The sequence below is a fragment of the Anopheles moucheti genome, chromosome 2, assembly GCF_943734755.1.
Source record: "Anopheles moucheti chromosome 2, idAnoMoucSN_F20_07, whole genome shotgun sequence".
Lineage (NCBI taxonomy): Eukaryota > Metazoa > Arthropoda > Insecta > Diptera > Culicidae > Anopheles > Anopheles moucheti.
The window spans coordinates 4,699,009-4,817,157 of record NC_069140.1 but is presented as its reverse complement, the minus strand read 5'-3'; the positions used below and the strand labels follow the sequence as shown (position 1 = coordinate 4,817,157).

At 44.8% G+C, this 118,149-nt stretch overlaps 9 protein-coding genes across 13 annotated transcripts; 3 read left to right on the top strand and 6 right to left on the bottom strand.

Moving 5' to 3' along the window:
* Positions 1 to 621: 621 nt before the first annotated feature.
* Positions 622 to 30,069, bottom strand: LOC128298947 (AN1-type zinc finger protein 6). The gene is made up of 6 exons (XM_053034762.1): positions 29,958 to 30,069; positions 5,076 to 5,164; positions 4,045 to 4,969; positions 3,641 to 3,949; positions 2,570 to 2,717; positions 622 to 2,435 (listed from the first exon to the last, which is right to left on the bottom strand). The coding sequence occupies exons 3-6, from the start codon at positions 4,141 to 4,143 to the stop codon at positions 2,287 to 2,289; spliced, it is 705 nt and encodes a 234-aa protein (XP_052890722.1). The 5' UTR covers positions 4,144 to 4,969; positions 5,076 to 5,164; positions 29,958 to 30,069; the 3' UTR covers positions 622 to 2,286.
* A 462-nt stretch (positions 30,070 to 30,531) lies between these two features.
* Positions 30,532 to 32,098, top strand: LOC128309813 (translation initiation factor eIF-2B subunit alpha). Its single transcript, XM_053046291.1, has 6 exons — positions 30,532 to 30,701; positions 30,779 to 30,880; positions 30,953 to 31,209; positions 31,291 to 31,403; positions 31,464 to 31,734; positions 31,802 to 32,098. Exons 1-6 carry the CDS (start codon positions 30,677 to 30,679, stop codon positions 31,946 to 31,948), a joined length of 915 nt encoding a protein of 304 aa, XP_052902251.1. The 5' UTR covers positions 30,532 to 30,676; the 3' UTR covers positions 31,949 to 32,098.
* A 440-nt stretch (positions 32,099 to 32,538) lies between these two features.
* Positions 32,539 to 62,532, bottom strand: LOC128309812 (tyrosine-protein kinase Fer-like). Of its 2 annotated transcripts, XM_053046289.1 has the most exons (10): positions 62,243 to 62,532; positions 59,795 to 59,985; positions 43,271 to 43,364; positions 42,929 to 43,124; positions 41,860 to 42,309; positions 41,609 to 41,783; positions 38,983 to 41,271; positions 34,819 to 35,016; positions 34,137 to 34,746; positions 32,539 to 34,070 (listed from the first exon to the last, which is right to left on the bottom strand). In XM_053046289.1, exons 1-10 carry the CDS (start codon positions 62,436 to 62,438, stop codon positions 33,742 to 33,744), a joined length of 4,728 nt encoding a protein of 1,575 aa, XP_052902249.1. In that variant the 5' UTR covers positions 62,439 to 62,532; the 3' UTR covers positions 32,539 to 33,741. The 2 variants fall into 2 exon arrangements, with proteins under 2 accessions (XP_052902249.1, XP_052902250.1); XM_053046290.1 differs by lacking the exon at positions 38,983 to 41,271.
* A 10,634-nt stretch (positions 62,533 to 73,166) lies between these two features.
* On the bottom strand, positions 73,167 to 76,626 carry LOC128309794 (DNA topoisomerase 3-beta). Its single transcript, XM_053046266.1, has 8 exons — positions 76,459 to 76,626; positions 75,626 to 76,373; positions 75,423 to 75,551; positions 75,275 to 75,346; positions 74,612 to 75,206; positions 73,886 to 74,543; positions 73,695 to 73,822; positions 73,167 to 73,624 (listed from the first exon to the last, which is right to left on the bottom strand). Exons 1-8 carry the CDS (start codon positions 76,547 to 76,549, stop codon positions 73,469 to 73,471), a joined length of 2,577 nt encoding a protein of 858 aa, XP_052902226.1. The 5' UTR covers positions 76,550 to 76,626; the 3' UTR covers positions 73,167 to 73,468.
* Positions 76,627 to 77,121: 495 nt separating this feature from the next.
* Positions 77,122 to 78,945, top strand: LOC128299000 (probable glutamate--tRNA ligase, mitochondrial). The gene is made up of 3 exons (XM_053034828.1): positions 77,122 to 77,343; positions 77,407 to 78,591; positions 78,649 to 78,945. Exons 1-3 carry the CDS (start codon positions 77,145 to 77,147, stop codon positions 78,897 to 78,899), a joined length of 1,635 nt encoding a protein of 544 aa, XP_052890788.1. The 5' UTR covers positions 77,122 to 77,144; the 3' UTR covers positions 78,900 to 78,945.
* Positions 78,946 to 79,219: 274 nt separating this feature from the next.
* On the bottom strand, positions 79,220 to 81,381 carry LOC128299001 (serine incorporator 1). Of its 4 annotated transcripts, none has more exons than XM_053034831.1 (4): positions 81,226 to 81,381; positions 79,957 to 80,975; positions 79,580 to 79,726; positions 79,220 to 79,509 (listed from the first exon to the last, which is right to left on the bottom strand). In XM_053034831.1, the coding sequence occupies exons 1-4, from the start codon at positions 81,259 to 81,261 to the stop codon at positions 79,371 to 79,373; spliced, it is 1,341 nt and encodes a 446-aa protein (XP_052890791.1). In that variant the 5' UTR covers positions 81,262 to 81,381; the 3' UTR covers positions 79,220 to 79,370. The 4 variants fall into 4 exon arrangements, with proteins under 4 accessions (XP_052890791.1, XP_052890789.1, XP_052890790.1 ...); XM_053034829.1 differs by having other exon boundaries at positions 79,580 to 79,745; positions 79,961 to 80,975; XM_053034830.1 differs by having other exon boundaries at positions 79,580 to 79,736; positions 79,961 to 80,975.
* A 313-nt stretch (positions 81,382 to 81,694) lies between these two features.
* On the top strand, positions 81,695 to 83,190 carry LOC128299002 (probable N-acetyltransferase san). Its single transcript, XM_053034833.1, has 2 exons — positions 81,695 to 81,861; positions 81,991 to 83,190. The coding sequence occupies exons 1-2, from the start codon at positions 81,854 to 81,856 to the stop codon at positions 82,697 to 82,699; spliced, it is 717 nt and encodes a 238-aa protein (XP_052890793.1). The 5' UTR covers positions 81,695 to 81,853; the 3' UTR covers positions 82,700 to 83,190.
* Positions 83,191 to 83,408: 218 nt separating this feature from the next.
* LOC128298999 (hormone-sensitive lipase) lies at positions 83,409 to 89,330 on the bottom strand. The gene is made up of 6 exons (XM_053034826.1): positions 86,976 to 89,330; positions 86,015 to 86,292; positions 85,806 to 85,943; positions 85,502 to 85,739; positions 85,223 to 85,348; positions 83,409 to 85,150 (listed from the first exon to the last, which is right to left on the bottom strand). The coding sequence occupies exons 1-6, from the start codon at positions 88,716 to 88,718 to the stop codon at positions 85,040 to 85,042; spliced, it is 2,634 nt and encodes an 877-aa protein (XP_052890786.1). The 5' UTR covers positions 88,719 to 89,330; the 3' UTR covers positions 83,409 to 85,039.
* A 19,210-nt stretch (positions 89,331 to 108,540) lies between these two features.
* On the bottom strand, positions 108,541 to 111,114 carry LOC128298457 (uncharacterized). The gene has a single exon (XM_053034207.1). It carries the CDS (start codon positions 111,112 to 111,114, stop codon positions 108,541 to 108,543), a length of 2,574 nt encoding a protein of 857 aa, XP_052890167.1.
* Between the last annotated feature and the right edge of the window lie 7,035 nt (positions 111,115 to 118,149).

Genomic DNA, 118,149 nt, shown 5'->3' with positions numbered 1-118,149 from the left:
GCGCTCAATGCTAAAGTAACAATAAGGAATTGTGCTACAATGTAAAGAGATGGTGCCACCACACGCCGGAGCACTTAAACGTGAAAGAAAAGGAAAAAAAAAGATTAGACTAACAAGACAACAACAGGGTGCAACAGGCAAAAAGTAGTCAATTATATATAGAACAAGAACAGGCAATAAACATAAAACTCAATTTCAGCACAACTCTAGGGAATAAAAGGGAAAAGACAAAACGAAGCACTGACAAGATAAAACGATTTAAAAAGGATAAGAAACACCCCCGAATAAAAACAATTAATTCAAATCAGTTCCAAAACACAAGCAGGATCCGGATCAGACAAAAAGAAACCCCAAAAGCGGTATTTATATACTTCCTATTTACACATCGATAAAACTAAAATTTAATGATTTAGAACAAGTGTTTTTCGGGTGTCTGAAGTATGAAGAGACCTAGCAAAGCATGCAGATCTACATTTCCTAACGAAGAAAACCAGCTTAATACTCTCAATACGCAACGCACGGTTGAAGAGTGTTTTGATCGCACCACCAACCGGACGACCGCAATTTAGAGATTTACCGCAATAACAGTATAAACTAGCTGCTAATGAAAAAAAGCTCTGATCTGATTTTTTTGTTTATTTTCCCTTTGCACACGCACTCACACAAACAGTAAAAGCGAAGAAAAAGGAGTTAAAACCCAATCGAACGTATTGTTGTTTTTCTCTCCTCATCAAACCAATTATTTTTCATCATCAATACGTGTATTACTGACTTACTTTGCTACAGCTATCATACATTCGTGTAAAAGAAAATAATAAGCGTGAAAATGTTTCTACTACCAGGGGGATAATTTAAGGATTGGATAACAAAGGAAAACGAACCAAATGTGTGTATGAAAAACCTCACCATCCACAGCAATCCTCCTTCTCCTCCGCCGATCTACATTCTTTTCAAATACCTTCATCAAACTCGCGTTTGTTGCTACGATTGATTTGCACTCATAATGGAAATAAAATCTTTAGGATTTGATTGTTTTGGAGGTTCTAGTATGAACTCACACATGCACATACATACACATACACGCGAAGGGTTACCTGAAGGCGTGTGACTAAGTAGGCGCGCAAATGGCAAACATTCACACAAGCACTTATTTCCCTTATCCTTTGTTTGTATGTTTTGTTTGCTCCGTACAGCTCAGTAGGGTTTCCCATTAGATAAGAGCTACTAGATCAGCGCAAGTGATTCTAGCTGAACGTTCCGCCGTTCAGTCCACCATACCGTGTGTGCATGGATGTGTTTCACGCGTATAGCATTGTACGTGCTCGTGTATGGGTGTATGTGTGTGTGCGCGTTATAGCTTTCACGGTGTATTAGCTTGTTTATTGTGTGTCTTATTTTCATTACTCTTTCGAGCGTATAGTTGTAGCGTGTTGTGTTGTGCTGTGCATCCGTATATACGCGCGTGTGTGTGTGTAATCTTGTAAAATAATTCTACTCTCATAATTATTTTTCCTTAACGAAAATACACACCCGCGTGCTCAGATGAGTTGTATTCTAGCTGAATCGTTTTGCCATATTTGTGTGGGTTTTTCCTTTGTTTGCCAGCAATGTCGGTGTTTTCGCCATTTTCTAGTAACTAAAATTTGGCGCGCCATTTGATGCCTCCTTTTAAGCCTTCTTCCCTTCTCCCCCCCCCATTGGGCACGTTGTTAACTATGCACACGGGAGACGCAAGTTTACGATAGCGTCCTTCGTCCACAAGTGTTTATCATGTTTCTGCGCAGGTGGTGGTTGGATCGACTGTTGCTCGCTTTCTTATTCGTGTTTGCGCTGGTAGTTTGATCGCCAGTTACGCTCGTCAGTGATTCTCAAGTATGAAATATGCTCGGGGACAGCGCGCTGCACAGAGCAAAGCAACAAGCAAACGGACCAAGGAAGTTGCGCGTACGGAGGATGCATATTTCGTATTGAACAGTGGAGGGACACCAGACAGGAGTTGTCGGAATGTTTTCTTTTATATAAGAATTTCCGCACCTTTTCTCTGTGTCCTCTTGCTCTTCCCTTTTTCATCTCTCCGACCCCACTTCCAATACTACACATGTGGGAAACACGAAGGAATCGAGAAGAAAATGCTACGAATTTAACGAGACATATGACGGCATATGCTTATAGTGGTGGTGGTGTGACTGTAACGATGTTGGTGACCAGTGCCGCTGCAGCACGTTGGATGCCGCCTCCGCACTGTGTTTGTGACGAACTATTACGATACGATGGCACGAAGGGTGTTCAAATTTTCTGAATCTTTTCGCCAACCACGACGGGATTATTACGCCTAATTTCTGCAGCACCGAGTTCCCGGTAATCGAACGAGCATTCATGCTTGTCGCTGTATCGATGTATCGCGCAGAACAGTCCACCACACCGGCACTCGAATCCTTAATGAGAAAAAGAAAAATAGCATTAGCAAGTGCAGGCAACATCCGGCATGAGAAAATGCTATTTGCAAACAAAATGCTATGCAAAATGAATTTCCCTTCCAAAAGGGAAAAACTAAGATACGCATACTTACCGGTTAGTCCTACTTTCTTACGGCAAGTTGCACAACGGTTTTTCTTCTTCTTGGCATCATCCTTATCACCATCTTTGTCTTCGTTATCAGCTATGGAACTGTTATTACTATGTCCTCCAAGGCTACCACTGTCCTCAGTGTTAATTTTCTAAAATACAAAACAAACAAAACACAAACATAAGCCACATTTTGTTAAAACATAACTCTTGAATATAAGACACTGTCGCTCCTGTTTCAGTTGACGGATGGTAAATTACTTATACTTTCTTGTACCTATAGAATCTTATGAACCTAGTTGGATTCCACTCCAATCTGAACTCACAGCACCAACTAGTGGCTGCTTGCGTTTCCTTCCACCTAACGAGATAGTTGAACCTGCATAACCTACTTGTAGCTATGGATCGATCACGGGTAGATAAGTGCGACCTGCACAACGATAGTATACACAATTTCAACTTGGGGATCAGACGTGCCAGACAAAATTAAACTGTCATATTCAATATGACGTGTTTACTAGGCATGTTTTATGCTGTCTGATGGAACACCTCTATACTAAAAGTTTGTTGCAATGGGAGTTTGTACTTCTCTATCTAATCTAATCCTATCGCTTTATAAATCGAAATATTAACTGATGAGCGTTTCCAGTTTACCCGCTTTCTAAGTCTCGTCTGTATAGGTGCTTCTTCTTCATTGTTAATTTCTTGTATGCGGTTCGAATGATGATCGGCTTCCGCAGATGATCCATTATCAAACGAGATATTGAAACAGGCATCTGATTCAGATGCATCTTCATCGCTAAGATCTTCGTTGACAAAGAGAAAGTTATGCTCCTCGTCAACCACCAACTGCTGTTTGCCTAAACGAACTTCTTCCACAACTGAATCAGTTTCGTTTACCAATTCAATTTCATAATAAAATTCATCTTCCTCCTGATCCTCGTCATCCTCTTCACTTTGTGCGGGCGATTTACTTTCGTCCTTTGATGACAAATAATAATTAGATGCACTGTAAAACGACTATCCTGACACCTTTTTTTAAAAACATTGTGCGACACAGGCTCGCACTACTTACGTCCTTGTCCGAGCAGAATAGGGCACTGTGCACGGTCGGTTGTGCTGTATAGGTAGCGGAGACTACCGGATTGTTGGCGGAAGCGGCACAAGACGACGCCGATGGTGACGCGACCGATGCAGATGCAGAGGCTGATGTGGTTGTTGTGCTGCTACTACCAATGCTGCTGGTGTAGCTTTGCGGCGTCACGGCGGGACGGATACTAATTGAGGACGCTGTTACCGACTGGCCAGATGCAGGTTGTTGAGGTGCATTGTTGCTGGAAGGCGTACTGCTAACCGGTGGTTGCTGCTTCTTTCTGAGCAAATCCTGTTCGATACAAGAAATGAAAGAATGAATCCCAGAAGAAATGGGATGTTGTTAATGTTTGTTCGCACACACGTCCCTTTGGTAGTAGTACTTACTTTGTAGCAAACTGAACATAATCCATCCTGTGCCGGATTACCGTAGAACCCACATCCAGATCTACACATCGGCTGCATTGCATTTGATTCGCGCTCCATCCTCCCCTGTCCGCACCAACAGTTACGTGGCCCTCTCTCTCCACGCAGACACTTTTCGTAACTGCAGAACAGTTCCTGTGTGTGGCCTCACACTGCCTCGTGCACTCTCTCTCCCGCTAACAGCTACTCCTCCGTCTAACCGCTAACGATTTTAAAGCGCAATTTTGACCTCAACACTGTTGTCACGGCTCGTGGAATAGTAAACGCACAGCACACACCGACCACCGGAGGAAACACACACTCTCTTCAATCAAGATTTTTGTGCACTGTAAATTTCCTTTCACTCGCTATGTGAAATATGGTTACTTCGATGTAACATGCATTGAATTCTCTCCCCAATCGAATGTGTTCGAATTTGAGAATGCTTTTTGCTCTTGCTGCTTCTAGAGGTCAGCCCCGCTTAGTAAGAGGTATGGCTTAACCAATCCAATACACACTTCGTTATTACTACTGATGGATTTCGAATCAATCGATTTTAAGCCGCCGCACCAAACAAGTTCGTCGCCACGGTAGTGGTGATGGGTCAACGATGAAACAAGCCGAAAGTAATACGCACTTAAAATAAAGATCGCACGATATGCGTGTGTGTGTGTCCAGTCGACGTACTTTTCGCTGTCGTTAAGCTACCACAGCTGTATACGACGGTGGCTCCCTTGATCACTCGCTAAAGCACACATAGAGGAGTGTGATTTACTTTTGCGCGCAACCCTTCTCCGCTTTGTGGAAACCGCGAATAATACGTTTTTTTTTTGGCCGTTGGTTGGCAACCTTTTTCAAATCTTTAGAGTAGTAGGCTCTGTTGCGTGTGCCTTCTTTTCGAAGGTTTCTGCAATTGAAACAAGGAAAAAAGCGAAATTAGACAAGAATATTGGCAAGTTGTTGGTAGGTGGTGCTGATTGTGTGCTGGTGTGGCACTGTCATGGTTTACTTACTTTTATGCCGCACAGTATCCAAGGGATATTGACGAAAGTGTTAAGTCTCGAGTTTGGTCGTGTCACGGTTGAATTGGTTGTTTATGGATCTGTAGAGTAAAAACAGAAGGGAGGAAGAAATCGTAAGCTTATTTTGTTTTCACGCTAATATAGAAGTACTATGTGTTCCACAGCTTCACTAGACTAGTCTCTTTTTCATCAAAGTAACACCCATCCCCCTCTTCCAAATAACTTCTACCATGCAATACACGCACACACCGGCAAATATGTTTTCTCGTGGGAGGTGAAGCATAGGTGAAGCAGAAGGTGAATGCATGTTTCCTAATGTTGGTGATAAAATAGTGCTGAGCGTACGGTCGCCCGAACGCGAGAGCAGTAACATCCGAACCGAATGAGGTCAGGAAAACGGACGAATGAAAAATACGCACATAACCTACTTTGATGGGTTCGCTATTTTTTTTTCTGTTGCTTTTATTGAGCTACTTTTCTCATTTCAGAGCATATTGAGCAAAAGCGTCTGCAGTGTCTCATTTTTGGTCATAATTATCATCTTGTGCTCGTTTTTTAAAATGATCTTTGATTCCGTGCACAACTCCAGTTACAGTTACAAAAATCCATTCTATCCACACGCTGCTGCTAAGCACTTTTGCTAACTGTTCGTATGGAAAAAGTGAATTAAAAAACATAACACACACTTGAGATGAATAATGGCTGATACTTGCTCAATAAATAAATTAATAATGATACTACTCTTTGAGTTACTTGGAGTTTTCTTCCTCACAACATTCATTTTCACCAACACAAAATGAACGATGACACAACGCAATTAACATAAAAAATCGTGTGATCGCGGAAGAACTAAAATGGAAAACAGATAAATGAGCTTCCTCCTTTTCCTCTGTGCGTATATTTCTAATGTGCAAGTTCAACAAAGTAGAAAGTAACGATAGAGGAAGAAAATTTATTTTTCAATATGCACCATATATGCACCATTCACATGAATGGGAAATCAGTTGAATTCCGTTTCGAATACATTGCTCCACCCTTTCCCATCATGTGAACCCTTTTTCCTTCTTCCGGTAGTAAAAGGAAATACAGTGTAATCGTGTTTATTGGGAATTTTCTTTCACATACTAGAACTATTGGAACATATTTAAAAGCTTTACATCAAATCAAATTGATTGTAGAGAAAATTTGGAGAGGAAGCCACGAAAAATATGAAGCCAGCTTTTTAAAATTGTTTATAAATTAACTATCAATGAAAACAGCGCTTGATTGTTCAAGAGTTAATAATCTGAATAAATGCGAGCATTTTCGTAAACTGAATTATATCAAACTATGATTTAATGTATAACAAATATAAATCTTATTATAGTGCACTAATCGCATATTTAGTTATTGCACTGTATGGGAAAAGCTTTAACCAGGTGAAGCTATAAAAACTCTTCATTATGCACCTTTACTACAACAAAGCTCCAAAAATCCAAAAACAAAAAGCAACATCAAGAAAAGTGGGAAAAATCATAAATAAATCCGACTAACTAACCGCGAAATACAACATCACAAAATCAACAGAGGGAGAAATCGTTTACGTAACCGTGCCACGATTACTACTACTACTACTACGCCACAACCTCTGCAGACAGAGGCACCAGACATAGACCGAGCAGAAGCAGTTATGCTGCTCGTTTTCTCATAATAATGCATTTTCACGCACGCACGAGCACTCATAAGGAAGAAAACGCGGTGTGGAACACTTCCGTCTGTTGCTAACAAAACGAAGAACAATAAAAAAGCACGCGTTCATAATCTACCTCTCCCCGCGCATGCACGCACACCTTTCTTTTTCCATTCGACCCGTTGTTGAAAGTTGTTTGTTTTCATACATTGCCATATTCTTTTTTGCCGCAAACAAACACGCTATAGGCGCTTCTTTTAATCGTAAACCATTTGCGTTTTCTATGCTATGCGTAATACCGTTAAGTTCTCAATTCCTACATTTTTTGCTGTTGCTGGGGTGTTGTTTCATGCTTCCTCGTTCAATGATTTAACTGTTTCGTGGCAATTAATACGAACGGGTAGTTTATAGTAAGTTTACACATCTAAAATGTTGGAAATATCACACCAAACCCACAGAGGTCAAACAAGGAAAAAAATGTTTAGTTTAAATATTTGTCGAACAGCTGATCCATCTCTACATCGAATGATGATGATGATGATGTATGATCGACCCCCAAAGCTGGAACAAACAAATGTGAAGTGAACAAAGTAGTATGGAAAAGGCGAATAAGCACGTCGTCACCAGAAGGCAATCGAATATTTCTTCGAATGTTAAGCGATAATTCTTAAAAATGTGCTATTTTTTGGCATGAAAATAAACATAGGTATGATGGGTATGATTCTTGTAATGTACACACTATGACTCACGTCATGCCCACATGCTACCGGGCCAAGGTGGAGCAGAACATTGCAAAACATAAACACACAACTTCACTGTATGCGGATGAATCATTCACGGGATTTTGTGACTCATGGGAAACAACTGACGAACCCGGCGTGAAATCAATCCCGGGATCCGGAACCAACGAATTGCAACAGGGAAAGATATTGTAATCGATTAGGAAATTTGTTTTACATATGTAACAGATCCCGCGACAGGATGTGAAGTTGCACCAAGCAATGATAATGGTGGTGGGGTGTCCGTAGAATTATGTTGTGTATGCGGAAGAATATGCGCTCGCTTAGAAACCAGTCCTATTATTCTTTTTTTTGCCCTTTGGCGTCGATGATTTATAATCCATAATAATACGTCTAATGGTTTTCCCCCTGGTGGTGTGCGTGTGTGCGACCCAAACTGCAAGGAGCCGAAGAAGAACGGCAAGAGACCTCCAACCAGACAGCCAAATTCAACGAGGCCTACGACGGGCCAAAACCAAATACACACAAACTCCTCTGTGGGTATGGTTTTAATCGACGATAGCAATCTTCTGTTTTTTGTACTCTTCGCCTTTGGATGAAATACAGCCTTTGCCGGAGGATTAAGAGCATATGCGCGCCCCAAACGTATGCCGGAAATATACGCCTGCGGTCAAGGGTATATTATCTCGATATGATGGCGGAATTTATGAAGTGGTAAAACGGAATAGAAGTGGGAGAGAGACAGCCCAAATGGTGAAATTTTAGAAGCATGTAAGCAAGACGAACTGCACGAACTGGACGAAGGACCCACCAAGTCAGGTTGGTCCGATTTTCAAAGCAAGTCCACAACTACATTTTAATGAATAAACATTCAAAGAGAACAGAAGAAAATTAAAGTGAACATTTGCGCCCGGGGAGCGTAATTTTGCGTTTTTGTTAGAGGATTGGTGCAAACAAAGCTAACAAAAAGCTTTTAACGAACGAAATACGTTACATGGGCGGAATGTTTCTATTAGGTCAGTACAATATATTGACCACTTTTATTTTTGTCTAACAGAAATTACTTTCGTTTGTAGAAGAGGTACATCCCATCATTAATGAAAGTGTATTTTCAGTGTACCCAGCATAACTCTTCCTAAATCCGTTAAAAGATCGTGGTGGTGATGGTGTTGGGCTCTTGGTTTTAATTCCCTTTTTTGTGTTTACATTTATTATGACGTCGCACGACCTTCTTTCTACTGCACTTCCCGCTACTACTCTCGACGCAGACGACGCAGTTCACACCCCCCGCGTCAGAAGACCCCCAAACCCTTCTCGCCTGATAACCTACTTTTAGTGTGGGAGAGTGGGAATGCTGTCCGCTCCGTAAACAATCTTTTGCTTCTTGTTGTTCATGACACTGCCCGACCGACCGTCCACCAAGTGAGGAAGTTCTCGTGCCGGTGGCCATCCAACGCCAACGTGAGAAAAGGAGAGTAAAAGCCCGTTAACAATAGCAGCTCGGTTGTGAACCGAGATTGTGAATTGTCGTGTCGTGTCGTGGTCTGTTTATTGTGTATTAATTATTGCTTCTTTTTGGAAGCAAGTAGCCTCGGTGGGGGGGTAGTCAGCATCTGGCCCGCAGATACTCCAGTTGCGAAAGTCAGCCGGGGGAAATAGTGGTTTCGTTTTAATCCGTGGTTTTGCGATTAAACAATAAATGAGGAGGAAAAAAACAATGGAAGGTGATACACTTCAATTCAAATGATTAATTGTTAATGCCAAAACCAGCGTCTTAACTGTCAAGCAATACTTTAGTATAATAGCACAAAAGAGATAACTCACTAACTAAAAGCAGAAAACGAAACTAAATTAAAGCTTTTGCATTTAAAATAGTACACTCTACATATTAAATAACAATTTTTTCTAATTATTTGGAGTGTCTACTTTATCCTAAACTTTATGTTAAGTTCATGAAAAATTTAAGTTCCAATGCTTCATACGGAAATGTGAACGAAAATCGAAATGCTTTGAACGAAGATTTAAACGCGATTATCTCGAAAGCTGCCTGACAAGGTCGTGTTCTGAATATTTGAATTGTATAGCTTTTTCTTATTCATCGTACGTAATTATTATGTTTAAAAAGGTAAGCGCTCCGTACCGAAAAAAAATCAACATAATTAAAAAACGTCCTACGCAGGATAACGAGAAATTAAACGTGAAGCAAAGGGAGCAATATCGCGATCGATTCAGGGGAAAAAATATTGATTTTGTTCTAATTCCAACTGTAACTCTTCTATGACGTCTACCGCCGATCCTCGAAAAATCGTCATATACACCAAAAATATCACATTTTTTCCACCCGGAGTGTGTACTACTACTCTCAGCATAGTAAAACTTTTGGACACATGATCTTTTCCCCTTGAGCGAACTATGCAACAGAAAACAGAAAAAAAGAACGAGCTCGATTGTTTTTAGAACAAGCTCGTAAGTCGTTTGATACTGCCATAAATATAGGTTTTGTTTTGTTTTGTGTTTTTTTGTCGTATCTTCCCACTTCGCTAGACCATAACAAAAATAAAACTGCACTGCACAACTTTTCTCAGCTCAAGCATAGCGGGGAGGCGAGCGCGCGCTGTGCCTTCTAGCGCTTTGTGTATTAAAATAAAATCTCCAAGCATAGTACATCGAGCCAAAACACGATTTCCCGAATACGTTTGCAACCGCAATTCCTCCCCCTTTCTCATGCACAAGCACAAGCAACCACACAAAACGGATGCATAATAAATGAACGCCATTACAACCTGCCCTGGGACTCGTGTTTCGTGTTTCCTCACACAACAACCGCCCGCTGCTGCTCGCTAGCTAATACAAGACACATCATCCTTGGCAAAAGCAAATTGCAACTATGCATCATGCACATAGACGGAGCGCGCAGCCCAACACACAAAGAGACACACCAGTGCGCGTGCAAGAACTTTGGGACCCCGCTAGTGGTGCTTCGGCCAGGAACCATATCGAACACAAAACAACACCTTGAACTCTCTGGGGGCAGGGAGGTATCGTGCCCTTTCCGAGGGCCAATTTTGCGCTGTCTTCAGCGAGCATGGGGTGTATCTCCTTCGGAATTCTAATTTCTCTGACCATCACACCAGACGAAGAACGGGGGATGTTTCTTCTAGACTAAAAAGCTTTAACACACTACCAACACAACGGCCGACTGTGGCCAATTCTACACCTTCACAACCAAACGCGATCAAAGCGCGTGCTTTGCTGACCACGGCGGTTTTTATGCTGACTCGCGCGGGAGCGAGGAGACGGTATGGAAATGTGTGGTGAGAGCCAAATGACCTATCGCATTTTTCTTTTTGTTTCGCCCTACAGTATGGTGTGTATGGTCTACATCAAGCACCAAGCAACTTCAAGGCCAATAACCTTGAGGGGCGAAGTTGCTGTTTCTTTGATAATGCTGCTTCTTGATGGTCTCTCTCTCTCTCTCGTTTTCTTTTCTTGGCGTAACGACCTTCTAGGTCATGTCTGCCAGTCTTACTAGACTTAACAATTACTACGTAGCCGGATAGTCAGCCCGTACTACGGGGGATTGGTCAGGATGGGATTTTGAACCGGTCCTGTCGTGTCGGCACCGCTACCAATACACCACCACCAAAATTTGATGATCAATACCTTAAATTTTCAATTTTCTGCACGTGTTTATAGTGACCACTTGCATCACACACAAGTCAATTACCCAATGCATTTTTGTTGAGTTTCATGATGTATAAATCAGTGAATCGATTTTAAAGACGAGTCAGTAACTCCATCGATCCATATCACAGTGGATGACGAAAGAAGTATTCATGCGTGAAATGTACGCATGAAGTAACGATCGCACACACCAATGCACTATTGCGGGGAAAGACTACTTTGCGGAAATTATAAGTCAGCATTTCCGGCACAGGGGTTTCGCTTTTAACTGGCAAAGTCGGAGCTTCATTTCAGCAGCAGCACAAGTTGAAGCAGGAATGTGTGATCTGGATATAGTACTGTCCGGATCTACCTCAAAGGGGATGAGTTGAGATACCCGGGGATGATTCATACTCGCATAACAGATATATAACCCGAGTGGCGAAAAGTGAAAACCCTGTAATTTACGTCAGACACCTTTTTGCTTAGAGATCTGCCATACTGTGTGCTACGAATGGTCCGATCGCAAGAAGTAATGATCACGTAGATCATTGTGCAGAAGGGCGAGATTAAAGAAACAAAGAACATCGAAGATGAAAGAATATCACGATCACAGAATGTATCATTACGATCATCATCGATCGATCCCTTGGAAGAATGGTTCCGGGGCATTCCGCCTGTACAATCGGGAAACACATAATACAACGGCAAAATATAAGCCACTTCACCCGAGAACCAAAAAACGGATCGCCAAATAACATCCATCAGCTTCAAATAAATCGAGACGGAAAGATGCAAAGCGACGTGCAATACACATGGACAGCAAAAGATACGGTTGCCAAGGGCCTGGAAATTCTGCCTCTCTCAGATAAATCGGAAAATGCGTGTCGGATTTCGAAAGGGAAGCAGCAACCAGTGCTCTTTCATCAAAAAAATGGAAAGAATGTCATGTTTGTGATAGCTGAATCGGAGGGGGAGGTGAAAGAAACCAGGAAAAAGACAGAAGCAGGTGGTAGGTTTGGCCACCCCCGCACCGGGTTACCCACCCCACCCACACCTCTCCTGTTGTGTCTTTTCCCAGCCGTAAAACCGAAACCAACGAATAAAACACAGATCAAGAAACGGGTGACAGAGAAGAGAGAGCGAAAGAGAACAGATGTGAAAATGGATATGGAAACGGAGGAAAACGAAACAGATAAGTAGTCGAAGGCAGTAGAGTTAAAAGGGATAAAAAAGCCAAGCATTTAGCTTTAGCTTTGGCAAAGCATGCAGCAGTTACACCGCAACGGAACGGGGACCGGGAACTAACTCGAAACTCGATCGAGTCGAAGGGCTAACAACACCAGCCGTCAGCCCTCTTCTCGCCCTAACCCAACCGTCGTGATACGGGCGGCGGTTTCTTGTACTGTCTGCGTGTGCGTGTGGATGTGTGTGTGTGAATGTGCAGAACACCGAGACGATGGGGTGGCGGCGACCGTTTGAGGTCATTCAACTACACAGATGAACTCCGTGCGTATGCGTTTGTTTGTGTTGTGTTGTGCTGTGCTGGCTGGACGCGGACCATTTGCGGTCCCTACACACACTCGAGTGGTAGTTCTACTTTAGCAACAGCAGCAGCGGGAGAGACCTTTATTTATTCTTCCTACACCCCCGGGAGACATTGCCTACACACGACGCATGATGAATGAGTAGGGATGATCCCGCACAACACAACGCTACGCGCACGACGGACACGACTGTCGACTGACGATGCGAAACATCGTCCGCATTCAGGAAACGGAACCAGCAGAAGGGATACCCAAAAAAAGACTACGATGAGCTACACAACACACCGAGGATGGGGATGGATCGTACACAACGTGTGGATCATCGTGCAGGGCTTTTTTGCATTAAATTTATTAGAAAACAATCTTCTTTATCGGTGCAACAACGTCAAGAGATAGTTCTAGGCCTGTCATTTCTGGCTTTCTTTGAATTTTTTTTTACCAGCAGCTGGATAGCCAGCCCTGCGATACGGGGGATTGGTCAGGATGGGATTGGATTTTGGACATAGGAATTCGAATTTTGCCAGAATGCATCGGAATTCGCAACTGGGATTGTTTGCCGTACGTCCCCCTCCTCAGGGCAATATATCGACACACACACACACGCACAACCAAAATACGTTCGTTGTTCCGTTCTCTTTGTGGTGGTGCTTCCGATGGACAAGGTGTTGGATGGTTCCCTGCGCTACTAGAGGAGCGTGCTTCCGTTCAAAACCGACGGGGTTATTCGCCGATGGCCAGCTGGTGTGTGGTTGTCGACATGTTGTATTCCCTCTGTTTCCTCTACTTCGCAATACAACCAACATCCGTACGAGTGAGTGTATGTGTGTGTGTGAGCGATTTAACCTGATGGCGTAGGAAACTCATTAAAATGTGTCGTTAATCCTCCCGGTATTCTTGAGTTTGTGCACGCAAGCAGCAGTGTTGTGTAGAGCATGTTCATTCAAACGACCCACATATGTATGGAACAAACAACAGCAGTGTGTATGTATCGGTGTGCTGTACGATCTCCGTTGTTGGCCAACACCGTCCCGTGCGCCTCTGCGTACAACACGGGGCGGCGGTATGTGTATTCTATAATTCTCGTCGGTTTCCTGCTCACCCAGAGGTTATAACATTGAAAATGGCCAAGGACCCCAAGGCAGTGCGCGCACAACCGAATCGAGCACCACACACACTCGGGGCCCAGGGAACGAACATCAAAGCAGAACAACGCGTTGCGAAGGTGAGCGTGTGGATGGACGGAAGGCAATACAAAGTGTGAGCACATATATGCGCCTTTGAAGCCATTTTTCCCAACACAACCCTTCGCTCTTACTACATACGGGCCCTGGTGCCGCGCGCGTGTGTCCCTCGGGATTCCTTGGGATCATTCGGGTTATGGATTTCGCTGTGTAGCTGACGCACGCCGCTGTAGCTTTTCTTTTCCGATCCGTTTTCCACTAACGCTGCGGGAGGTTGGCTGGCTTGGCCTGGGGATTAGACGAAAAGCAACGCACAACAGAGAGAGGCACACGATGGTGGTCGTGGTACTTCGCTAGGTTGAAATTGGGAAAGTTTCGATTTCGGGAAATTCAGTGGAGGTAACTCCCCTGTGAACTGAAGTACCTCCTTACGCACAGTCAGACGACCTCCCGTGACACAAACACAAATTTGTAACCCGTATGGGGGGTTGGTTTTGAGAGCAAAATATGAAATGTCTGCTAGCATACATCTTCATAATTTGTTCTTCGAAAACGATCTAATCAGCATAAGCGGAGATGGATCTTTTTGAGTTAAAAAGCCTTGTTTTGATGTTTGTTGTGATGTAGTATCTTCGGCTATTTCGTATCCCGTATATAAATGCATTGTAATTCATCTTACACTGGACAAAAAGAACACTAGAAACTAATAACCAATACTATAAATAACAATCATAAGCAATTGTATATTAATTTGCTACATTTATTACCAGTGTTTCCTACGTTGGTTAATATGTGCATCATATGCTTCAGAAATGGTGAACAAAATGCTTAGCAAATTCCTTCAACAAAACTCTCGGGAGGGGGCTTTCGTTGACGCACTACTTGGCCTGTCTTGACTTATGGGGGGTTCGTATTTATTTTCGCGTGTTCGCGCTTATTTAGCTTACAGCTGACGTGTGTTTGCGTGTGTCATTGCAGCTCTGGGGGTTAGTAGTGTGGGAGAGCGCGCTAAACATAGATCTAAGTAACAACAAACGTTTGCGCAAAAACTACACCACGATAAGAGCGCGAGTGTTAGTTGGCAAGAAATTGCTTCCCAAAAGCAACGTAGGCGTACGAAGAGATCGATTGTAGGTTGATTACATGGCCTCACACAAATCAGTTCCCCAGCATTTGGGTAATGTTAAGAATTTACTACAGTTGTTACTATAACTTTGCGATTAAGAAAAAACTAGAACTATTAGCAACTAGCAAAACGCAAGCACATAACACACAATCCCCCCCCACACAGTCTTTGTTGCAAGGTCTAGTCCAAACAAACGACACGTGCCTTCCTCGCACCCGTGTCCTCACAACGCAATCGGACGGCATACATGGGGTGATAAAGAAAGGCAAAATAAAGAAGCTACGTCACAAGGCCAATACGGCGATCGTCGCGCGTGTGTTGAGTTGAGAAAAATGGCACAACACTCGTGTTACCCTTCCCCTCCGTCCTACAAAAACTCCTCACCCGTTCACAATCTGTTTGTGGCTACTGAAGGATGCGTGTCGTTGGCCAACAATACATCCGCGCCGAAGTTGCGCGAAGAGTACGACGTTCGAGAGGTACGTGGGAAAAAGACGCAATAGAGGACGAGGTTGGGTGAGCCCAATTAGGAGCAGAGCACACAGACGTTGCCTTCATACGTGCGTCCACACATCAAAACAAATAGAAAACAACAGAAAGAACAGCACACACGCACACGCGCGCCCTACATGCACACCACGCACACATGCATCGTTGCGGTCGCGAAACGCTTTTCGGTAGTATTGGTGGGTTATGGCAGCAACGAAGAGACGACGTTAGCAATGGAAGATTAGCCAGCCGCAAGGCGACTGCTGCGATGGCAACGACGTCAATTTTGAACAGCAGACAACAAACAACACGAGACGAAGATCTTGGGACGGTGTAGGGCGCATAAATGGGTGGAGTTGATGGGCAATTACCAGCTGATGACGTCTTTTTGAACAGAGCTCGAGTATATGAGTGTGCGATTTTTGTACTCTATTACGTCGCCGCTCACGTTATTTATTTACCCAACAACGGTGGGACGATAACACAATTGTGTGTTGGTGTTAATTGGAGAATGTGTCTATTGCAACCTACATCACACACCAGTTACACCGCGCACGACCTGTCACATGATACGACCGAGCCTTGCCTATCGCTCATTTTCTCGCTACTCTCTCACTTCGTTTTCCACGTACTGAGGGGATGATTATTTTTATCGCAAACTGAAAAGCCATTTCGCTCACGGATGTGTTGTGTAGAAGGGCAATCATATTTTATCGTTTTGTACCAGTGTACTTTAACTTGCGAATTTCTCAAGGGGGCTTTTACGAAAATACTTTTTCAAACAAAAAACAAACAATAGTGAACAGGAACCCAAAACATTTGCACCACACACACACACACACCGATCGAATTTTGGCACCCCACAAACGTTTATCTTTGAATTTAAGAGGGACTGTTTTATCCAACAGGGTCTGCATTAGAGACATTTCCTTTTCTAAGTACACTTGTAATAAATAGCTCTCATAATACACAATACACATACACAATACGAATGGTTCGCAAAAATTCGTTGGATTAACATAATTCACAAAATAACAAACGGATATAACTCCCAGGCAGCAAAAGAAGTAATTTTTCAACCTGCTGTAACATGATGAAAAACTGTGTTTGTTTTCCTACAGATTGGTGCGGAGTGGGGGAGGCGATTTGCTAGGCGAAAACACACGGATGTTGTGGGACGGCACACGGCACATACTCATTCATTACAACTACACACTTCCGCGCCCAATACGATCACAAAACAAACACATGCACCGTGCTCACTCGATTAATGGCGAGTTTCACTTCATTGTGACGGCGAGACGAACTCCCCGTTTCACCACAAGCACAATCCAACTCACAGCACAGTGTGTGCGCTCTCACAATATCACAGTGGGTACACCTTCGGTCAGGGGGTTGCGACGCAAAATATTTAATACGTTAGACTAGCAGCAATTGCACGGGGGGACCATAACCAAACACGACACGGGGCTTACTGGGCAAAATAAAAGCAAAAAAAAAAACTCCCACCTCCCCCTGATATCTCGAGGAAGTCCCACACACCACTTGATCTTTCCGTTTTCGAGCGATGTATTTTCCTAATTGGATCTTGCTGCATAAAGGTGGTGGGAGGGGTGACTTCTGGTGGTTTCTCTCCCTGCGCGTGTTGCGCAAACGGATATGAACTATGTGCGCAATAAGTGAAAGAAGAAAAACAACCGTTAAACACCCCGATCTACAAAATGTAGGATAATTTTACCCAATTCACAGCACACCACACGCACTCGATTTTATGGCTTGTTTTTCAACATCAACATAACGATTCTTTCGGGAGTAATGTTTGATCCTTGATCAAAGCAGGTTGGGTCAAAGCAGCAGGAAATAAAGAAAAACTGTTTCACCCTTGGCACGCACACATACACACAATTACACATCCCGGAAGTATCAGACACCTTCCTTTTACTGGGCAAGCATTCGCATACGCTCGCATACATTCATCACACCCACTATCGCAACACATAAACGCACACACGCATGCTTTAGATGACATTTGCCAGAACATCGCAATGAGCAGCGAATTTCCACCCCATTTCTACCCATGCTACCCCTTCCGAGACACTCCACACATGCTACAAAACACCGAATAGGTTGACCAGCAACATAACTAGCGGACAAAGCGAGGATGGGTGCAATGACAAAACCTTCCACGAACTGCTCCAATACAACGGCACTCACACAAAAAAGCACATGACTGATGGATGGAATTGATGGAATGAGCGAATGACGATGATGACGACGAGACGTTCCGCTGTGCGCTTCACTTGCCACCACCTAAGCCTAAGCCACACATTCTCTCTCTCACACACACACACACCTAATGGAACGTACAAAGGCGCTTTTAGAGGATCATCCTCTCCGCATGGCTGCAGCGCAGAGGGAAGGGATTTATAACCATCAATTTACGTGACGGCACCACGCACCAAGAAAACAAGATCTCTGCAGGCACGACGACCCGGGGCGGCGACGCTCTATAGCACACACCTTTGTATCCGCAGTGCATCCAAGGTTGAACAGGAGCAACACTGCACAGCACACACCGAATAAAAAACTGCGACCAACGCAACGGGGACAGCAAAAACGACGAGCAAACCGACAGGCGCGGTCTCACTTCCCGAACGATCCGAACGATTTCACAACTTGGCTCGAACTGACGGTCTACGCTGTTCGACATCGCTCCGAACCCACGGAACGGTTTTTAGTGCGCGAGCGAACGAGCAAGCCATCTCACTCTTCCCAACTGCTCTCACACCCGTACGTACCGCTACACTATCTCATCTCGCGGTAGCGTATCTCTGTCTCGCTTCGTCGCCTGCTCACCACACAGAATTACTCAGCAAATATTTTACTCACTCATCGTGGGTAAAACGCGTGTGAAGGAGATAGACCGCACATGGATGGATCGGACGTAAAAAGCGTGTGTTTTTATCAGAGCACGAAAGTTCTCCCTCTCTCTCTCTCTCTCGCTCCCTCTCTCATTCTCCGCGTAATCTTCTTTGTGCTCGTTCTTGCACTGGTATGGATTTCCCCCGTTCAAAGCTTGTTCCATCACCTTTGTGTGTTTGTTGTGTGCAGACGGTATGCTGTTTTCTTCTCTTCTTCTTATGTTGCTCCTTATGTTGACCGCCCCTGATCCGCATTGTACCATCGGTTGTTGGAAGAAGAACGGGCCTGAGAGGAAGGTATGCGTGGGCGCCCCTTCTTCTGCAGTGTCTTCAGGCCACCTCTTTTCCGGGTGAGGAGTAACTTGATTTTCCACTACGTCACGGTACAGGCGCACACACACACACACACACACCAACTGTTCGGAAGCCCCGTATAGGGGTGCCATTCAAACTTGAAGTGAGCGCTGCTGTTCGGTTCGCGTTTGTTGCGCGCCCTGCAATGCAATATACAGCGGGCGCGACGCGTAGTACGAAGATTAAAGCTGACACCGCGTGCCGCTGTTACCAAAGTACAACAAGTAAACGGCTACACAGAAACGCAATTTTGCAACAAATATATAAAAGGCGTAATAATCATCCCTGACTTGAGTGCGTAATGAACAAAGAGCACGAAGGACGACTTGGTGCTGCTACGTAGAAAGCAATGAAAAAGAAATGGAATTTAAATTTAATACAGCTACAAAAAATTATATGTTTTTTAAAGTGCAGTGAGTTGTCGAAAAAGAAAACAAACGACGATCATAAAAGAAAAAACTTTCATTAGTCCGCTTCATGCACGATAGGCATGACAAATGACGATGATAACAAAACCTTCAAATTATGTTGGCGTGATAAGTGTTGGCAAAAATAAAACCTGCCAAAATGATAAAGATGCTTCGCTTTTCCCGTGCAAGTCTACACGCAATGAACATCAACATGCACACATACACATGGCCATTCATTATAGAGACCTTTTTTTTATCAAACAGTGTTGTGTTGTACCCCTTTTTCTATTTGTTCATGGCGACGAAGCCTTACGTTTCAACATCACGAATTCAGTGAATGTTGTTGGTTCATCGCTTTGTGACCGTTAAATGGCGTCAGTTCCGGTTAATCGCCTACCCAGGGACGAACGACGCGGACTGCTGGAGCGGTACCTTATCAGAGAAAATAGTCAATAAAAACAAAGAAAAATAGATGAAACGGTCCGCTACTGCGCTGCTCCGAAGGGAATACGCAGGGGAACAACACCAGCGACACAAACAGGTTGTGACGCATAAACGGTTCAGCGTGAGGCTAAAATGCGTGTGCCTGCGTCAGGCTTGTGAGAGAATCAGTCGGCATATCTCACACGGGGTAAACGAAGCCTACTAAAACATTAAAACGCATTTTATTGCCAGTCCGTTTGTGTTTGATGTAGAGTAAGACCCAAGCCTACTACGATAGGTATTATTGTACCAGATATACATTTGGTAAAATGGTAAGAACTTACCCCTTTTCACATTATGGGATTAGCAATATAACAAATTAAAGAGAGCGGTACTAAATGTGAAGGAGTTAACGAAATTAATCAAACAAGAATTCTTAACGCACAATGCCTTCGAATCCACGCAACGCAAAAACGTGTAGTACACTACGCAGGGCGTGACATGTTACCAGAAGCTATGATTCATTGGGTTTTGCGAGGCCTGGGACACTCTCCGGTTTGTGTGTGAACGCACATGATGATAAGATAAGCTAAGCTTCCAACAATCCCACAGTACGATAACGCATCATTGCTTATCTTTCTTTTTGTGGGATTGCTAACCAAAATAATCATTTCCTTCACGAGCTTATCAACGAGATGATAACGACAATTGAGCTGCCTTAGACATTAGAAGAGCTGGAGAAACAATTCGAGTAAGAGTCCTTCTCGTCTGTTAGTCTCAATCATGAATTTATATTCATAAGTTGAATTCCTTAAAATGGGTTTATAGTGTTCGCAAATTTCACTCTGCACAAACACGAATTTAAAGTGCACTAAAAACCTCAATAACACTTCCCGTTGTGGGCCAGCTTTAGTACAGTTAACGAGTGAAAAATACTGCTCAAGTGATTCACAAAGGCAAGCTCTACTCTTTGTTGCGCGTTGGTTGTTAAACAGAATTGAATAAGGAATCTTCGTCCCACACACATCCATTTCATGTGTCAACCGCCAGGGCATTTCACGGGCTACGTCCACTGAGAGTTAACCAGACGACATTCCGGAAGCAAACACTTGCAACCCTTGCAAAACGAAACCTTACAACAGCGGTCAAGCAGACAACAGTGAGCCAACGAGGGTAAAGGAAGTGAAAAGCTTGGGAAATTCATTTATTCGTCTCACCTCATTACCAGATGGAGGAAGCGTATAATGCACTTTGTTGTCTTTCTTTTGGGAAATGAAACACGGGGATCTTACTATTCCGGTGCGAGCACAAGTGGACACAAAAGACGCTCCCTCTTCCACATCGTTTTCCAAAGGAGTGTCGTAAAGTGCGGAAGGATCTTATTTCTGAATTTTCTTGTTCGTGAGCGATACAGAGAGGAGGAAGAGAATATAGTAGCTTCCCTCTACAAAAGCTCCACAAGACGACGTGGACGACGACTCCCATCCTCGTTCTTTATGCGTTTTTCACCGGTCTTGTGGGAGGATGGGTGTCTTTCTTGTCTGCACAGAGCAGACGAAGCAGTACGGAAAGCAACTAAAACCTTAAAACCACCCGCCAGCGGACCAGATACATTTAATTTTCTTTGTCGCAGGTCATGGTTAGACACGTGGGGGGCACTAGAAGGAAACGTTTTCCTTGAAGGACAAGGAAAGATATTCGCTCTTCCGGCAGTTGTTTGAGATTCTTCGCGCCACATGAACTAGCTGGTACATGCGAACATACTTCTGGCATCATAATATGGAGCAATAAGTTTGAGAATTCTTGAAACTGGTCTGTGTTTATGCTCTTTGGCACATTCACTGAAACTCATTTTAAGAAAAATTCTATTAGAATGTACTTTACAATAATAATTTGTGCTATATTTGTATCCTACATAATGAAAACCGCAACAGACACCAACCATAGCAACCATAGCAATTTATACGTTTATTCCTTTTTATTGGAAAACCAGTATCAGGCGGTTAGAGTTTGGAAAGAACGCTCGGACAGGAATAGCAGCAGTGAATCGAACAAAGACCACCAATTTACATCAATCAAAAGCACGATAAAATGTGCAACGCACTCCGCAAGCCCATCTAATGACATTAAACTATTGGTATTGTGTTATTGCAGGCCACAAATATGGTCACAACAGTACACACGAATGATCGATCGCACAAGGAACGGAACGCGCTGTTGTGCTGTTTGTGGAACAAAGAGACTGAAAACGAATCTGGCATGGCGTTCTCGCTTAACTGACGGAGAGGATGATCATCGCAAGAAGCAAATCAACCGATCGAACTTCCGTCGCGCAATAACACACCGCGCGGCCCCGGTTCGCGATCGGATGCGTTGGGGAATAATGATCGAAGTCGCGCACGAACCGTGAAGAGAGAAGCGGCGTTTCGTTGGCGGCTTGTGGCGAAGGGGTGTGTACACAAATGGATACGGACATGACGTGCACATCAGACGACCCCATCCACAACACCACAACACACCACCATCCATCGGGGAACTATTTAGTTTTGCATTTTTTATGCGCCGTTTCTGTGAGCGCTGCTCCACTGCGCTTCAACAACGTTCCCGGGGCCATCATCGCGTTCCACAAAGGATACTGCGACGTTCTTTGAATTCCCTTGTACAAAAACCAGCTGATGGCGCGATGACGGCGATTGGTTCGAGTTCCGACCGGGAATGACTGCGAAGCGACACCAGTGGTATGTATGGTGGGGGGCTTTTGCTTTATCTACCTTTTTGCCCCCTATCCAGATCCAATGAAACTAATACGCAAGAAGACTGATGCGGGGACGGTTACTACTACCAGCGCATAGACCGACGGTGACAAGATGACCTTAAAGTGAGCAGAAGGTGTACACACCAACCGTGAATACTAACTCAAAGTGAACAAGCAAACAACACCTCAGTTTCAGTGGCTTTACATAAGGCAAAGTGAGAAGGAGGCGAAGGGCGAGTTCTGCCACCCTTCACACGCGCACAATAATGCTGCTCCTCTTCCCTGGCTACGGAAACGCTAGAAACTACTGCATCTTCTACAAAAGCAACTGTTTTCTATCCCGATGGCACAAAAAAATTCCTCCTTGGACGCGATGTGTGTTTTTTTTCTTGCGATGTGCAGGGATAGATAAGGGAACATCGAAGGGAGGGATCCCGCGATAAGAGCAGCATAAGTTGTAGTGCAAACCAGCATGTATGTGGTTGTGTTTCCATGTGTCGAGCGTTATTTAAGACGACCTGGCTTCTGCTGATGTGTGGGTTCGAGTTGTTTTTTCCACAAACATTTATTTCCTCCCTCGTCCACAGCACGTTTGAACATGAGTAGCAGAAAAGCTACCGTGTCTCAGGCCGAGTTTTGGACGGGTTGGGGACGGCAAGTTTTCCAGCAAGTCCAGTTTTGCGCGATATTCAAGAAAATTCCTTCGATCGACCTTGCGTCAGCCAGGCCGCCCCGAGAGCGAGTTCAACATATCAAAAGCCGTTAGACCAGCGCAGCAAAACAAGCTTCTTCAGGCAGTCGAGAGAGACCACAAAACCACACGACGCTGGCGCAGGAGATCGTTGTGTCGTTTCGTTCGCTTTCCGGAATAAGAACGACAATTCTACGCACGAGCCTGTGTGTAGCTGGGGGCCCACCAAAAGAATGTAGCTCCGCATTTAGGTCAGTCCGTTAGGATTGTTTCAATTTAACTTGATGGTTAGGCGGCCTAATATGGTGTCAAGCTTACCGCATAGAAATGTCAATCAGGGTGCGTAAATGAATCTAAAGAAAGCAGAAGAGACCAAATCAAACGAACATATTTAGAAAATTTTGAACATTGTTTGAAGGAAGATCTAAACAGGAGCAACAGATTGAGACCGGAAGGAAGATGTTTGTAAACATTTGAGAAAGATTGCAATACCTTCAGAATATTGCGGTTGATTGAGCAGTTGGTTGTAGAAACTTTTTCCTTGACATCAGTAACAACATAAGCTCATCGGGAATTCCTTGTGCTCCAATTGAAGCTAAAGTAATCCAATCCAATCCAACGGCTGATTCTCTCGAGGCTTTGATCAGAGCATCTTCTGAACATTCCATAGCCTGAGATTCTTCAACGTTTTAACTTCCTCAAACGACAATACATTTTTCGTTAAATTTAGCTTTGCTTTTATATGAAAAACTCACCAATATATGCATGTTGTTGACATGATACAACAAGTTTGGATTCGAGACTTAACAAGCGGAACATAACAATGTAACCGGTCAAGTTAAGACAGACCAAAACTGGACAGAGCTTGTGAAAAATTCAAATAAGATAAAAAACTAAGCATTGTGAAGCAGAATGTTAGTTAACCAATTAACATATTGAACACACACAATCCTTTACCGCACAGACCTTGGTCAAAAGCTAGCTCTTTCGGAAAAGTGTGACGTTTCGCCTCTAATCTTCGCCTCTAACCACGGTACGGCTTCTAGCGATTGTCCGAGCTAGCGACCGTGTTACATAAATAACTAATTAAAGAAATAGAACATACTAAAAGCAAACTTTAGAAAGCCGTTCAGAATAGTTGCTGTTCGATTGCTCTAAAGTGAACGTACTACGTGCTACCAGCAACACAATTATTCTACATTTTTGGTTCCTTGAGCATGCGGAAGCTAACCAGATAATACATAAACATGAACTGAGCACATGATTCGTGACAAACGGAACGGTTCCATTCGTGCCGACGACGATCGGATCGTGCCTCGTGATCACTTGTGTTGGATTGCCACACGCGGATTAATAATCGAAAGATACAAATATGGACTCCTTCCTGTTAGCTGCTGATGAGAACGGTAATTTACGCGATGAAATGCAAATACAGTTCCTGGCCGTAACGGAAACCAGAACAAAGCTCACCCGCCTGTTAAATACCCACTAAAAGAGTGACAATTCAAGGTCTGAAAGCTGGGCAACGTGGAAGAGGAAGCCAGCAGGAATGGATCTTTCACTGCACAGATCGCAGATTGACACGATCTGCACGCGGTTGTACGTTCGAACGCTACGAATACATGTATTTTGCAAATTCACACCTTTTTTCATGCCCGGTCGTCGTATCCTAACCTCCCGGAACCGAACCGCGAATGTTCGGTTCGCTTTGTCCGAGATGGTGGTGATGGTGGGGGAGGTTAGTTGGTTTTTTATGGTCCTAATGATTAACTGAACCACATCGTTTGTTTATCCGGCAGGTTCAAGATCGTCCACGTCCGTCAGTGGGCAAACATTTGCACATTCTGACAAGCGGACTGCATCGTATTCATCGTGGAATACGATTTTGAATCTCTTTCCTTCGTAACTTAACAAACAACTTACGATTACCACAGCTTCTTGGTAGTGCTGGATTTGTTTTACTTATGACTTACGAACGCACCACTCCGTATCAATCGGTTGTTAGAAAAGCACAACCACAAAAAAACACGACCGCCAGTCCGGTGCCGGTTGTTCCTTCGTATGTCAGCTCTCGTTTTTTTTTTTCGGGGGCTATAATAAATGAAAAAGACCTTCAGAGTTCGTTGAATTCTTTTCGTTGGCGCGCGATGCGTGAATCTATACCGCGATGCCAAAACAAAAAAACACAGTCCAAATAACGTCCTTTCCGCTTTACACGCAGAGGAGGTAAACCACATTCTGAGGTTATTTGTGAGTGTATGGATAATCCCACACGCCTAATAATGGCTTGGAGCAGGGGCGCGATTGCTTAGCATAAGCGGAATGTGTTTGTGTGCGGCGTGTATTCCGCGTAGCAATGGAAACTAACTCCACCAGATTATGTTCTACGTAGATATGGACGAAGTTACAAAATTCTTTTATGATTTGAAAGGAATATTTTGAAAACAGCAGCCGTATTTGTTCGTATAGAGTATCCTTCTTAACGCCACAATAACCTCAAGAGGTCTGGGTCTGTCATTGCTGACTACGGATGGGATGATTTTGGACTGGTCCTGTCCAGGCTGGGGTTTTTGGGGCTACTGAAGGGTTCTCCTATGTTTATAAAAAAATATATAAAATTTTTACAAAACATATCAGCCCCACAGTTGAAGAGAAAATATAGTAATCACATGAGCTAATCATGAATTAGAAAGATACCCTCATTTCTTCATATTATCTTGGTAAGACTGACCACTGAGTAATCATTATTGTGGAAAGAACCGAAAAATAACAGGAAACTGCTGAGTCAGCAGTAGGCTCAAGGCTAGATATTAGATGTTTGATGGTACAGTGAGGAAGCCGTGAACCAGGAAGAAAGGTTTCAGCAAGGAATTGAGCGTTCTAGACTTTAAGCGAGCTGTGTTTCAGTTAATAAACATAACAACCGCGCACATACCAGATAAGAAGTTGTAGCAACAAGGTGAAATCTTCCAATTTTCCATACTATTTTTTAAAACGTTTTTCGACTGATCTCGAATTTCACTTCTCTCGAGCATTGTTCGTTCCATTACCTGTATCTCTTCCACATCTTTATCGTTCATGCTGTGTGCGCGGAAAACCTTGAACTTTGGACGTGGATGTGGTGAAATTATTATATTACATCTCATCCCTATCGTTATCCGCCGTGCAACTCACTCAGATACATTCCTCGGTTGACTGACGGTGGATCTTCGGGTTTCATTTATATGCCCACGGTTCGCTCTACTGCTACACATTAATTTCCGTTCCACACCCACAGCTAGCTTTTCTTTGGCGTGCGGGTTCGTTGTGATTTCTTACGGTTGCACCAAGAACCCAAGCGCTGCAGACACAGCCACACTCGCAAGCCAAACAACGTGCGAGAGGCATCGCTGATGGAAAAACTGCATTATCGCAAAGGCGGCGCATCCTGTTCCTGAGTGAAGTGGAGTGTGTGTGTGTCTGACGATTAACGGGCGGAGGGAGCAGGTTGGCTATTATAATATGGCACATTCTCTCTCATCTTCCCATTTTGCTGTTTCAGGATCATAGGATCATTGATCGTGTGGCAAGGGTGGTCGTCGTCGCGTTAGGCAACGTTTCACTGGTGCCACAGGAGGAAAAAGCAAGCAGAACCTGTTTTGGTGCGATGTCAGAAACATTGTTTTGCGTGTTTCTTTCATCGCCAGATCCTCTGCCACATCTGCTGCGCATATACAGTTGGAGATGGGGAGGATTTTGTTCGTTGGAGTTCGAAGACGAAACAAGTGCACACGTTTATGCCATGGTGACTTTTTCCCATTACAAGAAAAAACACACAATTAAACCACAAATCGCTAAACGAGGTTTCTCATCGAGTGCGTTCACAAAAGGATCCCAAGAAGCAATGCCAAACAATTGTTTTAATTGTGTGCGGTTTTGTCCTTCGCAGCGATATGTCACGAAGCGATGGCACGTGATTGTCGATGAAATGGACGGGAAATGGAAAATTTACATCAACAAATATTTTTTCTTCCTGAACTCCAAGCTGAGTTCGCTTATTTGTAGCTGCACACCTCCCGTGCGCATTCTTTCGCACGTGTCAATCCCGTTCATCGCGGTTGTGCGTGGGGCCACGTGCGTATGGTTTGACATTTTATGTCGGTGTGAGGGGGGAGTGGTGTTTCTTTTTTACATTAAGCAAATGTTATAACAGGCAGTAACATTGTATCATCTTTCTAATTACACAAAACATTTCACGTTGTCTATAAATGCGATTTCGCCTCCTACTACTACAGATCTACCTAAATGGTCCGATATTTTCCAATATCAATAAACCTTATGGGAAGCAATCGCAGATGCAACAGACGGTGCTGTAAAGTGGGGTTTTACCACGTGATCTAGACGAGGCCAACCAGAGGCGACGCGCATTGGTGATGTGCAATCACATGTAGACGAGATGTGTGCTAAATGACAGGTGCAGCAGACGCAACACAGGTATCAATTGCAGTCTGGTTTGTTGCCTAACCTAATCAGATAGTAACTGAAACGTGCCAGCAAATTTCGCTACCAACCTTATCAATGTGCTACCTCCCTCTCTATGCGACTATTCGTCACAACTTTTGCGTCTTGCTTAAAGAAACACCCAAATTAAAGTACAATAAATCACTCCGACAACTCCTAGGCCCTGGTTTTAACCCATAGGCCCATGACGCAGCATAGCGGTCTACGGAGTTCAAGCAACACATCAACAGCTAGTATCGTGATAAGGGCTGGGATTAGGTGTTATCCCCGAGTAGGATTTACTCGCTTCCGAGTCTCTTGAGGGAGTATCCATTTTACAGAAGTATCCAACGCCACTAGCTAACAATTACACGAAAAACAGATTCTACGATCTGAACGCTGTGAATGTCGTATGAAAACAATGCTGCCGTTTTGTTGCTTTATCACGTACGACATATTCGGGAGTCTGAAGGTAGGGACCTCCATCATAAATATTGAACCCAACTCATGCTCTCAGGGCGTGCTGGAGGATGATAATGTGCTGCTGCTCAGTGTTTTTGCTTTTCCACGCTTCGCTTCAACATCGTCCGACCCTTACGACGATAGACGCATTTCACCGTCGACGAGCGCTATTAAATCAGATAACGAAAAACGGTGTCAAGTGGCGCGCATGTCCCACCACAGCCTTAAGCGCTGTTCGCCAACCAAAACACACATACACACATTGTTGTCGTTTTGTTTCGAGGAGTTTTTCCTTTCAAGCAAGGTTTTCCTTCGTTGCTGCTTCGTGTTGCTTCCTACGGCGAAGCAAGACATGGTTTTTCCAATACTTTAATAGGCTGCATACACGTTTGCTATCCGCTTTTACTACGTGTGATTGCTAACATTCGTGCGGAGTTGGCTGGTTGTTCCGTTGCTTTGTAGAATGCAACCATGACTCTTAAAGTGGATGTACTCATCCAAATGTCACTAGGCAGAAACACTGTAACGGGCCTTTGGTGTTCGTATCCATAAATCCAAGTACCGTCCCGACGAATGTTGGGAAATGAGTCACTGAGTGAGTTCACTTTTTCTTTTACCAAATGAAAAACACTTTCTTTAAGAATATGGAATTTTCAACTCGAAACTTTTTGTGGCCATTCGCATAAACACAACCACTGTCTCTACACATACAACCGCACGGACGCGCGCAACTGCACACTGTTTCGCTCTCTATCGCTACGGCAGTGGTAGTAGCGGTAGTGTAGTACAGTGCGTACAGTTAACGAGTTCATATACGAGCGTGCACAGTCGAACGGGGGCTGAACGCACGCGTACTGTTGCCTTCAACAAAGCATTTACAAATTGATGCCAAGAGACAGGAAGAATCAGTTGCACAATTTGTTGATGTGTGGGTGCAGTGTTAACTTGTTTGTATTGCAACTCGCGGAATGAGCAATGGACAAATAGTGCACCCCCATCATCACGAGTGGCAGCTTACGCTCTGTCGACGCATTATTCTAATCCTTTACACAATCACTTGCACCTGCTGAAGTTGTAGAAACCACAAAATACTGACTGTATCCAGTACTTCATTCATAAACTCCAGAATTCCTTAATGGCAATCTATCAAACGATGTGTATTACCTGTGAAGAAACAAAGAGGAAAAGAAAATTAAATGATTAATTAAACGCAAACCCGCTTTTAGGAAAGTAAATATAGGGCATACAGTTTTACAGCTATTACTCAAATCCTGAAGTCACCTATTGCCATGAAAACCATAGCAACACACATTTTAACTATTCGTTATCGATCGTAATTTCTAAACTTGCCAATGTTTGGCACTGAAATACTAAATATAAAGAAAAACCAGCTATCGCGAAAAGTTGGCTTGCAACACCATACAACTGTGGGATGTTGTTTTTCTTGTGGGCCATAAGAAGAGAAAAAATACACAAAAAGACCAGCATATTCGATTACTGTCCGCAACATGCAATGCGATAAAGCAGCACAACCGTCATTTGCCCGTTATGCTCTCGCTCTTTCGCTCCCATGCTGTGAGGTAGCCCTCGAATAGAAACGGGGCACAGAGAGAGGATGACGAATTGTCTTGCTTACGGGAGGATGTTGTGCAAAACCACAAACAATATTGCAATATCTTCAAGGTGCGCTCTGGAAGCATCGCAGTTTTGCTACCAATTGCACAATTGTAACCCCACAGCCCACAGTGGTGAAAATCGTGAAACCAAGGCCGTCCGTATCGTCCTTGGGTAATAGAAAATGTATACGCCTTCGATCGTGAGCCACAGCCGCCATGTTGAAATCTACCTCACATCCATATTCGACCCACAAAATGGATGGCTAGGTGAGGAGAGTTTTCTTCGAGGGCCACGATTTAGGACCGTGCTCCTGCGTTGACCCCAATTCCTGCAAGATGCTACGTACCTTTGCTGGTTGTGGAAATGGGAAATTGATATCAGCATACGATCCAAAACGCAATTTATTTGATGACACGGCAAACCCGAGCACGAAACCTTCCGTCCACGAACACTGTCAAAATTTGGGTAAACTCGATGCTCGCGGTGTGACAGTCTCTCGTCCAGCCAAGCAATAGTGTAACGCCTCGTAACTCCTCTGTTGCTGATTCCCAAGTAACAAGGGGGCCTCTTTCGGTGGCTCACCACGTAACGTGTGCAGCGTGACGTTTCTCTCACATTTCTTTTGCTGCTCATAATCTTTTATAAGTGTGTTTTGCTTCACATTTTCCGTCTTTTATATTTTTATGCATATTTCTGCTTCCACATGTATTAAATAATCATCATTTTCGGTGAAAACACAGTGAAAGTGGCTTTTCAAAAATTCAACCGAATATTTACCGAAGCACAGTAGCGCCACCTTTTGGTCATATGAGCAAGCAGCGTGTAACGTCATGCTCAAAGAAATGCCGCGACCACAGCTCAATGACTGCCGAAATAACAACAAATACAAACCGCTGTCAAAATCCAAACAGCACGGCAATTTTGCCACATTCTGCATAACAATTGTAATACTGTGCGCTTTTCTGTATCCGATTTTCTTCGTATCCTGAGCTCCTCGTTCAAGCAAAGGATCAACACAAGTTCAACTTATCCTGCTGTGGTGGATTCAACCTTGTACATCTTAAAATGAAGGAAGAAACCCAACAGTTTGGTAAGTACAGCGGCGTTCAGAACTGTTTACCCCAATCGAAATAGAATGATCTTTTATCGAATGTCTTCGTATTCCAGATGTGGCCTCCCACTTTGTTAGCATTCTTGAAAAGGACGATAACTTGTCGCCCGGCATTGCGGCCATAAAAACGCTGCTGATGGTACTGGAAAAAACTAAATGTAAGATTCACCGACCTAGAGATTCCACATGCGCTAGTGATCCGTAAGTGCACCGATAACTGTCCATTTCAGTTGATACGGTGCAGGAGTTTCATTCGACTCTTCAGGCGGCTGTGGGAGCTATGCGTAAGACGGACAAACCGATGACATCGGTTGTCTCCGGAACGGAGCTTTTCACACGATTCATTACGTTGGCGAAGATCGACGACAATACCATGGACGAAGTGCGAAACATTATGTTGAATAGAGGAAAAATGTTTCTTGAAAAGTTGCTGGAAAGCAGGAACGTGATTGCCAAGCAGGCCATCACATTCATTACTGAAGGATGCGTACGTGTTGCATAGAAAACGAGCAGCAAGTAGGAAAAAAGGAACTCGATTGTGATGCGTTTTTACTTACACCTCTTACAGCGCATTCTAACACACGCGCGATCACGAACTGTTCGAGAGGCACTGATACTGGCGGCTCAAAACAACAAACGATTCCACGTATTTGTTACACACAGTGCCCCGGATCATCACGGGTAAGCAGAAAGATTAACGAATTCATCAGGAGTATCTATATTCTTGATTTATTCTACCAGGGAGCAAATGGTAAGAGAGCTGGAAAATGCTGGAATCGACTGTACGCTAATCCTGGACACGGCCATTGGGTACGTGATGGAAACGGTGGATATGGTGCTGGTCGGTGCTGAAGGCGTTGTCGAAAGCGGTGGCATTATCAATCGTATCGGTACCGTCACGATGGCGATATGTGCCAGGGAGATGAAAAAGCCGTTCTACACGTTGGTGGAAAGTTTTAAATTCTGTCGACTGTATCCACTAAACCAGCGGGATCTACCAAATGAGTACAAGGTATGTGCTTATTAGCTTGATCCGTCGATGAATGCAATTATATTTTAACAACGCCTTTCTTTTGTAGTACAACAAGAAAAATCTCAAGGATACGGCAAAAGTACACCCGATGGTTGATTATACACCGCCCGGATACATTACTTTGCTGTTTACCGACCTCGGCATTCTGGCACCTAGTGCTGTTAGTGATGAACTAATCAAATTGTATCTGTAGGAATTGCTCTATAGAAAAGTCACAATTTTGCACCGGTTTGATAATACATGGATGCCAATGGGCCTTGTTGAGGGTAGGAAAACTTTGATTAAACATTTCTTTCGCACAATGCTCCGAATTACAGAAGGATAAAGTTTAACTTATACGTTTAATTTATGTAAATATCGCGATATTTAGCTTACCCGGCACAAACACGCAACGGGTAAGTGAGTAGACATGAGTTAACGAGAAAGGAGAAAAGGAAGTGGCCTACCGTTCGAGAAACGACTAAATGTAACATATTCCTGAAATGAGTCTTTATGCAAGTAAGTTGATAGCATCAGTAGTTCGTGACTTCCTGGTTCCATAGTGCCTGTAGTGAAAATGTGCATGCATATGACGAGTGTCGAACGGCGTATAAAAATTACGCCACGCTAAATGTTGTGCTTTGTTGATGTGAGTAATAGTTGAAGGTTGGTGGAAACCGTTCGTTCCAGTTACGAATATACGTATCTGATATTTTGATCTATTGATGCCTACCATCTGGGCTGTTACTGTTGGATGCATTTGTTTAAATGCTTTTGCGAGTATTTTTTAATGTTGTTGCTCGATTTCATGGACATCCATTGAACATTCATCTCCTGCGAGAAGTTTAATCTCAGTTATTTGTATATCCTGCGCTTATCATGCTCAAGCTAATATGTTTTGTGCGGTGTTGTGGTATACGCTATTGCTATGAAACGGTTGCAATGAGTACTGAGTAATAAATACAAGCACTTTTGGAACACACTCACTCCCAGCTTTTCAGGCCAAAGATGTTTTTTTCTTCTGTTTACACTCTTCAATTAACCCATTTTGTTGCTCTAAAGCTTCCCCCCCGATTTGCTTCCCTTTTAGCTCTATAAATCATCTCGCTCCATCTCTAAACAACTATCACACATCGTTGCAAGCGTTGCTCACATTTCTCGCATTCCATACCATTTTGTGTACCCGGCGAAGTCTTTCCCTTGATCATTCACTCGATCATTCACACCTCAAACCGCACGCATTTCCGCGTCCTCATACAAATACTTACCTTTGCCTAAATTTTGACCACAGTTGCATACTTCTACAATATACATTCGATTAAAATACGAATCCCACATTCTTCTGCCACTTTGCCCACAAACACACCTGTTTGCCTACACTTTTTCTAAAGACCTTACCCTATTTGTGTTGCGTCGTGTTTCGTTGTTATCGTTCCTTTGATAAACCCAACTCAACCTACCGTACCATCTACCTAACGATTAGCCCAACCTTTGCCACCTTTCATAGAGCCTGTACAGAGAAAAGTTGCGGCCAGCGAACTAAACCTAGTAATCGTCTCCAGTTTCCACTTATTTTGTTGTCTGTCATTTTGTTGTTATGCTCTCACCATGAATTTTCACTTACCATTTCATTTCATTTTCTGCTTGCTGCATCCGCTCTAATTCCGTTTCCCTACAGAAAGCACCTTGTTCTTAGAAGTTAAATGTTTGCAAACGAAATTCTCGCCATCCAGTGCTACGCCCTCGTCGCCATGTAGAGTAATGTAAAGCTGAACAAAAGCTGTAAGCATCAGCTGGAGTGTTATGGGGAAAATGTTCGATAGACTGGCGACATGCCGATACATCCTTTCCCGATGGAGTAATGCTCCCCCCATGCTAAACCCCATTTGAAGCATTAATCAATCGCTGCAACATTGTCAACCCTTCATTCCACAGCCCACGGGCAGCTGGCCATCCAGCGATGACATCCTTCGCTTTCGATATGCTCATCCCGGTGTCCGCCAGCCGTCAGTCCTTGGTGCAGAGCAACAGTGCGTCAACGACACTGTAAATCTCATCAAAGTGTGGTCGGCTTTCCGGTTCGTACGACCAACACTTGAGCATAAGTCGGTACATCTCGGGTGGGGCACCCTCCGGTGTCGGCATGCGATAGCCTTCGTCTATTCGTTCGCGTGCCATCGAATTGCTCATGCCCGAGTACGGTGTATCGCCTCTGCTGAAAATTTCCCACACCAATATACCGTACGACCAGACGTCACAAAGTGATGTGTATTTGCCAAAGTTCAACGCTTCCGGTGCGGTCCATTTGATTGGGATCTGTTTCATGCCACCAGACACTAGAACAGAAAACAAATATTAATATTTAACCACCCAAAACTCTACACGCCACACTCCACTCTTACCTATATATTCTTCCTCCTCGCGGGACATGCCAAAGTCGGAGATTTTTACAATGTTTTCATTCCCGATCAAACAGTTGCGGGCCGCAAGATCCCGATGGATGCAGTTCTTCGATTCCAGGTAGCGCATACCGGCCGCCGCATCCCGACACATGCCCATCATCTGCCGCTGGCCCAGCGTGGAAGCGTTTTTGCGCAGAAACATTAGCAACGAACCGCCGGCCACCAGCTCCATCACGATCATGATCGGTTGCTTCTGCACACAGATACCGATCAGCTTGACAATGTTCGGATGATCGTACTGCTTCAGAATGCGGCCTTCCTGGAGAAACTTGCGCTTTTGCTCCTCGGGCAGCGTCATCCTGCAGGTCTTAACGGCTACGAGTGTGTTTTTGGACGATTTCAGCTTCGCTTTGTACACATCGCCGAAATTGCCACGGCCAATCTTGTCCAGCAGAATCACATCGTCGTTACTGAGTTCCCAGCGTTCGCGCAGCACGGGTTTGCGTAGAACCGCCCCGGAACGTCCCGTGACTGGCAGCTCGGACTGATACTGATGCACGATCAGCTCCTGTATGCTCGGGAAGGCAGGCCCTTCGAACCGATAATGACCCTGGAAGGTGGTGATTAGTTGGGTGATGGTTCGATTAGTCGTTTAGTTGATTCTTCTCGTGCTCTACCTTACCTCGGCGGTTGTTTGCACGATGAAATGCTTGTGTCCGTTCCAGCAGACACTTAGTACGGTTTGACTTTCGTCGTTGCGGGTCGTTTCGCGCACCAGGAAGTCGCCCTCGTTGCGCAGCAATCGTACAACTTCCTCACGGGGCAGAACACCGTGGAACCATTCTTCCTCATGCAGCGGACGGTTTGTCGATAAAGTCATCTGTGATGGAAGGGGAGGTTGCATATGGAAGCATTACGTACAACAGATTCGTGAGAAACAGAATCGACGGATACAGATGTAGCAGTTGTCGGTGGATAGCGAAAGCAAACGGTGAATATGAAGGATTCGAACTGAAGATGCATTGGAATGAATGGACACGTGATCCCTTTTCAGATTGCAATAATTACTTCTATAAAAATACAAGTTGTCCAATATTTAAGGACTGTGTAGTGCGCGATGATCGTAAAGCTTTCAGTAACGTCATGAGAAATGACACCGTGCGACAGAGTCCTTAAAATTCTTATGGTGAACTCAGAAACTTCAGATGTCACCAGACCTTCAAACGTTTAAAATCACACTAGAATTACACAAAAAACGGAAGTCCCTCAAAGTGATAAGTGATAAGACTTTTCGTTTCATCAAGAGAGCAACTCTCGTTGTTACGCCCTAATATTCGAACAAAAAGGAAATTATTCCCATTGCCAATGAAGGTGAATAATTGGAGAACCGATTCTCTGAACAATGAAGGGACACTAAAGGGTCATCAATTAACGTCTGGCCTGATGGCCTGTCAGCGCCAAGAATCGTGATCGTGAAATAAATCACCTATTAGCATGATCATGTACGCCAATGGGTTGTACAACATGGGCACGATGCCGGATGAGATAGACAGATCATACGGCCGCAAGATGAGACGAGTCCCCTGTTTGAAACCGATGCCAAGTTGGCAAACTTAACATGATACTCTAACGTCTATGATGGATGTTAGTATTTTCGTTACGTGCGGAATATGAACTTCTGGCAGGGAGGAAAAAAAGACATCGAAATCGAAACATTTTCCATCAGTTTTCCCTCCGCCCCCCACTTCTTTCCATGTGTTCCATTCAAAAACAGCGGTGCGATGGTATTGGCTGTTTGTTACGGTTGCAGAAGGAATTCAGGTCAATGCTTAATTGAATTTAAATCTTTAATGTAATCGCTCGGGTGCGAGCGGAATGCTAACGGGCATTGAGAATACGCTGGAAAAGCTTGTATGTCTGATGTCAAGGACAAGGAGCAGTCAGCGTGGAAGACAAGCATACATTCTTTGTTGCACGATTAGTGTAAAGCATAAGGATACATAAGGAGAAGGTTGCTTTAAAGTGATTTGGTGACTTTGATAAGATATCTCCCACACATCCTCTCGAATGTCCTCAGCTTCAGAGAGTTCCTAATTTTGATGGTTCAATTTTTTTTCCCCAAAAAATTTGATGAACTTGTAAAATGATAAAAACGATTAAAAATTAAATTATTATAGCATCCACTCATGTAAAAAGTATGCTGGTGTTGGGACAGATGAGCATGCGATGAGTTTTATTTTCGGCTTTTGCTTCTTGTTCGCTTCTGTGCGAAGTACAGATGATGGCTGAAGACTAACGTCAACACTTATATCAAATGGAACCGCTTACCATCGCCTTAGTAACTTCGCTCAGTTTCTACAAGACCAACACCCACGCACATAAGATCGAAAAGAGAGAGAGAGACGAAGCAAAACCACGGCACGGTAGCAAGGTATGGAACACCATGTTTCGGGTGTTTGTACGATGATGACCAAAAGTACAGACATAAGCCGCAGGATCCCAACATTTTCCGTATGGTGCGCGGCGCGTGACGTATTTTTCCACCGTTCAAACACATTGACGACCGTCGGTGACGAACGTTACGGGCGAACGAAAGGCATATTTTTGGAGGTGCAGTAGGACGAAAGAAAAAGATTGAGAATAAGGAGAGTTTAAGGCGAACGATGGATTAAGGATGATTTTACTGATGTACGCGATGGTTGTGTGTCGTTCTTTAAAGTGTCCGTAATCCTTTCGATGGTGTGGATTTAAAGTTACGCCACACACATGTATGGACGGCAAAATGGGGTGATTTTGTGCAAAAACCATGTTTACCATCAGCAGCGTTCGGATGCGTTTCTTGCGCACCGGTGGCCGCGGCGGGAACAGGAAGTTGTGATAGACGCTATCGGTTTCGTACGAGGACGATGTCGATGCAGTGGTGCTGATCTCTGTACTGCTCATTTTTCGCTGGGAAATTATTTTCCGTTCACTTTTGCCCCGTATTGTGAATGCACACTTACACACCGATCCGATACAGTACCGCTTCTTCAAGTTATGTGGTCACTTTTCCGCGTATCAAATTTCAACTATAGTTAAACAAGAGATCTAGTTTTTCCAGATCATTCTTCATTCATTCAATTAGTACCTTAACTGCCTGTCTGCTTCACTAACTCTAGGCCTACTTCATTTCACACCCGCGCACTACGCGAACTACGCGGACATAAGCGCACCTCTATTCATGGTGGTAGCTAATTTTTTACTGACCATCATAACCGGGGACAGAACGAGCGCATTTTTCCCTCCCAATTTTACTCTGGATGGACGTGAAAAGCGATCGAGCGAGAGAGAAAGAGCGTCTGTGTCAAACAAAGAGCTGCCGCTATTGCTGGGTGGCGATCGTGCGCGATCTCAAGTGGTGGTTTTTTTTTTGTAAAAAGTGGGATGCAGGGGTGGAAAAAGCATACCGTGCGTAGACAGGCAGGATGCTACACGGAAAAAACGTGAATTTTCATACGTGATCGTGAAAATTCGCCACACTGTGCGCTGCGTGTGTGAGTCTAGGCTCTGGTTTTTCGATGGATTATGTGAGTGATGATTAAGATTATCACTAAGCACAGCGTCACATTCCACCCGTACGGAGATGCTCTAGTGGTAGTAAAAAAATAAACACTAAGCCCTTCTTTGCAGAATTTATCAGACGTTGCCGGGCACGTTTGTCTTTGTCGAATGGGATGACAATCAAACACGTTTTGCACACTGTGATGGCATGCTAATGTCGTGCCGCTGATGCTGTGTCTCCATCACAGATTTCATCACGCGTTAACGCGTTTGGCGTGTGTGTGTGTGACTCTGCCTATTTTTTTTACTCTACGGGTAAACATATTAAAAATAAAATTAAATCATTGCGGGATAGGAAACACTGTTCATCCGGTGCGCGTTGTTTTAAATGCGCGCAGCACATGTTTGTCTGATTTACTGCCGTCTCGCGGCAATTTTCCCCTGGTTTTTTTTTGCCCACCCTTTTCCAATCACTCGCCACGCCATAATGGTGGCAATTCTAAATGCGTCGATCGAGCAAATTGAGAATGTTTTGAACCTGCCCTTCAGATCGAAAACCGACGGTGAAAAGGGCTTTGGGAAGAGAGCGCGATAGAAAGAAAAAAGTGATAAAAAACACCATCATCTGTGAATGTCAACGTGTGGTGATTGTGTCGCTGCGAAAGGTCACTGCGGAACGAATTCGAAGTGATTGGTTGATCGGTTGATAAGTGGCGGTGAGAAGACGAGAAGGCGGCAAAACGCGACAGCGTCGTCGTTCTAACGTCGCTAAGTACTGCGTACCGGCATGGTTGTGCAATAGGGTGGGGACAAGACCACAAATAACGTGTCTTGTCGGAATGGATGAAATTGTGCAATCGGGACCAATTCCTCGCCGATGGTGATGTACCGCAATGAAGGGAAAGTGCAATGTAGTGCGTGTGCTGATCCTTTCGCTATTTGGGTCAAAGACGAGCCGTTAGCCGTTATGATGTAGATGGTAAGTGGAGGGATGAGTTATTGCTTTGTATCCACCGACAACAAGGCTGCTCACTGATTCATAAACGTTTACTTAACTAAAACAAGTAAAGAACTTAATTAAAGAAAGGTGCTACGAGAGGATTAATAGTGTAAAACGTGTAATAAGACAGCATGCAAAGTAAGGGAATTAATACTAATTGAACAACTGTTACATAAAAGCACTTGAAGAAGCACAAAACAATGAATAGAAAAAACAAACAAACAAACAAACAACTAGTAAATGAAGAAGCAATGTAATTCCCATGCAATCACGAGCGCATGCTCGCACAAGATTACCAATACTCACACTCACACCGACGCCACCCTCGGAGGGATCGATTAATTTATGGGGCTTGATCGTTAGCACATCGATATCTTCGTACTCGAGATTGATCATCTCCGAAAGTGGCCACTGTTGGGCATCAACCTGAACACCATCCCCTGCACAACTACCGTGGTCCCCTTCGCAGATGTCAATATCGGGGAATTCTTTCCTAAAATCCAACACCGTACGACTTGGATGTATACCGACACCATCACCTGAACGAGGCACAATCCTTTTGGAACACGTACGACAAACTTGCGGCGAGGTGGTCCATCGGCTGGCCGACAAGGAGGAATTGCTGGAGGAGGTTTTTTTGTGCACCAGCTTTGTCAGTTTGTCTCGGAGATTGCTCTTCAGACTATTAGGTCCCGCTTTATTTCCCCGTTGTGTTGCCTCCGGTTGGGATGGCTCCGGAGCAACGTCTTGCAACTTATTGTCTTCGGTTCGGGATACAAGCAACGGGACGCAGTAGTCTCCGGTGGCGTTCAAATCGGACGCTCCTTCCACTGTCTCTTGCTTTCGTTCACCGTCGGAAAATGTGAACCGGATCGAGAGCAACCCTTGCCGATCCTGATCCGCTATCAGGTCGAGCTTTTCCTCCGGCCTATCCGATCGGAGGGTAAGATTTAGGGAAGAATCCTTCACCTTGTTGGTGGAGTGCATAAGTTCTCGCCAGGTAGCGCGGACAGTTTGAGAGAAGGATGTACCACCAGCCTTTGGACCACTGTGCTCGGGCGAAAGTCCAAGATTTTCTTCGGCCAAAAGCTCGTCTTCGGATTGCTGGGGATGGCACGGTTGCTGACGTTGCTGTGCATCACCTCCACCAAGAAGACGGTTCTGCTGCCTTTGCTGTGCGGTTCGATTCGCTTTCGATGCTTTACGTTTCTTCTTTTTGCGACCGTTAGCGGACGCACCGTTCGGGACACGTTCCGCTAGCGACCGATCGGTCGATGGGCTTGCCGAGTCCGTGTCCTTCATGAGGCGAAACTGTCGCTGAGTGTGGTGGGCTGTGATGCGGTTTCTCAGTCGACCCGAAAAGCTTTCCCCTTGATCAGGCGTATCGGGAGATACGGAACGATCCGCCTTATCACCGTCCGCCTTCGATCCTTTGATTCGACGCTTTATCTTCTCCCGGAAGCTATGCATCTTCTCGAACGTCACCGGTGGTTTGGATGGGTTGGAATGACTCGGTGGTTGCTGTATCGAAGCACCGGGTCGTAGCGTTTGAACGCGAATGTACTCATATTCCTCGGACAGCCGAGCTGCCAAACGTTGGTGTTCGTCTAGCTTCTGGTTGAGCGCATCGATATTGTCCAGATGTCGCTCAATCGACGATTTCCACTGATCTTCAAGCGTCTTCGACGGACTCGTTTCAACGGTGGTCACAGATCCCTCCTTCCTCATCGTGAGATACTTGTTAGCGTCACCTTCCAGCTCTTCTGCGGAACCCTGCGCCCACGAACAATCGGCAATGCCATGAAACGGTGACGCTTCCTGCCGTTGGCTGTCGTCGAAACTTTCGTCCCGAAGCAGATTGTTTTTGGAATCGTTCAAGTCATCCGCTGTGGTGCCACTGCCACCTTCATCGTCGTCGTCGTGCTCATCCGCTGCCCGACCGTGGTACCGGTGGTTAAGCAAATGCATTTCACTATCCTCACTGCTAGCTTGCGTGCGTAAACGTCTATACTGCGGCACATGGCGATGGTCCGTGTTAGTTGGGTTAGGCAGTTCGGATTCGCCAAAGCTATCCTGCGCCGCGGATGCGAGCAGCGGTTGCTTGCGGCTGCAGCTACTAATGTTAGTATACTCAAACGATCGTTCCACATCGAGCGCTTGCAACAGACACGCCTCCATGTCGACGTAAACGTTCGACAGTCGATGGTCGGAATCGTTTCCGTCGGGAAGGAGTTCCGCGTACGTGTCCGCCTCGGTCCCATCCGACCGGGCAGGGTTAGAGGCGGGCCGTGAAAGATCACCCCCCGAAGCAACACGAACACGACACGCAACGGTCGCACACAAAGGATCACTGTCAGCGCTAGTTACCGTTGTTCCTCGATGGCCCGGTTTAGGGGTCTGCACCGGTGTTGGTCCGGACCGTGGTGTCTTACCGGCGGTGCTTGATCCTGAAATGGTTGGCGGCCCAGATTTGCGCCTGAGTTGTTCCATTAGCATCGACATCACACCACCACCACTGCTGCCGCCGCCGCCACCACCAGTGCGCAAGGAGAAGAGACCCAACGCGGTGGAGGTATGCTGTAGTGAGCTGTCCACCTAAACATTATGCCCACACATAAAATGATGATAGATGGTAGATATCAAAAGCACCGATATGAAAGACCGTGTGAAGATATTGAAGATAGGGATGAGAATAGAAACAGCGAGAAACAGAAAACCAGGGTGGCTTTACGTTAGTTCCAAATCCAAAACAAAATCGCCAAATTAAACCATCACCGTTACCAAATGTTGCATTATGATGGAACAATACAAATGGGAGTAATGTGAGCTACACCTTTCGTTGAGGATTCCTTCAACAGAGGGACATTCAAGTCTATCGTCACGCATGTTACCATAAAAACACGATTCCGATTCGGGACACACACACACTTACCGAAAGATCCTGGCTGACAGACTTTTTGTTCTCGATCAGATGCTCCACGGACAGGTCATCACAACCGGATGGCAGCTCCTCACAGCCAACTTCATTCAGCGCCGAACGGATCATGTCAACCAGCTTGAGCGTTGATCGTTCTTGGCAGCGTAGTGTGTTCAGCTCCTTGGACGATCTGTTCGTTGGACGAAAGAAAAACGTTAGACATGATTTAAACTGCTCCGCACAGCCTACTATGTGCTCTCACTTACTTGTTAACGGCGTGATCTTTGCCGAGCGCACCGTTGCTATTGGAGCCGTTCAGTATGGGTGTGGAGGGTTTCGTACCGGGCGTGCTAACTGGACTGCTGCCGGCAGCACCATTCGTACCGTTCGTATCACCGCACAGCTTGTTTTGCCGCTCCTGCAGATCTTTGATCGTACCCTCGAGCTCCGTTTGCCGGCCCCGCAGCCAATCCACGGTCAGGTTGTCTACGGTCAGCGTGTTCGCTTGCAGCTTACCGAGGCTATCCTCGACGAGACTTTCGTCGAACTGGAAAATGACCGGAGCGGTCGGTGAGGTTTTGTGCTTCTCCGTAAATTCACGATACTCCTCGGTGGAGTTGATTCCCGCTATGCTCGACTCAATGCGCTGCTGTATATCGACGAACTTTTCCGACGTCATGTCACTCAGCTTTGCAATCTCTTGTAGCAGGTTGCTCCTGGAAGAAAACGAGCAAGTGGAATGAAAATTAGAAACAAGAAGACTTGAACGGTAACTGGAGATCGAAGGAATTCTGGGAAGTTCTAGATGAAAACCCTATCCTTCGTCGATACCAAATTTAGGGCCCAATAAATCATGTTCGTGATCATAACGATCGATGAAATGTGAGCAACATTATTCAAGCTCTTCACTTGTTGATGCGTTGTGCGTGGAGGCCCAAGCACCAAGGACCTACCCAGAGGGCCGGCGTGACTTTCATAAATTAGATTGCTAGCATGATTTGACTGTACTGTGGATGGAAGTGGCAGGAAGCAAACATGACAGGGATACCGACAGCCCCGACATTAGAGATTGGGCTTTGGACTTCCAGTGCTCTCTCTTTATCTCTCACCCACAACCATCATCCACCTTTGACCGGATGTTAATCAAATTAATTCCAGGCAATCCCCATTCCAAATTACTCTTGGGCCATTCCGATGGTCTCCGGGCGGTGTGCCGACGCGCGCGCATAATTTGCTGACTAATTCCGGTCGACTACCCAACCGTGCTTGCGGCAGGACCGTGCTCAGTCGTGTCTGCATTTAATGGACCACCGCCGGACCATGCCCATTACTTACCACGCCTGAATGAAACCTTCCTGAAGGGATTGCTGGTGCTCGAGCAGCCCGGGTAGCAGTATCGTCCGAAAGTCCTTTTCCACCTCGACCGCCTCGGTGATGAGCAGGACGTACTCGTTATGCGCTTGGTGCAGCTTCCGGCAGGCCTTCTGGTACTTGTCGATGACATCGTCCAGCTTCCGTCCGGACCGACCGGCTGAAATGGAGCGAACATTTACAGTGCAGGAGGGAGGATTTCAACTTTAACAATAAACAAACAGTGTTACGGGGCCATGGTGCGCTAGGACCGCTGTCAAGCATGCCTGCAAGTGACCGTGCCCAACGCGTGGATCACTGACTTACATTTGATGTGTTCCTCGAACCGACCTCGCAGCAGTTTGTAGTAGTCTAAATGCTTCTGGTACTCGCTTTTCTTTCGCGCGACGTCTTCTGTGAGCTGCAAAAAGTGGAAGTGAAGATAGACATATAACTTCATTGCTTACTTTAAACAATAACTTACGAGAAATAACATTTTAAACTGTAACAAACGTCTACATTTCTACCGTTTTCTAACGAATTCTGCGATATGCAAAAAGGTTCTAGTTTATGTAAATGCCGTGCACAGTCCTTGCCGTTCCGGGCAATACAACGGCTCCGCACTGCTGTACAATAAACTGTCCCTGGTGTGCCATAAATCATAGTGCAAAACCTCACCCTCGTACCGATGTCACGTAAAGGAGATTTGATTTAACCTTTTCGCCCTGCCCTGCCGAATTCACCCCAAGACCTTTGTTACCTTTGCTCCGGAACTGGTGGTTCGCATATGAGCGTTTTTTTTCCTTTTGGCTGCCTCCATTTTGCGCTCCACACACAGACACACAATCCAGACTATCAATTTGGTGTGTGCGTGATTGGGATCCATTTGAATGCAATTTCCCAAATGCAGTTTTGCAGCAAAACGGTTCTAACGGGAGGGTGAGGGACACATGTGACCAACTGGCTCCACCAAAACGCTCCAAAAGGATACCACGCAACCGAGTTGTAGTTGTAGGCAAAGCGTTCGATGGAGATTTGAAAGTGAGCACGGTTTGTGGTCAACCCGGATCGACACTCCACGGTCTGGCAGGAGGAGGGCTCAGTTGCCGCCCGATAGCCAGCAGCGTTGGTGATGCACTGGTGATTGAAATGGATTTTTGTTTTTGTTCGTTCAATGATATCGCGTTGGAAGTTGGAAGAATGAAACAACGCGAGTGCTTTTCAACACGTTACTTGCGACGAAGATTGATGACTCCGCGTTGGAGTTGCTTGGAGCACTGGTGTGCTCTAAAATCACACTGCCCCCTGTCCATGGATGGAACTTTTTTTCACATTGAAATGTGCAACATTTCTACATTTCTTTTGTTTTTAAACTTTTGATACCATTTTCCGGTTTGTTCAGAGGGATACAATCCTACAGAACCGTGGATTAGGGTTGGGTAAATCAATAGGTTTGTATTAAATTGAGCGAACCAGTTCATTTTTTGTGAAGAACTCCATGAACGGTACAGATCTGTCGTTCTTTAGTCTCTTATAGTTCGCTCATCCTGCCGTAACAGATCGCTCCGGCAGTTCAATTTGAATTACAAGCATTTAAACGTCCGTCGTACTACCTACTTTACAGCTCGTATAGTTACTTTTACATTTAACGCAACCTTACTTGTTTATGTAGATAGTTCACCTTTGCGAACTTCAGTAACATAATTGAACGAACGTCGTTCGTTCGCTCACTTTAAATAACTGATCGAACTGTACAGGTTTAGTTCCTGTGACCCAACTCTACCGTGGATCATTTAGACAGATACTTAAAGCTCTTATCGAAAGCAATCGTGCCAGAATGGGGTTACCATGTTTTGGAACTCCGCCAGCTTTTGCATTAGTAACTCTCTGGAGTGTGAAGAAGTGAAAAAAAATTTTTTACGGTTGGTTTAATTTGATTATTTTTTTGTTCTATCAAACGATTTGTTTCGCTTTTTCGAAATTATCATTAGTTACATTAGTATCCGAAAATATTATTATTAATTAATGTATAACAAAATTCCAAGCTTTCGCACATACGAAGGAACCACCCGATCCACGCTAATAAACATTACATAAATGATAAAATCACTGCTGCTGATTACGTTGTTCTGATGAAATGCGCCAAAGACGCGGGTTTTAATTACTTTTGCTCATTAGCCGCGGTACATGCGGGAAGAGTTTGGGAATGGTGCGCCACAGTCACCTGTGGGCGAAACCCGATGAATCCCACTGCCAGGCGCCCGCAATTCGTTGCCGTGCCGTTGCACTAGCCAATCTTCTTTGCGAGCTGATTACAAATTGCATTACGCTGCACACCAAAGCGCGCAACACAAAAGGCTGCGAGTTTCGGTGTGACCTCCTCCATCCATTCAGTTGGGATGTTATGTGGGTCCCCACCTTCCCGCGTTGGACATTCCGACCATAACGCGCTTTACGCTTTAAAAGCTTCTCACTGCGATTTCATCCGTTCCATGCTGTAATGTTGCGAATATTGTTAAATTCCGATGCATTTTATGATGCGAAATAAAGCACAAATTGCTCACAAAAACAATTTATTCTATTTACCTTAGCGCAAAACGCGATCGCCGCTCAATAAAACTCTCACTTGTCTAGCAAAAACAAAACTCCAAAAGTGGATCAAAAGAGAAAAGTGTAACCTGTTTCTCACCATCGGTGAAGTTTCGCATCGGCGGTGTTCTAGTTCGGCCAGAATAAATATCGCTCCTCGCGTGTCCGGTGTACTGTGAACCTGGCCGGGTGAAATATGTCAGCAGTTGCGGTGCGGTGCAGCAAAAACGCATAACTGATCTGATCGGAAAGCACAAAGGCGAGATAATGCGTATGGCGGGGGGGGATGCAAGCAAAAAACAACAATAAACAAACTACATGCAACTACATGCATTTTAAATGCACTTGCACTGGATGCAATTCTGACACAGATTATGTTTGCCGCGTGCGTTTTCTCCTCCCGGTGTGGCCCGGTGTTTATCTCGGACGGCTTTCCGGAGCAGCCGTAGAAAGGAGAAGCTACATTAACATACAGATTACAGTTCACACGGCATCGTCCGATGTGAGCTAAGCCGCTTTAACTGGGTCGCGTAATGCACCTTTTCGGGTTGATCTTGTTTTACTTGCGATCCGTTGGGGGCCCACCGGCAGGGCCAATGTTGTTTTGTTGCATTTAATGTTGTGCCTGAATGCGTGCGGCGCAACATTTTCTCAGCTACGCTGCGGCGTATGCACAAGGGAGTGCATCGGCCATAGCACCGCGATAAGCACCAAACATGCATAATAATTATCTACATTGGAAGACTGACATAGCAGAGCGATGCGCCAACCGGTAGATGGAATGTTTTCCATCTAGTCACACACACACTCACTTTTGTTTTTTCATCTTTCATCGTAAAGCTGCATCCAATGATGCATCTTAACATTGGAATGCATCTCACACACCGCCCATTGTACTGTGGGGCGATGTAACTGAAGGAAAAACGGGCACATACCGACACACACGCACACCTAATGCGTGACATAATGCACCATCCAACATTCGGTGACCGAAGTTCTACTGACACATCTGGTGAAGGTGATTATTAACAAACGTTTCACCAGCACTTAACTGTGCGTACACCGTGCATTAAACAAGCGTATTGTCCTCCTGTTATGTCGGTTAGCATAAGCATTGTGGCTCCCATGTTACGTCTCATATTGTTGTATGGATATCGTTCTTGTTTCCCGTCGGGAGATGACCCGAACATGGTCACCAGATTGTAGGCTTTTAAGACTACGTGCACTACCAGCTTACGAGAGAATAGCGGGTACAGGGGAAGATGTAATTAAATTTAATGCTAGCATCAATTAAAACCAGCACGCTACATCGCCGGTCAATGGTGTATTGCGCGTTCAAGCCACGTAAAGTACATCAAATACTTGTATAAGCGACAAATTTTAATGGACAAAACTCGATACACAAGAAACTTCTCGCATATTGATTTCGTTCTTATCATAAAACTGCATATAATTCCTGGACATTGAGCGATATTGGTATAGGATATTGATAGCGGCTCGGATCTATCCGGCTGGACATCGAGTTCCTACAAGAAGAAGAGTTCCTGGACATAGAAGGATATTGGAATAACATTTTTGGAACAATCATTCGTTGTAGCTCATTCCTATAGCAGTACAAATTCCTCAGTATTGCCTCGGATATTTAGGATGTCTGGAAACTTGTCAAATTAATGAGCTGGAATGGCTTGCGGTAGATGAGTAACTCGCGACTGACACATCTGTCATGTTGAAACGCTTTTCAAGTTTCAAGACTAAAGTTTGAGATCTTTGAAAAGATCCCATAAATTCCTTCACTACTTCCACTTCAATTTGAAAAGAATCGTGAAGCGATCTCCAAACTACCACTTGAACTTGAAACCCCTGTAAATGTTTCTCCATTTAGCGATTTACGGCCAATCATCATCAAATGGAGGATTGCAATGGTGTTAAAAACAGACATTGTACACCTTCTTCTTCCCTGATGCCTTCTAGACATCGATCACGAACTGTTACGAGGCAGCGAATGATGAGGAATTTAAAACTTCCACTTCCTTCCGCACTCCGTACGGACGACGGAGTGTTCCTGTAATCAATGCACTTCCTAACCGTGTTCCCAACATTGTGTGAGGTAAGATAAATGACGCTAAAGCGGGGAAGAACGATCGATTGCAGTTGAGTGAAGGTTTCAGCCTGACGACTTTACCCTCCCGCTTGGCAATAGAAGGTTCTTTGGAGGGATAATTAAAGTAACACGATTTGGCACATGGAGCGACGGTTGCTTGGATTTTCGTACCTCAATTGTCATTAATTATTTGTAGCCGTTTCCAGCTTCTCTCGTCTCAGCTGTTGCATTCTTGACGCTTTGTGTCAAATCGTGAGGTTTTGCGGAATGTATAAACAGGGTTCTTGAGTTCAATTGATGAATTCGGAGCCATTTTGCGATTCTGTTCAAGTTGACGTAGCACATATTGCAAGGATGATTTAATTCCTTGCCTCACTTGTCACACTTGTACAAGAACATACTTTTCTATCCACATCCAGAATAAGCGAAGATGCAACTTGCTCTGCCATTGCACCGTAGCTATTCGTGCTACCCAGACGAAGAATGTCCTTACGAGTGGGTGGTATGAGAAGTGCATCGTCCGAATTGCCGAATGAAACTCGCATGTCTGCTGCGCAGAGTCCTGCTGGACGGCAAAATCGATTACACAGCGACGTCGGCTACTTGATCAAATGATGCTGTAGTATGGCTGGGATGGTTGATAAAATAACAAAAAAAAAGGAGCAAGCAACCAAGAGGAAGTACAGATGCACGATGCATTGTACGCCGAGAGCCAGGAATTTCTTCTATCGCCGTCATTCATCTCGCTCCAGACGTCTGGCAAAAGTTCGAAGAAATCTTCGTTCGTTTTTGCCTCGTTGCGTGCCACCCTTACCGTAGCCTTTGGTAATTCCACCCACAAGGAGTTTGTTACCCGCTGTGCCAGGATAATGCCACTCGCTTCCAGCCGACACGGTGGGGTTGGGTGCAAGATCATTATTCCGGAAGCGAAGGCACTCCTCTGGCGCTGGTGCCTGGTAGAGCTCGTTTGTTCGCGTGTTCGCATCCTTTCGACGGTCACGTTCATGCGCGGACACCTCTCGCTGTTTTTGTAGTCTAGAAAAGGTGATTTTCCTTTCGCGGTGCACCGGTGAAGTCAAACGAAGTCACGGAGCGCTTTTGGCACTGAGATGCACTTGTTTTCGAGCTGGCATCTGGCATCCGTTTTGCTGGCGTGGCAAACAATAAATGTGGACACAGTTGATGCTGACGAGTATTAGTGAAACTGGTTGCAATTTAAAATTAAGAAAGGCGCTCATTATTTAATGTCTCTATGTTTTGGAAGATTCTCATTCTAAGACGTATTGTTTTATCTAATTACTGTAAACATTATGGCGTTTATTAACGTTTCTTTATTGTATCTAGTTAGGATATGATGGAGGATAGGATAGAGTTAAGTAGGAGGATCGAAATGGTGTTTACTAATGCGAATTATGGAGATTCGCGTTTGGCAGCCATTCTATGTCTGGAAAACCACCTGAAACCATCGAATTCCAATTCAACTATGCAACTTAAAACAATGCATAACAAACTGCTTCCCAAATGGATTCCTCTTCTAAAACAACCTCCCATAAAAGTCACTAACCTGCCCCAACCGAATACTGATAGCGCACAATGAAAACAATCCGAATGTTCGGAACAAACTTAAGTTACCGAATCTATTCGCAAACTTGTTTCATTTTCATACAACTTCCTTTCATTGATGCCTCGCCCGAAAGGAACGCAAAAGTATCCTTGGGAGGAAAAACACAATCAAAAGTCCTTCACGTGGAAGTTTAACTATTAAAGTTGTTGCCTCACTGTCCGAACGGCAGGATCACCCTATCAGGACCTATACCAGTACCGCCCCATAGAGAGAGAGAGACGCTTGAACAAAATCTAACCGGAATGTGGTGTGAATTGAAGCTGCTGAAAAACGAGAGGCGACAATTTCCACACTTCCGTGCTTGAGTTTTTCATTTTCCGCCATTCTCGCGCCATAATCGTGCACGAGTGCAGCACAAAGAAGGAAAATTTAGTAGCAAATAAAAGCTCCGATAAAACGACGATGGTAGTAACGAAGAGAAATAAAATGTATTACGAAACACTGCACACAAGAAGTGGCGGAAGGATTTGTTTGGAGGATGGGCCAGCTACTGGTGCAGCCACCGAATATTGTAGCTTTTATAGGAAACAAGTAATAGTACCAAAAACGACCCGGCACCACCCTGGGGCTTGATTTTCGATCGCACTTCTGCTTCGAAGAGTTTTCATTCCCTTTTTCTCGCCGTATCTCTCCTATATCTCGTGTGAGCCCGACTCCTATCTAACACACATGAAGAAACCGGGATCGGGGTGTGTGTTTTTCCTTCGATTCGGTTGAAAATTGCATCCTTGTCGCAAGGCAACATTTTATCGTCGTTACAAGTAGAAAAGACGGAAGCTCGCCGGAGGTTTTAATCAAGCTACGGTTTCCATTACGTTGCTTCGAGATAGGATTATGTTTAAGATGTGATTGAAACTGACACAACGCCAGTGCAATCGGGACGAAGGGAAGAAAACAACTTCGAACCGGGACGGGGGAAAACCCGTCCATTTGCACAACAAATCAAATTGTTGTGGAAAGAAAAGCGCCCTTACCACGCGATTGAAATGTGATAAAAAGAAGTACACAAACACATATGGGAAACGCTACACAATCCCTTTCTCGTGCGGGGTGATCGGTGGCCGAGTCGGTTCCGGTTTGTCGGGTTAGGGTCGGCTCGGAAGAGATGGCAATGGTGAGACACATCAGAAGGAATGCAGTTTTGCTGCAGTGTAAGCCATGGTCCCAGTCCGCAGTCACTTTTGTCCCATTTTGGGGAGGAAGTAAAACATGTTTGGGTGCCCCACACGTTAGAAGGCAAATTGTTGTGTGAAATAAATAAAATTTTATTATTCATTTGCAAGAGGTTCTTACATCTTTGGCTAAGAATACACTCAATCATCATGCGTCATCCGGCATCATTACCGAACGAAGGAGAAGTTTAGGGACTCCGGTGGCACTGAATTTCTTTGGCACATGCTTCAGTTTGGCCACCGCTACATACCACCGATAATTGCACGATGAGTAAGCGGCCGGATGAAAATTACCAGCATCAACAAAAAAAACAATGTGAATCATCGGTGAAACCACTGCGACCAAATCGTTTCGTACAATTCCCACTATTCCAAACTACAAAACTTTTATGATTCATACTGTAAAACACTGTATGGAGTTGTAAACTGTAACTTAGGAAATGGATTACGAATATATCCGACTCTAAACTGCATGTATCACTGGTATCAGGTTTCTGAATCATCAGTGATTCTAGGTCAAGTTGCTACGATGCTTATTGTTCGAATTCGAAAGCTGAAATTGTTGATGAGAAGAATAAATAGATCAGAATGCAGTTTTCTTAAACGACGCATTTACTAACCACGCCACGAAATTAATCTTTAGTGGAATAAGTTCCAAAACTTATAATGCATATGAACGAGTGCCCAGAGGTGTACAAACTCCATAAATTATTCGCCACAACCATGAAGCATAAGAGTTCCCCAGGACCAGGAAATGCATCTGTGCATTGCAGTTATACTTTTAGCTTTTTGAGCTCTGGAAGATTTCCTGTTTTCTGGAAAGTTTTCCTCGTTTACAGCCATACATGACTGAATTTGTTTGTCTGACAGTGCTGCATGGAAATGTTTATCAGAGGTTTGTGTTAAAAAATAATATGATCCGTACAATAAACAATACAGCATAAATATTATTTTGGACGCACATTTTGGTGTTCATTTGTGCAGGAACAGCCACGTTCACACGTTCAAGTGGTTAAATTTTCATGCATTATTAAGAATAAATATCCTTCGTACAGTAAATGAAGCCATTACACATTAATGCACACACCATTCCTCTACCACTGGACGAGACACTGGAACATGTTGCACTCGGAACAAGGGCTGCATACATGCAATGCTTCCGGATGAGTGTACGGTAAAATGTTTGCACCGGCGAACCGGGCGGGTTGTTACTTTTATGTTGACGCATAATGCTAACTTTATGGTTACTTCCGTGCAATGAAACACCAACTGGTGGAAGAATAATTTCAAGTCAGTTCCGTTCTGGTTGTAAAATCGAACTTTTACAACAAAGCAACGGTAGACAGCGGAAACTTTTTGCATAAAATTGTGCAACACCGGCGGTGAGGAGATGTTGGTATTTGTACGAGGTGCTTTCATACAAATGACTGTGCCTGTGCTTTGCTATTCTTATGAATCTGCTTTGGTTAAGATCTTTACGTTTAGTAGCAGGAAATCATTTGTAAGACATAAACAGAAAAGTTCTTGTTTTATTTAATAAATCGCAATAGCAAAAGTAATAGAAGATAAACCAACAGAATGCTAAATCTATGCTTTGGGCCTCTCATGCTTGGAGACCTGGGAGTTTGGACAGTTGGTGGGGAATTTTCGCGTCGGAATTCATTTGGGATTAAAATGAGCTCACAAGGCAAACCCTCGCCACCGCAACCGTTTGGTCAACCGTTTCGATCCCGGTCCTGTATAACCTGTCCGTGTGGATGTACTAAACGTAGCGGTACATCACGCTGGCGGTGCAGCCGAATGAATGACATTGCAGCAGGACTGCAGAACTGGTTTGTGAGAAAAAGAAAACGGCAAACCTCGGCCCAAGGTGCAAGGTGCTTCCAAGGGAGTGTTTTGCCTGACTGACCTGCCTCACACGCAATCCTGCTGCTACAAGGTGAAGATCAAAGCCCCTATCATGGTTGAGTACCCACATCCAATTGACCGGTTCTTTCGAGACAGGGAAATAATAGTGCATCCCCTCCTCCCTGAGCAGCTGCACGAAATATTCGGGTCATCTAATCTGCAATTCCATTGGGGATTGGGGTTGGAGTTTTCATTTCCATTTTCAAGTCTCGATGTGGCATCCTTCTGGTTGGCATAGGGTGTATAGTGGAGTAATATTATTAAAGCGACAGGCATAACAATTTGAAATAAACTCAACATGAAATGAAGAAATTCAATCAAAAATACAATATTTCACGACAAAATTGATCTTTTGTTGAAGTATTTTTAAACCTCAACATGCAATAACTGTAGAACTTTCGTCTTTGGACATTGCTTTATTAATTTCCAGAAGAGTATCTTTCCCGTTAGGAGTACTTGAAGACAGAGAAGAATGACTGGTATTAGACCACCAGAGGTAATAGTGCTAAATAGAAAACATTCCAAAAAAAATGTTCAAATTTGCTGAACTTTCAAGATCAAGTAATAAAGTAGTAAAGTGATCTTTATCTAAGTTTAACAAGAATATGTTGAGGTTCATGAATTATGGTAGATCTAAGATGCCTGGGAGATTTAGATTTGGGGGAGGATCTCGAACTTGGCTTTCTCTACTGAATATCTGTCAAATCGGAAAGCTTCCAAAGCACGTGATTTGAGACACCTTAGTACAAAATTGAGTTCATGTAAAAGCTCATAACAGATGTAAAGATATTCCACTTCAATTAGAAAAGAGTTGGCTCAAGAAACAACTGGTTCCAACTTCAGTAAGAGTAAAACGAGTAAAGAGGAGAAAAAGCTCACAGCACACACTACACATAACAACGGATTACAACATTTGCATAAACATACACCCTCAAAAAGCATAATTTATCTATGCACACTAGACGTTTTGTTACGTTGAATTAGAATAACAATAACTTTACCCTACAATTAACTCCCGTCAGCGCTTGTCGGCCGCGCGGAAAGAGGGCAGATTCTTGTTTCATGGATCAATTAACGCTGCCGTTTCTGCCCCAGCATGATTCCAAGCCTTATAAAGCGTAGTTGGAAAAGTGAGAAACTGTTTATCGTACAGCGTGAAGGTTTCATAAAAATTAGCCCACCCCATCGCCGACAAGTGAACGGTCCCGCCAGCGTGGAAAAACAATTTCCCAGGCGAATTATCCAACGAGCAATAGGCGGGTTGCTTGCCTTGGCGCAATTTATGTGCGACAGCTGACGACGCGGCATGGTGTAGATGGAAAATTTGTCAAAAGCAGATGTTAAGCCCGGCGGATAAGATGAAGCCATGTAAAAAGCAAAAAACCGGGCGAGACAGATAGCTTCCAGATTTCCTGCCCGTGCCTTGCTACTGTTTGCCATAAACGGCGGAAAAACCATTCCATTTAAAACGCCTCGGTTCTTCCCACTCAGGCGCACACGTCTGGTTAGCGAATAATTGAATAAAATTGACTAAATTGATCGACCACCACCGGCAGGAGGGCGACGGGAAGGAAATGGAAGGAAGATTTTGTTGAAGAAACGGTGGAATGATTTTGAAGCCACTGTCGGTGGTGGTTAATTTGTCCGACGGGGTTGGGCGAATTATTAAATCACCTTCGTCACCTACTGTCCCCTCCGGGGTACATCTTCAATTTTCCACCACCATCATGAACAATTAACTCACAATCCCAATCGAACCATCATCACCGGCGGCTGTATTTGTTTAATTCGGCTCGGCGTTTGGTCGGCTGTCGGCACGTCAAACGTCAATTGCTCTTTCGCTACCACCGTAACAAACAACTGTAGTTAACCGGTTGCGATACAGCCACTTTAACACACCACGTGCCCACATTGAAATGTATGCACTTTTCACGCTTTTCTTTCGACGCACAGTCATCGAAGCGGAAAAGTGCTCTCCAACGGACCAAGGCACGTGGAAAGTGAAGTTTGTGCTTTGGTTTTAATTAAGTGCTGGAAATTAAACGGCCATTAATGTGACCATCCTGTTGTAGCGTTTTATTACACCGTTTAATGTAATCCGCTGTTATCTGACGAGCCACTGACCACGTGATGGGTGTGAGTATGGAAAAATGCAACATTTCACACGCTTTTGTTCATTTGTCTCTAATAGAATCATGTTAATAATGGCAGGTCAAAGTAGTCCGTTTAATGGCGTGGGAACATTTCCATTAAATATTTTCAATCTTCTTCCGAAAATATTGAGAGATGAAGAATTCTTGACTGTATTAATATAAAAATAATTAACACTAGAACTAGAAAACTTGAAATACTTTTAAAAAGCTGTTATGACATACATTTACGGTATTATTGCGATAGAACTGCTTAAGCCCAAAAACTGATATGATGAGTGATTGGAACTTTTCAAGTGGTATTTCATGGCTTTCATGACTTACTCTGTTAAACCTCATCTTAACCATTGTGGAAAAGAAGCGCACAAGTGCGTCAATCAACCAAAAAAAAGCATCTGGGCCCTTCACATAAACACTTCCCTATTCGATAGTGAGCAATTTATCTTTTTAGACAAAAAAACCCTCAACAGAAATTGAAGAGTTACTTTCAAAGAAACAAATCCCTCCATCTTCTTAATGACCTCTTTTTCGAAAGTGCATTATCTTTTTGTGTGCATTGACTGGTCCGATTTTCCACACCGCCTAGTATGCTAGTTGAAGCTGGAAAATCGGAAAAAAACCCAAGGCTAAACGTTCGGGTTTCGGAAAATGATGTCTGATCCTCCTCGATAACGATGACGAAAGGCTGGGGCGCGGTGTTTTTCTTGTTTCTGGTTGCTGCTCTAATTTTGACTCACTCCTGTGTGAGCGGTTTCGGATTGGAGGTTACAAATGGCGTTTAGTAGCATCTGGTTTTCCAGCTGTCAGGCGTGAGACGAGATGAGGCTTCGAACGCAAGCGCACGCGAGAGAGATACGTTTTGAATTGGAGGAAAAAACCCTTCCGTTTCGTAAACTATTTGCTGTGTGGCCTAGTTCATAACTTGCACAAAACTAGTTTAAACTTCCTTTTATTTTCGGAGAGCTTAACGATTGGCTCGTTTTCTCTTTGAACTGCCAATTGTGATTTTGCTGTGGATATTCGAAAAAAACACAGGTGCCGTACTTTGTCGGCATCCAATACTCATGCTCACCCATCCCAGCTTGATACCCCCAGTTTGGTCAGTCAAGAGTGCAATTCGATCCAGCAAGCAGTCCCCCGCGGGTCGAACATCGAGTCCACTAAAATCCAATTAATATCAATTCTGCGATAATTGATGGCAATTGTTGTTCTGGAGCATTCCGTCTGGGCGTCATGGTCGTCCCAACTTCCCAACACAACTCTTCCGTCTTGCAACTTTCAGAACACCGCAGTGACCGAACGCACCGAACGTTATGCCGTCAATGGAATGTGTTCGGATGTTCGGCTCTGGGCAACATCAATGCAATTGCTGTACATGGCATCCAAATGGATATGGATGGTCAGGTCCGAAAGCTTGCAATGTTTCTTCATTTAAACCAAATCCCGTGTAATTGAAGGTTGGGAAGTTTTTGAGTATTTTCGTTATAACTACAGGAGTTTTGTAGCTTTGGAGATATAAAAGATGAGGCGTAGTCAAATCATCAAACAGACACATTTGTTTCGCCACAAACAACTTCGGGTGGATGCTTTTGAATGTGTGTTTCTATTGTGTCCTAATTTGGCCCTATCAATTTGGATCACCAATATGTTTTCCACCTTAAAAGCCCTTTTATGTTCGTATCTGCACTCGGAGTGCTTTTGCCAGACAAGTATGACCATAATAGTATGACCCTATTTGTTTCGATGGTACATTAAGGGTGGCACCCAGTCGATGTTGGCCCAGCACTTTGGCGGGTAATTCGGTTGATTACATTGCCGACAGTGGATGATGCTTCCAAGAAACCCATCTCATACTACCGCGTACTCAGCTTGTTTAAGGTATCATCTATTTGGAGGGTAATTGGCTGGTCATGAGGAGACCATCAGGCAGAGATCTCTAACCAGATAGCATTATCCTGTGCTGTGTGTGGGCTACTGCTGAAGAAATGTGAAAATATAGGAACATTTCACATTTAGAGCTCCAACTCCAATCAATTCCTGCCTCCAAACGTTGCGCTCGCACAGAACACACCACAATCATCTCTAATTGCAGCTCCGTGTGGGTGATCGCTTTGCTTTTTCGGAAAATTTCATCAACCGGAACCGGATTTTCTTCCTTTTTATTTTCATTCACAAAACTGACACGTGTTTCCGCGCTTTGTCCCTCCCACAGTGTGGGGTGTCTTGCAGCAGAGGTACAATGTACGCAAGCCGTACCCTTACCAACCTGTGGCGTGGTTTTTTGTTTATTTATACAGTCAGCTGCTGTTGCTTGCCGATTTTGTTCATTTAATTCACTGAACTCCCACCACCCGTTGGGCATGGACATGAGCATGGTCGCATGTTCGTAGCACAAATACATCGGCGAAAACTGCGCGTACCGCTGGGTCGGTGGAGTCTCTTTCTCCGTTTCAAATTTGGCCATGTTCCAACGGTTCCATCGCAGTGCCGGGCTGGCGCACGGTGCTCCCTCGGTTGTCTTGCGCAAACGATCGATGGTTTGTCGCTCAGGAAGCAAAGATTCGATTTGCCTGCCCCGTTCGCGCAAACCGGTTAAGATATCGGACGCAAAAAAAGGCCCTAACCGTGAACGATTGTCCACCGCCAACAAAAATAAAACAAACGGACACCACGGGGTGGGAAAGGTGGCGCTAGCAAACACACTGCGCTTGTGTGCGTTCGCAATGTTGGGCTAGTGGAAATAACTGGCGGTAACACAACACTATCACGACCACCATGTACCGTGGGGCCACCCTCGCGGACAGCTCCGGCTGACCTATAATTGGTGCTAATAAATTTGAACGCGCAGCGTCGTGTCTTGGCTTGGTTGTGAGCGTTTTCTTTAATCAGTTATTTGTTTTGTAGATGAATTGAAAACTTTATTTAAAATTTGACTAAATGCAATGCAAACGATCAGTTAGTAAAGAGATAACACCATTTAGAATTGAACCTTGAGTGAACTTTTAATTGTAAATGGAACTGAAGTAATATTATTTTTAGTAAAACGATGCTATGTTTTTCAATTTGAAGGGCATCATAACCTCAAATCTAATTCAATTTGTTGTAATTTGATTAACATTTTAGAATTCTTCATAAGCTCCTCATTTCCTAACTATATCTTTGAAAACGGCTCTTGGAAGCAAACTTATATTTGGTTTGTTTGGAGTTGTCCAATAGGTATGTAAAGTATATTTTTTTGTGGCCGGAACTCAATATAATTTTCATATTTATTTGCCTTATGCGTCTGTTAAAAAGAACCCTTAAATCCAACTACTCTTCAGGCCACGAGAGTGTGCCTTTATGTCGTCCTACTTCACCCGATCTGGTTGGTGTCAGTGTTGGATTAATTGATTCGATGATTAGCTCCCTGATTCGTGCCCCGTTTCTTGACCGTCTAAACAGCGTGCGCCACCCAATGTGCCAGATCGACCGGCGGGGTGGTTTTGTTTTAAATTAGACGACACGATGACGAATGACGCTCTCGCTTGAGCTTGCAGCTGTTACCGTACGATTTATGCATTTGGCTGCTGGCTCTTTTCTAACTTGATGCAAAAAACAAAAGCCAAACAAAGTACAGCTGCACAGTGCTGCACAACGTGAGCGATCTTGACTTTTGGCCCCGTGCACAATTGATTGCTACAAAGCGGGGAAGAACCAGGTAGCAATGCACCGACAAGATGCGTATCCACACGTCACACGAATTGGCTGCGGTAAAACGTTGCGCCACCGTACATTGTATCACCGGTCGATCTTTATTTGGGGTTAAATTTGTTGAATTCTGCGCGAGCAAAATGGCAAATGACGCTGTAGCAGCGCTGAAACCCCGTTGGCCTACATTATGTTCGCAGTAGCAAAAGTATTAATATTTAATGTGGATATTAATGTCAATAAGAGTATGTAAACAATTTTATGTGTTAAATAAATTCCTTAAAAAGTAACGCTCGCGTGACAAACATTGTACTGGATTGGTTGTAGAGGGATCGGATTAAAAGATAATCAAACTAAATATTCATGTTATGTTCATTTTTCACAACAACGGATGTGGTTTTGACTAAAATGCGGGGATTTTTCCAGTTTATCTATTTGCCCAAAATCGGAACGGATTCAAACAAACTCAAATGATAAGGTTTTAAGTGCATTGCAGTAACCATTGGATTCTGATTGAATAATTTGTGTTTGAAAATAATACTTAACACCTTTCTGTGAAGGTCAGTATTAAAGCCTGTATTAGTGTGAAATAAACTCTCTTTTAGAAGGTAAAGTCTGAATTACATATACACCACATATGTGACGATTAAAATCAGTTAGCGAGATACGTAACATATCATCTTCCTGATAAATCCATAACGAAACATTGGACTATTGTTGTGTGTGAGAAAGCGGAGAAAGACACCAATAACATCATCGGGTTTGTTGTTGTTTTCTAAACCATTTTCAGAATGATCCTAGTGGGCCGTGTTCTACATGGCTCAGTCATCTCTACCAGACACTCGATGTGTGTGTGACCAGACCACGCTACCACAGTTTAACAACATTTTCTCAACCCCACCGACGGCCGTCCGTCTGTCGGAACCGTTTCGCTGCTGCCGTTGGTCTGTTCGTTCGGTTTGTCGGACATACTTGTGCAATGACACAACGCCCTATTTCCACAGCCACACACGACCAGGTCAACTGGTAGCTACGGAAACATCGCTGTGTACAATGTGGAAAATGAATTTTAGCGTTGATAATAGTCAGCCTACTGCATCGCGCTCAGAGTACAGTGCATTACAATTTCTAATTTTATCCCTGTGCTGGTACAAAAGCATGTTCACACAACAAGGAGAAAGTTTAATTGGATGTTGTGTTGATAGAGCAGCAGGTGTTGGAAATAGAGAAACAAGTTAATAAACTAGATATTTCTCAACATGTCATAATTTGCAAGCAGAATTCTGCCTAGAACTGACCCATTTTTTAAGCTGCATCGATCGTCCTCTCATTTGCATGCTTCGGGCACATTTCATTCTGGCTATCGTTCTGGCGGAATAATACCGAAAGACATGATAATACAACGCTGACCTGACATCGGGCATCATTGGCAGTGACAGAAAAAGGTCAACATGTGTTGCACACGTATTAATTCATGCCGTACATTTGTTTGTCTGCGCAATATTGACTAGAGGGGTTTTTCTGAAAATTACCCGGCCATTTTACACGGACAGAATAATACTTTCGAAAATACATATTTAATTATTGACAACTGATGAATAATGCTGGTTGCATACTTACATGGCTGAACTGGGTGGCTATTTTGGTGTGTTCCTCCTGGTACTGTTTTCTGACGCGTCGCTTTTCCTGGTACAAGCTGGCTAGCTTCTCGTGATAGACCGTTTCCAGCTGTTCCGCGTTGGTGCGAATTTGTTTGGCCGTATGTTCCAATTCTTCCATGAAGCTTCGCCACGCTCGCATTATGTGACTTCCTGTGGAATGGTCAACAAGCGTACAAAGCATTACACATTACTGAAGGATGAAGTTGTTTCCAGCTGAATTCAATATCATTACGAAAAGAAGGTACAAAAAATTGAAACAATTACATAACACAAAACAAGATCTTTGTAAGGTAATTTAACAAACAGTAGAATTTACAGGGTTCCGCAATAGATAGATCGAGAGGCTCAAGAGTTCCACGAATTACTTGGAAAATGAGATGAAACTACGATTCTGTTATTATCAATTTACTTTCTGAGGATAACCAATGTTACTGCAAGTTGTTGCATGATTTTTTATTTTTGTTTTCCATAGTAAAAACACAAAAAATAGGTCTTCGAAATTGTTTTTAAAACTATTGAACCAAACCAAATTTGTTAGAGATCCAGTGTGTATTGTTGTGTGCTTCTTGTATCAAACGCATCAAAACAACTCCCTCACCAAACAAGGCTTCGTTTTTTTGCATATTTTAATGGAATAGGTTGCGTAAATTTATGCTTTTCATTCGACATTGTTTCGCGCCCGTGACTTTACCTTCAATTGGGCTGAAGTTTGCGATTTTTGTGCGCACGTAGAACACGTTTGATTAGCCCATTAAAGCATACATTAACTATTCACCAACGAAACAAAACCTGGTTGTGGTAACGCACCGCAGATCAGCGGGTCTATGTTAGAAAACCTTCAACACGGACAATGCAGTCAAATTCAAATGATACAATTGTTTATTTTTTGGGAGTCAAACGTCAAACGGGGGGTAGGGGCGGGGATTTCCCCGTTTGCTAATTTGTTTCATGTTAAGTATTTGTTTGACAGTAGGTGAAATAAATTATAAAAAAGGAATTGGTTGTTATTTAGCTAAGAAATCCTACGAATTGTTTACTACTTCATTTTTATATTAATCAATCTCCATCTTTCCATTACATCTTTCTCAAAACAACATCATCTTCAAACGTATTTTCGAACAAACAAACAAGTCAACGCAGTAAATACTGTGCAATAAATTGGAAACAAACATAAAACAGGAAAAGCCACACCAACTCCCACCCTACCCCGCCGAGTAACGAACTCCACCCATTATAGGGAGCTGTTGTAATTTCGATTTCCGCAAATTTCTATAATTACGCGTGCACACACGCGCACGTACACCAATACAAAATACACCCAAAAATAACATGATCATCGGCGCGGATAGCCTCGGGACCCAAAAGACCCAAAGCAATGGCATGGAATTTCGTCGAGAGATAACTGATGTGTGCGTGGATGAAGCTGTACGTATTAAACACACGAAAAGGGAAAGGAATAATGCGGGGAGGGAGATAACAAAAAAACAAAAAACGAAAGATTAAATAGACGGTAAAACCACGAGAAAGAAACACTTCGCAAAGTTGCGTCTCGTTCGAAGCGCAAACAAAACGCAACACTAGGCAAGCAAACGTTCTAACCCGACGAATCTGTTACACACTCAAATCCGTTGTGCGCACAAAAAAAACGATGTGGAACGATCGAAAGTTTTCCACCCCAAAACAAACGGTTCCTGCTCTCGCTTTCCCAGCACAACATCCCGCTTGGTTTCATCTTCCACAGCAGAAAAAAGGCACAGCGCCAACAAAGACGCCCCAGCATTGGCGGCACGCATCGGAAACACATTTCGCTGGTGCGAGTGTCGATGATAGTTTTAAAATGAATTCCACGCAATGGTGCGTGATGGAAGCGTCGCTATAAAAACACACCGCTACAGTGCGAAATAAAACCGAAAAGACGCTCGGCCGGCTGGGTTTGTCGAGCGAAATCGAAGGAGCGATCGCGTAAGCGTGCGAAGTAAATAAAGCATCACCATCATCACCGACAGGAAGGAAAGCGTGTGGCGTATTAGTAAAAGCTGCGCGACCGTGTTGTCAGTTTGGGACGTGGGAACTTGTGCGATGCTTGCGGTAAGGCTGGTGAAACAAAAGATCGAAACGGGGAAGATTGAATGGCGAGCGATGGCGAGTGTTAAGCACCCATTTCCGGGAGAATTTAATGTCTGATTGATCAACGGCGATGCGAATGAATAATGATCACATCCTTTTCCTTTTATGGTGAGATTTAACTGTTTATGTGGAGCATCATCATTTGAATGTTGCTACCGAGATATAAGCATAAGAAAGAGCCAATTGATTAATTAAACAAAATAAATCTGAAAATATGGAGGCGCCCAGTATATTACTCAATCTCCCTGTCAATCTTATCATTCCCCGTTATCACACTTACCTTGCAGATCATCCGTACGATCGATTTTGAGGCCTTGCTGGGTGACCGTTGCCAGCGACGCGGCATACTCGCGATCGCATTTGGCCTTCTGCATCAGGCAGCGCTTCATCGTTTCGAGCAGCTTCAGTTCGGCCTCCTGCCGGTTGAGCAGCGCATCGTGCGCCGCCCGACCCTGCAGTGCGGACGAAAACCCCATGGCGGGTGGGGTACCGAAGTTTTGTTTTCGGAAAAACCCCCTGGAAGGTGCGCTTCGACCGATCGATGCGTTTGCCGCTTGTTTTGCTGCCACTCGCAAATGTCACACTATGCACATCAGCCGACCACACTAACACTTGCCACTGGCACACACGACTGCCAACTGGGGTTTGATTTAATGGTCGCCAGTCGTGCGAACTGCATGCAAACTGCACTTAATTGGTAACTTTATTTGAACTGTACGCGGAAAAAATAAACTTGTTATTATACTTCCATAAGTACGGTTAAATATAATTGTAAATAAACGTAATTTTAAGGACAAAATTGAATTTAAAACAGTTAAAGCGATATGTTCACTTAACACTCTATATTATTTTCCAAACACACACTTTTTGTCACTAGTATATGAGCATAAATTTATAGACGATTTACAAAGATCGTGGAAGACGGAATTTCCTACATTAGCTTGGAAAATATTTCAATCGTATTTATTTTTATATTTAAGGGAATTGTAGACAGTAACGAAAGAAAACATTTTTCATATAATTTTAGGGATTGCTTCGTCTATGCAATCATGAGAAATTTAATCATCTTTAGTTACTCCATATTTTCGTCCATTCCTCATTTTACGAAGCAATTGTGAACTGAAAAGAAAGAAAGAAAACAAAAGTGTTAGTGGAATCATCTTGAATACAATAAAGTAAGATTATGGTAAATAATTCAATTTTAATAAAACTTGAATGAATTTAGCGATTTGTTTTTCTAAAAAAAAACAGCTAATGATGAACATTCTAAGGTGCTTCAAATATTGAGCGATCGCGATCTTCACATGACATGAAGCGACTGTGAAATACCACATCTGGACCAATCATCCAGACCCAGACATGTTGAGGTTTTCGTGCCGATGAAGAAGAAGAACCTCATATATTGAAGATATAGCAGGATTCTTATTCTGATATTCTGAAGGGTCTGATAGAAAAGGATAAAGGGTTAATGATAACGTTTTTAGTAAGGATATCCTACCATTCCAATGGTGGAATAGAACTATAGAAAATAAAGTTCAAACGGGGGATAGATTTGAGGTCAAACCAGATAAATGATCACCAAGGCCACGAAAATTCTAACATCTTTGTTTTGGGTGAGCTTTGCTAAAGTTCTGCACAGCTGACGGTCTTTCAATAGGGCGTCGATGCATTAAAGTGTATGAATATAAAGCTTGCTAACACTGATAGCATGAATTATAGCATGATTTTAACTAAGAAAGGAGGCCAAACAAACAAGTGGCAGTAAATACGATTGCGAGTCAGTTAAAACCAATCATGGTCAATTGAAACCCTATCTCCGCTCATTTAAAATCATTCACAACTCACAAGGGAAGTGGATGAAACATGAAAACACAATATCGAGGGCAATTCGCTAAGATTTTTGTGCCAATCGAAAGGAGTTCTAAGATTTATTTTAACAACAATCTGTCGGCAGTACTTTAAAAATACATAAAAATATGAACAACAAACTCCACCACGCAAAACATACACATTGCAACAAGAGCAAAACAAAAATTCGTTCTGGTTCAGAACATCGCGTAAATGAAGAAGCAAAAACACACAAAACTGTACAAGAGAAGAAAAAAGAAACAGTCTCGCTTTGTTTGCATCCTCGACTGCAACCTGTGGCATGGCGGGCAAAACTGGATCAGGCGGATATGCTTCATTAGCGACCACCAATGGCAATGCTCGCAAAATCACCAAACTGGTTATCGATCATAATGGAATACATCATATCTGACGCAGGCAGGCGGGAAACCGGTTAACAAACAGTTCCCGGCGCGGAACGGTTTTGTGCCTTGCATAAATTGTAACATCTTCCCTGCCGCTGTTGGTTGGTTTGCGGATCGAACGCGTATTGCATCAATAATTGAAGGGTATTATGTGTGGTAAACAAGTTGTATTTTATAGTTGGTATATGTTGCTTTACCTCTTATCGTAAGCTAGTGGAGCTATTCCAAAGGATAAGAGGCGAATGCTGCCGAAAGATGCAAAGTCTCTAAAAGTCGATCAAAAACGAAGAATATCCCCAAGGATCGTTTTGCAGATCGGATGAGGAAGGATGACCACGATCGTATTCGGACTTTTCACGATCGTGTGACAGGGTAAAGTGAACTATAAAAATCTAGTCAGGCTTCTTAACCAGGGTCACTTCTTAATCTTCGAAGCTAATGAATTTACGAGTAGTGATCTTACTTCAAAACCTTCTAAACTAAGGTTTTTCTTCCAAAAGAGTACCTTTGAGATGTTCCTCTATGTCCAAAACGGTTCCACGGTTCTTCTTTGCCGTTTTAAATGATGCTCGTTCATCGCTGAGTGCGCTTTAGCTCGAGTAAAATTCGAAATTCAATCTCGCACTGGAAGTTCTACCCAGTACAGCGCCGGGAACAATGAACGATCGAGGTGTGCTTGAACACTGGCATCGGTTCGTAGCGTGGATAAGGCGTTTTTAAAACAAAGCAGACCATAAAATATGCTTCCCCACTAGAAAAAGGGGTAAACACACGAGAGCTACACAAGACCAGAACAGGCTTGACCATAACACGCCATACTGATGCCCATTGGTGCAGGATTGATGGTAGCATGCATGTGCTACTGCGTCCACGGTAAGTGCGAGAGTTACGAGAATGCTACATCATCCTCAAACCCGGCGCTGTGTTGTACTGGCCACGCCACACGAACGCATATGATACAGTTTTGTTACAGACGGTAGGTTTTTCGGTAGATTTTCGTGAAGTGAGCAAAAGAGTGCTTCACACCTTTTAGAGAAAGCATTCCGCTTAGGAGCCGCTTCGAACCAGAAGTCATCAATCCGTCAAGTGCTCAAACGGAGTCGTCAAGATGATGAAGTTCCTCAACGCCACGCCCGCCCCTGCATGCGTTGGCTCATTGGCTTGGCGTTGGAATAAAGTTTGCGCTCGACGCTCGACGCGTTTCACAGGCTCATCTTTCCACCACGGTCACATCAAACGAACCCAATCCACGAGCCAGCCGGTTTGCAATGTAAAACGGTACACAAAAAGAGTGCAACACGAAGTACATCGACTTCCAGCAAAAACAACCCGGACCGGAGAAAATGAAGAGACACACACCGGCCAATTGAGAGCGGCCCATCAACCGTCATCATGTTTTATGCGTTCATGTGTAATTATTGACAGCAGAAACAGGTTTACATGGTGCGAGCATCAGGACCGAGGGCATTCTGTCACACCACCTTCCGCCCGCGATCGATCGAGCACGGTTCCGATAATCCGGTAGGGTTTTGCGTGTTCTGCTTGCAAACACGACCATTACACATTTGGACAGCTGTCGCCGAAGGTTTTGATAACGTCCAGCGCGTCCCGATAAGGGGAAAGCTTTTAAGACGCTGCAGAGACGTAGCCAGGTGAGAGAAGTGCATCGGTTCCCCGAAGGATTGGAGCCCGTTGGATTCATTCAAACCAATCGACGCGGTTTCGATTCCGCGTAGCATGTTGAAGGGTTTCGCGATATGCGCACCCATAAGGGGCGCAGAGCAGCGGAGCGAGAATGAACCGTTAAGACGCAGCGGCTGCTAGATTGCATCGGGGTACGATGGCGTTAATGCAAAGACTGCAGCTTGTAGTGCATCTTGTGCTAATGAAGTTTGATAGATTGATTATCTCCGTTGGGTTTATTTTAGTAACAAAACTAAGCAATGTTTTCTTATAAAACAGGATCAAAATAATGCAAAAACTTATGCAACAAAATGATTCGAACGCGATATGTTTCAAAGATAGACACGATGTGAACAAAAAAAAACGATGTCCAGCTATTATCAAACCACCCTTCCCGAGATAGGGTGTGTAAATATAGCGTAAAAACCTATACTTTCACACTGGTAGTGAATTTGTATGATTTCTTGCGTCCATCCAGCCCACTTCCAGCACTTACGGGTGCACGCACACACTGTCGCCGCCCGATGGCCCAAACGGGGCCGATCGCTGGCGGCTGCTACTGAACGGGCAGGATGACACCGATCACGTTTTGCCATCCGGCCATTGCATCTGTGTACGTGTGGCGGCTGGCGTGATAACTTTGTGACCGCCAGCAGAGAGCCACACCGGGTGCGGAATGGCTTCGACTTCGACCACCGTTCCTGCCCGTGGTTCGAAGACTTTCTACCCGCTGGTGGCGCGATTCCACGCACAACGGCACACTGCGGTCCGAGATTGACTTCACAAAACTCGTGCGCGCCGTGGTGCGTGGATCGATGATGTGCTAAAGTTGCACTTTTTTCACCCCGTCACACACATACACGCGCGTGGCCACGTTCACGTCCATTGTTATGTAGTTTTTTTTTAATTTTATTTTTATTATGTGTGTTGTTTGTGTTATGTTCGCTGCTGTCGTCGCCACCATTCGCCACCATTCCCTCAAGATGTCCCCATCAACCCCTACCAAACAAATGGGCACAGAAAACCGGTTGAGTCAAACAGGGTGGCCAACGTCACGACGACGACGACGATGATGATGATGGTGATGACAACGACACGACCGTGTCGTTGGAGCGCCGTGTTGGTCTTGAATGCATCCGTCGTTCGTGGTACACAACCGGGAGGAAATTCGAACCGGAGAAAATGCATACGCAAACGCAATCGTACGACTCCTCTCTAACCGGTGGAACGAGGTACAAGAGGTACAAACGTTGAAAGTGAAAAAAAGGTTCTAATTCTAATGCGCTTTGGTGCTTTTCGAGAGTCTTCCCGACGGGTGTTAATGATGATTGTGAACCGTTTCCAAGATTTCCAATTGAAGATTCTAAAAATGTGATGTGCTACGATCGAGGTGATCTAGTGAGTTGAAGAGATGAATGGCACTAAAAGACTCTTACAGTCTTTAACCTTTGAGATTATTCATTATCGAAGAGGTGAAGTTTGTGAAGTTCGCTCAATGGGACATTCTAATGTCAGTTTGCTCAGTTTGTCGGTATCCAGAATTCCAAGGAGGGTTAAGCACCGTTTGGCTTCAAATCTTCATGTTAAACTCTTCACACAATTTACAAGTACTTGTCGTACGCTTTTATCTGGTAACTCGCTGAAAGTGTGAAACAAACTTAGTTAACTTTTCCAAAATTGGGGTAATAGGAGATCAAATCGATCAAGATGATCGAGTGTAGTCGCATTAGTCGATTTTATATACTTCTCAAACCGTGTACCAAACACAAGGAACTCCAAGAGGTATTAAGCAATCTAAATCCAGTAGTTCCAGTGTTGTAGATATACTTTTGTTGTCAGCAAAACAATAACTTTTCCAGCACTGTGCGAACACTTGATCAAGATGATCAAAGTGGACAAAAGAGATGGCGCTAAAAGGTTCGTATAAGTCAACAAAACGAACAACGATGAACCTTTGAATTTAAACATGATCGAAGATGTGAAGTCTCCACAATGCCAATGCTCACAATCCATTGCGTGTATGGAAGTTATCCGAAAATGAGTTGATCGCTATAGAAGTTATACATTTAACCGCAGAATCGACACATGATTTAAAAATGATTCTCTATACAACAGCAACATAATTCCCGAGCGCAATTTAGCCATTGAGCATTGGGCAGCACATCAAGCTATGCCCAGAAATTGATCGATCAGATTTGATCTGTTTGATCCAAGCAGGCACAGCATAATGATTTTATATTTTTTGTACATAAAAAAAGGGAAACACAATGTGAAACGTGCAAGCCGAACCAAACGCGGACGCGAGAACATGTTCCAGCACGTCGCGTGTGGTTTGGACGGGGAGCCCATACACGGGGGGGGCTTCTGTTCTTCGACACAACACTCTCACACACACACACGCGTACGCACGCACACACATGCAATAGGCGCGGCGGAGCCAAACAGGTTTTCCGATGTTTTGCGCTTTCTTCTTCACCTGGATTTCGTTCTCTTCGTCTGGTTTTTTGTTGTTGTTGTTGTTGCTGTTGGGTAGGTTTGCTGCTGCTGCTGCTGCTGCTGCCAAAGACCCAAGATTTTGGTTTCTCCTTCTATTATGGTCAGCCTCCTTCCTAAGCAAAACGACGGCGCAGGAGAGATTGCTTTGTTGGTTGTTGTTTTTTTCCCTTGCGTTTCGTTCAACGCCGTTTTGGGTGGTGTTTTTTGTGTTGTTGTTGATGTTGTTGGTTGGATGGCTGCTGCTTGTCCCGCAAAACCAGAAAGGTGGAAGTTGATGTTGCGTCGTTGGTTTTTTGTTTGTTTGTAAAAAAAACCGGAATGGGAGATGCAACGAAAACAACTAGCCCAAACACGCATAGAAGCAATGTGGAAGGGTCGCAAAAAACAACAAAGTTTCTAGCGTTGATTTAAATTGGTGTGCATGCAACACAACCCCCGGAGTGTTGGTCCCGTGGGTCACGAAGGAAAAGTGTAGGCAAATTAAATTATTTCACTCACCTTTTGAATGTTTATCGAAATCATCGAAACAGGTTTATGCTGCAGGTCGAGGAGCGGAAAGCGGGCCGGTCGGGGGGCTTGGGGAGGGGGGAAATACACGATCTTCAGCCACCACACACCAAGAAAGAACGTGGTGATAAACGCTTCCGCTCTATTGCATGCGCTCGATCACACAGCACAACACACACCCATATCGCGGTAGGCGCTGGGTGGGGGTTTATTTTGGCAATTTATCGCACCAGCAACACACTACACAGGGGGTCAACACAGCCACGGGGACGGGCAGGTTTTTTTTTGTGGAAAATGCACTCCTATAGAACACGGATGTGCCAAACACCATTTGCCCTCGGTTGCGCCCCTGTTTAAATCTCACACACAGGTAACGCACTGCAGCAGAAGGATAGGAGACAAACAAACACAACAGGTACGGGTGGACGTAACCCCCGCACCGATCGTCGAAGGGTATGCCGCGAGGAAATTTACACGCCAGCCCACTCACACACGCACGCACGCCCGTACGCACCAAGTCGGAAAAAAGAAAACCTTACCGTACAGCACATAAAACAGAACGCACCCACGCTTCACACCTGCGCTTGTGTATGTGTGTGGGACGACAGAAATGCCGCGCCGGCATTCAGAGAAAGAAGCGACGATCACGTCAACGTCCGCGCGCGGTTGGTGTTTGAATGAATGAAATGGTCGGCCCAGAGAGAGAGCAGACCCAGGGAGTAATTTTTACACTGCAACTCCCAGTTTCAATGCATTTCTCACCGGCAGCACACACAAGCTGAACGGCTCTCGATAAGATGTCATTTCATCTCTTTCGTGCACGTGCGCAACCGTTGTGCGAGAGAGCGAATCTCGAGAGAATGAGAGTCAGACACCCGCAGGTCCCTTCTTCGTGTCTGCCACCTTCCTTTCACACCCCCTCTCAATACAAACAACAATTCTGCTATTGGTCTCAATATGGGCCACAACCACACAGTGGGCGACGGTCATGAAAATGATAGGAAAAATATGTACTTTTCAAATTAATGATTATAAAATAAATTACAAAAAAATGAGAGGAAGGAACGCTTTCAAGTGCCAAGGAGACGCAGGACTCATGGTCCAAAAATGGTCGTTGAATCCACGAATATAGCAGCATAGAATAATACCATGTTTTACAGCAACTTATAAAGTTATTAATGAAGCTGTTTTACTGCTTGATTCGCAGCAAATTTTTCATATTTTTTACTAACAGAAATGTGAGAGTGTTTCATGAGCAGTTGCTGTTGTTGTTGAGCTATGTTGCTTACTTCTCTGTTTAAATAGAGAATATTTTATCAATCCAAGTAACCTGAATTCTGGAAATGCAGAAATGCAGGAAATGCAATTTTGTGGAGTCAAGTCCCAATGGCTAAAACCCCATCAAATGCAAATAGGAAGCTTCTTTTGAATGAAAAGCTCGGTAAATCACAGGCAACAATCGTCAGCTCAAATAACATCAGCCAATAGAACTGGCTTCCATCATCATCTTGATCATTATACTTCACCGGATATTTCAGGTTTACGATTGCCGTCCATGTTTGGAATTTTTGCGAGACGAGAAGATTTTTAGTAGGGTAATTTTTTTTTGAGATTGTCTGTGTTTCAATAATCCATTACACAAGCTGAGCACAACATCAAGAGATATTGGCCGTATCGGTCCGTATGTAATTTTGTACCGGTCCTGTCGAATAAAGACTGGCGTTGGCACTGAAAGACTGGCACCGAATGAAATCTAAACATGTCTGTTCCTGTTACTGGAAGGGCATGGCTCAAATAGACTTTATCTGTGGAAAAAGTTAGAATTTCGAATTTCGGTAATCTAAGTTATCTGATAGTGAAAGATGTCGACTTTCGACGAAATTATGTGTGGTGCCCACGAAAAGCAGGAATACATAGTAAGCAGCAAGGAGTATAACTGACGCAAGATTGTTAAGAACTGTTAAGTGTAATTTGGAGTACTCATGTTAAAATGATATGTTGCATATGAGCATCACAGTCCAGGTGGGAGCTGAACGCAAACAGGACGTGTCGTATATCTTTACGATACATTTCATTCGTGATAACTTACCAAGTTTCGGCACTAATCAACTACAATGACCAAATATCTAATACGCTAATCTAATACTATTATGTGTGTTATTTGTGCTCACTGGTGAGAACGATTCTCTCACTGGTGAGAATCATGTCGACATTTCTGACACGGCGCTAAATTGGATTTAATTTCAAAGAAGGAACGCAACACGTGATTTTAATGCGTTTGTGTTGTTTTCTCTAATAAAAACAAAATTTAAGGTAAATTTGTCTATTGATGAAGGAGTTCTTTAAACTGCTCACGGTCCACTGTTGTCGTGAGCTGCTTAATTATACCGTTTATGCCTAGCAAGTCTCCATGTGGACGACCTAAAAGGACGTTACGAGCTGGATTGTCCGGTGCCATTCTTCTTCAATGTCCTTCCACACATACGAGTTCCAGCTGCGACAAAAGCTTTGAGTGGAGAAGGTCCCGTAGAAGTACCGGTAGCAGGCAGCCAGCACCCTAGTGTATCATTATTGTCGGTGCTGTGACTTAGGATAGGTGGAATTTTGGATGACTTCCAAGGTGCGTTCACCTCTCTGTATGCCACCCCTCGAAAAGTCGAAATCTGTTTTTATATTGCACATAAATCGATAAGCCTGTACAAGGTATGGGAGATTGCAATCGGAGATTACACCTTTGCCTGTTCTAATGCGATCATGTGCAAAGCGCATAGTTGCCATAGCAGCACACACAGCTACTAATGATGCATTTGATGATGATGTGTAAGCAGAGAAAGATGCCAACTGGGAAAAGCCCCGTGCACTATCGCTGGAGCCGGCATTCACTAGACATGATCACTAATCACAAGTGTCCGACGACGAATCGGTGGATAATTGGTGAAGATTGGCATTGTTTGGTGCGATAAGCGCTGATGATATTTATTTTTTTTTGCTTTGCGCGTATCTTTATTGACGGTCGCATTGCTATGCCACTAACACTCGTGGATCCACAAACACGGAAGGTGAGCGTGTGAACGTTTAGTTACAATTCGAACGTGGAACGTTAGCGTTGTCGATACAGATCGCTCGTACTGATCGCACGTAGCAATGCTGCTTCACTGTCGCTGATGGGTTGGTTTGAAAAGTTTACTCTGTTCTGTGTGGTGGTTGTGATCACGTCGGTCTCGGTCCTGCTGGTAGCTTCGGTGCAGTTAATGCACCGGTTGGAAGATGGTGTCAACCGAGAAAATAGTGAACTGTTGCAAAAGATAGCTACACTGCGGACCGCGTCGGATTTGTCTTCCGGTTCGGCAGGTTCGAACCATGGGCCACTGCTGGCGATGATCATACGATCGTCGAAAGGAAGCTACGCGCTGCGACGAACTATCCGACGGACCTGGGCCCGGCAGGATCATCGTGTGATACATCGATTTCTGCTGCATGGTGCAAACTCCCAATCTCGACATACTGACGAGGATGATTTTACGAGTTGGTTGAGAAGTTTGCAGCATCGTGGAATCGTTGCAAGCAACGCACGGTACGTGTTATTCATCAACGAAACCGTGTTCGTAAATACCCGGCTGCTACTGAAAGCGATCGAACGGGTCTTACCGATGGAAGGATTTATTCTCTGCACTCCGGTGGCCAACGATCCGGGCCAAAACGTTACGTGTGACACTTCCAATCCAATTCTTGTCTCGATGGACATCGTGCGTGGAACGACGTCAAAGCAACACGTTGTCTACGATGGCGAGCGGTTGTACTTGAATCGTCGCGAAACGGAAGCACTGGTTCGCCATCAGCTGGATGATGAACTCGGGCTGACGTACTTCTTTACTGCCTCTCTGTTGCGACTCTCCTGCAATCATCCGCTCACACGGTTGGTCGATCAACTTTGGTTGTCCAGCGGTGGGAATGGTACGCCAATCGAATACTAATGACATCTGCAGCTGTTTTAAACGACAAGCATTCGACGCGTTGCTTAAGATCTAATTGAACGTTACTTTTGCGTTGAAGATTTCACTGTGGTATTAGAAAGTATTACACATTACAAGCATAGTCATAATATATCGTCAGAGTGCTTTGTCAAAAGCAATATAGTTAAGGACCGCGCACTATGCAAATGTAAAATAAAACAAAATCGCAAAACTATTCCTTCGTGCAACGATTTCAACGAAATACAGCAAGGAATCTTTTTACGTTCGAATAATGTTAACATTTTCTGTAGAGATTTTATTATTTCTTTTCGGAATAAGATTGAATGTGTGTATGTGTGTGTTTTTCCAATCGAGAACTAATGACCACACCTCAATTGTCTTGGTGCAGTACTAGGCTTTGCAAAAGATAGATGATTTTTCAAATCAAAACACACGCTTCACACCGATCAGTGTGATCAAACCTCCTCGGAAGGATCGAGGTTTTTTTGTAGTTGAAAGTTGCAATTTCTTTGCAGACGACTGATTGTTGTTCAATTCGGAGGAGTTTCAGTATTCGAATACGGCTCAATGGCAATGGTTAGGCTACGAAAGAAGCTACACAAAATAGTTAGCCAGCTGTGTCATCTTATCCTTCGGTGCTTTGTTACGTCCGCGGCCACCCTTGCCACCTCTGCCGCGAAAACCTCGACCCCGACCACCACGGCCACCGGCATGATTTCGACGCATCTCCACCGCCTTATGTTTCTCAACCTTGAATTACGAAAAGAAATGTTATTAAAAGTCAGCAAATATCTAGCGGTTCTACGATTCCTTCCCTTACCAGTGGCATAAAGTCGGCAAAACAAAAAATGCATCCCTTCTTCTCCGTTACCTCGTCCTTGAACGGAGACTTTTCCTGTTTGTATACGGCCGTCACCAGCTGGGCGCCACATTCTTCGCAAGATTCGGCTGGAATAAAGACGCATATATTTTACATTTCACTGTTAACACCCCCCTAGCCGTAGGGCTTACCTTCTACAGTCACTTTAACCGCATCCGCGAAGCAATTGACGATGACATCGCACAGACCGTTGCACACCAAGCGCCACGTTTTCGGGGTCATCGTACAATCCAACACCAGTACGCCCCGTTCACATTCCATGCAGCTCGAAACGCCCAGCAGCGAGAGGGAATGGGCGCACGTTGGATGCGGACAGTTGTTGCAACCCGAGTTCTTTACCATATCCCTGAACGGTGGATGATTGTAGCAGTAAGGGCAGAGCGGGAACGCTTTACCCATCGCGCCGTTCGTCCAGGCGACGAGCTCGAAATCATCGAGCGGACATTTAAGCTCGCGGTACACACGAATCGAACCCTTCACTGGGAGCGTGTACGTTTCATCGCACGTTGGACAGTGAAGTCGAGCGGGTTTGGATTGGATGTACTTCATGTATCGTCGACATTTGCCACACCGCGATAACGATTTACCCGATGAACTGAGTGAGGAAAAGGTGGATTCAAACAGTATGTCCATGTTGCTGATGTTTTGCACAAAGTATAAAAATTTGAGGCGAAAGATTTCGACGGCATGCTTCAATACTGAACGAAAGTCGGCAGAACCATGGGCGATGAGATTCAGCTGCTGTTCAACGGCGGATCGCATCGTTGGAAGAACCAGCTCCGGATCGATCTAATAACACAGAGATTTTATATTGATATCAGATTACCACCGTGTGAAGAACCCTACATGTAACTCACCTTTTGGTATCCGTGCACAAGCACAATCCCAAGGTTGGTCGGTGTTAGGGTACGACCGCTTCCAATTGCCACATAATTACGCTGGCAGATGTTATTTATATGCACCGGAATCGAAGCATCCGTCCCGATACCATGCTTTTCCATCAGCGTAATCAACTCCGACTCGGTCAGATAGTCTGGCGGACCGGTTTGGCTTTCTACTAACCGTACGTCGCTTATCTTCACCTTATCGTTTACCGCAAACTGGTGTACCAGCTCGTTTTTCCCAAATGCTTGCCATGTCATTACCTTGGTAAAGCCAGGATCGATCAGTGCGCTTGTCGAGGCTGTAAACAGTTCCCCACCGATCCGGAACTTGGTAGTGTGTGTGCGATACTTGAGATCGCGCGAGATGGTACCGAGAAAATGACGACAGATGTAATCGTACACCCGCCAGCTATCACCTTCCAGCTCATTGCGGTAGGCCAGCTTCATTGGCGTTATGGGGGGATGGTCGCCGGCATCGTTACCCTTGCGTGGATGGGTCATATCGCGGGCGATCGCTTTCGCTTCCTCACCAAACTCCGATGAAGGTTGCAACAGTCGCACGACTCCACTGAAAAGGGATGCAACGAAATTGTAAAAGGCGATCTATGCGCATAATAAAAGTGGATAAAGCCATACTTTAGGTCAAAGTTTGTAGGATACTGAGTGGTTTCTGTTCGAGGATAACTGATATATCCTCTGGTGTACAATCTGCAGCAGGAGAAATAGTAGAAAGTTAATTGTGTTTTGTTGGGCAATGGTTGACTTCTCATTTGGATGAACATACTTTTCGGCAATTTGCATCGCCGTTTGTGGGCCAATGCCCAGACCTGCACTGGCTGCACGCATCAGTTCGACGGTGTTTAGTGCTTGAGGACGTCCGCGTACCTGTTCCTTCGAACTTACTGCTTCAACGCTGTGGATGTAAAAAGAAGGGAAAACATTCGAACGCCCTCTTTTCAACAGTGTACAGATGCCTTTTCTACTTACGTTGCCTCCTTGTGATCCTTCACCTTGTTCAAATATATGCATGCTATCTCTTTCTCGAACACCCGGACACGGTGCCATTCCAGCTTGATTTCTGGACTTTCGCCAACGGAAACCTGCACGTACCAGAATGCTTCCGGCTTGAACGTTTGTATTTCGTCGTGCCGCTGTACGCAAAACCCCAGCGTTGGCGTTTGGCACGGCCCGTACGATATGAGCGATGCGTCCAGATCCGCATACTTGCCCTGGAAGAACTTGGTCTGAAAACGGGTAAACGCACAACCGATGCGCAGATCGAGCTCCTGCCGTGCGTCGACCGATTTCGCTTCATTCTCGTTCGGATGGATCAAGTTATCCATTGCGTACTTGATGTCCTTATCGGTAATGGCGGAAAACTTGGCGCGATACGTCACCCGGTTGGAATGGACATTGTGTATCGAGTCGGATACGGCTGCCATCACTTCGTAGCATATGTTTTCACCCTCCTTGTCGCAATCGAGCCACAGAATGAGGTAGTCGCAACCGCGTGCTTCCTGGGACAGAAAGTATGGCATGCGTAGGTTGGGTGTGGATTCCTTCTTTTCCGTCGGACAGGCGAACAGTTCAGCCGGATCGACACGGTCCCATGAGTTGTATTTGCCGACAAACTCCAAACCCATGATGTGGCCACACACGGACGTCATTTTGAAGCGGATGGTTTCACCACGGAACTGACCGACCCACTCATGTACCGAGCAGGCACTATTAGAACCTACGGATGAAGCAAGACAATTAGCGGATCTTACCAATGTTCTACCATGCACTGGGTGGGCACCGCCTAGCGGCAGAAGTAGTACCTTTTCGCACCGAACACTTCCCGTTGCTTAGAATGCTCGCTAGCGATGCAGCTAGCGATGGCTTCTCGGCCACCATTAGCGCAACCTTCATTGTGAGCGGCGCGTTTGATGCGTTTCAGCAGAAGGAGTGCACGTTCGACGTTTTAGGATGCTATTTTGTGAATAAATAACTAAATTATCGGAGAGCCGCCTATTTACTTTTACTGCAAATATGCTGCGAACAAATAAATACAAGTCAAAAGCGGCGTTTTCTCGGGTTTTACATTTTGACATTCGTTTTGGCAGCGTTTGGCAATACGGTGGTATGCCGACAGGGTCATTTCTCAGACAATTCTCGTCATGTTTATTTTACCAACGAGTAGAGAAATGGAACGAAAGAAAAATAAAATTTGAGCAATTCCGGCAAAATACAAAACTTGTGTTTTGGACAACAACCATCAGAAATCATGAAATGATCAAAAGAAAATCTCCACAGCAAATAATAATCAATCGTCAATTACCACGAGCTAAATGATGAACAATTGACACATTCAAATGTAGTCCAATATTGCATTGGTACCACCTTTTCATTAGCATCCTTGGATGGTTGTTTGTTTCTCGAATTGTCAGACAGGATACCTGCAAACCAAAACAAGTTATTTCACCATCCCGCGAACCCGTCAACGGTATGATTGTGTAGTATCGATATGAACGTAATTTGTGGTTCCTGGAGGAGAGCGAGTCTTCCAGTAGGATTGTTTTCGGCCCTTAGGACATCGTCGGTAGGATGTATTCGATTTTATTGTGATAAACCGGTCAGTGGAGGTTCGGCATCGAAACCTTCGGACGATGGAAAGGACTGCAATGAGCAGCAAGTGCGAGTGCGTTTCGCACCTAGTCCAACAGGTAAGAAGTTTGGTGCAACATGCGTGGAAAGGTGGATTTTTTTAAAAATATATCTGCTTGCAGGGTATATGCACCTGGGAGGATTACGCACAGCATTGTACAATTATCTGTACGCGAAAGCACACGGTGGAAAGTTCGTATTGCGCATCGAAGACACCGACCAGGAACGGTTCGTAGAGGGTGCTGTGGAGAAGCTGTATACAGATTTGAAATGGGCCGGAATCGAGCCGGACGAAGACCCGTACAAGGGAGGACCTCACGGACCGTACACGCAAAGCCAACGGTATGAAATCTACAAGCGAGAGGTGAAAAAGATCATGGAAGATGGAAGGGCGTACTATTGCTTCTGTACCGAGCGCCGATTGGAGCTGCTGCGCAAGGAGGCACTCCGGTTACGTCAGGTGCCGAAGTACGATAACAAGTGCCGCCATTTGACGCCGGGCCAGATTGCGGAACGGTTAGCTAAGAATGATAAGTTCTGCATTCGCTTCCGACTACACTCCAAGGGGGACGAATTTAACGATCTAATATACGGTAAGATCGTATATTTCATAGCACAACAGGAAGGGGACCCAGTGATCATCAAATCGGACGGTTATCCGACGTACCACTTTGCGAACGTGGTCGATGATCACTACATGAAGATTACGCACGTTCTGCGGGGCGTCGAATGGCAGATATCGACACCGAAACACATACAGCTGTTTCATGCGTTCGGTTGGCGACCGCCACAGTACGCTCATCTGCCACTGATCATGAACCCGAACGGATCGAAGCTCAGCAAACGGCAAGGTGACGTACAGCTGGAACATTACCGGAACAATGGTGTCTTTCCACAGGCCCTACTAAACTACATAACCCAGAGCGGGGGTGGATTCGGGAGGGAACTGCTCGATATCGAGGCTCCACAGTTGACCGATCTAATACGACAGTTTGATCTGAAGAAAATTAACGCCAACTCTAGTCGTCTGAATCCGGAACTGTTGAAGCATTTCAATCGGGCCGAAATTAGGTACAAGCTGGAAAACGATAGTGAGGCAGCTGATCAGATCGTCCGAGAGGTGACGGAAATGGTACGCAAGGAGTTCGCAAAAGATGTGAAAAATCTCCAACTTAGTCCGGAACATGTGCGGGATGTGCTGAATTGGTCACTGCCTCGGATAGATTCGTTGCAAGACCTCGTAAAAAGCAAACTTTCCTTTCTGTGGGTGTTGCCCAAACCTACTAAGGATAAAATCGTCGATTCAGGTAAGTTGATCCAGTCATCCTTCTTCATTGTGCTGAGAGAGTTCACGTTTCTTGCAGATGTTTTGGCCGTACTGGCCAAGAATTTGGCCACCGAAGCGGAAGTACCGGAGTTTAACAAATCGGAACTGAGCCGATTTATAAAAGCTTTTGCTGAACGGAACCATCTTGCATTTGATAAGCTCATGAAAGCGTTACGTTCGGGTTTGAGCGGACTACATGAAGGTCCGTCCGTGCCGGAAATGATGGAAATACTCGGCCGTGAGAAAACGGTCGAACGGATCGAGCTGGCAGCTGGAAGACAAAAGTAGACAGCAGCATGCGGATAAGACAAGGCGCTTTTTGATTTTCCAACGAGTCACTAGTTTATTGATGGTTAAAGTTCACACCCATGTAGCTTCATAGCTGGTTGTTTCGGGTTGTAGCATCGTTTTGATGAATGTATCATACACTACGCAAACACACACACAAACGCTTCGGTACATACGCGATGTATGTGAATGAATGTGAAACGTTTAAACCAAATTGTTGCAAAAACAAATATAGAATTAATGTTAGTTGAAAGATTTGCCGATGACGTTTTGTTCTGCACATTCTTTACGCACCGTGCCTAATGCTTTCCTATTCCTATTTATCATCGGTCGTCCCCAAAGGTTATTCATATCACATTTATGTAATCCATGCAAAACAAAAAAAAGAACTAAAACTGTCTTATTTTCTACTAAAAAAGGGTAGTTTTGCTGAGTAATCAAATTTGGAAGGAGCGTAGGGAATTGATTATTTTAGTTGAATTCACGATCGGTAAGTACCATCGGGGCGACCATCGTCCATCCGTACAGTGCAACGCACATCCAGCTGGAAACCATCTTTACCCACATGGAAGCAGCATTTGCATTCAGTGTATCCAGTGAAGAATTTGGCCTAAGGAAGAACAAAGTGCGTTAATAGTTGCAAATAAGCATTTACAAACATCAGCTTAACGAATACTTACTGATACCAGTTGGTAAGCGTCATCATCACGTACAGTGTGGCCGTTATAAACACAACATGGAACAGAGACCAGCTGTAAGCAACACCTTCCTCCTCATTGTCTCGAATTTCATTGCCACGAGATCCGCTGCCGCTCGCTGCATCGTCGCTAAGGGAAGCTGTAAGATCTTGATCGATTAGTTAAGTTAAGCGGCACGACAATTTCGAACGATAAGTATCACACATTGAACGTGGTAGTGCATAAATGTCCACAAAGAAGCATAAAAGATAGAAGAGTTGGAAATACTCGGTGTTAGTTTGTTCTAACAGCAATAGCTAACTAATGCGACGGAAAAAGCTAATCGTTCTAGCAGCGTAATTTAAAGTTTTATGAAATGCTTACCTTGCTTTTCCGGATCGGAGAACTGCGAAACGTTGCTAGCCGAGCGCATGGACGAGTAGAGGATGCACAGCAACCAGATAATCAGTCCGACGATGCTTGTCTTATCGAAATGCACTTTGTTTGACTTTTCCCCAATGATGCCCAAGAATCCGGGATTACATTCGGCGTCCGGATTGTTAGCAATAGCAGACCACGTCAGATAGATCGTGTAAAGGGTCACCATCGAGCTCTGCAGTAGACCCGACTTTGGCTGAAGCTCTTGTACGGGTGGTGCGATCGAGAGGATGCTCACGCCGATACAAAGAATCAGATTAAATATGATGAAGAACTTGTTCAGTGCGCAATCCTCCGATTGGGTGTAGTACACGAACAGAAGCACCACGCCGGTCAAAGACAGCAAGTACTGGACGCCGGTTGCACAACAAAGCGCAGCAAACCAACCGCGTGATTCGTCTTCCTCGTAGTTGCTCACCCAAGCTTCGGCCCAGCTGTGCGCAAAGTCAATGATGTACACGAGTTGCACCAAAATGAAGGCGAACCCGCCAATCATACCGACCCACATCCAGGCCGGACCGAAACCTGTCTCCGGGATGAAGAACGCACCGATGGCAATGCAGATAACGATCATAAACTTGATACCCCAGAACCCATTCTGAAGAGCCGCTCGGGGATCCTTCGACGAGCGCACTCGGATCATCATCAGTGCCCAAAGGGTGAAGAAGCAAACCAGCGCAAAGCAGATACGATAAACGGCCAGATATCCCACGGCATGGCTACAATCGAATGTTTCACCACCCGGTATAATGTTCGAAGCGGTCGATGTGGAGTTTGCACAGAATGGAACTTTCTGCAGGAAATCTTGCAACCCCGGTGCTAACATGATGGCTCCCACAATGGCTCCGAGAACCAGCATCAGTGCGTACATGAAACGGGTAGCGGTCGAATTGGACTTGAACGACGACGGGCAAAGGGAGCAACACAATGAACAGGCCGTTCCAGTGCAGCAGCAAGCCAGCTGAAAAACAAACAATGTTATTACGGTTTGAAAGAAAGGCCAGATCGGTCGCCTGTAAACCAAACAAAGATGACTCATCTTTTGCAACCATTTCACAGACACTCTAATCAAATTACGGAAGAAAGCGACAGTACAGGACGATCTTCCAAAAAGGTTTTTTGCTTTTGCTCGGCCTTGGACCAACATCAAAAACACGGAAAATCAATATGGAAGCATCGTACCTCCACAGTGCGTGATAGCTCATACTTACATTGGCCGCTGAAACTAGTCCCAAAACGGCTCCCATGTTGAAGCTTGAATCTTTTTACACTTCCAAGGCAAAAGAGGCACTTCTTTCTTGGGTTTAAGATGCACAGAACTCAGAAATTACGATCTTTTATTAATGTACCAAACGAACGAGCTCTATTCCGTCTCGAAGTTGGCTCCAGAATAACAAAGAGAAGTGACAGTTATTACGCAGGAGTTAAACTAAATCGTAGGGAGAATGAAAATCGCGTATAATTGTTCATTTTATGTAATGAATAATATTTTGGTAGTTTTGGCTATTGCCTTTGTAATATACAGAAGTCATTAACAATGATTCTGATAATAGTTTGGCTAAAATCACCTTTTTTCGGTACAAAAATAGAAACAACAAATTTCAATCGTTTAACCACAAGCCATCAATTCTGACAACGTTTTGACGATTGTACAGAAATGTCAGTCGATTTGACAAGCACCCAAATTTGCTTTTTTGCTAATCGGTTCTGAGCTAATAAAACAAGGCAAAAGTTGGTGCCAATTTTTGGCTCTAAATATCCACTGTCGTGTCCTTTCGGGATAGTTTGTTGCGTCCGTGGTACAGGTCTACCCATTCGGTCTCCATCGCAAGCTCTGCTATGACTCGGTAAATACGCAAATTGAGAGGGATGCTTATTGGTGGGCCTGGGTCAGGCCGCTCCACTGCATCTAACCTCAATCATCGTGGGGTGCCCAATTCGTTTCGTTCTAACTCGATAGTTTGTTGCTTTCCCAGGCTAATACGCGAAGCTCCGGCCCGGGCCAACATTGAACTGGGCGACGTAACGCACCACAATCTGAAGCAGTTGAAGAAAATCAACACGGTAGTGCTGCCGGTATCGTACAATGATAAATTCTATCTGGACGTGTTAGAATCGGGCGAGCTGGCTAAGCTGGCGTACTACAACGATGTTGTGGTCGGTGCCGTCTGCTCCCGTATTGATACCTCGGAAAATATGCGCCGATTGTACATCATGACGCTCGGTTGTCTCTATCCGTACCGGAGGCTAGGCATCGGCACCGTGATGGTACAGCACATTCTGAACTGCGTCGAGCGGGACGGCAACTTCGACAGCATATTCCTGCACGTGAAGGTAGACAACAAGGGTGCGATCGAGTTCTACAAACGGTTTGGGTTTGAAATAGTGGAAACGAAACAGCACTATTACAAACGGATCGAACCGGCGGATGCACACGTGCTGCAGAAAACGCTTACGAAAAAGGCAGCAGTGGCGGCCGCGGCAGCCAACAGCAATCCCTCGCACCATCACAGCACGGAATCGGACGAACACCATCTGCAGGTGGCTAATGGAGATAGTCACGAAGTACCGGGAGCTGGTGAAGCTGCCCAGGAAGCACCGGCCAACGTGAACGTTAACAATCATTCGAGCATTCAAAACTCGACCTCGCAACAAACGCCGCAAGCCGCGGAAAAGAACCGATAAACCGTCAGGAGCCCTCGAGCAACATTTGCGCGATCCCGTCTACGAGAGAGAACAAAACAAAAAGCCGTGTCCTACAACGAGCCACCGCAAGCAGCAAATACGATACGGATGGGGTTTGCGTCGTCGGTGGGAAATATCGTTCTGCACAGCCCCTTTTTCGTGTGGGTGGGTGGCAGCACCATGAAATGCCCTTTCGCGCGCTGGTCGACCGATGATGAGTTGTCCCGCTGTTCCGGATAGCGGAATCGTTCTATTTGTTAAATTGTACATCCTATGATTATGAACATTGCTTCTGGGATCGACGAATCATCTCCTCTCCTGCATCCCAATCCAACCATTCGTCTTGTTACATTGTATTTTGTGTTTCTTCTACCCTGTCTGTTCGTTTTCCGTGTTGAAAGTTGTGCAAATATTGTGAGCGAAATATGTGTTCTTAGTCTGATAAACGGCCCGCCCATCCCAAATTGTTTGTGTTTCTGTTGTAGCATCTCATCCATAGTTAAGCGAAAATAGTAACGTACGAACGCCGCGATTGTATGGCCCGGAATCGCTAACACAAAGTGAACGAAACATCTAAAAACCTTACCTAGGACGAATAAAGTTTATCACGATAACGTAAGTGATCGTAGCGAATGATTGTTTTGTTCTTTTTCCTTTTGTTTGGTTCTGTTTGCCAAATTAAATACCTAAAATAGATCTTCTATTTCGATTACGCTCCCCTGGTTCATTCGAACAATACTCGGTGATATAATCCTGAACCAGCTGACCGGATCCTTTCCCGTCACAAATCAATGTGCATTAACCATTCCTTGATTTGCCGTTAAGAAAATACATTAAATATATATATTTCGCACAAAATGTAGGTACCTTTTCCATACAATCCGTTTAAATTGAGACATTTGCGCCTTTGTTATAACAGTTGTGTTGCTGTGTTATCCTCCTACTCCCGAGAAATGGTATAAAATTGAAAATGTTTGAAATACACACATCATGTTCGTAGAAGAAAAAAGATTATTTTTATAAGAAGTAGATTAATAGTAACACATCGCTTTCCGTACGGTCGCACTAGAATTCTTCGCCTACAGCTTGACGATCTTCGCGTGTTGTGTGATTGCGCGCGTAGAATGCTCACACAGGGGAACTGAACGACTTTCCGCTTCCTTATCTTAATACGAGCAAAATAGTGATTGTTTAATGTGAATTTCCATTCATATACGCAAGGTACGGGGTAACACGGAAAAATCCAGTCTTTGCAACAAAACCTATCGCCATCTCATGATCGCGTAAGAAGAAACGAAACGAATATGATGGATATGATGATTGACTGTGTTTTCGGTTCTTGCGGATTCTGTCTTGCAATACTGTACTATTCGATTACTAACTTTTGCAACTTGGTAACAACAAGATAACGGGTGAGTTTTCGCACACACGGGTGTTTGCGTACTGGTTTATGCTTATGCTCTATCCTAACACACTAAGTTACTTTGTTTTGGGGGCTATTTCTTTGCTTTTGTTACAATAATTATGATCAACCGATCGTTCAATGTTTGTTCATGATGCACATCAGCATGCATACGGAGAGTACAATAGTGTAGTAATGACGAAAATGAGATTCTTAACGCAATACCGAACAGATTTGATCTTAAACCTACCCAAGCACCGGGATCGGTGGTTCTTTTTGGTTCTTTAAACGTATGCCCTTGTACAACCGTGTGATGTTATAGGTACAAAACAACTGTATAATATCAATCGTACGCATCAATGTAGTAAGCGGCAAATAGATGGCAAATGCGTTTTTGTTTTGTACGAAATATCGGGCAAAATTTTCTTAAAGCGCAAAGACAAGGCAGACAATAAATTCAGCGCGGTTAAGACGGCCTCTGTTTGGGTTTAAAGTGGTTCAGTATCGGCGGTTCTGCCTGGTGCTGAGTATGCAAAAAGGTGCACTAATAATAGCCGCGCATCGCAGTAAAACACAATGCAACGTGGGACAAAAAGGCCAATCGGTTTGCTTTTTCGCTACAAAAAAGCTTCAAAAAGGACGCTGTTTTTAACGGCTAATAGTTTGTTCATGTGTAGATTAACTTGGTATTTCTTCACAGTTACGTTTTGGGTCCACTCGTTTTCCGATGGCTACTGACTGGACGATTTGGGCATTTCTGCCGCATTTACTTCCGATAATATCTCGAGCCTCTTCTTGAGCTGTGAATTTTGGTTTTTTTTGTTTGGTTTGTTCCAAATTTGGCTGAGCAGAATGTTATCAGTCAACACACAATATCGTTAGCCACTGCCAAAAACAAACATGTTTTCTTAACAGCAGCGGCGTTACCAACATTTACGCTAACAGCAACCCTGCTTCGTGCCCGGATCGTCTAGCGTGGTCGGTATTTCCAGCAGCTCGGCAATGCGTTGCACGCACTGCTTCGAACCTTCGTGTGCTTCTTTGGAGATCTACAAAAACGGTAGAAAAGGAATAAGGTTAGCTATGTTCGACGGTAACTCATCAAACAAATTCATACTTACAGTGGCGAAATTCAAGAAGCCATGCGGCAACCCGGGTAGAATATCAAGCGAAACGGATCGGTTTAAGCTCTTCAGTCTTTTGGCAAACATCACACAGTCATCCAGACAGGGATCCAGAACGACAGTCTGTGGGGGAAGATGTTATTAGTCAGTTACGTCACGTTTCATGAATCTCTGGAGAGGGATCGTATTTAGGACTCTTCAACGATTTCATCTTTGAAGATCCCAGAAAACATGATCATGTATCTTTGATGATGAAGCACCTAAATAGATACGTACTAAAATCTTTGTTGGTGGAAATTGACTCAACACTTCATCGGTAGCCCAGTACGGCGATAGGTGGGAATCCTTTGGAACGTGAAAGATGAACTCATCGGACGGGCTGCGAGCGATCAACGCATCTAGATTCGACTGCAGTTCGTTCTGTGAGCCACTGGCAGCGATCGGCTTCGAGGCTGTTATGCTGGTCAACGTGTTTGACATCTTGCTCACAAAGTTACTAGCTGCCGTGGTCACACTGCAAGAAAAGAGTAATAAAATTTAGTCCTACGGTAAAAACTCAGGGCATTTTCGCACGTCTTACCGTTCCTGTAGATTCTGTACGCTAAGCGCTTCCCTACCAATATCCAGCACGATGTTTTCTTCCGATTGCGAACGAGACACGGGACGCAGGATCGGTTCCAGCTCTCCGGCGGCATTGGTGGTCGTGTCGAGGACGTAGCTGAAAAGAGGAAGCGAGATTGTCAAATGGCCTGTCTATATCCCTTCCCGATCAAGCGCCACCTAACGAACCTATTGATGAAGTTCGACACGTTTTGGTTTGTGTTTTGCTCCGAGCTAATGTCGCTCGGCATATCCATGTCTAAATCATCCACCACGGTCACATTGCTCCGTTCCGTGTTCAAATTGACCTGCTGCAGCGTGATGGGCTGCGAGTCTTCCTCCAGCGATGTGATGGTGTTGCTCTCGTCAGGACTGATGATGTCGATAGTATTTCCCAGGGATTGACTTTTCAGCGCTAGCGTATCGCTAGCCGTATCGCTTACGGGGCTAAGATGTTGATTCTGAAGCTGAAACGAACGTCGAGTGTCAAGCCAAATTTCATTAACCTTGCTTAATGTGATGTTTTTTTTGGCGCAACAGCCAAGGACAAGTGAGCGATAATGAAATGATTACGGAAGGCGTGTTCTTCATCCCACAAAAGCCAAACAGATGTAACCGACACGGGAATGTTACATCACTGCCAAGCGCGCGGGACGATTTATTGATTTATTCCTATCGGTTTGTACCCAAAAATAACATCAAATTGCCGTTCCCATCCGAGCCCATCCGGTAAAGGATATTTGACGTCACCAAAGCGTCAAGAAATGTACAGCTAACACTAAGTGATTCAGCGCCGTTCGGTGTTACAACACTCGGGGTGATTCAATGAACACTGCCCAGCCGCAACTTATCAGCTGGAAGATGAAATAATGGGAACTTTGCTCGAGATTATGTTGGTGTAGCTGCTTGCAAATTTCACCTCTCTGGCTCAAATGAGGAGCCTTATAACAAGGGACTTATCAGGCAAGGAAGAGAACGTAGGTCAAAGCTTCAGAAAGAATTCATTCAGATTAGTACGCTATTATCGGTGGTTCAACTGACCTTAAAGGTTAGCAAAAGAGGATCTTACAAGCAGCATTTGTTTGAGGCCTAATATGTGAGTTTAACTTTACCAAGCCAAGTGTATTTTGCACGAGTAAAGATCGCTCACCTGTACAGTGTTGGCACTGTTTAGCTGTTCCCACATCGAATTATCATCCCCAGAATCGGACCGGTCTGGTGTTTTATCCTGCTCGTCCTTCCTGTCGCTACCGGTTGGCACCATTACAGGCACGTTATTGTTGCGCAATTGCTGTCCAGCATTTATGATCGCTTGCCGCTGTTCGTGACGCTTCCGGTTTTCCTCCAACACTTCCAAGCTCGGACAGGCGTATGCTTTCAGACAGCGCATCATAAACCCGAACGGAAGCAATGGATCCATCAGGCAAAGCATCCGCGCCGGGCTCGGTACGAAGCTGATCAGTACCGGACAGTACGCGATAAAGATTCCATCCGGACGCCGAATGCCAAGCTCGATCGCTTTCATCGCACAGCCCAGATTAAGGTTGGCGCCGGCTGAATCTCCGGCCAGTATAATCCGTTCACCGGTCGTGCCCAGTAGCTCGCAGTTACGCAACGCCCAACAGTACGCGTAAAACACTTCCTCCAGTGCGCGCGGGAACGGAGCCTCCGGTGCTAGACTGTAATCGATCGACAGGATGGGTACGTTCAGTGTGACGGCCCATTCGCGCAGGTACGATTCGTGAGATTTGGAGCTCTGTGCCACAAAGCCACCACCGTGACAGTGGAACAGCAGCCCACGGGAGGCCGGGTAGATGGTGCTGCGCTGTGAGTTACTTCGCTCGCCGATCATGCCCTTTCGCTTGACGGCCGATATAAGCCGTGCCTTGATCGATGCCGCCCCGCCGTGACTCTTCGGAATGGGGATGTCCACAAAGATGTCCGCCTTTTCGCTCGAAGGCGATCCGTTTCGTTGCTCCGTTCTGCCGGAGCTCAGTTTCAGCTGTATCGGTTCCGGTGGGATCGTTATTACCCTGTTAACCTTCACCTTAAAGCCCACGAACGATGGCAGCGAGTGCATCATCTCCGATTCGGCCAAAAACCAAAACGCCTTGCAGAAGTCAACGTTTGAGTTTTGGGAAATGTTCACGATTCTCCGAGCGCGCAGTTCCGGATCGAGCATGTACTTGGTGCTCGTGTACATCAAGCTGGTGGCTTTCGATATTCGACCACCCTCCGAGTAGTAACCCTCGGAAAATCCGGCCATTCCGATCGATATGAACTTCAGCAGCGGTTTAATCGAATCGCAGAACTGAAACCCAAGACAGCGCCCGTAGAAGCAGTACTGATTGATGATGCCCCCGTGGGCAAACAGTTCCTCCACCGAGTGCGATTCGTCCGGGAACAGATCGCCCGATTCGCGGGTCCATTCGCGCAGGGTTTGCGCGTGCTGCAGACAGGTGCAGAGACTGGCCATCAGATGGTTGTACGCTTCGACCTCCTTCACGTACAGTGCCTTGCGGAACAGGATCGTGCTACGATTTTCCATCACATAACGTGCCAGTTTAAGGGCCGTCTTCACGCAACACTCGACGACGGACAGGAAGCTGCGGAACCCATTGCCCGGTACGGTGGGATCGAAATCATACTCGTGCATGAAGCTCTGCACCGTTCGGACGAGCGGTTTGGCCATCTCGATGTGATCGATTAATCCAACAAAAGCGCCATGCAGCCGCAAACCGGTTTCCGTTTCATCACACTCGAAGAAGCTGATATTGTTGCGGCACAGATCGATCAGCGTGTCGAAAAGCATCAAGCTCTGTTGCTCCTCTGTTGCGGCGGAGTCTCCCCTAGTCAGCGGAATCGAAAAATCTGCTTCCTGCTGTTGCTCCATTCTGTTTGGTGTGGATGACGATGGATGGATGACTAGCGCGTAATCTGTCCCTACACGCGGCTGGCACACGACTGAAAGCAAATACAATTTCTGGCTCGGTCCGCACTGCGGCTTATCATTATCGTGTTGCTCTACGACGGTACGACGATGGTGGCGGCGGCAGCTTGGGGAGTCATTCCATCAGTCATTCCCGTTATTATTTTTTAAAGGTTCACTGCGCTGTTGGACTTTGCCTACCCGGATGAAGGCAATTCTCCGACTCCGTCTACTGTGGAGGAACTTGCCCGATGACGATGGTTCGATTAAACTGCTGACACACACACGGATACACAAACTCCCCGAACACGGAGCGCTGTTGCATCAGTGACGAAAGCACCTGTACTGGAGCCTTGCATTCCAACACTAGCCTTGCGCCGCGCTTGCGATGGGTCCCGCAGTATGTACGTGGGCAAAACACGTCACGTTTTCCGCCTCAACGCTCACGAGACACGAAGGGTGAAGGTGCGATAAGAACATGCACACGCCAAACTGCACCTTCGAACGCGTTCTTCGTTCAAGGTTCTGCCTTTTTTCGATTGCGACACGATGATCACAGCGAACGAGCTATCTACAGTAAACACACAAATCCTAATGCTATCACAAGACGTTACACAGATTTCATCACTGTCAGGAAGAATCTATTCACAGTTAATGTTAAGGAATGCGATTAAATACAAACGCTCCCCAGCAAAACACATTCCAAAGCGAAGGAGCAAGAAAGCGGACAGCCGTGAAAATGTTTTCATTTGCATCAACGATAACAAGAGCAATAGCAACAACACAAACACGCTGCTGTAGCTGTCAAAAAGTTCGGACCAATGAAAATGAAGTTCGAAAGCAAAATCAAGTTCGAAATACAACGAGAGAATTTGAAAAATACGTTACGGAAAGTTAACGAAGAGTTTTCCAAGCTCAATCATTATGTTCGTAGATATTCATTTATTTGGTATACAATCTGAAGGAAAACGTGCATTAAAATGTCATAATTTACAAAAGAAATTGCTGATTTCTTTTGCTTTTCTCACTGGCCATTGGTTGATTGAAATATAATATTTTAACGTATTGAAACCTTTTGATTGTAAAAACTATCACTGTAAGGTTCTTGTTGAGAACTGGATCCCTACAAATTGCCTTCACGACAATTTCGTTAATGACGATTAAATTCTGTTGAGGAGTTCTCATCAAACTTTGCTAAATGCTATTCTATAAAAGAAATGATTTTGATTCTGATTGAAGCATTGTGTGTTTCCGTTCCTTCAAGCTATGATGTCCCGTTTTGGTATTTTAAGAAACCACAAACGATTTATTGTCGATAATAGCGATAGTTCTTGGGACGACAAGCTCTATTACAGGCGAGATGGGTAACCCCATTCCCATTCTCCACCTGAGAGTAAGTAAGAATTATTTTTAATAGATTTTGAGTGAGGTTTGTCCGAGATTCCAAAAATAAATCCCCCATAAAGAGTAGCGACAGCCAGCAGGTAAGCGTCCCAAGGCATCTGTTCATATTCCAGCGGACATCAAATCCGGCCCAAGACTTAAACAGTCCACCGAACGGTTGGAAAAAAAATACAGACTGGAAATAAAATCTCGAAAGCTTTAAGCGATTGGTTTATGTCGTGATTTACGGCAGTATTATTCGAACGATATTGTGTTATTTTTGTTGCTCCAGTGTGCGCGCGTGTGTGTCGTGCTTTCTAAGGAACACTTTCTTTTCTTCGGGGGACAAATGGGCAAACTCCAAAAACAGCTGTGCAGCACCCAAAATATTCTGATCTACTGTGCTCTCTTTTCCACCGCTCAGTAAAAGTGGTCTATTCGGTTTGACTAGTTCGCATGTTTCTGGTTTGCTATCGCCATCCTAGTCGCACCATCTGATGTGAGTTTCCAGCGTACATCTTCTTTTTTAAATGTGCTTGCTCTTCGATCAGATCCTGCCTTGGAGCCTCGCATCCACAAAAGCATTGCGGTGGGGAAAGTTTTGGACGGTTTTCCGGTGTCCTCGAACAATGCCAACTTTGTCATCGATTTTCATCCGTCCACGTTTTGCCGATGCCGGGTCGCATGGACCGGCACTGGGGATACATTTTCTTTTTGTCAATAAAACACTGTCTATTGCTTTGCACGTTACATCCGTTTTCGGCGATGGTTTTCCACTCTTTTAGTGGCATTAAACAAAAAAAAATCAATGCAAAACGATTGTCCTTCATAACCGGACGGTCCCAAGCCTCGAGTTATGATTGAGGTGGCGCCAGGTAGTGGCGATACAATCTGGGTTTTATTTTTGGAACAAAGAACCGATTGTGGTCTGTAATAAACTTCACTGCTCATGGGGTTTATCGTGAGTATATGAGCCCCAATAGTTCATTATGCGTGTTTTAATTATATCACAATGGAAGGTTGCTTTTTACGTACAGACAGCAAACACCAGCAAAGCCAATCAAGACCCACTGTCAGTCATGCATTCGGCGAAGCATTGCGTTCCTCTCGTCAGTTGTGATGCATTTCTCGCATAACATGAACCCTTAACGTCTATTCACCGGAGAGTGATCTCGTCGCAAATGGTTGCGTGGTAGGAATTTTCACATCCCAAAAACTCAGTCTTGTGCATGATCCAACTAGCAGCACTGATTTTTTTCGCTCTCCATGGCCCGTTTTGCAGACACTCGGCAATGCCGGGAAATGTACCCTAGTCGGCATTCGGATGCGGTCAAGTAGAAGGAGCTGCAAAATGCTTTCACGTACGGATCGAGCCATACGAGCCAACCGGTAGAAAATTGTACGCCAGAAAACGATTCCCACCTTTTGTGTGATCTCAATTGTGAGTTCCAGGGTGATGTATTTTATGCCAATGGCTTGGCGGAATGGGTTAGACCTAGCGATATGATTTATGGCAGTCACCGGGCAACGATTGTCCAGTTGCTTCCATGTTCCGTTTTTCACCGGTGTAACATTTACATACAGTACCTTGGTACCAGCATTTCTGTAGATTAGAGCTACATTTATAGTGGAAGAATTTTCTCTAATCAAAGCGTTGGGTACCTTGGCATGACCTGATGATAATGATGATGATGAGGGTTTCCTTAACAGCCACGTGATACATGGCAATGGACGTTAGTAAAGCACTTGGGGAATGTAATTGTTATGCCCGTGTGACATGGGTAATAGTTGTGAAGGAGCAGTTATGAAAGGTTGTTTGAATTTTGATGAATTCCTCGTTTCAAGAATAGCTTCTACTGGATGGAACGTATCTGGAAGCTGTAGTACAGCTCTTTGAACTTCCAACAAACATTTACCATTTTCTAAGAACATGGACACATGAATGCATCAATGTATGAGTGAAACATTGAGTGTAGCGCAAAGCAAATTAGTGATCTAATTGAGTCGAAAAAGGGATGTTCTTCTTCTCCTTTACCAGCACAACAACCTCAAGACGTTTAAGGTCGGCTATTTATGGTTTTTTTCCCCGGTGCGGGATAGAACATTATTCAACTGTGTCCTAAAATCTTATAAACTAGGAAATGAATTGACGATTGCATACTTTTAGGCGCTGTTTGGTTGTTTCCTAGAAATGCAAATGGGAGTACCACAGTGTTGCAACTAGTTAAATTAGCAACCTAATTATCACTATTAACCTTTTTGACAATAGAAACGATGCTGTTCGCCAAGACATTTAATATTCATATTGTTTTTTTACTAATTTAACCACGTCGATACTTGATAATTTCTTTCATTGTTTCTATCTATTAATAATGCACATATTTTGTGTTACTTCAAGTCTAGTTTTAGATCGCTCCAGCTTTAACCCATCAAGATCAACGACTCAAACGGTGTTACTAGTGAACTGTACGATACGTTCAACTTTATTGCAGATTAACTTAATTACTTCACTGAGCACTTACTGTTTGTCTAACTGAATCGTATGCAATGCTACTGAGTGCTAATAATTACGCCAACAACTTTGCATCATAATTATGCTTTTTGCAAGCAGCCTGTATGTTTCTGCGCCGGAAACCGTCCGGATTGGAAACCTTAATACGCTGCATCGCCTAATGTTACGCCTCGAACAAACTTCTCTGCCGGTACGTGGCCGTACGGAAGGTTGTTGTGTTGTGTTTCCCCAGCATTCCATCGCTGTATGCTGGTGATGCAAACCGACGGTGAAGATAAGACTGTAAACTTCCTCGATACAACGTCAAACCAAATTATCGCTCCGGCAGCGTTTTACGAGCGTCAAAAAGCGCGTGCCTCCGGCGAGTGCTTCAAGGGAGTGGCAAGAGTGAGACGTGTGGAGGTATCAGCAACATCAACACACATGCTTAACCCGCATGGCGTCTGGAAGCATTGCGAAGAGCAGTAATCTGAAAAGGTGGTGAGGCAATTTAGTCCGAAGAAGTGAGAAGGGAATGCCAGGGAGGACTATTCCCATCATTCGGTACACTGTTTACGAACGGATGCTTCTGGAGGGATAAATCTCGGACAAAGTTGGTCCTGGTTGCCAAGTTCGCAAGAGCAGAAAGTTTGTCTTCAGACGTGGAAAACTTCCAGCGTTGGATCGTCTTGTACGTGTGGCCTTTCCAGAAGTAGCTTATCGCTGCACCGAGGGAAGATCAGCGTCAGATGCAGCACATCTTCAACGGTTGGGTGCAGATTCGTTAGAGATTTTGTCACACAACGACGGGCGAAGATGGAAGTCTGGCGGCGATAAGAATGGTCCGGAGTGAAGATAAGGCACAGCATAGAGTGAAGCGTAAATTAGAAAGTTTATCAAATAGAGGCGAAGTGTGTCGAAATTTGTTCGAAAGGTGACGGAGACTGATGCTCCGGCATGAAACGGGGCGAATTGCATTGAAGTATCACATCGCTGGTCACATATTCCTTTACCGCGCACTGTCGAGATTGGAATTGTGCATTATTGGAGGAAAAACTTCACAGACACTGCCTGATTGCCATGTATTCGTGGAATGCCGCAACATTCTTCCACAATAAGCAAGTCGATTGGCTGAATAATTAATATTATACACATTTGTATACGTGTACTAATGTTTTGGAAAAGGAGCGCACGTCAGACGAGAGTCTGTTATGTGGGGTATTTATAAGGCAGGTATGCTGATGGATGGATTAGGCTGGGGAGTTTGGGAAGCAAAGCTCATCAGGAATTGTGTCGTCGTTTCTTCAACTGTTTAACCACGCTAAACGCCACGCGACGTACGTTTGCGGATGGTATTTTGAGAAATTGAATTGAGTTTACGTATGGAATTAAATTAGATTTTGATTGCTGGTACGGCTATTCAGGATAAATTCGGTTTTGGGTTGCTGTGAAGTTGGACGGATTTTCTTGGAACCTTCGCCCCGAGTATGACTTTTGCACGTTGGCTGATGTAAAAATATATTAAGCCGAACGCAGCATGGCAAACTGTAGTTAAAAGTTTGAGGTTATGTTTTTTAACCTACATTAGGCCATAAGTAATATTCCTGCTGGGCCGTAACTGTAATCTTCCCGGTCCAAAAATTAAACCGAACCCCGTCCAGATTTACAATGGCGCACTTTATTACCTGCGCCATCATTCGATTAAAATCGTTAGTGAAAAAGGATCGATTTTTATGGCCCAAAGGCAACCCAAGATGCCCGGCAGACGGGTGAATTTCTTTTACACGCGCTAAACCGTCGGGCCTGGACCATGGCAACAGGAGATTCTTCTCCGTGGCGAAGTTGGTCGCCCTGGTTGTGCTATTCACCGGAATCGTCAGCCTCGCCGACGCTGCACTTCGGTATAATAACCTTTTAATGGGCAGTACAGATAGATTACACTTTCCCGTGTCCGGAGGCTGCAAGGTGTTTGGCATCGTACTCTGCAAAGGAAGGTGCCCTCGGAGCTTGTAGCAAAGCGTTACCCAACAGGACCCACCAATAAACATTGTGTCACAGCGAGTGTCTCACGGTGGGGCGGGGGTTCTTTTTTTTAGTATCTCACGTAACGTGAACGCTTAATTGAACACTCAAATTGCACCACCCAACGCACCACCATAAACAGGTCACGTCCGTACGGATCAGCTGGTCAAGATTTGCCACCCATTACCGGGCAGGTTTCGAAGGTCAGCCGGTTTACAGTGTTTATATGCAAAACGGTTTGTCTATTGTCGACCGCGGTGCGATAAAAGCGCTCGTTTAGCATAACCGATACACTACGCACTACGGTCGACCTGGAGTGACTGTGAGGGTACGTGTCCCTGTTCAGAGAGCTGGTGTCCAATAGCAGCGATACCAAAAGGGATACTATCAGACCCATCGCAGCACCCGATGGAGACGCCTGGTGGTTCGTGGTTTTCATCGTAAAACACTGTCTTGGTGGATGAATAATCTATAGGAAAGCTGGGAGTGAAAGCGGACCGGCTTTTTAATGCACCACTGGACGTTTGTCAAGCGAAGAAGAGAATTCTCGGTATTACAGAAGGTAACCACTCTAGCTCCGGTGCATGAGGAGCACGATGAGTTGTACCCATTGAACCATCATTAAAATGATGATATGTGTGGGTCCACACGGACGAACGGCATTACCAATTGATTCAACCATCCAAACCAACGTCGGACACAAACCATCTTGCGTACTGATTATTTCCATTCCGACCAACACGACACAAAAGGCATCCCCATTGTCACCGGTTGGAAAGGGGTTCTCTGTGACATGCCTGCGCCATCGCGCAGGCGGTAAGTTTGCAATGTTTTCTGTTGATTTATGCCGTGTCCGGTGTCGTTGGAGATGCATCTGTGGCGCTTTATGAGTGGATCCTGTTGCAGGCCACTTTATCCCTCGGTGCAGCAGGCGCTTATGATGGTGGTTACACCACCGCCATGATGGTGCATGGGAAATTGAATTGTGAGAGCTTGTTGGTTAAACATTCAGCAGTGAACAATGAGGTCGTTCCCTTCTGAGATGCATTTATAAAGGGGTATGATCTGGGCATTATAAATGTTATTGGTTTTCCTCGATAAGAAACGCACGTTAAGGATGGGTCTTTAGAAGTATCGACCGTTTCAACAGGTAGGGAATCATCAGTTACAGTATCATTTGTTCAAATTAGATCATGAATGGAACAAAACCTGGTGTGTGAATAGAGCAGATGGTTTGTTTTACCTTCATATAGATTTTAAATGATTAATAAAACCCCCTAAAAAAGACTTTATGGAATCAAAATATTTGGAAAAAGTTTTAAATATAAAATAAAATTCTTTCAGAAATTAACAGATTTATTGCGCCTAAATGTATGCAATTATCCTTTGAAGGATACACAGTTTCTCATGACTCCGTCGCAGACTACTATAATTAAAATCTTGGAGGGATTTACGGAGGTGTGTGAATTGCATTACACTATTGCTCAACGATGGAAAACGAATTGAAAAGAGTATCATTTATTGTTTAAATCACGCTAAACATTAATATCATCCAACAACATCCAACATTAATAAACTTGCTGCTGTATCGCTGCATCGAGAATAAATTGATGTAACTTTCATTTACAACAAAACATAAATTTTATTACTCCGTAGCAATTGATTTCCTGCTGTGCGCATCACGAAAAATGATCCAATCAAACTTGCGGAAAACTTTGGCTCAACCACGGGCTCCATCAACAAAGTTGAAGAAAGCGCCAGACAACGGTGAAGTTTTATTCTATCCAATCGGAACCCAAACCACCATGGCGCCACACGTGCATCGGCAACTAGCGGCAGCAAAACCGGATGAATCTCGGGAGGAAATTAAGAAGAAATCTATTTGCTTATGCCTCGTACGGTACCGGGCCGGATCTTCGGGTATTTCGGTGCGAGCGATCGTTCGATATTTATGCGCACACCGTTCTTACCGCAGAAGCCATGTTGTGTTGTTTGCGAGAGGATTAAAGTTTTCCATCCCTGGCCTGTTTGCATAACTTTGGGAAGATTATTTTTGCCTCCCTTTTTGGGCGCTGTACCGAAGCGCTTGGATAGATGTACGAAAAAGGGTGAAAGTTTGTTAAAAAAATGTTATGAATATTTCAAGTTTTTGGGTTCGAAATTGTTTTTTAAACCACACATTCGTAATTAATTTTGGATTGTATTAAATTATCATGCTTTTTCCATGTTTTCCTTAATAATTAACGGTCTTGCTCGTGCAAGGCCGTTTGCAGTATACTATTTGTGATTTAATGTTACAACTCCCTATCCCTATCCCATTCTGGTCCCCTGCTTTCCCGGTTTTCAGTAAAGATGCAAATTGAAGGCTTGTGTATCGTCATACCGCAATCGTATGCATGCATCAAAGTGCCGCCAGCGCCCTCATAAACATCACGATGGTGGCAATGATTGCATTACGTCCGACGGATTTAGCATGATTGACTTTCTTCGCCCATCCTGCTCGTGGCACCTCCACGGCCACGCGAAGCACCATATGGTCGGAAGGACAACATTAGGGAAAGATGATGAGAAAGGAGTGCAAAACAAAAAAAAATAAACGAAAGACAGCAGAAGTTCAAGGCTGACGAGTTGAATGCAAATGTTTTCCATTCTTGCCGTAGTTTATTTCCCTTTTTTTTGCTCATCGCCCTACTGTGAGGGTAAAGTAATCGGCCCATCGGGATGGCACGGTGGTGGATGTGTTTGTGTACTGGAAATTGAAGAAGTGCAGCAGGCAAAACGGAAATCATACTCTTTTGCGAAGGCAGCGTTGTCCTTAAGCCAAGAGTTGAGTGTGAAGGACGAGCACAATTGTCATTTGCCGATTGTGGACTATGGGCAGTTGTAGTTGGTACCACTTTTGGGTTGTTGGATGGATGTGTTATTGGACATTGGACTAGATTCTATTACTCTGATGCAGTACATACGTGAATTTACAGTAACAAGGAGACATCAAAACTAGATTTTTAGACTTAAGTTTTCCATTATTCAGAAGAAAATATATATATTCCTGCAATTAACAGGTTTTCTGATGAGAGTCGATCCAAAAAAACGTCTGAGATGTATTTAAGGTCCTACTTATGCTATTTAAGCAAACAAAAATCCATACTATTAGAATTAAAAGGATTTATTGAGGTACTTAAATAGGAAAACTTTAAATATAGGCTTTAATTGAAGATATTATTTGTTCATTATTCAGACCACCCTTGTTGGCATAGCTAAAACATATTGATTTTGACTCGGTTAGTTATCCCAGTTAATACTCGTCCACTGTCCATAGTGCTCTTCATCCTCGCTAGTCCTTGGAAACAAAAGTATCGAGAGACTGCACTTGATCGAATCCCATGCCTTCAGTGTCTTTTATGCTCGCTTCTATCGACACAATTAATTGTCCTCAGTGTTTGTGCAGCAAGGCGTTGTGAAATCAATTTCCCCCTTTTTTTCGCATTGCCAACAGATCCTGGTGTCCTCTCTAGCGGTCAAGGAACTTCTACGCCGGTGCTGCCGTGTGACGGTATGATGGTGCGGATGAAACAGACACAACCTATCACGAAACATAAGCACACCGAGCACATTATTAACGCTTGGCATTGATTGATTTCTTCGTTGGCTATAGTTTGCCCTTAAGGGTCCTGCCACGTCCCAACGTGAGTGATAGCATCGGTTGAAGACGCCCATCTTCGGGACGTAATGAAATGAAAGTAAAATTACATCATAACGTTTCCCTGCACTTTCCCGCGCTGTGGAACTCCACCTTTTTGGGGCTTAGTTTTGCGCATGCAACATCCACCTGAGGTCGCAAGGAATGTGTTATTTTACTTGCACCGAAAAAAAAAACTGTCTGTGTGATCACTTCGCTCTTGGGTTTATAGCAGTGCCAGTGCGTCGTTAATTTGAACCAACACGCAACCCGAGCACTTCCAGATATAAGAACCTCGTCCGGTCGTCTGTAACGGTCGTCCAGAAGTCACACGATCGACGGGCAAACAGGGCAAGGCAAAGTGCGTAAGCAACCGTAAAGCTTGAAGGTGAAGGGGCAAAAATTCATGAATAGCATAACATATCAGCTACATTTTTGATGTGCTCGGCAACATCACTAGACAGGTTGGTGAGACGAGCACCGTTGCATCCATTGTCACCTTGGCGTGTGTACGATATATACCAGCCTGAAGAAATATAAGCTTCCTTCTGATGTGCGGCAAGCGCCACATTATCTCACATTTGGAACATACCTGACTTTTCTCTGACATGCCGGTATGAAACATATTCAGGTATGCATTGGTGTGTGTGTGTGTGTGCGGCCTTCCTCCGTGTCCCGGACCACCCCTCGGCCAAGATGAAAAGCATTTCCGACCGCACGAAGAAGCTTCAACTGCCAACGCACCGAAAAAGCGGTACAGTTAAGCTTCCGACGCGGAGAAAAGGGCAAAGAAAAATCCACTGTCTGCCCTGGGGGCTCCATAAGCCAGTGAGCTCAGCAGCCGGTCGGTACGGGTGAGAATGTCAACCGAGCACAATGGGTAAAGCTACTTGGTAAAGTTTGCAGCAGGGTGCTACGAGGTAGTGCCGTTTTTCGCCACCCATACACATGAGGCAGTTAGCTGCGTGTGTAGTAGTTGCCCGTGGCAACCAACCGACCGACCGACGGGAGTGAAAAATGATCGGTGGAATTTTCGTGCGAAAGCAATCGGTTGTGTGCATTGGGTAGTTTCTCATACATTCTTGATGTTTTGCCGTAGTTGGCTGTAATAAAAGTAATTGCGTTTTATCGTACATTCGATACGTGAAATGCATTCGTGGGGAATGTTTCGCTGCTGTGATTGAACTATGCTTCTACATGCAATTTGCATTAGCATAAGTGTAAAATGTGAATTTTTCAGAAATAAGGAAGAATACTTCTTCATTATGTAACGTAATTGGAAACGAACAGGGTTTGGAGTAGGAGATTTTAAAAATATATCAAGCTTAAAAACCTACTCGAGTTAGTATATTTAGAACAGTTAAAGGAATAAACATGCTGAAATAAAAATAACCTTCCATGGAGTTCGAGGAGCCCGAAGAACTTTTGTACGTTACTGGCGATAGTAGCGCCATCTCGAGTAATTCTGTTTAAGTAGCCAAAGGGAACCTCTTCTAAATGTATACTTCATTTCTTTTATTATACTACTTTCACTAAACATAGAGAGAACCGAAAGGAGAAACTGCGAATAAAACATTTTTTATAGTTCTAGTTCTTTTTTATATTTTTATACCAAGAATTTTTCCATCAACCTTATTCTTGTGCAATCGTTTTGTACATCACACGGCTATTGGCAAACAATTGCGTACTTTCTTGCGAGTTGGCAGTTCCTGTAAGACATATGCCACCTTTGAACATGATTTGGAATGCTGCTCCTCCTCCTGCTCCGCCATACCGCGTCGCTTCCAAATAACCTTTCCTCCATCCATAGAGCAGCTCCCATTTGCTCCAAATTTAACAAATTCATTTTCCATTTCCCACGCTCACACCATGTGTCGAAGGTTTTTGTTTTCGTTGACTTGCTACCGGTGAAATTAATTCAAATTTTACACTCATTTACGCCAGCTTAGAGGGCTTCACCCGCGGCACCCACCGTTGGCCACACACAGCCACAGTCGCTGGTGGTACGGTGCTCAAGGAACGATTTAATGGTTTTTTCCTGTTTCGAAATGCTTTAACTTGTAGTCGTGCTTTTTTTTTCTCTTCCTTGGTTAAAGGAAAATCTACAGGATTGTATTTCTGTGTATATTGTATTTGTGTGTGCTTTTTTTTTGTACGCCTTTGGAGTTGAAATGTACAGCAAACAATGAGCAGCCCGCGTGGAGGAGTAGAAATAAAATGTATTATCTGGCAGATGACAAATGCAACGAAATGTTTCGCCATGCTCGGTACCGGCTGAGTTGGGCGATTTGCCGATGGTGCCGGAGCATCCTTTTTTTTCTTTCTTTTTCTTTCGTTTTTTTGCGGTCGGACAGAAACTGCGATGGGTGTGGTAATGTTTTGAAAAGTGCGATTTCATTACCATTGCCTTTGAGATGGAGTAAAATGAGTAAAAGAAGGATTTGAAAGATTTATGTTAGCAGTAACATGTGAAATGAATGACATTTCTCGAATTATGTAAATATTTAAATATTTCTAAATTGTAAGGCTGAAGGGAAGATTCCGTTTACCTACGTTTTTCTTTATTAAATGTATATTTTGAGTTACTTGTGATCGTGTCTGTTTTGTTTCATCTCTTTTATTTATTTTTAGCATTTAACTTGCTTCTTGGGTGAGAGCACCATCTATTGCCTGTTAAACATGATATAAATTAAACTGCCTTAAGAAGATACAGTGTTTTAGTTCATCCGAATTCTAGCAATGGATTAAATGGGAAAATCAAATAATGTGAGTTTGCTTGAAGGCACTGTATTAATAATTACAACTATGTATATTTAATGACACATGAGTCACCGTGTTTTATCTCTTTTTATTGGCTGCTATGTGTACGCAAATAGATCAATATATCAATCAGCGATATTACTACGGTTTTAAACCTTACAACCACAAAAATATCCACATCCACAATATCCACATCAAAACAGTAAATAATTGCAATTCTACCATATGGTGACCACAATAAGGCCAAGCTGCAGGCGCGGAAGAGGAAGCATCGGCATTCAGCGGATGAGCATCGGCGGTTGGTTGCTTAATGTCATCAAAATCGAATAATCCCATGGAACTATGGCGTTTTACAGCCTTTTTTTAATGGTTGGTCATTCCAAGAAAAAAAAATACTATTAAACTTTAAAATGCACATCCGTTGGTTGAGCGATGACATATAAATGATTATTGGGAAAAGTTTGACAATTAAAATAAAACCCTTTTTTATTGTCCGATCCTTTGATGTGGTTAAAGAATCAATTAATTATTTCTAGAGGTGTGATTTAATCGTTTGTTTCTGTTGTAAAGTGTTCCAATCTTAAATGTGTTTGACTCCATCAACCGCCATCAACGGTAGTTGCATTAGTACTTTAATCTAACCTATAAGCATTTACCTTCATTAACCTTTAGCTCATTACCATTAGTCGGTTAAAAAAGACAATTGAACATTACCACAGCTACTGCAGGTGAAGCAATAAATCATTAACCCGTTATCGAAAACTCGGCTTTTCGATACCAGCGATAGCACATTCTCTGCACGTGAATGTGGGACAAAGGCTGCCGCACACTGCTGATAAACTGAACTCTGAACTTTACTGACCAACTTGTCCAGCTGTCCAGCAGTTGAAAGGCACCACTGGCTTTGCAGGGGCTCTGTTGCCAGCTATCGAGCCGCAAACTCCCTTTCGCCAAGGGAGGGAGACACAATAGCGATAAGAAACCGGAGCGGTGAATCTTTTTGACGTTTCATTTGTTATCTGTCGCCTATTAGGCACGGGAGCCGTTTGGGTGACTTATAAGAAAAAAGGGGGGATTTGGAACGTGTTCTAATTTTAGTGATAATGCTCGGAGCGTTGCAAAGTTTCCAAAGAATTTCAAGTGCTTAGTAACCATGCTATATGTGTTGCTGTTTGCATTAAAGCACAACATGAACTTAGTCAGTCATACCGCTTTGATTGGTGAACAAGAATATTTTTTAATTAGATTATCACCCTCGAGTAATCGTGAAAAAAAGCACAAGCGTTGGGGTTAGGGTTTCTCAAAACATTGATATGTGTGAAGGTACATTGGTTTGTTAAAGAATTGTCATAAACAAATCAGTTGCACCTTTAATGATTGCAAGATATGAGGTGACTCAGAAGGAGGTGTGTGTATTTATTTAAGCAACACGATTGCTTCACGATGTGTTCACTCTTCATGGGTGAGTGATTGGGCGATGGCTTTCAAATGACTAACAGTTGATTGATGGTAGTTAGTCAGAACCATCGATTGAGGCTATAGAAGTCGCACTGTATAAACAGATGTTATTTATTGTTTGTTCATTTTTGTTAATATACTGTAATGACTTTTCCATTGATTCCATATTGTTAGATATTTCTATACTGCAAACCAAATATTTGAAACATTTATCAACAATGACGAACCAATTCTTATTCTACCAAAAATGAAACGAGAGATTTTTTGTCGTTATTGCATACCTTTAGGCGTTTAGAACTCATAACACAACCAAATGTACAAGATCAACCTTTCATGTACAAGATATCAAGTTTTATAGAATTCAAGACTCATCCTCTGTGATACGTAACGTAGTAAAATTTGTTGCATATACTTACTTTTAAATCTATTCCATTTTCTTTCAAATGCCTTCTTCCCTTAGGTGTCCCATTATCCCACCCGAAAAATGAAGATTAACCCAAACACTATTTGCATTATTTTTCATATCTTTGCTCTTTTATTACTTCAATTAGTGGTGTGTATTTTTTGTTTGTTTTTTTTTTCTTATTTATGTATGTTTTTTTCTTCTTGTTTTTCAATGTTCAATGTTTCTTTTAAACTTTCCGAGCATAAAACTACTCAACATTTCGATTCTTTGATTTTAGTATCGCATTCTTTTGTTTAGTCTCTTTCTCTATTTGCTCCTTCGGGGTTCGTTTTTCCCCCCGCCCCGTCATCCTTCAGCACACTTATAGTTTCTCGCTTAGAAGTACTAGCTCATTAACGCGCTAAACACTTATCTGTTTCTTAAACACGTACACGTTGCATTTTAGGTATAAAGTGTAGCCAACTTAACCGCTACATGGTTTGCTGTTTGCCGTGGTGGTGCAGGATGAGCATGGGTTTTCTTCACCCTTCCTTCTCATTCTATTTCGCTCCCTCCCCGTGTCTGTTTTAATCATTATCGTGTAAGGAGAGAGAGGGAGAGTGTGTGTTTGTGGTTCTTTTAGCTAAAATAAATAAAACTCCATTCGTGTGAAACACATCATCCGTAGTGGCATTAATATCAATCGAGCTAAAGGCTTTTGCAGGGGGAGAATTAATTTCATGTGTGTGCGTGTGCGTGTGTGTGTTTGCAAATTAGTACCCTATAAGGACTAAAGTGACTGACTCCAACCGCAAATGCCTACTGTTTTGCAGTCGCTTCCTGGATTTGATTTCCCTGTTCGGTGTCTGCGTCACCTGCAGCTGAGATTGAGATTCCTTACTGGTCGGCTATCAATTACAGACTAGAGAACATGCACTTCGGTTATGCTTCAGTTTTCGAACCCGCATACCTGGTGGTCGTGTTAGTCGAGCTAGTGTGTAGCGATTTACTTTCCCTTTTCCAGCACCCACTCCCTACAACCCCCGCGCAACGTAGCCCACCCTCACAGACGACCTTCGGTGCGAACGAGTGTTTAGTACGGGCGAAACGGCGAAACAACTCATGCCGCTTGTCGCCGTCGATGTTCACCGTGGCCCCCTTGTACCGACTAAATTGCCCTTCGTTCTAGTACCCCTCGGCAAAACACATACTAGCATACACACACACACACATGCAAACTGAATTTCAAAAAACCAGTTCGATTCAACAATGGTGCGGCAGAAGCTCATGTCTCAAGCTCGGGTGGCCAGGTTCAGGTTGTTGCATACCGCGGCCACCGCGAATATGTTTTTGTTGCTGCTGCTGCTCGACTACACAATTCTTCGTTTCGTGCACGCTTACATGCATATTGCAGGCTTCTGCTGATCGCAAGGTTCTGGATCAATTGGCATGTGTCGGTGGACTTATGCATTTTTTTTGTTTCGAACGGCAACGACAGAGGGTTGTTTGCAATGACGCCCGAGAGCAGCAGCAGCAGCAGCAGCTGATGATGATGTTGCGTTTCGGGTCAATGGCATCGAAGGGATGGAGGGAAAAACCGATCAACTACGTTATCGTTGCCAATTTCGCTACATTACGTGTCGGTCCGGGTTGGGTCTTTGTTCGCGAACTGATTTAAAGTGCGTGTTTAACACGGAGGGGGCTCGAGCCCGTTCCGTCTATTTGGTCAATTGCTGGTGGTCTGTGGCCGTCACCTTTTGGGTGGAGAGTTTGCTTGGTGCCGCACAATTAATTAGTACATCAAATATCCCCATGGATATTGCACGGGAGTCGATGGAGTGTGCTAAAAATATCTCCTCTCTTCACATTAAGCCCGCTGACCGAAACTGTCCTATTTATAAGCGATAGTTTGATTTTTTCTGTTTGCTAACACGTTCACATTCAATGCAACATTTGGGTGGCCATTTGGGTTTAGCTTTGATTTTAGCTCGTCAAATGCACATGCCGCTATATATCCTATATATCTCTATCGGTATCATCCAGTCATGGTGTTGTGTCAACTAGTGAGTAACTTCTCCGAGGTTCGATGTACTGTGTTTTTGTGTTTGTATTTGTGTGTGTATTGAAATGCCCATTTTACACTAAATAGAGTCTCTACCCATGGAGTGGTGAATTTTCATAAAGTCCACCACGCACCAGGGTTGTACTTAGCTACAGTAAATAACGTGCCTTCTGTGAAAGCTAGGCCGCCTCTCAAGTACTCGATCGTGTCGTCCTAAAAGCACACTCTACCACGTAGAATTTAGTTAACTTTCAGCTCATTTAAAATGTGTGTGTTTGCAAATAGAATGTTTCGTTTTTTTTTGTAGCAAAAATAAATCCCTTCTCATTCCGCCATCCTAACATCCGCAACAGCTGTCTAACTCTCAGGCCTTTTAGGTTTTGTAGAAAAATAGGAGTTACTTCCAACTGAGTGGAAACCATGGAAGAGCCAACATATCATTTACGGTAACTGTTTGCGGGCGTACGAAGGCGTTCGAGTTTTACTTTATCTAGTTTTAGCGTTTACCAACTGCGCACCGTTTGGTATCCCCACACCAAGCACCATTGCGATTAATTGATTACGCGCCGCGGCCAGCTTACTTCGCCCGGTCTCTTGAGTGCGCTTCACCATCTTGTCATCCTACCAGTACAGTGCGTTGAAAGGATCGTGTGCCGCTTGCAGCTACAGAATATCGTTTACATATCTAATTTCTCCTCATATTTGTGTAGTTAGCGTTTCATGTCTGTGTTGCACGGTTTTTTAAAGCATTATTACCAGTCAGTTTTGAAGAAGGGATCGGACGTTAAAACAAATTAAAACAAAGGTACTAAAATACTCATCTAGGATACACTTACGCAATAACGATCTTTTGTGTTTTTTTTTTTTGTTAGCTTCGGCTTTTATACCTGTCACGTTTTAAATGTACATTCGGCCATTTTGTAGTACCCTCAAGGTTTATACAGTAATAATTTAGCTCTTATGTTTCCGCTGCTTACCTACGTCGGCTCTCATCGCAGCACTTCTCCACACAATTCCTACAGCGCAACGATAAATATCCCTGTTCTTTAGATTTTTGTTGCTGCCAATCAAACGTGGACACTCACGGGGGATCTTTGGGGTGGATCAAATGAAATGGTAATGGTGGGTGAATGATTCGGTGGGAAGCTATCATCATCGGTTGACAGTATTCCGTTGCATCACGCTACTCACGCAAAGCAACACTCCAATTATGATTAGGCGAGGAAATTATCTAGTCGCACAAGACAAACAAAACGCCCGGAGGAAATCGTGATCGAAATGCGAGCAGGTAAGCTTGATCGTTCAGCGAACCACTTTGGTCAAGCTTTACGTCATCATCGCCGTGGCGTAGGCTGATGATAGGAATTAGAAACACATTAAAGGCGAATTAACTACTCTTCACTGGAATCTCCAACAAACCGTCAGCGTGGTTGCGTTATAATAAATGTGTCACTGTTTGCAGCACCTCGGCTGTTTTTCTCGCAGCGATCGATTAATCGATTCTTGACCCCCCCTCGATCGTATGTGTAGAATTATTATCTGCCCACGTAGTTTACTTTGGTCCGTTACGAAAATAGAAAGCCACCGTCGGGATTGCAATGGCGAAATGGTTGGGAATCTTCCGGAAAGGGACCGAAAAGACAGGACAATAAGGATGGAGACGTTACGATAACACCGACGCCATTGTTATGGAACAACCTGTCGGTAGTAATCAAGATGCTATAACACGCATGAACGAATCCCTAAGTTCCAATGGTGTCTAGTAAAGGATATTTCAAGAAGAGGTACTTAGTGATAGAGAAACCGGAACCGAGGTAGGTTCACGCAAGGTACGAAACTCTCTCTCTCTCTCTTCTACAGCCTAAAGAAGTAAGAAAAGGGAACGAAAGGAATCAAGGACGAGGTTTCATTTATCGCTTCTACTCTCATGTAATAAATGCTATTTCTTAAACATCGACTTCAAAAAAGGCACATAAATAAAATGCATTTTAAATGTGTTTTTTAATTGAAAACAATGTTCAATTAGTACACCGAATGTGTTTTGCGTGGCGCTGTAACCAGTTCGGGAAATGGATTTAATTTCCCACCAAAACCCTGATATCGCCCATTAAACTGGCGCGCTGGTCGGCTCTCAACGAACCGTGCATACGTTCTGGAAATGAAATCAGCTCAATTCCACTTAGTGCTAAAGGCTACTAATTACAAGGCCATTCAGCCAAACACCGCCAGCACCCAAAATGCGGCGCAAAGAACTCATTACTTGCAATCGGAAAACCGTAGCCCACCATCACCCGTTGGGCCGCTGTGTGCTAATGAAGTCAGATGTTATCGTAGGTTCGCTTTGTGCCTGTTTTATGCGTTTATCATGCATGAGATCGAGCGTTCAGTGTTCCATGCTTAACCACCCAAACGCTGTCCGCTGGAATCTAATTTTAGTCGGAAGGACCTCCATGAGTTGTCGGCGACGGGAGTTTGGAATCGACGCAAGAAAACAATTGTCATGCTAATTACACCTGCGCTCTGCGATGAACAACTAGTAAAATCGCATTTAAATGCAAGCCCCCCACGATGGGATGTGGGACCACTGTGGTGGACCGGTTCTTATTTTCGGGGTTCTTGCATTAACGTTACGTACGAACGATTGCGTCCGACGCAACGTGTACGCAACGAATGTCGGCGTAAGTAGAACGGACCTGGTGGACCTGTTCTAAGCTAGCGGACGACCCAAAGTCCTATTTTAATCCCCACGTGCCGTGCGATGTGAGAGATGTGTGACACATGGCAGGCGGCACCATTACGCGAAGCCACGGTCTGTCAACGTGAGAACTGGCCGGTTCCAAAGCCGACTTCTTCCGTACACTATCATCATTTGTTTTGTGTCGCACTCACATTACGTGCACGCGGTCAAACACTACAACTCCAAACTCGAATGAGGTGGTGAAGTCTAGCGTTCCTGTTCTGCGCGTCTGCTGTTTGCTTGTCCCAGCAATGAAACAACAATCGTGAGTTAGTTTAAAAATGGACTACAAAACCATATATCCACCACGTGGAGGTAACGAGTGAGCCATTCTGAGCTTTCATTTTGTAAGCATCGCCACCGATAGCAATGATGGAATCAGTAGAAACATACAAGAATTACTACATATGACGTTCAAGTTGGCAGTTTGTTTATTGGCAACTCTTGCACGTGTTTCAAAGATTCTAAAAGTTGCAAAGTCTAAAGGTAAAAGCGTTGTAGGCAACCAATTCTTAAAGAGGTTACTGCAAAAGAGATCTTCTCTTGGGGAGTTTTTACACGAATTCTAAGATAGGCGACATGGAATGGAAGGTGGTCGTATTTGTGGAGAGCATTAATAAATAAAGCGATGAGGGATTGGATGGATGGATGATGTGAATCACGAACCACAAGATCCCCTTTTGCGTGCTGCTGAATGTGTCTGCTTCAGCGCTTTGGTTTTGGCACCGTGCACAAACTATAACCTAACCCCACTGCCACTGTCCCTGTTTCAATGACCGATCTCCCTAAATCAGGAGCTCGCTTTATAGCTATACCTCCGTCTGCTCGTCGTTGCTGGTGCAGGAATTGGTGGCAAAGTTGCAGCCCCACTTACGCGAACTATCACAGACCCGTTTCAGTATCGATTTCTTCTGTATGCAGAGACTATTGAGCTCGTCGGAGGGATACCGCTCGAACTCGACTATGTACCCGTTCGCCACGGCCACGGCCGCCGCGTGATTTGGCGTGAGATACTTGCACGAACTATTGCTGCGCGTCAGTCCGCCACCGACACCGGCACCGGCGATGCGCACCTTGTGCGAAGATTTGTGACCGCTGCCACCACCGGTCGCCACCTCCGGCACATCGTCCTCCTGTCCGACGGCATTGGCCATCGTAATGTTTGCACCGTAATTACCGAGGTGATGCTGCTGGTGCTGCTGCTGCTGCTGCTGCACGGCTGGATGGTTGTTGAAGTGCGTGTTGCTGGTGGTCAGCTTTTGGAGCCGCTCGTTCGTCTTCTTGTCGATCCCGAGCAGCCGCTTAACACCGCGCCGTACCCGCTTGTTGCGATAGGCGAAGATGAACGGTGAGCTGAGGTTCGCGATCACCACGGTGAAGATCGCCAGCAGTGCCTGATCGGACACGATGATCAGATCGACGTGGCCCTGCATCAGCACCAGAATGCCGTACGGCAGGTACGACACGAGGAACATGATGATCACCAGGATGCTTATCCGGGCGGCACGGGACTCTTCCCGGTATTTGAACAGTGACGATGCGTTCGACAGCCGATGGCGGATGGACGTCATGTAACTGAGCGCTTTGGGCGGCACGTGTACGGCCGGCAGCGACAGGATGTGATGCGTGCCAAGGTTTTCGAACTCCCCGGCACTGAACTTCTGGAAGTTGGGTGTCGAATGGACCTGCCGCAGCCCACCGATCGGGATCTCGGACGGTTCCTCCTGGCTGAAGCTAACCAACCGACCCGCGCTGTGATTGCGGCGCACCTTCCCCAGACCCGTTGCCGCTGGCGATCCCGGATGCGTTGGGATCGGTCCACTCGCACTGCTCTCCGCCGGCAGCTGCTGCATCAGAATACTGTTATGGTTGCGATCGTGTCGCAGTGGGGACTTGAGCACACTCGGTAGCGCCGGTAGCGCGGCTGCAGAAGTTGGCGTGGCGATTTGAACCACCTGTGGACTTCGATCGGGACGATCCAGTGGGGGATCGTGCTGGTGCGATGGAGTTGGTTTGTGCGTCGGCGTTGGAGCCGGTGACTGTTGGAGCAGCGGCTTCAAGCAGGAATCCCTCTGCGGATGGTGATGATGATGATGATGATGCGGTATACTACTGATCGTGATCGTTTCGTCCTCGTAGTGGATCTGTTTGTCGATCTTCATGGTAAGACCGTCACAATCTCCTTTCTCGCCCGGACGTTCCGGAATGCTGGGCATCGGCTGTATTGCCGGATGCTGCTGGGGCTGTTGTTGGGCCTGGTCGAGCATCAGCTGCTTCTCGGCTGCGGCATGCTTTTGTGCCGAGACCAGGTTGAGGGCGCTCTGCAGCAACGGCGATGATCCGTTCTGCCGCATCCGCTGACCACTTTCTCGCGCTTCCGAGAAGATGCGCCAGTACATGGCGCACACGAGCGCGAACGGGATCAGTATGACGATCACGAAGTACGCGTACGAGAAGATCGTGTTGTACAGATCCTCCGAGATGTTCAGGTGGTTGATGAAGCCCTCGGTGTTGGGCAAACTGGCCGCACCGTTCGCACCGGTCTGGTTGCGGGCCCAGTGACTAGATTCGATGGCGGCCACCTCTTCCGCCGTGAGCCGGTTCTTGAACAGCGTGACGTACTTCTGATCGCCCCGAAACCCGGACGCGATACCGAACGCGATCCCCAACGCCCAGCTGGCGATGATGAATGCCCATGCCTTCAGCTCCGAGATGCGGGAGTGATAGCGCAGTGGGTCGGTAATGGCGCACCAGGTGTCACCGACCACCAGCAGCACCGAGAGTGCTCCGAGGGCCACCACCAAATCCAACCCCCAGCAACGAATCTTCGTGAGGGTAAGGTTGGGATGTAGCGCATCATTCGGCCCCGGGTGAACCGGACTCGTCCGGATGAAGGGCGTTTCTTCCTCCTGCTCCTCCGACGGGGTTCCTCCCCCGTCATCCGCCGTCCTATCACAATTACTAGCGCCACCATCCTCAACGCTGCCCATGGTGCCGTTCTTGGAGCACCGCACTATGCGGGTCCGATTTGGTTGGGCTATCGTTGGTGCTGGCGCATCGCCACGCTGGAACAGTGCCACCGTCGCGGTGCTGGTGCCATACTCTCCGCCGGCCGTATCGTAATGCGCGGCCGTTGTCGACGGTAGCTCGACGGCCGCAGCCGGCAGTGGCGTCGGCAGCGGTGTCTTACCGGTGAACGCATTCAGGAACAGCGACGGACCGAGGATGAAGCAGCAGACGAGATTCACTATCAGCAGGTTGATCACGAACCGGTTGGCGGTGGTGCGTAGACTTGGCGTCGTCCAGAACGCACCAAGTGCCAGCGTGTTCACACCGAGCGAACCGAGCAGCAGACCACCAACCAGACAGTCTATGGCTAACATTGTGCACCGGTTTCACTGCCTCTGTTGTAGCCTTGGCTCACTACCGTACGGACGGTTGGCAACATTTTGGTCCCCACGAATCAATTCGCACCGCTACATTTGTTTTGTGTGTTGGCAACTGAAAAGCTCGGATGCTACAGTTTTATTTTGTTTCTATCGGAACACGTGACGGAAGATTGCGAAGGAACTTCTGGATATATCTTGCAACCGGACGTACCACACGCGAATTTCGCGAATACGTTTCACACTTCGAGTAGAGTCGCCGGTTTTCACTACACCAAGTCCACACGCTAAAGAATGTCGTCCGACAAACCAGACAAACTGCAACAAACCTCACACTTTAACACACACACACACACACATAACCCGCGTGTGTCTTGTGGCAATCTTGCGGTTCACTTGTAAGGTAATTGCTGTCGGTGTGCTTGGAACAACGTAAGCGAACACCCTTTATTTCACCGAGACCGAGAGGGTCGAACCTTCGGTAATTTATTCCCTTCTGCTGTGGGATCACTTTGGTGGACAAACGTACGTCCAACCGCAGGTATAGCACTGTGGCCCCCTTTTATTTCCCACGCGCGAAAAGCGGAACCACGGCGAAAACTTCCACTGTCCACCGTGGCCAGTGTGTCGGTCGGACTAATGCTAAAAAACGCTTCTACTTCGCACCTCGCAGCCTGCTTTGTGCCGTCTTATCGTGTGGCGAAGCGAAATGCACACGCGTACCAGGGATTATAGCCACTTTTGCGTTACCTATTTTTCGGTGGCACTTTAAATATGCTTTCCCTTTTTACGGTTGGGGTTTTTCTTTGTTTTCCACAAACGACACTAGTAATTCACTGCGCTGCACGGGGTTTTTTGCTTTTGCACGATTTCTTTGCTCGCTATTGCTCATAAATTAGCGTTATGAGATGTACACTTTTGTTTTGCTTGTTTGTTTTGCGTAGTTTGTTTTTTTTTCGCTCCTCCGAATGATCGCTGGTTTTTCTTGCTTCACTCTCGCAACAATTCGATCATTTTTCACACATGACGCTTGCCACAAAACGCGAACCACTAGAATTCGTCACAATATTTCTTGCTGTTTTGACGCTTCGTTTCGCACGTTGGGCCCTGCAACAAAACGCACTGTCGTTCCACACACACGGAGACGGTTTTTGTGCGACCGAATGTTTTGTGTGGCCACCCCTTTAGTTAAACGGCCCCAAACGACGGCAGGCTTGTGTTGCGGTACGCGTACGCACCCCCAAGACGGACTCTTTGCGAACCGAGCAACGTGCAGTTTCCGACTGTTCGGCTTCGGGCGAGTGCAGGCAAGTTTTGTTCGAGCACGGCAAAAACCACCCCGAACGTTCGGAACGTTCGTTTGGGGCGGTTCGTGCCGTTGTCGAGCCGAGTGCGGAGTTTGTGCAACCGTGCGGGTGCGTGCCCGCAGTGGTGCGCGGGAGGTGCGCGCGTTCGGGTCCCGATGGTTCGGCTGCCGATCGGATAATTCTTGCCTGCCGTGGGGAGCTAGCGATGGCGGTGGCCGTAGAATGAGGATGACCGGCCGGCGTGTGGGGTGCACCTGTACCAACAAACCCCTATTCGATGGATACCACTGCGGGGGGGGAGGTGGGATGGTGAGTACGGGGCCAGCTTCTTCAGGCAGGTCTTTCGGTGTCGTTGAGCTTCATCTTTCCGCATTCGACCGGTCCGTCTTATGTGTGTGTGCACGCCCAAATTGATTGACTTCTTGGCTTTGCGACGAGACTAGCGGTTTTCCGCTTTCCGCTGGCGGAGCGATGGAGGCCTTTGGTGTGTCTCGCGTTGTCTCTTGTTGTCGCCGTTGCGTTCGCGTTCGTGTTCGCCGCGTTCTTCACGCTGTTCTTGCGGTTCTTTATTCCGGGGCGACGAGATCCGCGGCTTGTTAGTGCGATCTCGCGCGTCCCGCGTCTACCCGGGGCCAATCTAAAGCGAGCGGGGCATCGAGTGGGGTGAAGGCACAACAATGAGGAAAACCGAGCAACAAATCCGTTCACATATTATTCTTAATTTTTCGTAAGGCTTCATCATTATCGGCAAAACGCTTGGGTGATGGGACTGGGCAGGTTTCGTTGACCTTGTCTATTTTTAAATGACGCGGCGTGTGTGTGTTTGATTGTGCGCAACTTTCGGTTTTGTTTTGGATCAATTGCCATTACATTACGGTTCGATGCGTTTCGGCCTATCTTTCAGGCACGCCGGTTAAGGTTTGGGGTTGTTGGGCTGAAAGGAAAGACAGAGAGAGAGAGAGAGAGAGAGAGAGAGAGAGAGAGAGAGAGAAAGAGAGAAAAAACAACAATATTAACCCAGCGATCATTAGTATACAATTATTGTAACAGCACGCGCAACCCCAAGGAACACAATTCCCTCCATGGTCGTAAGAGATTTGAAAATAATATCACGAAAGCTTGCCCATTTGCTTTGGGGACACGGTGTAATCCATTTTGATGTGACCGAAAAAAAGCACCAACGACCAACGAGCTACAGCGTTGGAATTCTCAATGGGCCCAGTTTAATGCTGGTCGGATGCTGCTCTTTTATTTTGCACACCGCCAAAAGCTTATGTTTCCAACTACTTCCCACTGTCAGAGGGGCCCTACCACCCGGCCCCCAACCCGAACTTCACGGTGGTTTTGCTGAACGAATTTCGGAACGCTCTATTGATTATTCATCAGGCTGAGAAGTGTTGCCGGTTGTGTTCCCCGTGCCAAATCGCCATGCACCAAGGAAAAGAATAGCGAAAGACAAATAGCAACACAGCCGTAACTGGGTGGAGGTGTGCATCATCTCAGTAGGAAATAGGCGAACGAAATGGCCATTCCTTTATTGCCCCATAACAAACACACACCCTCACGGGGGACACCGTGCCGTTGGAGGATTGACGGTACGGTACGTGTAGTTATTTATGCATGTAACTTTGCACCTTTCGCTCCGACGCTTAGTTTTTAGACCGAGCACCGTTCCGCACGGGTTCTAGAACAAACGGTGGGCGCACCGCCGGAAAAATCGATCACGGGCGAAAGGTGATTCACTTTCGCCCGCATTATGTAACCCACTTCCCCGGCTTGACACCGATTTTCCCCGTGTCTGCAAGGCAGGGGCTGATAACGTAATCAAAAGGTGAAGATTGACACCTTGTTAAAATTTCGCACATAGAGGCAGTAAAAAGAATTGGCTGCGAGAGGCGTATTGATTATCGCGCCTTGATCACCACCGGTTGATTTCGTTGATTTATGGCTGTGGTTGGTTATTGGTTACAAAGCTGCTGTTCGCCAAACATTGCTTGGGTGTTGAAAGGATTGTGGGTCTTCAAGAAAATTGCGTTTGATCTTTCGTCTGGCGAAAAAGAGGAAGAGAGAGAGAGGAGAGGGCAACGAATTTATTTATTGTGGGGGGAATAACTTTTTGTTACAACAGAATCATATTTGTTTCGTGGGATGAATATTTTACCAACTACAGCAAGTGATATTTGTTGGTAAAGTTTATGGAACTAACGTTTGGTGCAACATCACTCGACTGCCTCCACTACTGGGTTGTGTCTTGGCCAGGAACGCCGGTAGGTATGCAATGTACATGTTTGAATTGTATTATTTACTTAAATTTGACAGTAATTAAACATTTGACAGTAATTATGTAAAGAAATAGATTCAGATATAGCCAACATGACATCTAAACACTGCTTTAGATTAAGGATATGTTATTAGATTGGAAGATCTGGCATAATGTCCTATTAAAGCGCTTAAAATCTTAATAATTGTAGCAGTGTTACAATAACACTCCCTTCCTGCAATAGAACAACTTCAATTCTGATAAAATCCATGTTGGAATATTTATTATTTCCGAACGACCTAAGGTATTACCATCGAATACCTTTTGTTTGATTTCGTTTTCGTACTGTCCAGAGCATTAATCTGTTACAATCCTTTTCTTAAGCCGGTATCTGCCATAAGATGGAATTGTTTTCCTTCCATTCCATTCGAACAGCTATTCCAACCGAAAGGGAAAAAAAATGGTGGAAAGGTTTAGCAATTCAAGCAGTACAGCACAGTACAAAGATAACGAAACTTGACGCATTGCTTTTCCACTGCTCATTAAATATACATGCGTTTTTGTTTTGTTTGGGTACACCGTCCTGCCCGGGCAGAAGCATGCCGGATAGCGGGACAACGAAAAGGAAACGCCGTCTTAAGGCTAGCCTTGCCCCTTTTATATTCGTGCCTGATTAACTATGCTGAGTATTGCTGGAAGAAATCCGGCTGCGAATGGTCCGTTCGTGGCCATTTCCTGTTCAGTTGCTAAATGCTACGCAAACAATGACATTGCACAGCAGGATGACAGGCAACCAGTGCAGTGCTAGCCGAGGGTGTTGTAATTAGTCAGCGAAAGGAGCTGTCATGGTAATAGTGATGGGTAGACATTGTGGAATCTTTGGTAAGTTTTGGGAAAAAACACAAACGGCTGACGTATGTGACGGACACCTGCAAAGTGCATTCAATAGGACGATATCTTTCGCTAGTGAAGATTCAACAGCAGTTGCTCTAACGGTACAAGCTTCACCTGCACTATCATCATATTACGGCCGTCTAATATTAGCAAACCCCTCGGAGCTTAGTGATCCGCAACGGGCCGCACCGGAGACGCCACGTGTGTAAGACTAAACGGTACACGGGGTGGTAATCTTCCACACTGATGCAAACAAACCCGCCCCATGCTGACTCAGGCAGCGCAGTGCGTGCGAAGTCAACATCTAAAAGTTGCTGAATAATGTCTCAGTGCGCCGGGCGAAACACACCCAGTGGGTGGAACGTGACGCCACTGTGGATTCCCCATGATCGAAAGATCCAGAGATCTTCGGTTTACAAAAACACGTCTGCCCAAAGATCGTGCTCTGCAGGAAGGAAGCAGCACAGCACGAAACTGGTCGGAGATTCCAAATGGAGCAGAGAACCACCGTGCAGCATGTTACCATGAGCACTGGCGAAACAGCTGATCGGTTTGTTGAGGTCGTTTACGGTTCAGCGAAAGCCGCAAACGAAATCTTACGAAATTTAGGCCCACTGTTGAGTAAATGATGGCCGTGCTGTGTTTTGCGTTCGCGAACGTCGACGGTGGTGTATGTTTGGTGAGCCACCAAACAAGCGGGTCACGAATGAAGTCAGGGACGTCGAAATCCAGTTTCAACCACATTCTGTGTGCGACCATCGATGACCTCTTTCGGGGTCACCGAGCGTACAGGTTTTTCGCTGAGGTACCTACGCCAATGCGATGTTGGTGTTTGGGCCAACTTTGCCGATCCGAGCCGATTGCATTGGCAGCACCAGTAGACGGACTGACGGAGGTGAGTAAAGCGAAATAAACTCGATGCAAACGGACCAGCCGGTACTGATAAGCTTCTGTTTGGGGCCGTAGGTGATGGCGATGGAGCTAGCCGTTTTGTCCGATAATTGTCGCCGCTGTCCGTTAGTTGATTTTGGGGATTAGAGCCGTAAGCGAAGCCTTGACACAGCACAAAAGCGACTGAGATTGGTTATCTGTCGGTGCTGTCGGTGACAGTAATGGCATCGTTGTGATTCTGGCCAGATTGAAGGCTCGCGATGAGTGTCGAATTTGGTGAGATTTGGTGGTGCGTTTCATGATAAGGAAGTGTACGCTGGATGTGAGATTCTACGGATCCCGGCTAGGTGGACTTTGCTTTCTGAGAAGACACTTGATCTCGGTGACTCAGAAGTTGAGTAGTAAGCGGAAGCTGTGCTAGAAGCGTACTACGAGAAATAGCCACAGTAATGAAGTGCTTCGGTAGCTGAGATAAATGATAATTAGATACCATATTGACAAGTTTATAGGAAGCTTGAAGCTGGTTTGTTTCCTTTTTTGCTCAACCATAAATACAGGGTGCATCATCAAGCCTCTACCAAGCGGAGAGCGAGAACTTTGTTCAAGGAATTGCAATTCCTGGGAATGTCGTCTAAGAAATCGGTCGAGGGGATTTTTTAACATCGACGAGTACTATTGATAATATTGCGTTCCGCAACAGTCACAGTCTGCTCATTCTGTACGAGCAATAATCAAATGTAAACATATTCTACCACTTTTCATCGGTACTTCTTGGTGGCGCTTCTCTTACCGCTAGCTTCGGCTGTTTTCCAGTTCAACAGTCAGCGCCCCGGAATCAGATACGTCTCGTGTCATATTTCGTGTCCGGTAACGCTCATTACATTGTATATTGACCGTAGCCGAATGTTTAACGGCGCTCTGGGTGTGGTGCAGAAATACGCGCCTTTCAATGAATCATTAGCCGCCGTCAGCAAACCATACACAGCTTATGTTGCCGTTGACAACAAACAAGTCTTGCAGGCACTGGGGATCAAAGTTTCGATTGCCGGCGTATGTTATCAATCGGTCAATGGTGGGAATATTGTTTGAAAATTTGAGACGCAGCTTGGAATTTTTGAGCGACGGATTTTTTGAGCCCCCCGAAGAAGTGTGTAACAGACATGTTTACTTCCCGGAATCATCGTGTTGGATTAGCACGTTCAGGTAGGGGTGCTGTTCTTTTCACAGAAAAAATCATGTCTGCAGCGCATGTTGGCGTCGTGGAACTTCTTGGAAGCATTGGACCAAGCTGCTCGCTTATCTCGTCTGTACTGCGTACGTCCCATATTGACAGTTTCTGCTCAGCTCAGCCGTGCATCAATATTTACGTTTCGTACAAGAGCCCACTCGACTCGGCGTACAGTGGCAACATGCGCCATATTACCGGTTGTCCGGTGATAGCTTTTCGGAGCCGAAAATTTGTACAGTCTCGATTCGATGGTGTCCTACGACGCGTGCTCTATCAACATTATCATCCATCATCGGTGTGCAAGTGTGGCGTTGCCGTTGTGGGGACATGCGCCATGTTGGTTGGGATACGTTTAACTGACCTCACGAGCGGAAGGACGGTAATCAGAGATAATAATTAAAGAAACTTTGAAGTATTTCAATCCACTTCCTCACAATCTACGGTGACATACT

Coding starts and splice junctions, on each gene's coding strand:
- LOC128298947 (XM_053034762.1), bottom strand. CDS start 4,143: ATGGAGCGCGAATCAAATGCAATGCAGCCGATGTGTAGATCTGGATGT. Junction 3,950..4,044: donor TATGTTCAGTTTGCTACAAA/GTAAGTACTACT, acceptor TGTATCGAACAG/GATTTGCTCAGAAAGAAGCA. Junction 2,436..2,569: donor TAAGAAAGTAGGACTAACCG/GTAAGTATGCGT, acceptor TTTCTCATTAAG/GATTCGAGTGCCGGTGTGGT.
- LOC128309813 (XM_053046291.1), top strand. CDS start 30,677: ATGAAGGAAGAAACCCAACAGTTTG. Junction 31,210..31,290: donor CATTCATTACTGAAGGATGC/GTACGTGTTGCA, acceptor CACCTCTTACAG/CGCATTCTAACACACGCGCG. Junction 31,735..31,801: donor ATCTACCAAATGAGTACAAG/GTATGTGCTTAT, acceptor TTTCTTTTGTAG/TACAACAAGAAAAATCTCAA.
- LOC128309812 (XM_053046289.1), bottom strand. CDS start 62,438: ATGGGGTTTTCGTCCGCACTGCAGGGTCGGGCGGCGCACGATGCGCTG. Junction 59,986..62,242: donor TCGTACGGATGATCTGCAAG/GTAAGTGTGATA, acceptor ACCATTCCACAG/GAAGTCACATAATGCGAGCG. Junction 34,071..34,136: donor CGAGGAGGAAGAATATATAG/GTAAGAGTGGAG, acceptor TTTCTGTTCTAG/TGTCTGGTGGCATGAAACAG.
- LOC128309794 (XM_053046266.1), bottom strand. CDS start 76,549: ATGAAGGTTGCGCTAATGGTGGCCGAGAAGCCATCGCTAGCTGCATCG. Junction 76,374..76,458: donor GAAGTGTTCGGTGCGAAAAG/GTACTACTTCTG, acceptor CTTCATCCGTAG/GTTCTAATAGTGCCTGCTCG. Junction 73,823..73,885: donor GGTTAAAGTGACTGTAGAAG/GTAAGCCCTACG, acceptor TCTTTATTCCAG/CCGAATCTTGCGAAGAATGT.
- LOC128299000 (XM_053034828.1), top strand. CDS start 77,145: ATGAACGTAATTTGTGGTTCCTGGAGGAGAGCGAGTCTTCCAGTAGGA. Junction 77,344..77,406: donor TTTCGCACCTAGTCCAACAG/GTAAGAAGTTTG, acceptor ATCTGCTTGCAG/GGTATATGCACCTGGGAGGA. Junction 78,592..78,648: donor GGATAAAATCGTCGATTCAG/GTAAGTTGATCC, acceptor CGTTTCTTGCAG/ATGTTTTGGCCGTACTGGCC.
- LOC128299001 (XM_053034829.1), bottom strand. CDS start 81,261: ATGGGAGCCGTTTTGGGACTAGTTTCAGCGGCCAAT. Junction 79,746..79,960: donor CTCCGATCCGGAAAAGCAAG/GTAAGCATTTCA, acceptor TAATCGATCAAG/ATCTTACAGCTTCCCTTAGC. Junction 79,510..79,579: donor ACGCTTACCAACTGGTATCA/GTAAGTATTCGT, acceptor GTTCTTCCTTAG/GCCAAATTCTTCACTGGATA.
- LOC128298999 (XM_053034826.1), bottom strand. CDS start 88,718: ATGGAGCAACAGCAGGAAGCAGATTTTTCGATTCCGCTGACTAGGGGA. Junction 86,293..86,975: donor ACAGTGCCAACACTGTACAG/GTGAGCGATCTT, acceptor CGTTCGTTTCAG/CTTCAGAATCAACATCTTAG. Junction 85,349..85,501: donor TTCCACCAACAAAGATTTTA/GTACGTATCTAT, acceptor CTTCCCCCACAG/ACTGTCGTTCTGGATCCCTG.
- LOC128298457 (XM_053034207.1), bottom strand. CDS start 111,114: ATGTTAGCCATAGACTGTCTGGTTGGTGGTCTGCTGCTCGGTTCGCTC.